The 129,632-nt window shown below is 40.2% G+C and overlaps 4 protein-coding genes and 1 long non-coding RNA gene across 10 annotated transcripts; 2 read left to right on the forward strand and 3 right to left on the reverse strand.

Annotated features, from left to right (window-relative positions):
- Positions 1-4,463: 4,463 nt before the first annotated feature.
- LOC117824509 (cAMP-specific 3',5'-cyclic phosphodiesterase 7B-like) lies at positions 4,464-46,239 on the reverse strand. Of its 2 annotated transcripts, XM_034700024.1 has the most exons (13): positions 45,889-46,239; positions 38,589-38,649; positions 21,858-21,947; positions 19,752-19,915; positions 19,564-19,627; positions 19,336-19,431; positions 17,743-17,843; positions 12,114-12,245; positions 11,930-12,021; positions 11,154-11,298; positions 10,948-11,044; positions 8,097-8,177; positions 4,464-7,971 (listed from the first exon to the last, which is right to left on the reverse strand). In XM_034700024.1, exons 1-13 carry the CDS (start codon positions 45,907-45,909, stop codon positions 7,715-7,717), a joined length of 1,401 nt encoding a protein of 466 aa, XP_034555915.1. In that variant the 5' UTR covers positions 45,910-46,239; the 3' UTR covers positions 4,464-7,714. The 2 variants fall into 2 exon arrangements, with proteins under 2 accessions (XP_034555915.1, XP_034555916.1); XM_034700025.1 differs by lacking the exons at positions 38,589-38,649; positions 45,889-46,239 and adding an exon at positions 26,827-27,387.
- Positions 46,240-57,972: 11,733 nt separating this feature from the next.
- Positions 57,973-61,836, forward strand: LOC117823847. The gene is made up of 5 exons (XR_004633503.1): positions 57,973-58,158; positions 58,980-59,066; positions 59,183-59,235; positions 60,346-60,436; positions 60,570-61,836. It is a non-coding gene; the product is annotated as an uncharacterized LOC117823847 (long non-coding RNA).
- A 459-nt stretch (positions 61,837-62,295) lies between these two features.
- mtfr2 (mitochondrial fission regulator 2) lies at positions 62,296-69,529 on the reverse strand. Its single transcript, XM_034699090.1, has 8 exons — positions 69,348-69,529; positions 67,371-67,553; positions 67,111-67,215; positions 66,610-66,734; positions 65,344-65,546; positions 64,925-65,231; positions 64,645-64,828; positions 62,296-62,832 (listed from the first exon to the last, which is right to left on the reverse strand). The coding sequence occupies exons 2-8, from the start codon at positions 67,440-67,442 to the stop codon at positions 62,788-62,790; spliced, it is 1,041 nt and encodes a 346-aa protein (XP_034554981.1). The 5' UTR covers positions 67,443-67,553; positions 69,348-69,529; the 3' UTR covers positions 62,296-62,787.
- A 23-nt stretch (positions 69,530-69,552) lies between these two features.
- Positions 69,553-73,340, forward strand: armc1l (armadillo repeat containing 1, like). 2 transcript variants are annotated; one of them, XM_034699091.1, is made up of 7 exons: positions 69,553-69,681; positions 70,918-71,086; positions 71,614-71,705; positions 72,020-72,203; positions 72,372-72,488; positions 72,602-72,676; positions 72,785-73,340. In XM_034699091.1, exons 2-7 carry the CDS (start codon positions 70,934-70,936, stop codon positions 72,977-72,979), a joined length of 816 nt encoding a protein of 271 aa, XP_034554982.1. In that variant the 5' UTR covers positions 69,553-69,681; positions 70,918-70,933; the 3' UTR covers positions 72,980-73,340. The 2 variants fall into 2 exon arrangements, with proteins under 2 accessions (XP_034554982.1, XP_034554983.1); XM_034699092.1 differs by having other exon boundaries at positions 69,673-69,955.
- A 1,200-nt stretch (positions 73,341-74,540) lies between these two features.
- On the reverse strand, positions 74,541-119,506 carry si:ch73-217b7.1 (ensconsin). Of its 4 annotated transcripts, none has more exons than XM_034699613.1 (18): positions 119,150-119,501; positions 96,464-96,634; positions 96,271-96,348; positions 95,475-95,638; positions 92,810-92,927; positions 91,758-91,868; positions 88,010-88,129; positions 83,631-83,806; positions 82,704-82,840; positions 82,265-82,494; positions 82,021-82,171; positions 81,757-81,928; positions 80,881-80,985; positions 80,706-80,756; positions 80,589-80,622; positions 80,379-80,493; positions 80,110-80,291; positions 74,541-76,338 (listed from the first exon to the last, which is right to left on the reverse strand). In XM_034699613.1, the coding sequence occupies exons 1-18, from the start codon at positions 119,193-119,195 to the stop codon at positions 76,328-76,330; spliced, it is 2,172 nt and encodes a 723-aa protein (XP_034555504.1). In that variant the 5' UTR covers positions 119,196-119,501; the 3' UTR covers positions 74,541-76,327. The 4 variants fall into 4 exon arrangements, with proteins under 4 accessions (XP_034555504.1, XP_034555503.1, XP_034555505.1 ...); XM_034699612.1 differs by having other exon boundaries at positions 82,704-82,843; positions 119,150-119,499; XM_034699614.1 differs by having other exon boundaries at positions 82,704-82,843; positions 83,631-83,782; positions 119,150-119,496.
- Positions 119,507-129,632: the final 10,126 nt, after the last annotated feature.

Below are 129,632 nucleotides of genomic sequence, written 5' to 3' on the forward strand. Positions count from 1 at the left end.
TAAAATGTCATCTTGGACTTTTTGTTTGACTCATTCTTTAGCATTTTTGCTGTGCAGCATTTTATATACGTGTCTCTGTACTGGATATCTCCGCATTGTGTTCTGAAAACGAGATCCTATGATAAGAAATATTCAAATGCTACAAATGCACAGGCAAAGAATGTCTAAGTAAATACATCACAGAGTACATTACAAACCTGATAACAATTACGGTGTTCTTTAAATGTGGAACATTCCCAATTCCCAAAGTGTTTGTTGGATTGTGTGCTGTAGAAACCAAAGTGGAGTACTAGGATGATCTGAATCAGTTCATCTCTTAGGGGTAATATCAAGAGATTAATGCATTAACTGTTGTCAGCAAAAGTGTCAATACATCTTTTTTTATTTGTACTTTCTTGCATACTGTGTATAAAATAATTCTGTAATAACTGAATTTCCCCCCTGGAATAAACAAAGTATTTCTGATTCTGATTCTGATTCATATAGAAATAACTTCAAAGGTGGTTTTGGATCGATTGAACCTCTTCAAATTTGGATGCATGAAAAAAACAAAAAAAAACGACATTTGGGTGAAATTCCTCCCCCGTTTAGTCATAACAGTTCAAACCAGTGTGATCTTGGTATCCAAAGTGTCTCTCTGGACTGAGTTTTTAAAAATAAGTAGAATAAAAGTGGTCCATTGGTGCCGTATGTATAAAAACGTGGACAGCAAAACAGCTCCCCTACAGTGAAGCCAAAACATTTAGACCTCCCTGGTGCAGTATAGGTCATAAAGCCTTCCTCCTCCATATAAACAGATGGGACATGGGTTAAACTAGAAAATCAAAATTCAGGTCAACTAATTTTTTCTCAGACATGCTGTCTGTCATAGAAGGGATTTCTTATTGTGCTACTTTATGTGTGAGTGATTATTTTTCAGTTTAATTAGATATTTGATGTTTAAAAGAAGGGATGTGATGTGAGCTGAGGCTTATGCAGCGTTCTGAAAGCGTTACAACAAGTGTCTGAAAGAATTTGAAAGGTCCTTGCTGAGAACTTTAAAACCTAAGCGATCATTGCTTGTTTGTTTTTTTAAGTTATATTTTTGGGGCTTTTTCGCCTTTATTGGATAGGACAGCTGAAGAGAGACAGGAAATGGGGGGAGTAGAGAGTGGGGGGTGACATGCATGAAATGGTCAACCGGCCGGGAGCTGAACCGGCAATCTCGGCGACGAGGACTATAACCTCCATACGTGGGACACTTAGACCGCGAGGCCACCAGCGCCCCAATCTTTACTGTTTTATCAGTAAGTTGAATGTGTGCTTTGGTTAGAAGTGACGTCACTTCCTTGGCTCCACCAGCCAGGTTACTTCTGAGCATGCCTTAGCTCTAAAACATCACCAGTGTAATATTTCAGTGTCCATAGTGGGGGTATTATGGCTTCGTGAGGAGATGGAGGCATGTCGTCCATAATTATGTACAGTCAATGATATTGAGCTTAGTGGAAGTTTAAAAATGTGTCTTTGTCTTTGGCCAGAGCAAACAGTAAAAGCATGTGTTGGACTGCACTTGTCTTATTCTGAAATTGAACTTGAGAGGCTGCTCGGGTTCACATGGCGACATAAAGTACGCAGTGTGTAATATATGTAACTGACAGTAAGGTGAGGAGCAGAGAGGAAATATGTATTTTCATATTTGTCTTTCTGCATAAATTCTTCACAGAAGCCGTTATTCAAAGAAAGAGAAAATACTAAGAAAAGGAGTGTATACAGTAGATATAGAAGGGATTGTGACTAACTACAAGAGATTAACCCTTTCAGTGCAGAGCACAGTGGCCGGACAGACAGCAAGAGACAGACGCAGCTGAACACCACAAGTTTCATTTTTCACTTTCTACACACACAGCTGGAAATCTTCATCTCAGATTTCAGTCTCAGCTCCAGTGAGAATACCTGCACTTTATTACCCTCACAGGTCAACTGTTAAAGGAGTATTCTGCGTGATATGTGTTGATGTTGCACAGCTTTTGGTTAAAAAAAAACAACAAACTAACACCAAAAATAGTGGCCTTTCCAAGTTTGCATTGTGGAGGGAGATGCTTATCGAGAGGACTGGCGGATGATGGGGTGCATGTCTTTACAGAAGGAGTGGCAGGATGACATTTAAGGGGGTGAAAGAGGGGGCTTTGTTTGCAGTGTCAATATTTACAGTGACACATGCTGGATGAGTACTGAGTGACGGAGGGGAATTGTGTGTGTGTGTGTGTGTGTGTAGTGGGAGACAGAAAGCCGGTAAGACAGAATTATCAGCCTGAATGGATTGCAGATGTCATGCTCCGATTAGCTGATCCAGGTCTTTAAAAACATAACTTCTTTCTCGGTTGGTGTTTTTAAAAGCTCTCAGAGAGTCACAGAGTTGGTGAAATTTGAGATGTGGCCATCCAAAAATAAAAACTAAACCTCTCACACTTGTGCTTCTCACCCTTCACACGATAAAGTTTAAATGTTAAGCTTAATGTGATTTAATAGGTGACCAATCAACAGTGGACTCTGCATCTGTCACAATCTACAAGCCTCTTTTGCATTGCAAAACAGAGATATGCAAATGAGGGGAACGCAGGCCGTGTGTACTTCTCCTCTCTTCCATTCACTATCAGTATGTCTTCTTCTATGTGCCCTCCTTCTTTTTAAACCCATATTTGCTATCTTTATTCTTCTCTTTTGAGCACTAAATCCCCGTTAATCCTCTTTCAATTTTTTATTCCCATGTGTGTCATTCAGGTTGTCTGGCTTGTTTTAATCTTTTATATCTTCTGCCATATCTCTGAGTTCTGTGATGCATGTGAGAAAGAAAGTGCTAACAACTGCAGAGCAAAGTTTTGTGATTCAACTGTGTGACTCATTTGTGTTCGTCATTGTTTGTTCTGCAAACTAAAACCGAGCACAACTTCAACCTGTTTGATTTCAGCTTGTCTGTCTCCTTCTTAATGTTTTCCTTGTTGACATATGAGCTCCGAGCCCCCAGGTACACTTATAACACATAAACCATGAAGCCAAATGTTGTATTTATACTGTAACCAAAGCAGGGAGGAGGGGCCACACTAATGTGCCCCTCATCACGAGGAGTTGATTTTCTCTCAGCCATTGAAATGAGTTTACCGCCCTCTAGTGGTCAAACTCTCACCCTACATCCCCATCAGAGTACAGTACATGCAGTCTAGTACGCTCCCAGCATGCAGGCCTGCAGGTCGTACCTAAAGTCTCTGAAGGCAGTATGGGAGGTCGAACCTTCAGTTATCAGGTCCCTCTCCTTTGGAATCATCTACCAGTCAGGGTCCGGGAGGCAGACACCCTCTCTACTTTTAAGAGTAGGCTTCAAACTTTCCTTTTTGATAAAGCTTATAGTTAGGACTGGATCAGGCTTTGACCAGCTCTTAGTTATGCTGCTATAGGCTTAGACTACTGGGGGAACTGGCGCACTGACACACTGGGATCCTATCTCACCCTTTCCCCCTCAACCCCCTCATCACTTTAACTCTACATGTCCCATTAAAGTTACTAACCATAGTCCCTGAGCTCCCTTGTCTCGTAGGTTCCTCTGAGCTGCCGTAGACGTCCTCCTGCTGTGGACTCTCCAGACTCCAGCTGATACAGATGTGCTGGACTCCAGCGGCAACAGCTACCACTACTCGTCTCATCACTGTCACCGCTCCCTCTATCTCTTCATCTCCTCTATCCCTCTTTCCCACCCCAACTCAGTCTCAGCAGATGTGTGTCTAACATGAGTCTGGATCTGATCGAGGTTTCTGCCTGTTAAAGGAAGTTTTTCCTTGCCGCCGTAACTAGCTAAATACTGTGGATTAAAGCTGCAGTTAGTAGGATTGGGGCAAAAAAAACTTTACTTATTTTGTGCTGTGTTTGGCAAAAAGTCATAACACTTATCAACAGCCATTATAAATGAGGTATTTTGAGATCATGGTGAGAGCTCTGTATTTTCCTATGCCTCGGTATCCAGCAATCTATGAATTAAAATCGCTCCCATTAGCCTTGACCAATCAGAGCCACTCTCCTGATTGGTCCTCCTACATCATCCTGATTCAGCATGCACTACGACCTGTTTGTGGTCCCTTACAGGAGCAGAGAGGGGGGGGGGGGGGGGGGGGGGGGGGGGGGGGGGGGTGTAGTGAGAGGGAAATCTGGTGTGGAGGGGTAGTGTTGACATTTGAAATCTCTCCTTGAACTGATGTTTATTCCAGGACTATCAACAGCAACTTTAAGGTGGGGTAAGACTGAGTCTTACCCTGTCTTGGTGTTGGGTCCCTGCTCATAATTTGACATGGAGTACGGTCTAGACCTGCTATGTTTGTAAAAGCGTCTTGAGATAATGTTTGTTGTGATTTGGCGCTATACAAATAAAGATTGATTGATTGATTGACTAATGCAGTCATGTTTAACACTTAAAATAACACACATGGTACGCTGTGTTCATTGTATGTTAATTGAAAAACATTTATTGAATCGTTCACAGTGCTCAGAGGTTGGTTGTCAGAACAGAAGTGTACAGTCAAGAAGTTAGATGACGCATCCAAACACACAGATTCAGTCCTGTTTGGATCACATGATAGTGCAAACACCTCCCATGAACCAAGGTGCGCTTTATTTTGGGCTCCAATACCAGCAGAAGACCCCATTTTAAATATCGTAATCTTCAATTTAAGTGTTCCCAAATAAAAACCTTGACTCACTTTGTAGAAGAGGACTGTAGTCTTTCTTGTTGGAGCATTTACTCGAGCAGTCCAGTGCTAGAAGTTGCCGAGAACAAGCTGGGAACAAGGTATGCAGGAGTGTTGGCACAATCTCTCATAATCTTTATAAGAACACTCTCTATGATTTGAGATAAAATAAAAAAAGGGTGGGACAACTTCATTAAATCTGCATTGATACATTTTCACATCAACAAGGTGGATACTTCTGCAAATATATGGTCCTGTAGAGGACACCGTACCTCCACATCAGTGCATATACATTAAATAAGGTATTTCACTTCAATTCAGAGGAATTTATATATATTTTTAGGCTAATTTCTTTTAGATAAAATAGTAATTATACAGATTCTGCTTACAATAACTCTGGCATATAAAACATTAAATGCACACAGCACATATTTGTATTCCAAAGTGAAACCATTATGGCTCAGTGACCCTGTTCCAGTGCTGATTTGAGGAGGTATTGAGATACGCGGCAGCCTGAGGCCTCCTGTCTACACTACGGCAGTCATCATGTGTGGCTCATAGAGAGTGAATGTTGTTCGGACAGTAGTGCTGCGTACATACGGTACGGAGGGAGGTTCAACAAAGCTGAAAGTGCTACAGTGAAGATGTGTGAACCATTTGCTTATTAGTTACAAGAGCTAGAGTCTGATATGATGATGTCGTCTCTGTTACAACTTGGCCAGTGACTTTATTGCACTGCGCTTCATAGAAATAATTCTATAACACTTTTCTTTATAAAACTGGCAAATACATTAGCTTTGTATATATTCTTTTTAAAGATATCTTGTCGCTGTGACAGAATAAAATGTGTGTAACTGTATTGTTGTTCCTCTATAAGTCAGGGAAGACGTGGGCCCGGGCTTCTTTCAGCTTTGAACGAGCCTGGAGTTGATCTTAAATGTGACATTTCTACATATTTACAGAAGAGTTGTACAAAAAGAAGTGTTTATAAGTACATCTTCCACTTGGACCAAGTAGTATTTACAACTATATTGAATACTTTGTTTTTTTTTATCATACAGTAACAGCTACATAAGGATCAGTTTCACATTAGGGTTATAAATATAAAAGTTTATGGATATAAAAGTACCATTTTTGGCAATTAATTAAAGATATGTTAATGAGAAATGAAGGTATTGAAAGGTCCTGTGAGGTTTTTTTTTGCTGGTTATGAAACACTGAAATGAACAGTGATGCCTCTTAATGACCTCCAAAAGCAAATGAGGCCATTAAGAAAAAGATTCACAATTTCTATATCGTCATTTTTAATTCTTATGACAGCTGTGAGGGGGGTAGGTGTCAGACGGTGCTATTTCCTGCACAGTGAAGAAACAGACATTTTTTTAACTGTCTTCACAGCAAAGATTCATGATGAGTGACTGAACCAGGATGACATTTTAGCACATAATAAGATACTATAAGAGGTATCAGTTTGTCCAGAGGGGGCGCCAAAACCGCCATGAACAAGAAGTTCCTCACAGGAGCTTTAATTTTCTGTAACAGACATCTTTATTGACTTGATACTCACTGCTAGGTTTACTGAAGAGTAGATATTAGAGATATTTGCAACTACTAATTGGCCCAAGTCTGGTCACAACATAAGAAACACACACAGTGCACACAGTGTCTGCAACAAGGGGGTCACAAACGTTCAGAGAGGTAACAGAGCAGTGAGTTCATGTGTCAGTACGTTGGCACCTTGGCAGCGCTGAATGGGTTTAAAAACCAAGTCTGGCTGTGATACTGGGTGAAAGATCACACTGGAAACAAGCTGCTACAGTACTGTGAGTGTGTGTAAGTGTGTCTAAGTGTGTGTGTCAGTTTGCTGGTATGGCTGAAGGAAAACAGGCAGAATCTGTTAGGAAGTTTGACAGTGTAAGAGATCGAGTCCAGAGGATGGCACAAACACAATCAGAGAGTATTTCACAGACAGAAGGAGCGGGTTACTGTTAAGGCTTTGTTGTGCGTGTGTTTTGTTGCAAATTGAGGCTATATCAGAGAAATAAACGCACCCAGTAAGTTGTTAAAAACCAGTGTTAGACTTCCCTAAATCCTTCCCCAGTAAAAAGGTTATTACATTGCTGAGATTTTGGCGTGTGAAGTCGTACGACACAGTATGTACAGATTACACCGTTAATAACATTAAAAACATTGAGAGAAAATGGCTTTTGCTTCTGTTCTTAAATCCTACAACACCCCAGCTGAAGCTTTTTTGTTATTGATTGTTAGTTGTAGTTCAGTTCTGTCAGTCTCTCCGGTTACACACAGGAAACAGAAGACTTTTTACAGTGTACAGTACCTCGACAGATCAACTGAGTGCTGGAGTTAAAAACACACATCTGAGTGAAAAGCAAACAAGTGAGACACTTGTATTAAAGCATCCATTAGAAGTGAAAACTGTACAAAATGTTGAAAGTGAAAAGATCTTAATAGAGTATGTTTTTTTAATTATTGTTAAAGTTTAAAAAAGTATCTTTTATAGAGCAAAGCTTCGTATATTCTTCTTTTTGAGTCTCATTCTTTCCTCCAGCAGTCCAGCTGACTTTTATCACCTTGGCATCTTCTTCATTTCTCCTTTGTTCCAGCAGCATTGTGCAAAAACCTCAACATTAGTCTTCACCGAGCCCTCCTCTGCCGCAAGCATTAAATTCTCTCCCTGCGTTCCTCTGATACTTTGAAGCAGATATCACTGGGTTATAGAGTGAGGCATATATTTACTAAGATCATCCGCCAAACCATGAATCTCTCTCCGGCTTCTTTTTTTTCTCCCTCCCTGCAGGGCTTCAGTCCTCCGCTCCAGCAGAGGGAGCCATTTTTCATCCACTCCCATCCAGTGCTCCCGCTTTCAGAGCCTGTGAACAACTGGTGGTGAGAGAAAACACGCTGGAGGACAAACAAGGAGGTGGATAAACACTCCTCTCCTCCATTCACAAAGGATAACACCTCAGGAAATGGGAGAAAGGTTAAGGGATGTCCTCCCCCTCTCCTCCTTCGCCTTCTCCTTCTCCCTCTCCCTCTCCTTCTTCTCCTTCGGGCTCCAGCTCTGGCTCCTCAGCGTGGGAGTGTGTGTGCGTTTCTGAATGTGTGCGTGCATATCTTAGGCGGCTCCAGCGGGCCTTGTTCCTGTGCAGGTGACCCATCATGGTCTGGCTGAGCAGGCTGGAGTCGGTGAAGCGGTGCCACTCCTCGAACAGAGGGTCCACGATGTAGGAGATGAACCCTGAGGAGGACAGAGAGTTCTGGTGTCATGTTTTGTGGGAGACAGGGCATCATTACATGATACAGTTTAGCTGCTGTGTTGATATATATATATATGTGTGTGTGTGCTCAATCTCTAGTACTCACCAATCTGAATGGCTGGGACAGAGTCAGCCTGCTGGTTACACAGAGGACTAATCTCCAAGTCAAACTTTTTCTCCAGGTCACCTGTAAAAGACATTTTAAAAAAGCCTGTCAAAATATGATGCTTATGCTAACCACCATTAGCTCTTTGGTTGTATTTGAACACATTAAAGCTCCTGTGAGGAATTTTTAGCTGGTTATGAAACAGACTGAAATTAACAGTGATGTGTCTTTATGACCTACAAAAGTAAACAAGGTCATTAACAACAAATTAGATAATTCATATACAGTTATTTTTTATGCCTGCAACTCCTGCAAGGGGGTAGGTGTCAGACCCAAATTCAAAGCACCTACATTTTCCAAATCAAGTATTCACAATGAATGATATGTTGATGTTTTAGAGACAGCAGGAAGACATTTTTGTTAGAAAACACTATCTAGATATGTACAGGATGAGATATCAGGGAAGAGATTATACTTTTAAGATATGACTTTGTCCACAGGGGGCGCCAAAATCAACACAAACTGAAAGTTCCCCACTGGAGCTTTAATTAATACAAAAATCTTCAGGTATTAATCATAATCTGTTCCTGTGTGCTGTTTTGAAGCTAATCGTCAGCAGTGGCCATATTGGAAATGCGGAACTCGGCAAAGTGTGACGTAAAGAGGCGGGGTTTGAGCCTCCTAGCCAACAGCTATGTGTTTCCGTCTGGGAGTCAAGTCAGTCATGTCCTTATTTGGACAAAAACTCGTAATCTTAATATCTTCTGAATTGTCGCGTTAGAAAAAAATTCAACCACCGTACAGTGTGTGCCGATAGAGGAATTAGCTACGTAGAGCCAAGCCATTTTTTGAACCAGGCTGTAAACATGTTTATTAAAGGTGACATATCATGCAAAATCGACTTTTTAATGGTTCTCTACCTGAAATATGTTTCCCTGGCATGTCTACAGACCTCCCGAGAATTAAAAAAATCCATTCTACCCCTGTTCTGATTTCTCCACCTTTCTGTAAATGTGTGTGAAACGAGCCGTTTCAGACTTCCGTGTTTTTGTTACGTCACAACAATATCCGGTCTGTCACGGAGTCAGAGCTCGGAGTTTGTTCAGCCCATAGACTGTATAAAATACAAATCAACTCCCCCTCCGTTTTTCATTACCTGCACATGTGTGCTAACAAGGAGCTTAGGAGGGAGGCATGCTAGTTGAAAGGCTGTCTTAATAAACACAAAGGTCGGTTTTACTCCCCACGTCTGCAGATTTGAAGATCTAGTGGATGATTTTTATTTATCATGGAAAAGTGCTAGCACTAGTTAGCATAGCCACATAGCTACATGTTGTAGCTGTGTACCAAGACACACGTCGACATACTGACAAATAAAACAACAAGAAACACTAAATCTGTGACCAATCCTTCAGAAAGGTCCTGCTACAGGCACCTCTCCGTCAGGATCAGATTCTGGATCAAATTCAGAGGGTTGAAGTAACGTGATCTCTGAGCAGCCGTGTATATTCAGCCAACATGTAAACATTAGCTCAACGTGACGGAGAGCTGAGGGCACATCCACTTCCTGAGGGGGCGTGGTCAGAGAGAAAACAGACCGTTCTGAACAGGGCTGAAGAAGAGGGCTTTTCAAGCAGACCAAAATCTGATTTCAAAGTGTTTTTTTGAGCAATAAACCTTAAAGACATGTTTTGGGGACCTCTTAGACCAATATATATTGATGAAAAAAGCGTGATATGTCACCTTTAATGCTGCAAAGATAATCTTTTTTTAATTCGTGTGTATGTGGTTTCTGGTGTTTCTGCAGCCAGTCTCAAGCGGATTCTAAATGAATTGCAGTTTATAACACTTCCGAATGGGCTTCATACTTTGAGACTGGAGGTTGCAGCTTGGTATTAATACAATAACTGTAAAATGAGACAATCTCTGACAACATTGGCTTCCTCTAACAGAAAATAAAATGCTTTAAAAAATAATTACAGCTTCATAAATATTTTATATTAGAGTGATCGGAAAAAAATATCACATCTGTAAATTGTATTAATATAGATGTCTAAGTTTCAGTTGTGACTAATCAACTCAGATTTTTCACTGAACACCAACTGAAGCTTTAAACACTCGAGCTCCAGAAAATGAAACTAACACTGATTCTTGTTATCTTCTTCAATCTGCTTTTTTAAGTTAAATGAGTCAAATTAATGAATTCAGTAACGTTTCTATGAAACTACTTTTGACTCCTTCTGGCACTAAATGCTAATTAGTTTGAGACCTTTCAGTTTGTTTCAAATTCTGTGAGATATAATCTGCATCAAGTAAAATGGTCTTACGGTAATATGGTAATAATTTAAAGCAAAGAAACTTATACTAGTGGCATATTAAGCATGAGGCTTATGGGAGATGCAGTCTTACTTTGAGTGATTTCACTTTGTAAAGTAATAGAATTTATTTACAAAGTAGAAACACAGAGTGATTATAATGTGGGTTTTTTTGTTTTGAAACTGCTACTGATACTGATCTGTCTCAGCAGATGTGTGTCTAACATGAGTCTGGTTCTGCTGGAGGTTTCTGCCTGTTAAAGGAAGTTTGTCCTTGCCGCTGTAACTTGCTAAAAGCTGCAAAGTGCTCTGCTCATGGTGGATTAAGATGAGATCAGACTGAGTCCTGTTGTCTGTAAGATGGGACTTGATGGGACCTGCTCTGTTTGTAAAGAGTCTTCAGATAACATTTGTTGTGATTTAGCACTACATAAATAAAGATTGATTGATACTGATATGGTACCTTTAATAAACCCAAGGTACCTTCCTTGTTTGTATTCTTTATCATGATTGTAAATAAAGTGTCTGTTACTCACCCTGCCTGTAGAACTCCTCACACACCCTCTCACTCCACTGTCTGCTCAGCTCCCAAACCCGGCACGGATTACACACGTCGGCACACTTCAGAGCAATCTGACAACAAAAGTCAGAGCAGGTATTTGATGACATGCACACTTCAGATTGTTTTTTGTTTGTTTGTTTTTAAAATGGACATGTTATAAGGTGAGTGTGTGTGGAATACCTGAAGTATGAAGTGCCTGTGTGAGGCCAGCTGGAGGTCCAGGTCCTGGTTGTCCAGATGTTCTCTAAAGGTGGACAGGAACTCGTTCTGCCTGCTGATGTCTGTCGCCAGGATGAGAGAGCCCAGCTGCGCTTCAATGTCCTGCCTGTAGAGTAGAGGGGGCAGCACTGAGTAAAAACAACAAATGCTCTTCTTCCTTTCCTTCTGGTGACTTAGAAAACATCCTCCATGCATTTATTTCTTCCAGACTTGACAATTGTAATGCACTTTATCCCGGCTCCAGCAAGTAATTCAAAATGCTGCTGCAAGGCTTTAAACACATTGCAAGAGAAGCGATCACATGACACCAGTCCTCACTGCCCTTAACTGCTACCTGTAAGTTTTAGATTTGCAGGATCCTGTTGCTTGTTTTTAAAGCCTTAAATGGCCTGGCTCCAGCTTATGTCTGTTCACTGCTAACTCCCTATGAGCCTCACCGCTACCTGAGGACTTCTTTCAGGGCCTTACTCGTGGTTTCTAAACCTCCACAGGTCACTAAAGGTGATAAAAAGCATTTGCAGTTCTGCTCCACAGCTCTGGACTTCATGCCTGAAGATGTCAGACAAGCAAACTCAGTGACTTCTTTTAAATCTTTTCTTCAAACTCACCTCTATTATCTTGACTTTTTATTTTTCTTACGACAGAGCACTGCTTAAACATTTCAGATATTGATATTAACCCTAAAGATCCAATGTCATCAGGTTCAGGTGTGTGTAAATGCATGTGTGTTCTCTTACGACATATCCACAGGCAGATGAGACAGCAGTCCTGATTCTCGCAGCATGCCCACAGTGGATCTCCAGTGGTGACTCTCCAGCACAGACGTGTTCTGTTGAGCAAACATACAAAATTAATTCCAAACAGACGAGACGCTCAACAAAGTGCACACGTCAGACAGACGTCATCAGCAGCAGGCCTCACCTGGTAGAGCGATGCTAAGTGGTGTCTGGTCTTGATTAGGAAAGGCTGGTTGACTCCAGGATGGTCCACGTCGTGAGCGGCTGCTGCCATCAGACCGAGGAACACATCCAGAGGGCTCAGCTGCTCTGCCAGCTTCAACACATGAACACAGGGAAATGTTTGTTTCTCACTCAGGAGGGACACTTGCACTTATTCCTAATGAAAGTGTTTTAAAGACTCAGGAGAGACTCTAATGGGAGCTGATTTTATTTGTTAATCTCGACTTGAATCCTTCATTTTGTCAGTTTAATGAGGATTGATAAAAAACGTTATGTCTTAAGGTCTTTTTATTTTGTGGCTTGTACAACACTAACCTTCCTAATTAATGAATTACAGTGCAGCTTTTGTTCTCACTAAACCTGTACACAAGAGAAAAGGCATCATCTTATTCAAGAAGCACGCAGAGGCTTTAATGCATCACATACTGTGCTGCAGAGCAAATAGCGTCACGGTGTTGTTTGCATACATTTAAATGAGCCCCTATGCATTAATTTGGAACAAACTGAATCCTTTCTGTGCAAATTAATCTCATTACAAGAAACATGTATTTCACAAACACCACCGACAGCAACCAGCAGCTAGAGTGAAACTTTTACCGTCTGCTGAGAGTTGATGGTAACCACGCTGCAGGATTTATACAGGAAGTTAACTCAAAGTTTCCAGAGATCAAGTCTGAATGACCTAAAAATAATACATCTGTACAAATAGTCTGTTTATATTTCCCTGACCCTCGCATACAGACTGTTGTTTCTGTCTATCTGAGTGAGCTGCTCTTTGATAGATTGCTCCAGGACGACACTTGGATTTCAACTGTTCAATTTGTGACATGAATGGACTCAACAACAAACTGGTGAGAAGTAATCCTCTCTAGAGTCAGCTCATCGTCCATGTGGTGACAAAGTTGAGCTCTGTGAGGATGAAAGTGCTCAACGAAACCTTGCCCATAAAAGAGAAGAGATGCTGAACAAACTGCACATAAATGTAGAACATTGAGGGCTTGTTTACACTCAAATATCATTAGAGAAATATGCAATGTGGACTGGACCTTGAGATGGAGCAGATAGAGAGGGGAAATTATGCACAGCTCTTAATGCATCCAAATATTTTTAGAGGTCTTTTCTATCCTTGGGGGTCATGCGATATAAAAAGAGCTGTAGCTTTTTATGCAGATGAGACCTCATCTCATCTCATCATCCTCAGACTGCTCTGGTGTGCTGAGCCAAAAACTTGTCATAATGGACACAAACTGCACCGGACTTTAGGATTCAAAATTCTGGCAGTTCATTAACTATATTCAGCTTTTTTTTTGTTTATCATCTCTTATGAAACAGAAAAAATCTTGTTTATTGTATATCAAGTTATGAAACATATCTTGGTTAGTGTGCTGAGGTTTGGGGAAACCTGATAAAACTCTCTGCAACTGCATTCAGTACTACAGAAAAGAGCCATCAGAATAATACATGATGTTGATTACTGTGAACACAACTTCATTGTTCCTCAACTCCAAAACCTTGAAATTATTTGACCTCATGGATTTTAAAACTGCAAAAATGCTGCATAAGGCAAGGAGAAATCTGCAGCCAGGACATATCCAAAGAATGTTCTTTGAAAGAGAGGGGGGTTATAACTTAAGAGGTGAGTTAAATTTAAAGATTAAGAGTGTTCAGACTACAAGGAAAGACTTTTGTATTTCACTGTGGAACAGGCTCAACATGGACTTAACGCCACAACATAATCAAGTTAAAGAAGAAGTATAAGGGAATTATTGAGAGGAATGATGATTGAGAAATACAACAAAACTTGGTCACTATTTCTTTCACATGTCCAAAGCTTAGTGCTACCATAAGGGGTGTGGCTATTTTTGTTCTTATGTAGCTGTGTATTGCATCAGTAACAGTAAGAGACTGCGTGCTGTAACATTTTGATCACCTTTTCATGACGTTGTGTTGACTCGACAGAAGTTTGTGTATAGCGGCCTCCCCTCCAATTGTGTTTGGTCAATTTTGTATTGTTGGTGTGTATTTTGACATGTGGGTCAATGTGTGCGCCCGTGTAGATGTATATGTATGTATGCTTGTGTGTCTCTGCGGGCATGTATATGTGTGCACTTGTGTGGACGTGCCTGTGCTTGTGCATGTCTGTGCAGGCAGATATATGTTATAAGGTAAGATACGGATAAGGGGGTACCTGCCTCTAGATGAGGTTTTGGTCAACTAGGCAGTCTTTTCTTTTTTCTTTTCAATGGTTGTGATAGGTTGGTACTGTTGTTTTTGATTTCAGTGATATATTTTGAACCCTGACTTTACATCCTGATGTGGGGGGGGGACTAGGGAGGGGGGGGGGGACTAGGGAGGGGGGGGGGGGTCCAATTATTCCATGATCATTCAATTGAGTATATGTGAATAAGAATATGAGAAAAACAAATAAAGTCTAGAGGAGAAAAAAAAAAAAAAAAAAAAAAAAGAAGTATAAGGGAATGATTTTCATGAGGTACAGGGAGGAAGAAAAGTGTTGATAGTCATGAGTGAAAATGACGATAAGCTATGAAGATTTGTTTTGTGAGAATTAGGGATGTTAAAGGTGACCTATCATGCAAAATCGACTTTTTAATGGTTCTCTACCTGAAATGTGTCCCTGGCATGTCTACAAACCCCCCGAAAATGAAAAAAATCCACCTTTCTATAAATGTGTGCTGAAACGAGCCGTTTCAGTTTTCAGTGTTTTTTTACGTCACAACGCCATCCGGTCTGTAACGGAAGTCAGAGCTCGGAGTTTGTTCAGCCCATAGACTGTATAAAATACAACTCAACTTCTCCGTTTTCATTACCTGCACGTGTGCTAACAAGGAGCTTAGGAGGGAGGCATGCTAGTTGTAGGCTGTCTTAATAAACACGAAGGTCGGTTTTACTCCCCACGTCTGCAGATTTGAAGATCTCGTGGATGATTATTATTTTTCCTGGAAAAGTGCTAGCGCTAGTTAGCATAGCCACAGGCGCCTCTCCGTCAGGATCAGATTCTGCATCAGATTCAGAGGGTTGAAGAAACGCGGGTCTGTGAGCAGCCGTGTATATTCAGCCAACATGTAAACATTAGATCAACATGCTGGAGAGCCGAGGGCACATCCACTTCCTGAGGGGGCGTGGTCAGAGAGAAAACGGAGTGTTCTGAGCAGGGCTGAAAAATAGTTTTTTTCAGGCATGCCAAAACCTGATTTCAAAGTGTTTTTTTGAGCATAAACTTTAAAGACATGTTTTGGGGACCTCTTAGACCAATATATATTGATGAAAAAGAGCGTAATATGTCACCTTTAACAATTAATCGAGTATTGTTTAATTGATTGTTCAGAACTTACTCAAAGACGGTTTTTTGTTTTCAATTTTCTATCACGTGGAACAAACATCATGTGGTGTCATATTTCGTTCAGCTATTAGGGAGGTGTTTTAAGTTTAAAGCATGTTTTGATGTGAATCAGCTGAAAGTGATGCACACAGCGGGGACACTCAGCTGGGGGAAGTGGCTTTGCGACAAGCACTTTTTTATGATTATGACCCAGTTGCTCTCCTGGCTGACACCTGTCCACCCACCTATACATGGTTATTTTTCTCAATAAGAACGAGTAGACAGAAAACTGGACACTGTGAGTCTGAAACATATTTCTGTTCAGCTCTCTTGTTGCAGTAAATCCACATGTTGTAGTCTGAGCCTTCACTTTGTATGAATGTTTGCCTGTGGAGATTATGAGCCTGCTCCACACGTTGATAATCAGATAATCAATGTTATTTATTCAATACTGTCAGTTATATACATTGTGTCTATAAGGAAAATTTGATTTAGGGGAAAAAAGGCATTTGTCATTGTTTTTGACATGCAAATTGCTGTGTCTTTTTTTAATGGTCAATCGATAATGGATTGTTAACATTTCCAAAGATCGATCATGGAGAATACTTAAAATTGACATCCCTAGTGAGAATGCATTCATATAATAACATAAAATAGTGAATAAAGGGGAAGGATTAGATATGTATTCACTTCTTGCTACTCCTTTTCGCACATGTAAATTAAAATGTTTCAGTTCTTGCTGATGGAATTGATTGATTTTGGGGTTTTCTTCTTTTTAATTCTATGTTTTCTCTGTTCTATTCTGACATGTTCAAAATAAAGACATCAAATCAAATCTCACATCACAAGTACAAGAAGCATTCAGGATAATTTGATAGAATTCAAAAAGTGGGTAAAGTCCTATTATTAGTCCGTAAAGCAGTCAACGGTTCAGCTCCCCAGTACATCTCTGACTTGCTCACAGTGTATAACCCAACCAGGATCCTTAGGTCAGCAGGTGGAGGTCTTTTAAATGTACCCAGGGTGAAATCTAGGTCTGGTGAAGGGGCCTTTAGTTACTGTGGTCCATCTTTTTGGAACAAACTGCCTGCTGACCTCAGGTCCATAACAACTGTCTCCACTTTTAAAAAAAGACTGAAAACATATTTATTTTCTCAAGCGTATGAATAATATGATGACTGTTGTGACTGGATGCATGTGCAGCAACAACTGCAGTTTGTTTGATTGCTGTGTCTGATGTATGTTGGGTGTATCTATTGTTTTTCTGTTTTTATTTATTCTATTTGGAAAAATGTCTTTATGTTTTTAATTCCCCATGTAAAGCACATTGAACTTAGGTGTAATGAAATGTGCTTTATAAATAAAATTGCTATAGCTATTGCTATTGCTAAAGTGAGTAAAGATCAGGTGAAATGATAAAAAGAAAGTGATGGAGGGGCTTTCTTTTTCTGTTGACTTTTCCCTCCCCTGTGGACAAACGTTCTTTCCCTCTTTTCTGATCCTTCCTGGTACATCCGTAACTTTATCTGAAGAAAAATCTCATCCCACTTCCTTTTAGGCGCCTAAAGTACCAGTTACTGTAAAACTTTGCAGAGGAGCATGTAAACAAAGGCTCTTCTGACAGTTTGCATTTAATTGCTTCGTCTGACAGCGACCCTGCAGCAGAGCTGGGGGGCGTTATAAATAACAGAAGTGGCCACTCTTCTAACTGATGGTGTTGTTTGCTTTTGTAGGACACACTGAGGCATTAGTTTTCATTTCAGAGGTTTGTGTCACATAGTGTAGATGAATGTTTCATGGCCAGTGAAGGACAAAATGCCACATTATTGATCAGACATCTTCCAATGTGAGCGTCTGCATCACAGCGGCATGTTGAATTCAATTTATTATGAGAGTGCTTTTAACCAAATAGGTTCCTCTGGAAGGACACAAAAGCAATTACTGTATGGAGGAGGAGATGCAGAGACACTTAATCTGGTCAGAGGGCTTCAGGGATTTCTCTGAGCCGTGGATGGATGTGTTGTCATGTCTAAGAGAGTGGGAATTATCGCTCAGAAGGGAAAAGCTGATGGAATATGTCAAGGAGAAGCTGGGTCTGGTAAAGCTTCGCAATGTGTGTGTGAGAGTTTAAAAGAGAGAGAGAGAGAGAGAGAGAGAGAGAGAGAGAGAGAGAGAGAGAGAGAGAGAGAGAGAGAGAGAGAGAGAGAGAGACATAGAGAGGTGTGGGCGGGAATACATTATTGTAAATTACCTTGGGCTCCTTCAGGTAGCAGTACATGGCCTGAGTGACGTCAGCAGCATGGACTGCATTGTGATAGGGATTCTGGGAGTGGTAGTCTTCTTGCACCATGCCTGGAAACACAGGAGTCAAGGTTGAATGTCTGGAAAGTCTTTGATTCATATTATTTTTAAGGATCCTGACGTCATTTTGGCACCACTGCTGAATCCATCATGTGAACGACTTCATTTGATTATGAGATTTAATCCAATCCAAATTACAAATTAAGATTGAAGCTAGACATTTTCACTTGGATTGTGTTGATTCAAAATGATCTCATACTGTGTTGTGTGAGGAAAAAGCAACAAAGGAAGGACATAAATCAGGAGCATTCGCCTCCATAACACCAGTTTACACCTTGATTCAGCTGCATGCATCTGTGCTGCGTTCCCTCTTCATGAAAAGTTAAACTCTTCTAAACTTTTGAGAGATTTTTCCCGCTAAGAAGCTACCAGTGGATTTATTATTACAGAGCAGATACTTTAAAGCATTTACAGCCAGGTGAAAATGCAAGAAGTACAGTTCAGTACACCTAATCATCAAACTTGAAAAGAAATCTTTTCTTACTAAAGTTATGTTTTGGGGCATTTTGGCCTTTATCTGAGAGGACAGCTGAAGAGAGACAGGAAATGTGGGGAGTAGAGAGTGAGGGGGAATACATGCAGCAAAGGGTCGAGGCAGGGAGTCGCTGCACAAAGGAATTGTGTAAAGGCTGGTTTATACTTCTGCGTCGACCATACGCAGAACTGGTCTACGTTGACGTGATACTTGTGCGTCGATGTTGTCAGTGTCGTGCAGCAATACACTGCCGAAACGCTTGAGGGCAGTGTGGTCTCTATGATAGTCAGGTTGTCTGTTTCCGGCCTCACTACGTTCTCTGTTTACTTTTTCACAGCGATTCTGAAAGTATTATGTTAATTTAGAGCTGATGCATGTTGCATGTTGCATGTTGCTGTTTATCAAATAGCAATGATTACAGGGAAGAATAGAGAGAAGACGTTGGAGGAGATGAAATACACAGCCGATGTGCAGGGATCCCAGAAGTGCTGTAAATACAGGAAATACAATGTTGCCGAGCGGACCAATAACAGGGCATGCGGTCCACGCCGATTCCATGTGTAGTTACATTTTGGAGGAAGTGCACTTGGACCTATGCCAACAATTCTACGCTGAAGTATAAATCAGGCTTAAGTGTTGCAGACAATGACAACAAAAGACTGGATTAAATTAGCAAACTCTGCAAAAAACATACATGTCTGTTTAATGAGGTGCCAGTTTAGCGAAGTAGTTAAATCCTGTGCTCCATGTGCAGAGGCTACAGTCCTCAGCCCAGGTTTGTTTCTGACCCTCAGCCCTTTGCCACTCTCTCCTCGCTGTCTCCTACTCTATCCACTTTCCTATCCTCTCAAAAAAGGCACACACGTCCAAAATTAATATCTTGAAAAGAAAAAACTGTCTTGTGGGAGGCAAAAATATTAGTATGCACATCACATTTATTTTTACTAGAGGATAAAGCAAGTCCCAGAAGTGTGTCAGTCTTATCACTGATGTTTTATTTCAACCTACCAAGAAACCTGTGCAGTTTGACCATGTCCAGCTCAAAGTGTTGAATGAGGCCGTAGACATTGAAGAGATGGCACATCAGAGTCACCAGGCTGTTACCTGCAGCACACAAATCCAGTCAATAAAACAAATGTCTTAGTGTTTTAGGTCATTTATTCTAAGGACATTTTCAAAAGCTAAAATAAGAAAAGTAACATCAGGCAAACTGCAATAACAAAAACATCAACTTACCATTTGTTAGACGATCGAAGAGGAAAATGTCAAAGTTCCATGTGCCGACTTTTGATAGCATGTGCTACAAAGACAGAGAAATGTTCACAGAACTGATCAGTCTTTATTTTTAAAAATTCAGTAACATCAAGATATCGAAAAACAGAGACATGTCTTGATTGTTTGTGCTTCTGAGAGTGTGTTCTTACAGCAGCTTGTCCCAGGTAGTCGTCGTCCAGCAGGTGCAGAGACCCGGGGGTGTGGGGCACCAACCCCCTGAGCAGCCTGGATGCGTGACAGTATCTCTGAAAGCTCAGCAGACGCTTCACTTTTCTCCTGGTGCCAGACTCTACCTCCCCCTGCTGGGCACTGGCTGGAATGACAAAGTGTAACATGATTTAGTTTAACAGACCGTGCAGGGAGTACTACATGTACAAAATGTTTCTGCAGTGCTTGTAGCGAAGTAGAGCAGCCGACACAGTATGGTTAACCTAAATTTAATGCACAATTACACAGATTCTGCCTCAGAGCTGTACTCAGAGAGAAGAGTTTTAAGTGTTTCAAAGAAGTGAAGTAGAACAGTTCATGCCATGTTAAAATGTGTTATATTCTAAGGGTCATCTGGAAAAAATCTAGTATTTGAGCTTTTTTTCCTCCTATAAACGTGTTTGTTTTACTGAATGCATTCACATGGGTAAAATAAGATACAGTATATTCATTGCAAATACAGGTGGAATGAGGACTTTTGAAAGTAATACCTCATAAATAATTTAACAGAGGAGTTACAGCCATGGGATCATATGCAAAATAATGTTGTTCGTACTTCAGCTGGTTATGAATCAGACTGAAATTAATGCTGTCATCTCTTTATGACCTGTAAAAGCAAACAAGACCATCAGCATGAAGACTATTCTATGTTTTTTAATGTCTGACACACTGGCTGGGGGTTAGCTGCTATTCCTGCACACTGCTGAAACAGCTTGTTTTTACATTTTTCACCACAAAGATTGAGGATGGGTCACGTAATTTACTGTAAAAATAAAGCAAGGTGGGGCGCCGTTGGCCTTGCAGCTCAAGCCCCAGGTACAGAGGCTATAGTCCTCTTGCTGTTTGGACTTGCTGCATGTCTCCCCCCTCTCTCTACTCCCCACATTTCCTGTTTCTCTTCAGCTGAGTTCTAAATAAAGGCAAAAATGCCTAAAAAATAAATTCAAGTAAATAAATAAATACATGAAGCAAAAGTGGTTTTTTTTCTCTTTTAGTGAGACTAATTTATGAGGCAGATTAATGACACTTTGAAATATTCAGCATTCAGCCAACACTCATAAGGCAGATCAAAAATATAAACAAATAATGTCTGCAGACACTGCAGGCAGCTTCATCAGTGTAGCTACTATCAAACAATGTCAGTGCTCCCCCTTGTGTCCATCTCGCCAATCTGCAGTCTATCAGCAGAGCTCGGGTGCTGTGGAAATGTGGGAACTCATCTATTTTTGTATTTTCAAAATGTTCAAATTTCAATTTTGAATATTTTCTGCTCTCTAATTTTCCAAATGCTTTCTGTTTATCAAATGCAAAAACAATAACAACAGGATGATATCAGTATTATATTGGTATCTCAGAGTCAGTGACATCTTTTAAATATCTTCTTAAGACTCACTTTTATGTGACTTCATCCTTTTAACCACTTCATATTTATATTTATTTATTTTATTTTTATCTAACTAATTGATTATTTGTAATTTAATTTGATTATTTATGTATTTGTTTTATTTCTTTCATGTATTATTTTAGTGTTTTAAATCCATCCTTTTCTACTTACTCTACTTACTTCTTAAAACCTTTTAATTGTCCTTTAATGCTTTTATTTACTTATTTATTTAATTATAAAAAAAAAGATGTATTGGTCTATTGTCTCACCACTTTATTCTGTTCAATTTGCATTTATTCCTTTTATCGTTTTGCATTGTATTTTGTCCTTGCATTGTTAGAACTTCCACACTCCTCTCTGTCTGTTAAAGGTTTATTTCGTCACTCTAATGCTGTCATGCTTTGTCTGTCAAAGCACTTTGTAAACATTCGTTTTTAAAGGTGCTATATAAATAAAGTTATCATTATATTATTATTACACATGGGTTATCTGCCAACCTGCTCTCTAATTTTCTACATCAGCTGTTGAAAAACTGATCTCAGTAGACCACTTTTTTTGTATTTTCCAGCACAGATTTATGAAGGACCTCTTTGTCCTCTGGGTTGCCAAAGTGGACACAAACCTTAAGTTCCTCACAGGAGCTTTAATAGATTTAAGGACTCACTTTTGAGGATTCGCAGGTCAATCAGCGGGTAGGAGCCTCGTCTCTCAACCAGCAACACACCAGCATGACCAGCGTTCAGTCTGCCATCAGCTGAGAAAGAGAGACACGGAAAGAAGAGAAGAAAAAAAGAGGGAGACAATTTTAGAAATATAAACATTTGGTATTATTACTGATGTTCCGTCGTTGCCATTTCTGGCAGTCCAGCGCACATAATCCGTGAATCCATTTTTTCCAGGATGAACAACCAGAGAGGAGACGAGTGTTTAGACTAGAGCAGAGGAAACAAAGGAAGCAGGCAGCGGGGTGAGGAGAGGACAACACAGCTAAGTGTTCCCCTGTGCTGTACATAGATGTTCAACATAATCCCCCACAGAAAAGCCAATTAAGAGTCGATGTTAAATCAGCTTTTTTTATAAAACAAGAGGGTCTTTGAAAGGGCTGAATCACCAGGACGTCACGCATCTGTCTGAGTTTGCCCAAGGAGAAGAGATTTCATGCTACTGTGCAGCTGTTGGGGTGAACGCATGAATCTGAACACTTTTTATTATCAGAGTGGGGTTGGGTCTCCACTGTGGTTTTACATGGAGGCTGATTGGTTGAAGGGGTTTATTTGGAAGCACAGATATGAGGCGAGTGTCTTCACAGACTTCGACTTTGAAGCATGACATACATCATTTAAACAACTGAGCAATTATTTTGCAGAGATAAGGAAGTGTCACATGCTCATAGTTCCCAAGTTTTTCAGACACACTGACACATTTTCTCCTGTTAAGCGTTAGAGAAACATTTTCTGTGTCTCTCAAACAGACGCACATTTCATCTTAAAAAACACAATCCTGCCTCTGTTAAAAAAATGCCCAATTCACACACCCAGAGGCCAGAGACAACAACACACAACAGAACTAGGTCCCAGCACACACACGCAAAGTCACACTCCAATAAACCAGAAACTATGGGAATACTGAATAATTTACAGATCAGATGTGAGGAACTGGAGCGTATTAGGTCCCTGCGGTGGTGAATTCACATCACCTTTGTGACTCCCGCGAACAAGCGCAGCTAAACTACCTGCTAATGGGGTCGGAGTCACCGAGGTAACTCCCTCGCGTTGCCAGGTCTTGCCTTGTCAGTGTGAGTCGACGGAGCAGAAAGCAGAGTTTGCAAGAGGCAAGTCAAGGTTTTTAGTTGATGTACTCTGTCTTTGCTTGGCAGCTTTGAATAAAACATGTGATTAAAACAAAGTGGCATCTCTGTAACTGTGTATGTGAGAGTTCAGTGTGCGAGTATACAGAAGTAGCTCGGGAGGAGTGACTCAGCCTGTTCACGTGAGGCTGAAGAGTCCTGCTGGCCTAGTTTGAGAAAGAAGAAAGGAGGAAAAAAAAGGGGAAAGCCTCTTTGCTTTTTCATCCTGCTTGCTGATGGGTAGAGAGAGGAGGAGATTCACGATCTGGAAAAACCACCACAGAAAGAAACACACACACACACACCACCCTCTGGCTCTCTCCCTTCACTCGAGCCATCTCTCCATACTTCTATTTTATGTGTCACTCCATCCTTCATTCCTCCTCTTCTCCTGGCTCCTGTCTCGACATCCTCCTCTCCCTTCCTGTTCGACAACAACATCCCTTCTCCCTATCCGATCCAGCGTTTCGTCTCGCCCCCCGCCCCTCTCCTCTTCTCCCTTTCTCTTCTCTTAACTCTCTCTCTGGTAAATAGGTCATTGTCTCTGCGCGGCGCAGAACTGGGTCATTTAGGATGGAAACGTGATTCAGTGAGAATGCTTGTTTAAGGATGCAGCGATGCACACGCGCCCCCATCATGCGCCTGTGCATGAACATTATCTGGACATATATGTATGCACACACGCAAATGAGGTTAAATCCCTGATTCCAAATGCAAAAAAACAAGATCACGCACATGGCGCCGATCACCCACGCACACACACGGGGGGCACTGATACGAATATGTTCACTTGGCTTCTCATCTATCTGTGGGTGTTTACGGCACAAACTGTGCTTCGGGGGCTGTTCTCCTTCTCAGAAAGAAACAGTCAAGACACCTTCACTGCCATATGCAGAGCTGACACACATACACAAACTGTTTGCAACACAGCGGTAGATGAGCTGTCCTGCTGCCAGCGGCTGCTCCTTCATCTGGATGCGTGAATACATACAGTGAGGCTGCACAGCTGGCAGGAATCTCCAGGATAAGACACACTCGACTTTTCCAGGGCAAAGTGGCCTCACACAGCCTCGTGTGTGAAAGAGAGGTGACATCAGAATACATCGGTGTATATAAAAGATTTAAAAGGAGGGTTATGGTGTTCAGAGAGATCACAAAGGCAGTATGAAGGTGCTCTCTGGATTAAAGGAAGGCTGCGTATGTAACTGAGTGTGGTTGAAACATGTTGGTTTGATTGAAGCAGCCTCACATCAAAGCTTTGCACCTTATTAGAGATAGCTTCACTTTTGATTACACATTAACTTAAACATTAGCTTAATGCTTTTAAAGCTATCCAAAAATCCAGGTTTTAGTGGTTTCAATTAAAGATGAATACTATCTCAGTGTAACCCACTTTTCTTACTAAAATCCCCGGCACCGAAAATGCAGAATGCAGAAAACTTCATTTAATATTCAGCTCTACAGGCAATTAAAGTCAATGTTGACAGATGCAACAACAACTGCCAAAATGTCAAATATAATCAGCTTGATATAATAAGAAAAGAAAAGCAGCAGAATGTCATATTAGAGGGCAGGAAACAGAGGATTTTTTGGCATTATTTTACTGAAGAATCGTTTGCAGATTGGGAAATAATCGCCAATTAATCTTCTAACGTTTGTCAACATCATTAAAAACTTTGTTCTCTTCATTTCAATGGATTACGTCTGTGAGTTAGCATATTTTTCATAGGACAATAGGTTGAAATTGTTTGAATAAAATGTGATTTTTTAAAATACATACATGGATATAATACAATATGGAATAACTACCTTTGTTTATGAGTGTGGTGAGAGTGTGTGAGTGCTTGTGATGCATTGAGCTCGGTGTTTTCCCTGTGAGAAATCAGTTTTGTTGTTTATTTATTTACTTCTTTTGGTTTTTATTACTGTTTGTTTGGTATCTCTATGTCTTTCTTTTGTCATTGGCCTTATTACTACTTTTTATGTGAAATGTATTTGTTTTCTGGATTGTTTTATTTCTTCCTGAATTTTGAACTTTCTTGAAAACAATAAAAAAAAAAGTGAATTATAAAAAAAATAATTTAAAAAAATACATTTTTTTTAGCGCAGATTTAGCCTAATGGTTATTCGGGTTGTAAGAAAATTCAAAATATAACTAAAAAAAAAAAAAAAACACTTTTATAAAGTGTATGACTTTAAAGCTCCTGTGAGGAACTTTATGTTTGATTTGATTTTGGCGCCCCCTCTGGACAAAGTGGTGCATCTTACATCTTTCCTGATTTCCTCCTTTATATAAGTGTTGTTTTCTGACTCATGCTGCTGTCTTTTAACAGTCAAATGTACCTCTCACTGAAAAAGTCTGTTTCTTCAGTGTTATGTTATTGTCTCGTCTGACACCTACCCCTTCCAGAAAGTTGCAGGCTTTATAAATTACAATGCAGGAAGAGTGAGAGTTCTTGTTCTTGTCTCTTTTGCCTTTGAAGGTCATCGAGACACCACATGATTAATTTCATTCTGTTTCATTACCATTCAAAAACTTCTCACAGGAGCTTTAAGGATTATTCATTTTAGCACTGCAAACTGTAAACAAATCTGATTTAGTATTAAAATCTCCCCCGCTTCTTTCACTTAATGTTTTGCTGGTTGAACGTCTTCTCTAGATTTTAGTCCATCCTGTCTGCGGGGAAACTCAAAAGTCGGTCATACCTTTTCTGTTTAATTTCAGATCTTTTCAGCCCTCGCTGTGATAAAATGTCAGAATGACTCACAATCACTGCTGACAAGTTATCTCAGTGTCTCCACACACGTTGTGTGACATCAAGTAATGCACAGATAGCCCTCGGACTCGGTAAGAATAATCAAGCGGATGAGGTCATCATGACGCAAGGAGGGAAAGTCACAGACGGTGAGCGGAGTGCATTTGTCCGTTTCCCCACCTTACGTATGAGTCAGTCTTTGCGCTCAGGTAAATCCCCTCGGTGTGAATCATCACCTCATCAGACTGTGCAAAAACACTTGAAGGCTTCTGCTGAGACAAATGTCATCCTCTGCGTTTATTAATTTGCAATACATGCTGATATCAGTCATGACTACATCTCACGCATTTCACGAAATGGCAATGAGATCACCATCAGTGGAGAAAAATCAATAGCATCAGTATTTTCAAAAAGCATCCATTGTCTGACATTAACAACAAAAAGGTCAAGGCAGAAAGTCTAAAATGAGATTATCAGCTCTGATTAGTAGTTTAATGTTAAATTATGCACTGTCTGTGTATTCATTAACATCAAATCGTCATCAGCGTAACATCGTGCCCACCTGTCTCAAGCTCCAGACAGACAGAGACAACAGAGGCTTGACTTGTGGCGTCATGTCAGTGTCATCGGTGCAGCTGCAGCACAGCAGATGGCAACACAGTTTTTTTGGGCACTCCAACTTTAAAGCCCAAATCCCTCATTTCACTTCAGTGTCCCCTCCAGCTGGGATTCTGAACTGCCTTGAACCTAGTCTGGAGTCACGTAATACACAATCAAACACACACACGTAAACAAACAACCAGACGTGTGTTTGAAAAGGATAATCTGTCACACATGAGACAAGGCATGGTGTAGATATCAAACTTTCATATGACAAAGAAAAACCACAAGAACAAGGCCAGAAACCCCCTCCATGTAGGACACACCACTACTGGGTCACACAAAGAAAACACACAAGACATAAATCATTCATCAGAACCCGACTCCCACAAGCTGTACTGTACTTGCAGTGTGTTTCATGTTCCAGTTACCTTCCAGATGAGCGCTCTCGTCCTCTAAGTCCTCTTTCATCTCTTCCACCTCTTCTTCTGCCACCCAGGTGTTTGTCGGACTCCTCTCAGGATCAAGAGGGCCCCCCCTGCGAGCCCTCCAAGCAGCCCTGAGCTGCCGTATGAGAGCCGGAAGCTCCAGAGCCAGCGACAAACCCCCGCAGGTAACCGGGGGCATCCTGAGAGGCCCCCAGACCGGGGAGCGTGGTGCCTCGTCAGGGCATACCCCGACGTCAACCCCGACACTCAGCCCGGAGTCCCGCATCCTCAAATCAGGGCCCCATAACCCCTCTAGAACGGGCATTCTCACACCGAAAAGAAAAGGACAGATGACAGTGAAGAGAGAGTTGAAGGAGAGAGAGAGAGAGAGAGAGAGGAGAATGTGAGAAGCGGAGGAGAGAAGGCGGAAAGGAGATGCTCACTGTCAGGTAGCCATAGGTGAGGAGGAGGAGGAGGAGGAGGAGAGGTAGAGATAGTAGCAAGTCAGATGTAGGACAGAGAAAGAAAGACTGCCGAGAGAGAGAGTGAATCAGAAGCAGGGAGGAGAGCAGGACAAAGGGATTGGCTGGAAATGGGTGCAGAGTGATAAGAAAGATGCAGCGAAAGGAAGCAGAGAAGAAAACTGAAGTAAAAATCTGTCTGTATCTCTCTCTCTCTCAGAGCTCGTGGCCACTGACGGTCTGCTCCCTCCTTCTGCCGCATTCTTTCTCCCGCTACAGTCTCACTCGCGCCAGTGTTGTTGTGTGGAGTCAAAAAGCCCCTCCCCTCCCCTCTCGCAGCTCACTTCCACTCTCTCTCACTCTGCCTTTATGCCGATACATCCATGGCACACCAATAGGATCTGTGTGAGGCGCAGCAGCCCGTGCCTCATAGTTAGGTCAGTGACACAAACACACACACACACAGAGCGAGTCACACCTCCCTGAAATGAGATGTTTAAAGAATCTGTCTGCAACATTATAGCGAGCCTGTTTACCAACCTATAGCTCAGAGTGGATGGAGCAGATGCATTCAGGGTGCGACCAACCCCACCTTTAGTTAACCTTCCTGTGAGGAGTTACAACCAGCTTTGGAACAGACTGGAGTTAATACTGATGCCTGTGTATGACCTACAAAAGCCAATCAGATTGTCACGAATATGACGGATTAGTTCCAACCAATTGACTGTTTGTAAATATGGATGACACGCCTCCATCTCCATCCACTATAAAAAAAGAAGTGAACCCAAAGTATTATCATGATGGGCAATGACATAAAGGTAGCAACACAGTTTGGCGTGCAGACATGGGCAACCTAAGCACATCTGAAGCAGACACCAAGCTCCAACCTCCGGTCTTAAAATATGAAACCCATGCGGAAGTGCTAAAAACTGCAGTTTATCCAGCGTCCGCTTGAGGCTGGCTGCAGAAACACAGGAAACCACATACACACCCATTCAACGAAGATGATCTTTAAAGCAATAATAAACATGTTTACAGACTGGTTCCAAGAACGGTTTAGGTCAGAGTAGCTCATTTCTCTATTGACATTGGAGAGAGCTAGCAGTGGCAGTTCTGAACCAATTTTACTGGGGGGGCCAGGCTGTGACCAAGGGTGTTGTCAGAGGGACACATTCAACCCTGACCAAAGAGACTGAGAAGGATGAGGACTGGCTGAGAACAAACTGGCAAAACATCAGTGCATTCCTATATACTAGGCATATAGACTGCTGTGTACTAGATCAAAATTCCTCTGAGCTGCCGTAGACGTCCTCCTGCTGCAAACGTTCTGGACTCCAGCTGATACGGACATACTGAACTTCAGCGGCAACAGCTTCTACTACTCGTGTCATCACTATCACCTCTCTCTCTTACTCCCCTCTATCTGTCTTTCCAGAGCCAACTCAGTCGAGGCATGATGGCTGTCTAGCATGAGTCTGGTTCTGCCTGAGGTTTCTGCCTGTTAAAAGGAAGTTTTTCCTCACCACTGTAACTAACTAAATACTGCGATGTGCAATGCTCATGATGGATTAAGGTGGGGTCAGACTGAGTCGTACCCTGTCTTGAAGTTGGGTCTCTGTTCATAATTTGACATAGAGTGGTCTAGACCTCCCATGTTTGTAAAAGCGTCCTGAGATAATGTTTGTTGTGATTTGGCGCTATACAAATAAAGATTGATTGATTGATTGATTGATTGATTGATTGATTGAAAATGCAGACTGACAGCAGCTGTTTGGCTGTTTACACTCAACATGAGTGCCACATGCATGTGTTCTGCCTGTAACATTGGCGCGATAACAAAGCTTTTTTTATTGTATAATATTATTTGGGTGTGGAGGCGGGGGGGCCACAGGGGGGTCCAGGTTCAGTTTTACAGGGGCACTGGCCCCTGTTGGCCCCTCCCCAGAACCGCCACTGCGAGCTAGGTGTTTGTCTTCGGCCTCTTTAGCTTTAGCTTTTTGGCCTTTGGGGTGAAAGAGGAAAGCTCCCTAAACTCACTGGAGTGGTGGGTTGTCCTTGTCTAATGGCATCTCTTGAATGGCGGCGCAATGTTGAGTGTATGTTCAGAGAGGTATTGCCGTCTAACCAACTTCGGGGCTTGGCGTGCAAATTCAAAGTGCGTCAGTGGGGAAATAACAGGACAACTGTTGTTTACACCACTTTTCCACTTAAGTGTGAGATGCGACCTTGAGTCTATCTGCAAAGTTTAAAAGCCGGTAAGGACATCTTAATGGGGAACAGAGCTTTGACAACTCTTTAACTTCTTATTTAATCCATTAACTATCGGAAAATAACCAGAAATACCGAAAAGGACCATCAAAAATTTTAACCCCTCAGTGAAATCACACTATGTTCTTTGACCTACTTAAAATCCAAACCTGAGGATGTTTTTTTGCAACACCAATCACATAACTGCTTCATTGTTTCTTCATTTAAAAACATGATAAGTTTGTTGCACCGTCACCAAACATTACCTCGTGCAAACATGCTATATTTTTTAAATTATGCTGATGAATAACACTACATCACGGAGGAGTACAGAATAATGAACTCATTCTCTAAAACAAGGGGGATGCTGTGAGTCAGCCAATTAGACTTCACTTGCATTAAATCGCTTCAGTCAACTTGTTTTGATTTGTCTAATCAGAATTCTCTGCCAGTCGATCAGCCAGACCTAAACACAACTGAGACTTTGTACGAGATACAAGAAACGTTTTCAAAGAAATGCCAAAGGGACAAACATAAACTATTGAATTCATGACCATTGCTTGAACACTGACTGTATCCAGATCCAATCCAAACGTAGAAGACAAATTGTCCTATTATGCACTCCCCTTTCTCTGCAGACCCACATAAAAAGAAATGAATTGGTTGGACTCAAGTGAATTAGTTTTAACTTGGATGAACTGAGAACTCGCCTAGGACTGAAACACACTCTTACTGTTGTCCTCAAACGTCACACAGATCCCTGAAGGCCTTACTGTGGCTACTACTAACCAAATATTAATTAAAAGTAATTCAATTAAGTGCATGTAAGGAAATTAAACCAGTGTGTTTATCTAGACTTGAATGTCATCATTAAGGACTGGCTTTAACCATGACATGTTTCCAGGCAAATTTTCCCCTTTAGAAAACAGTCACATGAAGGCACCAAAGTACCCACACACACGCACAGGCTGGCACACAGCCTTGAACGTCCCATATGAGAGAAGAAGTTGCTTACAAGAAATGATTAGACAAAGACAATAAGATGAAAGATACATGCTGTGGGAATAGTGAGACCAGGCAGCAAAGCATTTGTACAGAAGGGCTTTTAAGCTGTGAGGGCTTTGAACGTTACTTTACTAAAGCTGTGATCGGGTTGGCTGAATGATGGAATGTGGTATCTGTTTATAATGGTAGATTTTGTTGTAGTATGTTCTTATAATGTGCAGGGTTCCCACTCTTTTCCAGAGATCATTTTCCAGGACATTTCCAGGACATTTTCATTGATGATCAAGCTGGTATGACAGTCTAAATTTAGTTCCTAATTTAGTTCCTAAATAGTCTAATACGTTCCTCTCAGTGGAAGTCTACATCGAAAGACATGTAGTCTATGGCTATCAATGAAATCATCTCTTACATACTTAAAAATGATGGCAAATTGATAATAGAATAATGCAACCACAGATGTACAGCACTTCACTTTATTAGTGCAACCAAGTAACAATGATGGGCAACATCTCAGCTTTCTCTTTTCTCAAAAAATATAAAATGAGCTAAGAAAAAAACAAAAGAGCCTGCAAAGGAATCAGGAAGCTGCCTTACTGAAATAATTAAATAATAATAATGATCAGAGGATCAGTGCTTTAATGACCTAAATATATCTGAATGACAAAAATGGCCATGAATGTTTCTCAACTCAACTCAGACTCAAAATATACCTGCTTAATCCTGATATTCATCCTGCTAAGTGGTCGATATAAAACAAAGCAAATGTCAGGTTTTTTATTTGAGTTACCGTAAACTCTGAAAAAATCGCACCGGTGTAAAGACGCACTCTGTATTTGAAGATCTCTCAGAGATTTAAAAAAATGTAAACTGTCTTCCTGCATGGCGATGTCTATTATGATCAGTGATGTCTACAACGTGGAGTTTCTGTGCAGCTGTGTCGCTCTTTTTGTTCCGTTTGTTTTCACTATCGGGAGTTTGCACTCCTACTAGGTAGAGCAGGGGTTCTCAAACTTTTTGGAGCCAGGGACCCCTTACAGGTGAGAAAATTGTCCATGGCCCCCTCATAATTGTGACACAGATTAAGTACATTAGTGATGTGTCATGATCAAAAGCTGCGGCTCTGAGAGTCGATGCTTTATAGTGAATCAGAAGAGCCGGCTCCCAGTTTTTTCCTTTCGCTGCTTAGCTCTGACAGTGCTCAGCCCCAGCTCTGCTCACAGCAGAACTTTGTTTTGATTGGTCAGCATGGCAATCATATGTGAGGATATAGGATACAGGTGATGGAGGGGAGGCTGTGTATCCTGGCTTCATCTGTTCCTTCAGAGCGAGTCTTCTTGAAGACAGGGCAAATACTCACTGAGAGGAGAAATCGGATCAGCCCATCCAAGCTGAGGCATCTGATTTTTCTCAATACCAACCTGAGGACGTTAATAATGTTTGCTAGAGTTTGGTTCTGGTTCAGTTTGCTTGAGTTGGTTCTGTTTCTGTTTCCTTGAGTTTGGTTCTGGTTCTGTTTGCTAGAGTTTGGTTCTGGTTTTGGTTCATTTTGCTTGAGTTCGGTTCTGGTTCTGTTCTGGTTCTGTTCTGGTTCTGTTCTGGTTCTGTTCTGGTTCTGTTCTTGTATGGTTCTGGTTCTGTTCTGTTCTGTTCTGGTTGGATTCTGGTTCAAGTCTGGTTCGGTTCTGGTATGGTTCTGGTTCGGTTCTGGTTCGGTTCTGGTATGGTTCTGGTTCGGTTCGGTTCTGGTTCGGTTCTGGTTCTGGTTCGGTTCTGGTTCTGTTCTTGTATGGTTGGATTCTGGTTCAAGTCTGGTTCGGTTCTGGTATGGTTCTGGTTCGGTTGTGGTTTGGTTCTGGTATGGTTCTGGTTCGGTTCTGGTTCGGTTCTGGTTAAGTTCTGGTACGGTTCTGGTCCGGGTCTGGTTCGGTTCCGGTTCTGGTTCGGTTCTGGTTCGGTTCTGGTTCGGTTCTGGTTCGGTTCTGGTACGGTTCTGGTTCGGGTCTGGTTCGGGTCTGGTCCGGTTCTGGTTCGGTTCTGGTTCGGTTCTGGTTCGGTTTTGTTCTAGTTCGGTTCTTGTTTGGTTCTGGTTCAGTTCTGGTAGGGTTCTGGTTCGGTTCTTGTTCGGTTCTTGTTCGGTTCTGGTTGAGTTTGATTCTGGTTCTGTTTGCATGAGTTTGGTTCTGTATGCTTAAGTTTAGTTCTGGTTCTAAACCTAACCCTAACCCTAACTCCAACCCTAACCCCAACCCTAACCCCAACCCCAACCCTAACCCTAACCCTAACCCTAACTCCAACCCTAACCCCAACCCTAACCCTAACCCCAACCCTAACCCTAACTCCAACCCTAACCCTAACCCTAACTCCAACCCTAACCCCAACCCTAACCCTAACCCTAAATCCAACCCTAACCCTAACCCTAACCCTAATCCTAACCCTAACCCCAACCCTAACCCTAATCCTAACCCTAACCCCAACCCTAACCCTAACCCCAACCCCAACCCTAACCATAACCCTAATCCTAACCCCAACCCTAACCCTAACTCCAACCCTAACCCTAACCCCAACCCTAACCCCAACCCTAACCCTAACCCTAACCCCAACCCTAACCCTAACCCTAACCCTAATCCTAACCCTAACCCCAACCCTAACCCTAACCCCAACCCTAACCCTAACCCTAACCCTAACCCTAACCCTAACCCTAACCCTAATCCTAACCCTAACCCCAACCCTAACCCTAACCCCAACCCTAACCCTAACTCCAACCCTAACCCTAACCCTAACCCTAACCCCAACCCTAACCATAACCCCAACCCTAACCCTAATCACAACCCTAACCCTAACCCGTACCCTAACCCTAATCACAACCCTAACCCTAGCTCCAACTCTCACCCTAATCATAACCCCAACCCTAACCCTAACCCTAATCATAACCCTAACCCTAACCCAAACCCTAACCCTAATCACAACTCTAACCCTCACCCTAATCACAACCCTAACCCTAATCACAACCCTAATCATAACCCTAATCACAACCCTAACCCTAACCCTAATCACAACCCTAACCCTAAGCACAACCCTAACCCTAATCATAACCCTAATCACAACCCTAACCCTAACCCTAATCACAACCCTAACCCTAAGCCCAACCCTAACCCTAACCCTAATCACAACCCTAACCCTAACCCTAATCACAACCCTAACCCTAAGCCCAACCCTAACCCTAACCCTAACCCTAACCCCAACCCTAACCCTAATCACAACCCTAACCCTAACCCTAATCACAACCCTAACCCTAAGCCCAACCCTAACCCTAACCCCAACCCTAACCCTAATCACAACCCTAACCCTAATCACAACCCTAACCCTAAGCCCAACCCTAACCCTAACCCTAACCCTAACCCCAACCCTAACCCTAATCATAACCCTAGGATCAGGGTGATAATGATTTTGTAACAGAATAAATGCACACAATTGGGCAATTATAAGGCTTCTCATAAAAACACAGTACGTAAAAGGGTTTCCAATACAAACCATTAGTTTTTGCAAAGTTAAGGTAAAATATACGGCTACAAAAGATCCTAAATTAAGAGCCGTTCGGGAGTCGAAAGAGCCGGCTCTTCTTTGGGAGCTAAGTCAAAAGAGCCGGCTCTCTGAAAAGAGCCCAACTTCCCATCACTAAAGCACATGCTTACTCCCATTTGCACTCTTAGTTGCCCTTGGAACTATTTGTATTGTAAAACGTATCAATATAAATACTTCAGACCTGTACCATAGTGATAAACAGATAACACTTCAATTTGAATCAAGTAAAAAACACTTGTATACTTTAAAACAGGGTCATTTAATTTCTTGTGGACTCAACATGACAGCATTTATACTTTTCAAGCAATTGATCTTAAACGCTTTCAGAAAATTAACAGTAACAAGACTCACATATCCCTTCGAGCCACCAAATGGTATCATAACAATGGTGTATGCTGTTTTGTAATGACACAGCACAATTTTATGATTTACTAGAAATGTATTCAAATTATTTCACGGACCCCCACGCTATGGTTCGCAGACCCCCAGGGGTCCCAGGACCCCACTTTGAGAACAACTGAGCTGGAGTACGGTAATTGAGCCAAATGTACCATAAAACATAAACAATATACCCCCGTTTTCTGTGAATTCATGATTATGAAGTGAAGGAGAAAAGATGTGAAAAAAGTTCTATCTATCTATCTATCTATCTATCTATCTATCTATCTATCTATCTATCTATCTATCTATCTATCTATCTATCTATCTATCCATCTATCCATCTACCCATCTACCCATCTACCCATCTATCCATCTATCCATCTATCTATCTATCTATCTATCTATCTATCTATCTATCTATCTACTTTGTTGCTGCACCAAGCTCTTGCAGAATTGAGTTCTGCCGATGAACTTTGTTCTGATTTTAATTTGGTTGTTGTGTCGCAATTTTGGTATTTGTAGTGCAGTACTTGTTTTTGGGCGTGGGTAGGTTAAAGTAGTTGGTTTCTTTGCAGTATTTTTTAGTAAAAATCATAGACTGTATAAAAAATGGACGTAGTATCTGTGACGTCACCCATCTGTTCCTGAAGCACTGTTTTGAAGCCCAATCGTCAGGGGGTGCCATATTGGAAATACTGAACTCAACCAAACTGGGACGTGTGAGGTAAAGAGGCGGGCCTTTAGTCTTTTTGCTAACAGCTACCAGGTGCCCGCCTGTTAATCAAGTCAGCCATGCCCTTATTTGGGCAAAACTCTTAAGTTCAATACCTTCGAAAATACAGGGTTATAAAAAAATTAACCACCAGTAAAGTGTGCTGCTAAAGAAATTAGCTACTCAGTCCTAAACCATTTTTTGAACCAGGCTGTAAACATGTTTATTTCTGCTGTAAAGATCGTCTTTTGTGAATGGTGTGTATTTGGTTTCTGATGTTTCTGCAGCCAGCCTCAAGTGGACGCTCGATGAACTGCAGTTTTTAACACTTCCACATGGGCTTCATTTTTTGAGACCGGAGGTTGCTGCTTGGTAAAAGTACACCAGATGGGGTTTGGTGGTGTTGTTGGGTTGTTTGTGTTGCAATAGTTTATGATGATATATTTTGTTTTGGTATTAAGTTAAGATGAAGAAATTAATTGTAAAGTGATTTAGCTCTTTTGTTTCTGGGTCATGGCTGAGATTTAGCACTTGTTTTGTTTTGTTTTGTTTTGTTTTGTTTTGTTTTGTGTGATGTGTGATTTGATGCAAGACATAAGACATATTGGGATGAAGTTGTGTTGTGACATTTGGTTGTGCCATGGACTTTGATAGTCTTGATGGACTTTCTGATGTTGGGTCATTTGGGTTGTATGGAAAAATAGACTTAATGAAAAAGGGTGGATGTGGTTGCTGTTAAATGTGGTTACAAATGGGCACTGGATGTGTTTAGGTATTTGGTCACAAAGTTGGATCTAATGATGTTGTGGGTTTTTTGGCGTCATAGGATTCTCTGACATGAAAGATATTTTGTTGAGTTTTCTGTTTGTTTTTGGATTTTGTGAGTGTTGTAAAATTTGGTTGTGCTGTGCTTTAATACGGTGTTGGGATGTTTATTGTTTAACTATGTGTGGAGGTATTTGAGCGTTGTAGAATTTGGTTGTATTGTTTCATCTGCATCACCAATTTGATGACAAGGAGGTAAAACTATTTTTTTCGGTGCATGCATTTTCTTTAACAGCAGACCCGCCTTAGAAATGGAAGCCATCCAAACATGGGTAAATTACTTTTCGCAATACAAGCAAATAATACAACACAAGCTACAAGAGAATAAAAGCAGCTAACAACCAGAAATCTGATTCCTAGCCATCCAAATGTGGGACAGGAAGTGATAAAAGTGATCACAGAATGAGAGAGGGAAAGATACCAGAGAGTTAATGAGGTCAGTGGGAGCCTGGATGAGTATGGTTGAGAGTCAGCCAGTGGACACACACACACACACACACACACACACACACACACACACACACACACACACACACACACACACACACACACACACACACACACACACACACACACACACACACACTCAAACACACACTCACACTCCCACACACACTCTTAGAGTCAAAGTACAACTGGGATTCGACTTAGTCTCTTGAGAGATGTGTGCATGTGTGCCTCTTATTTGTGATTCTCTTTAATGATGCCACTGGTCACGTTTTCTGGCAGGGCACTCCGTAGAGAAGTGGGTCAGCCTTTGACTGAAATGGCCTGCTTAAAAAAAATGATTGCCAAGTGTCTGTATACATTTCTGCCTGATTGTGTGCGCATGATAATGAGTGTGTGACAATTTTAGCACCGGAATTGACCCTGGGCTAATATTACCTTTCTTTTGTTGTGGACTGTGTAGTGGAAATCAGTGCATGGGCTCAAAATCACTTCCTAAAACCGTCGTCTATTTACACAGTTTGTTGCTGAATCACAAATGCAGGTTAAAACTGCACCATGCAAAGAGGAAACCATGAAGAAACATGATCCAGAAAAACAGGCAACCTCTTTAGGACTGAAGCCCATTGACCATGGACTGAGGTGAAGAGGAAAACTAACCTGCGGTATGATGATTCAAAATTTGACATTCTTTTTGGAAATCATGGACACCACATTCTGCCCTCTAAAGAGTAGATGAACTACCCAGCTACTTATCAGCACCAAGCAGCAACCTCTGGTCTAAAAATATGAGTCCAATGCAGAAGTGATAAAAACTGCAGTTCATCGAGGATCCGCTTGAGGCTGGCTCCAGAAGTACAGGTAAGCACATACACACCAATTCAAAAAAGACGATCTTTACAGCAGAAATAAACACGTTTACAGTCTGGTACAAAAGACGAGTGGTCTGGATAGCTAATTTCTCGATCGGCACACACTTAATGGGGGTTGAATTTTTTTCTAACGCAGCAATTTCGAAGATATTGAGATTACGAGTCTTCCAATGAGAGGCACAGCTGACTTGATTGACAGGCAGGAACACTGTAGCTGTTGGCTAGGAGGCTCAAAGCACGCCTCTTTACCTCACAATCGTTCAACAGCAGCAATATGGCTGCCGCCGACGATTGGCCTCAAAACAGATGTGTGACGTCACGGATACTACGTCCATATTTTATACAGTCTATGATCAGCACACAGTTCAGAAACCAGCATCCATTATGCTATAGGGATGCATGGGCACCTATCGCATGGGTAGCTTACACATCTGGGAAGCCATAATAATGCTGAGCAAGATATTGGAGGGACATATCATGGCATCCAGGCAATTCCTTTTTCAGGGAAGACCTTCCACATATCAGAAAGACCATGCTAAACCACATTCTGCACGTATTACAACACCATGGCTCTGTAGTAGAGGAGTCCAGGTGCAAAACTAGCTTGCATGCAGTCCCAACTTGTCACCCATTGAAAACTTTTGGTGTATCATGATATAGATAAACTGTTGAGCAGCTGAAATCAAGTCTCAGGCAAGAGTGGAACAACTTTAACTGGTCTCCTCGGTCCCAAACATTCTGGGTGTTGTGAAAAGAAGAGGTGACGCAACACAGCAGTAAATACGTCCCTGTCCAGCATTTTTGGAGCAAGTTGCTGGCATTAAATCTAAACTGAGCATATATTTTTTATGAAACAATGACATTTTTTTTATTTCAACATTTGATATGTAGTCAAGTTGACACTGTTGGGATAAATCGCTATATTTTTATGTTGGTTCCAGCCATCACTTAAAGGTAACCCTAACAGTGTTAGACATCTTATGCTTGCTTCTGTACATGATGGACTACTTTAGTGTTATGAAACCTACTGTACAGAGACATTCAAGTGTCCAGTGTAGAGTAAATACAGAGATAGCAGAAAAATGTCTCAGTGTTTAACAGAGATTACAATGCCAAAGGTTACTGAGCACTGTTTCTAAATATTTGGACACTTTCTGCACCAACAGTTTGCAGCTGAGTACATACATAAAGCACATTTTGCACTTAAGGTATTCAGGTCAGTAGCTTCCTTACCCAGCATGCAAACTTGTCTGGCATTCTGCTCCGACCTTTTAAATGCGACTGCTCCACACCCCTGAGGGAGAGAGAAAGAGGGAGAGAGAAAGAGAAGCGGAGATTAATATTACAACACCCCAAAATACACTCTGCTATCAGAAGAGCATCGATGAACTTGGATAATAAATAGAAACTGTGTGAAAAGTCACGGTGGCCCTCACACACACAGAGGCCTCTTTCACACTGATGTGTCATTCGGCCAGCTTGCACTGTTTTATAACAAGCGCTCATAATCTACAACAGAACACTTTACAGATCAATTCTTCTGAATAAAATCAACAGTAAAACAAAAACACAGATAAGTATGAGATCTCCACAATTCAAAATAAAGACCTCTTAATCTGATTACATGATCTATTCGAGGACTGTTTTTCATCTGAGTGAGTAGGAACAGGTTATGTGAATTTAGCGACAGTGGCATCTGCTGTTCCAGAAGCGACATGTCACTGTTTGCCAAGCGTTCTGGTAAAGTGGGTCAGACGGCATACTGGCATAAACTGGCATTGATTTGCACATTAATCACATGCCTCCACATGGTCGATCCTCATTGTCAGGGCTCTAGATGCTTCTTTCAAGTTCAGGGCACATCTTTTTTCTTTTACAAAACTCTGGCATCAAATGTATAGAAGAGCACTTAAAAAACAGGTAGTTGGTCACACATTGTCAATATTAGTGGGAAATATTCAATGTTATTATTCAAAGTTTTAAAGAAGGGGTGAAGAAAACTATTAATTGAAAATCAAGGTTGCAACTAACAAGTCTTTTTAATATCATGTTATAGCGGCCACAGCAGAGCCAAAGGTTGCCTCTTAGGTGTGATGATCTTTCTGTTTAAAACATTTAAATATTTTAGATTATAAGTTAATGATCTTATGTCCAATAACAGTAGCAGAACCCTACATTTGAGCAGCTGGTTAACTATAACTATTTAACTATCTATCATTCATTGTTTTTTGTGTTTACAAGAATCTTGCAACATGGATTCAATAGATCTGGGCTATTCAATTAAATATGTGGTCGGGCTGGATTAAGTCTAATGACATGAGCTGGGCCAGATATTTTTAGCAGACAGTGAGCAAAGTTAACCACTTAAAAGAAAAAGAAATAGATAAGATAACAAACACACTGGATGTTTATTAACATATTGCCAGATCAAAAAGGACATAAACACAATAAAGGACTTGCTGGTAAAATAAATAAATACTTGTCAGTCCATGCAGGATTAAATCAACGATTTTCCTTGCTGATTTTTCGTTTTAGGGTAGATAAAGGCTGTTTCCGAAACGGCCTGCTACATACTACTTACTAATGTAGTAGGCAGTAGGTATTGCCTACTACATACTGCGTTTGAATTTAGTATGTAGTATGACTGTTCTGTTCGATCTGTCATGCAGCATACTGAGCCAGACTTCGCTGGATTTCTGGTTTCGGAAAGCGGAAGTAAACAACGGCGAAGCCGATAACTAAAATGCTTATTTAGCATCCATTTATGATTTAAAAAGTTAGGAAGTGGTTTATATGTAATTTGATAACTTTCACAGCACCCAAAAACAGATTTCCTACCGTCAAAAAATGAGGAAAAAGAAAAAGCAGAATGAGCGCTGTGCATTGTGGGAAACAGTACGAGAGGAAGACTGGTCCGATGCATACTGAGATATTTTCCCGAATCAGTAGACATCCGGGGAGTTTTGGCATACTGCAGATTTTGCTCTTGTTCACATACTACTTACTACATACTGAATTTTGGACATATCAGTACGTACTTCTAGTATAGTAGGCGATTTCGGAAACAGCCAAAGACATGTTATTTTCACCTGTACAGAATTGCTTATGTTAACTTTTCAAACGCACCTCCTCAACAGCACAATGCATTGTGGGTTAGTTGCGAGGTTATGATAAGTGTTGCATTCAATGTTTGTAATAATGTTCGAATTTTTGTAAGAACTTGTCAGTGTTAGTAAAAGGTGTTTGTCTTGCCGGACCCAAGTCACAATCACTCGGCAGTTGCTTTCAGGCCGCATGTTGCTGCAATATATATTAACATGGTAAGCAAGCTACTCTGTTCAAATTTCTTAGGACTTACTTTAGAAACTTTATTATAGGTAAATGTGATCGACAAGGGATCCATATTCAAACAGGGCAACTAAAGTTTTTGGAAATACATTTGAAAATATTTTTTTTTTTTGCAATCAAATTTTTATTGTTTTTAAAGATATGCAGCACAATGAAATATCAACTGTATGGGATAATAATAATAATGCATTTTATTTATAGGCGCCTTTCTTGGCACTCAAGGTCACCTTACAACATTAAAAACAAACAGAGTTTAAATAGCAAACAGTAAATAAAACACAATTTAAAAAGTTTTAAGTGAATGGACAGAGGAGTTGTGATCAGATGGAGTAAGCCAGTTTAAACAGATGGGTTTTGAGTTTGGATTTAAAATGTGGGAGTGAGTCAGTGTTGCGGAGGTCAGGTGGGAGAGCGTTCCAGAGCTGGGGAGCAGAGTGGCTGAAGGCTCTGCTCCCCATGGTAACAAGGCGAGCAGTATTTTGTAGTTGATCCGGTGTGTGATGGGGAGCCAGTGGAGCTGTTGCAGGATGGGTGTGATGTGGTGGATGGAGGCGGTGCGTGTGATGATACGGGCGGCTGAGTTTTGAACCAGTTGAAGTTTATGGAGGGTTTTGTGGGGGAGGCCAAACAGAAGGGAGTTGCAATAGTCCAAAGCAAGGCATATCAAAGTAAAACAAAGAAAAAATAAAATAAAATAAAAGAAGGTATGGTGACACCCACCCCATCCTACCCCACCTCAGAATAGATCTCCGTATGATAACAACAGCGAATATTGTATTCATATTGATAAAGGACAAAGTGAAGTGACAATGACATTGTTTATAACATTAATGTAAATGAAAATAAAGACAACAACAGAAGGAAATGGTCAAGTAATACCGTAACAATGCTCAGTTAAATCATAAAGTTAGACATATTCTTTGATCTTAGTTATGGATTTTAACCAGGATGAGATAGTGGTTCCTGTGGCTCCATGCATCTTGGCCACTGAGAGCTCCATAACAGCTATATCAAGATATGTATTAAGCCACTGAGATCTTGACAGAGAATGTGGTGATTTACACCGTAAGGCCAGCATATATTTGAAAATATTTGAAAAAAATTGTTTTCCATTAGTTGTTTGGGAACAACAATTCAACCATTTATTTATTTTAAATAAAAAAACATATCTCAGTGGTTACGATATTTAATTCCAGTTGACTTTACTCATTTCAACCCTTTTTAAAAAAAAATATTTTTTTTTTAATGGTATTTAATCTTATTGAAATGCACCTGTCATATCCAAAACCATAGGACTACATTAAAGCTACTGTGAGGAACTCTTGATTTTAGGGATGGGACATGATTTTTGAATGCTCAAATATTTGTTCACTTATTACAAATCGAAGAGTTAATGTGAATATTATTTCATTTTGAAAGTACTATTTTCATGCTTTTCACCTGTGCCTAGTTGTGATAAACTAATATTTTTGCCACAGTGTCAACAGGCAGAGGTGAATGGTGCCAGAACTCCTTTCCCCAGGTTGATATGATGGGACGTGTGACCCCAGGTTCTCCCTGGAGATGCTTTTATGATTGAGAATTAATCACTGTTGTTATGGGGTTTTAACCAATCAGGATTATGTCTTTAAAACAGCCTGTTAGTAAGAACACATATAACAGCCACTACACTGTGCACTATATTAATCAGAAATTGCTGTTGGTGTTTTTGCTACACACACCAACACATTTTCTTCAGATTTCCAATTCGTTCAACTTCCCGCATGTGATTCGTGAACGGCAGCATTTATGTAACAGTTCGTTTTAGAAGAAAAAAAAATTAACAATTTAAATGCCAGATCTTGAGAACCTACAGGAGACGGCAAGCAGACCTGCTCAATGTAAACAGTTTGACAGAAGCTAGCTGTAAACAAAGACAGAGATTTATACACATGGATAGAGAGCTGTCCATGTCAGATGAATAAAAGTGTAAGCACAGAGCTGAGAGATCATGGAAACACAGCAGACAGAGGGCATGCTGTAAACATGCCATAACCATGTGGGCTGGATGAGCGACTCGTCATTGCCTCTGGTTTGTCTCCATCCACCCGTTTCCTGCCCTCCGGTAAACAACAGCGTGCTAATTTAGATGTAAATCCTCCCACTCGAGGTACTGTTCTATGACTCTCTTCCTCCAGAGGGGTGACACTGAACATTGTGTTGTTTGAGGTAAAGGATTTTATATCTTATGAGTCCATTAGGTCAGCTTGGGTACCTGTTTTTTGTTATATGTCTGAATGTCTTTGCCCTCATGGTCCTCTAAACCATGCTGCTATGTGAACTCAGTCACCTCTCATTCTTTTACACTAAGCAAACAGAACAATTCAGAGCCATTATGACCATTACTAGCTATTTCAAATGCATGACCTGAACAGGAGGTTCACTTTAAGAGCTCTGTGTACCTGGACTTTTGAAGGAGGGCTTGTAATTAGGCCTAGGAACTGAACTCAGATCAGGGTGTAACTTCAGATGAGCACACTGTTGATGGGTTGAGTTTGACGCATCAGAAAGAGACGGGTAGGATAATGAAGGTGTTAACCTTGATGGAAAATATTAGTGTGTCATTGCTCATATTTCTCAGAAGAGGCTTGGAGTGAGAAAACACAAGTTGAAATCAATCAGGAGTGGACTCACAAATTGAGGCTTGATATGGTAAAATGATTGGATTAAAATATTTGTAGATTAACAGAAAATTAAAGCAGAACAATTTTAACCCTCCTGTTATGTTGCGGGTCAAATCCCTTTTTAAAGTCTATTTTAGGCAATATTTGCCTTCCAAACCTGTTAAATGCAGCATGAAAATCTGGGCAGCATGTGACAGAAGAAGTGTCGTGTTAATTTATCAACATCACTTCTTAAAAATAAAAAAAATTCAAGTTTTAAATTAAAAATTTAAAAAAATCTATGTCATGTAAAACTATTGTATTTATATTTAGGGCTTTCCAATGTACATTAAAAAAAAAGTTTTAACATTAATTTGAATGAAAAACAAGTGAGTTATACTCATTGAACCATGATCTGTGAGGATTAAAACACACCAATGGACTAAACTTTGGAGTTAAAAATTTGATTTAAAAAAATGTGTATTGGGATTTTTTGGGGTTCTGACACTTTTGGATAATTGAATATGCCCCGGGTCAAATTGACCCAGGAACATCATTGCTGTTCCAGAGAAACAAACATAACAGGAGGGTTAATATTAAGGTCATAGTTTTCTGTCTCATGCTGGTCTTGAGAGTGAAGAAATAATGACAGATAGCGGGCGCAGATGTGAGAGCAGCCTGAGGAGCTACTGGACCCCAACCATCTCTGACAGGGAAAAATGGAACAACATCCAAGGGCCACTCAACAAGCCCATTAGAGGTTTTTTGGCTCCTCCTGCATTATACATGTCACTAAAGTTAGTGGTTAGTTTTATTATTGAATTAACCTGTTATATATTGGCTCTTGTTATTGAGCAGTAATTTTTTGTTTTGTGTTTTTATATGTGCAATGCAATAAATAAATAAAAAACATACAGTCCTTCACTTCAGGTAACAACAGCAGAGCTGGGGAGAGCATCTCTAACCACAACCTGACACCAAATGACTTCTCAAGCCATTTTAAGTCACATACACATTTTCAAAGTCGGAATCTTGCGACATTATGTTTGATGTAAATCTTTGAATTTAGCTGTTTCATTAAGGAATATAAACATGACGAAAATGTTCCAAAATAAAGGATTGGGCAGATATTTGAGAATAAAACAACACAGAAAAGAGCAACAAACTCTGGGATGATAAACAAGGAACAAGTGTGTATTTGAAATTGATGATAGTCTTTACTAGAATACAAGATGGAAAGCTACATTGTGGTCTTTTTGTTCATTTTATTTTGTCAAACTGTGTCCAAGTTATGGAACGGAGAGGAACTGATAAAGATATTGAGACTTTCAAACGTTAACTAAAAACATATTTATTCAGTCTAGCTTTTATGTGAGGTTTAACAATTTTATTACTTACTTTTTACTGGTATATTGATTTAAATGTTGCTTTATTATTTTACTAATTCTAACTGTTGATCTTATATTTATCTAATTATTCATTCATTCATTTATTTTAATTTATCTACTCAGTTGTATTGACATTTTTAGCCTTAATTTTATTTTCAACTCTTATCCTTACACCTTTTTAAATGTATTTATATTCTTAATATTAATTTAATGCTTTAACTTATTTTAATTACTCATATTTTATTGTTCTCAGTGTGCATTAGTCTCTATTTTAAAATCTATTTTTATTTTTAAATATGTCTTGCCATTATTTTATTTCTGCTTCTTTCTTGTTTTCTTTGCTGTAAAGCACTTTGGGTTGCATTTGACTTGTATGAAAGCTGCTACATAAATAAGGCTTGATTGAAGTTGAAGATTGCATTATGAGTTTAAAGCTCTGTAAAAAAAAAAAAAAGGTAAATCACAGACACTGGCTACACTTTTCTTATAAAGTACACCTCGTAAGGCCATTAATGAACTTGCAGATTTGCTTAATAAAAGGACATCCACTCTGAGGTAGCTAGTTTTTCTGTGCTTCCTGTTTACCATGTGGATATAAAAAAAATCAAGTATTTTATCCCTGCACTGTGGCATAACCAAACAAATACCTTACATTCTTCACAAAGCAGCCCACTAAAGCTTCTCCCCCTGCACATCTGCCCCTGGTCTCCATGTGGTCTGCAGTGTCCTGCAGGCTAGCTGCTGTAAATCTGTCAATACACTGACGTGACATAAAGCAACAACACCAGAGGCCTCCTGTAATCATCCCTGCAGTTTATATAAGAGGCTGTGCATGAAGTCTGCAGCAAAAACTACAAGCACATACAAATCAAGGTCACTGGACACTCACTTCCTAGAATGGAAACATATCTTGGACATATCTGCATCACATATTTACACAATAACGCTTTAGAGAATGGCACATTGAGCTGACACAGTGTCTTTGTGAACTCATTAAGCACATAAAGACACATTAAACGTCCTCAAAGGAACATTTGACTAATATTACACTGTTTTCTTAGCTTTACAGGGCCTGTTATAAAAACAACTCTGTGTGTTGAAGCCTGTGTGTGAGGCTTAAAGCGAATATAATCTGGAAGGTGGTGGTCTACATACCTCGACCATTACACAGGACATTTAACCATCGTGGCTGCTCGTGGACAGCAAGTGAATGCGACGGAATCAGGCGCGTGCGGAGTGTTTTCATGTCACGGGAAGCGAACGCGCGCGCCGCATACGGTAGGACGACAGGTGACTGTGTCCAGGTTAACAGAGACTCATTCACAGACTGACTGGTTCATCCTCCTCCTCCTGGTTGTGTCTCTCTGCTCTGTCCCTGTAAAGGACAGTGTCGGCTTGTAGAGCCCCAAGATGAAGTCACAGCTTCCTTTACGCCGCTCCTGTCCTCGTGCCGGTTGTATGACTTGGTTGTGAGCCGCAGAGTGCAGAGGGGGAGGGGGCGGGGCTTGTGAGGAGTGGACCAATCAGCGCTGGTGAATTACTGATTCTACTATCAATGCTTTTCCTTGATTAAACAGTGGTTTATTGAACAGTTTGAGGAAGTTTGCAAATATATATCCAAAATAAAGAGCCGGTTCTTACAAGGGGCCAGATTCAGTACAATTCACAGGAGGGGACTCTAGGAAACAGCTAGGAGCCCCCTTTGAACCCCCCATGTTTCTGAGTGTATTTGACCTCCATGCTCCTTAATGCTATTGTATGGCTTTTTTTTCATATTTATATGTTTTAAACTTATGTAATTATAATAAATTACGTTATTTTATTATTATTTTTTATTAGCATTCACAGGATTATACAATAATGGTAACATTTGTTTTACAGGTAGGTGTTCTTCCTGCATGGCCCTCGGCCTGCCGCACCTCCAACAGTGCCTGTTTTGGTTAGCTGCAGGGTCATCAGCTGGGGACCACCGCTCATTGATGTTTCACCCCTTAGCCCTGAACATCTCCTGATGGCGGGGCAGTGAACAGGGACGTCTCCCTGACACTCCCTGCAGCTCACCTTCTTCAGGAGCTGCTTGCACCCCATATTTTGTTCCTTCTTCTCAGCCATAGCCAGAAGCTTGCCTTTTCGACCTCCTCTGAGAACTCCCTGGTTACCTTGTGCAGCCTAGTTCCCCGACACCCCAAGTCTTTGAGTAGCCGTGTTGTTGAAGCTCCCACAAAGCCTAAGAATAAATTACATTTTATTTTATTTATTTTTTTATTAGCATTCACAGGATTATACAATAATGGTGACAGATATGAGCGCCTTTTGTTTAGTGGCATCAACAATGTACATATGATTAGATTATTATTGTATTATAATATTTGTTGATGTCGAACAGACAACATTATTTGCAGGTTCAAATCCCCAGTTGGGTGGTTGCCTTTCTGTGTGGAGTCTGCATGTTCTCCCCATGCATGCGTAGGTTCTCTCTGTGTACTCTAGTTTCCTCCCACAGTCTAAAAACATGCTTACCAGGTTAATTGGTCACTCTAAATTGCCCATAGGTGTGCGTGTATATCTGTCTCTTCATGTTTGCCCTGTGATAGGTTGGCATCCTGTCCAAGGTGTACCCTGCCTTCCGTCCAATGTCAGCTGGGATAGGCTCCAGCCTAGTCATGATTGAATTTCTCTCCCTATACAATCTAATGAGATAAAAAAGAGATCAAGCTTGGTGTCACAGCAGGATTTAATGACACCTAGGTGAAGTTTTAATGAGCATTGGGATGTAAAGGAGCATGACATCACTGCATTTTGTTCACCTCTTTTATTTTGCACAGTCTCCAATAAGAAGCTTAGTATGCACAGAACAACACTGAGAAATGTAGGAACCACAAGAACTGCCACTTGCTTACACATGCATTTTGGACATAAAAGATAATATGTAATACAAAAATTACTTAAAGTCTACCTGTCCACAGTAATCTGTAATATACATCCAAAACTCTGCAGCCAGTGCAGTCGACTTGACAGAATTGTCTCCAGATGAAATACTGACATCTGCTGGAGACTAACCTGAGTTTACTCTGACACTAAAGTTATTCACTTTTGTTCTGCAACACACATGAAGCGGCTTAAGTTATCCAATGAACTGATACATGCTGGTTTTGAGTGAACAACTTCTTGTATGACAACAGCAGAGGATATATAATGATACAACTGGAATAAGACAAAGAAAGTATGCATGCTTAAGCTTGTCCATTTATGCTTCATATTCTACTCAGTCCCTAATAAATAAAATGATGAAGGTACAGCATTTGATAAGTACATGTTATTGTAATAAAAGTATTTCAAAAAGCCATCTCTCTTTGTGAGCTTTTTTTGTTGCTTTACCTGGGAGAAGGTTGCAGAAGTCTGCTGTAAGACTCAGCTTCCTCTTCGCTTTGTGTGCTGGGATTTTAAAAAAAAGTTTGAGTTGTTCTCACACTCCATACTGTGTGTGTGTGTGTGTGTGTGTGTGTGTGTGTGTGTGTGTGTGTGTGTGTGTGTGTGTGTGTGTGTGTGTGTGTGTGTGTGTGTGTGTGTGTGTCTGAAGTCACAGCAGATTTAATTCCTTGCATGTTAGTGATCAAAAGACGGCTGCAAAGGACTGTTATGGTCTATAGGGGTTGTTTCAGACAAGGTGTCTACAGATACAACAGCTACATTTCACATTTTATACATCCCAAGAAGTTGTGATGCTGTCAAGAATGTAAATAAAAACAGAATTTGATTACTTGCAAATCCTTTATAGCCTTAATTTGATTCAAAATGGTGTAATGACATATTAAAATGCAAAAAAAAAAAACTGTGAAATTCCAGTAATTAATTTGAATGTCACGATGCACAGTCACAAATTACCAATGCATCCTTTTTTTGCTGACCAAATGTTTTCCAAACCAAATAATACCTTCAGGAGATGGTATTTCTGTTTTTATTGATTTCCAATTCACTAAACTCAAGTTTGTGTGTGCGTGCATGAGAGGAAGATGTCTAGACCTCAAACAATGGTTAGAGGTGATGCAGAGTTCAGGAAGTCTACTGACTTATAGACATGTGCTGTAAACCACATGGGAACTCAGAAGAGAAGAAACAACCTGATTCAGCATCTCAGCAACTAACAGCTGGGACAAAACTTAGATCATGCTTTTTGAGGATGGTCTATCAGAAATTTAAACTGTAGATTATATTCACATGTGACATCAGATTTCATTCTTAAAAGCTCACTGACATTTGATTTCATTGAGGTGATGTGCTCTTATTATACTGAACTGTTCAATTATGGGTTCTTGTCAGTCTCGCAGCTATCTCCCTGAAGAGTCCAGAATCCAACGTTGACATGTGGAATATTGATGCTAATGAGATACTCTATTGGCCACCTGTATGAAGTATCTCTATAAAATATAGATGATAATAAAACTGCAAAGAGCAGGCGGGGATGGGAAACTGGTTGTTATCCGCCCATATTGACGGTTAAGACCTGGACAAAGAGAAACCAACGTTTAAGAAGGCAGCAGCAATATGATAGGCCTAGAGTGAGGATGCAGTGCAGTGCTATTGGACGGATGTGACCTGGTGACAAGATTCATTGATGTCAAGTCAAACTTTATTCATAGAGCATATTTTAAAACAAGCAGCCACAGCGAAGCTCTGTCACCTCTGTTTTTTTGAGCCTCGATTCTGGCACGTCTAAAATGTTGACTGGAAATTGTGAGTGAACAAGTGTGAAGGGGGGGAGGGTATGCTCAGAAAATACATTTTAAATCCAAAACTATTTACACTCATTCACAGTAACTGTTATCTAATTGAATGGAAATGATCATTAATCAATTCTTATGTGTCACTGTTTGTCTACAAAAAGACTAGGCCCAAATTAAGGAAAAAAAAAAAATGTGATTTTGAGAATGATGTAAAAAAAAAAAAAAAAAAAAAAGGCACAATATCACCAATACAAGTGGTAATTTTATGAGAATAAAATGAAAATTTACAGAAATATATTTATATTACAAGAACAGTCATACTATTAGCTGAAGCTTTGCATGTATACTAACATCTAATTATGGTTGATATTAAATACAGCAAAGGGAATAATTACAAGACCTATGTCACGTATGCAGGGTTGAGTTGTGGTTGCTAACCAAAATTATACTTAAAGTGAAACAAACTCTACACAGGTTCCCACAAGACATTCAAGAGCTCATTTCTGTTTTTTATCAGAGGCAGGAAGGACTACATGATGAATTTAGCTGCTTTGGTTCAGTATATATTGCTTGTAAAGCTGATATACAAAGATATAATTTTTAAAGCTAATCAACTAAAGAATATTTATTTAATATTAGTTAATAAATAAGTAGTTAAATTGTTTTTTTTTCTCAGCTGAGATAAAAAAAAATCAAGGGTCAACCAACAAAGGTAAAGTAACATGCTCTGAACAATTTTCACACAAAGAGATGTATGGTTGTTTTTGTTTTGCAGGTGTAAAAAAAAAAATGTTGTGCTTTGTGTGACAAATCTTAAAGGAACTTTTTATATGTGTCACTTTTGGCACATAGGGGTACCTCTTCCATCTTAGCTAGTTTTGTCCTGTACATGTGTAAGTAGTGTAGACACAAAGTCTCATACTGATGTCTTTTAACAGTGAAATATATATCCCTCATTGTGAATATTTGCTGTGGAAAAAGTAAGAGAAGGCTGATACTTCTGGGTGATTTAATCTGACACCTACCCTCTCACAGCCGTTATAAGTGTTTAAAATTACATTATAAAAACTGTCAATCTGGTCATTGGTGGCCTTGTGTGCTTTTGAATGTCATACAGAGGCATTACTGTAAATTTCAGCTTGTTGCATAACCAGACAAAAAGTCCTCACAGTGGCTTTAAATCAAGTGTCATCAGCTTATAAAATATGCAGTATGGGAATTGTGCACTTAACATGATTTACCTCCTTCTGCGATAAATGTGTAATTATATGAAAATCTGTGAACATCTGGTCAGAGTCAAATATTAGAGTTGATACAGTTTTTGTTTCTAAGGAGGGAACAAACGTACTTAAACTTTTTTATTTCTACGGTGATTGCTGATTATTTTATGCTAGATTGCTACTGTTATTAGCATGAGATAAAATAATGTCGTAATTCAATGCAACATGGAGGACATCTCGATCACGTGATCTTGAGGTCTTGTCTACTGTGGAGGGGACAGGTGTTTTTACTCTGAAGAGGAAATAAATAACATGAACGCTACCGATGAACCCGAAATTTCTGTAAGATTTGATATTTTAGAGGCCGAAATGAAGTCAGTGTGTGTTTGTAAAGCAGGAAGTTTGTATCCGACTTACTTAGTGCTTGTGTTGAATCTATAAAGAAAGGTTGAATCAGAGTTAAGTTTGAAAAGACTGTTAGCATTGCAAGCTAGAGAGGTCATTGATTTTGGCCACTTGCTACAAGAGTACAGTTCATTAACAGAAAACAGATTTATTTCATTTTTGTGGTATAGTTTTAATGATCTTTCAGTTTCTAATCAAACGGTGGGAAATGCTATATTTCTATTTGCTATTTTTCCATTTAAGTATTTCAGTGGTTATTGTCATAGTTTGCATTTGGGTGTGGCCGGAAAGATGTAATTCATTCATATTAGCATGGCTAGCTTGACGAAGACATGGACATTAATCTAAGCGGTTTGTCTCAAACGTAGCACAGTTGGTCAATAAAATATGATTTATTGAATTGTAGTATTGTGTTTTTAATGATACTGCAGGTTCCAACCCCATGTGTGGACAATGAAGCTGGGAGTCCTGGTGTTATCGTGTATGATGACCAAACTTTCCCCATTGTTACTCCACAAGTAAGATTTATTTAATTTGGTGAAAAGTGGATCATCAAAATGTGATGAAACACGTGCTCTGGGGTCATTTATATTGACAGGTTAACTGACATGTTTTGTTTTGTTTTTCTTACACTGTCAGGCTGCTGCAGAGGGGGCTGCTGATGGGGATGATGGAGGCCTCAACAGGTTTGTCAAGGCACATTTTTTTCCATTAGCATTTTTATACAAGAAGAAAGGCTGTCAAACTATAGAAAAAAACAACTACTCTTTGAAATTGAATAATTAAGAATGATTCATCTTCTTTTCTTTGGTTCATATCAACAATGTAAAGCAATTCTTATGTGTTTTAATTTGAGGATCAAATATAGCCTAGACCGGCATGTCATCTTTGCTTGACCTCCCCTGTCTTCTAATATCTAGCTGCAGACTCTTCTTGTTGTGTGTTGGGGGCTGCTAGGGGCCAGGTGGTAAAGTAGGTAGTATCAGTGTTGTCTCTACCTGGAGTTTGCATGTACGGAGCCTGGGTCTGTTGAATGTGGCAATGCTGTAGGGGTTGGGTTATTAAATTGGGTTGTTCTGCTGGTGGATATGATGGACTGTGGGAGCTGGCATGGAGGGGGGTTGCTTTGGGACGCCAGAATTAACTGTTTAGCCTCTCTGGGCCTAACTAAGCAAAACATCAGTGAAGGGAGGAGCCCACTTGATAACCCCAGTGATGTGCTGGCTCTTGCTGCATGCCCATCTGTCCTTTCTATCTCAGTCTTTTGGGGATATAAGGAGCCATGGGGTAGGCTACAAAACTTATCAGTAAAGGGCATAGTGGGATGTATTACTTCACTGAGCACTCATCCTTTCTTTCTGCACAAGTACCTCGTGTATATCTCAAATTCAAAACAATGAAATATTTCCTCAGCTTAGAGCTTGTTTTTTATTGGGTCTTTTATGTAGAACGTTTTCTTTACTTATATCTGAATTGTGGGATGGGGTCGGGTTTTTATTGATTGATTTTTTGACTTTCTTTTATTTTTTTTAATGTATCGCATGACAAGCCGGGACTAGAGACAGGCTAGCTTATCACCCGGACTATTCTACCACAGAGCCAGGCTGTTGTAAAATGTGCAGAATGCATCCTCATACCATCACAGATGCTGGCTTTGTGAATGCAGCACAAACTGTTTTCACAAACACTGGTCTTTGGAAGTGATTTTGAGCCTATGCAGGGATTTCCACTTTGATTTGATGTCTTTGCACTATTTTCAATTAAACATATTTAAATCAGATCATGTTTTAAAATCACATTTTACTTAGCAACCCATCTTTTTTTTGGAACTGGGGTAGTAGAACAATATGCATTAAACAAACACTAAGTACATGCAGTACATTTAAATCCATTTATTCCTCTGTGCAACTCTGCTCCTGTAGCTCTGTGCGACCTTTCCAATCTGCTCATTATGAGGATCAAGACACTGCTCTGGATTTGGATCTACTAGAGAGTGACAGAGATTCCCCTGCTGGGTAAAAAAGGATCCTTTAAATCTAGAGTCACACAAAGCTAATGATTGAGTGTCTATTTTACTGACTTGTTCAAAAACTGGTATTTTCTTTGTTTTTTATTATTATTAAACTGGTGTTATCTTTTCAGCTCCGTGGTGTTTACCGTAGTAAACACTGTTTGGCTCATGTGGTGCTGGCTTACAATAACTCGCAGAGGAGACAAACCAGGTCAGTTTTTATTGCTGGACAGCGTCAGAACATGTACATTCTTCTCACACTTCTTCTACTCTCCTTCCATTTTCCCTACCCGTCTATTCACTACCCATAATCCATCACACTTAAAGGTGCAGGCTCAGGCCAGCAAAACCTGATAAAACCCGTTGATATCAAGTCCTCTTTCACAAGGGTGATCTGAAGTCAGCAGCACAAGTCAAAATAAATAATACACGGTATAAAGCAGATTTAAAGACAATAAATAAAAATCAACAATAATTTAAAAAGTCCCTCTATTTTGCAAATAAAGTGCAAATGGAGACAACATTTTTTTTTAAACACAGGTTACTTCTGCTTTAGTGTAAAGACTCACAGACTCTACTGGTTAGCTACGTTTTTTGACTTGTCAGACCAAAATAATTTGAGGACAAGTGCTGGAAAGAATGTTAACAAACTTTAATCTCAGTCCTGTTGAATATCTATAATTACATCTATTGGATGGTTGGCATGTTGTTAAGTTCATATAACTAGTTACAATGATTCTAATCTCTGTGATTCCATTTTTTTTCTGATGTTTCCCCAGACTCTCGGGAAGAGGATGAGGAGGCTGAGTAGAAGGAAGAAGAACACTGGCCAAAGATGCATGTTAACTAACTGGTGGCTCTTAATTGTCTGCAGGTGTGAGTGTGAGATGTTGTCTGTTAGTGTTAGCCATGTGATTGATAAGTGCTGAGTGTACCTAATGTAGCCCTGCATAAACCTTAACGTATGCACTAAAACTGACACAAACACTTAAAGTATTAACCTTATGGTACTACATAGGTGACAAAAACTGTTAAGGTGCTAGTTGGAAGTGACCTCGCAGATGAAATCTTGGCTTGAAGAGGGGGAAGAATGAGTGTAGTTGGTGCTTAATTTCGTCTCTCTAACATTTAATGTTGCTGTAAAAAGTCTGAGACAATGAATTATACACATCAATCGTCTTTCTAATCAGCAATTTTTCATCCAGAGTGATCACATGTATGATGTCACGTCTGTCTGACAGGGTGCAGTGTTTACAACTTACTGTTCTGTATAGCAATGTGAAGTGTGCAATCCATGAGCCTCAAGATTCAGAGTCAGGCCCCCTTTATTTAGTGTATAAATTATTGAGCTCCATGGATTTTTGTTTCTTTGTATGCATGTTAGCTTTTGCATTATCTAGACGCTATTCGTCCTTTTGCCATGACAAATCCATTTTACTAAGTCATAGGAACAACATTAACAGTAACAAAGCTCAAATGTAACACAACATACATCTAATCAAGAGAAAAATAAAAATAAAAATTGACAAAAACATTTTGTTCCGAGTGTGATCTGTTCAAACTGTATTGACTGTGTAGCTGTGTAATATCATTGATCATGATTTTGGATTCAGCTCACATAAAACAACCTCCAGCAGCATTTATTTACTTATTCATGGGGCTTCTAATGCCTGTGGACAGAAGATAGATCAGTGGATAGAGTAGGACACTGGGAAGAGAGAGTAGGGGATGACACAGGCTGCCAGCTCTGAGGACTACAGTCTCTGTATATGGGGGAATGAGATTTAACTACTGAGCTGACAGCTAAAGCTTTACAATTGATTTCTAACTTCAAACTAGAAGAGGCTCTGATGCATTTTGTTGACATTTCAGCCCAACCATTGGCTTTAAATATGGATGGCGCAGCTCAATCTCCTCCCATAGTAACAAAGTGAAGCCAACATACAGCAGGAATGGGCGCTGACATGTTGTACAGTGTTGGTGATGTATTTTGCAGCTTAAGCATGCACAGAAGCTATCTGGCTGGAGTAGCTTCAAAATGTAAGCTTCCCACCACTTCCACTAATCAAAGCACACATTTAATTTGTCATGTTTTGTATGTTCTAAAGGAGTTTTTCGACGAGAGGAACTTTTCCCCCGGAACAACTGGTGGACCCAGGGTCTAAATTTAGTTCAGGGGTAGATAATCTCCCCCCCTAAAAAGCCCCTGCTAGGGGGGTAGTACTTTTCAAAGGTCTCTGGGCTTTCGGGGGCAGGGCCTGCAATGTTGAACGTGTCTGATTGGTATATGAACGCAGTGTTTTTATTCCGCCTGCCGTCCACAATAACATCACACACGTGTGATTCACTTGATTTCGTCTTTGTTTTACTGCCCTCTACTGGTCTGGTGGTGTGGTGTGGTGCATTTACTTTCCCACCCCCCCTCCATACGTCACTGGCCTGATTTGCACAATCTGCCCGGGACTTCAGCCCGGTGGTCAAAACGCAGACAACAATGGGGGCACAGGAACCTTTTAGTTCAGGGTAAAGTAGTTCTGGGGGCTAAAAGACCGCGGAACTCATGGTCGAAATGCACCTTAAGTTTCCTTTTAGTAATTAGTGGTTATTCTTGTGATCTGTGAGGGGCACTCACTCTGGCTACTTTTTCAGTTTTGTGGGGGAATAATCCCAGAGCAGAGTCAGGTGTGTGTGTGGCTGATTTGTCCTGATTAAGACACGGTGTGAGTAGTTTATATATAGGGGAGAATGGGGTTGGTTGTCACGTGGGTTGGTTGGCACACTCGTTATATCTCGCCACCAGAGGGCACTGTCTCTCAAATTGGGGTATGGACATTTCCAGAATTAGGATCAGAGCTCAACTACATAGTCTTCTCTGGAGTAAGACAGCTGAACTTCAGGTGAGAGGACTTTTTGTGTTTTTCATGTCAAATTGTAAATATTCAGCTCCCCAGTATTTTTCTTCTAGGCTTTTAAACGATGGGTTTATAACAAAACAAGTGTTACCCTTACAAAGTGTGAGGGGAAAGCTATAGTTTAGATTTGTATTAGCTAGCTAACTACTTGTTAGATGGTTGTTAGCCTTGATGCTAGAAAAAAATTCCAGTTGGGGTTGGTCGTCACATTCTCTTTGGGGTTGGTTGTCACGTGTAACAACCAACCCCAATGTTGGCAAAATCATGCATGGTGAAATGAGTTGGAGTTGGAGTGCGCAGACCCTACATTTGCCATCACTGTAACTCAGACAGTGACTGCATGTAGCCTAGTTGAGTCGGCCATTATTGTTAGGCCTGTTTGTTTTGTTCTTTATGTTGTTATATAGGCTGGCCTAAAGATGTGTTTCCTGTTCATGTTCCTTGCTCATTTTATGTTAAAATGCATTAAGTTATGTAGGCCTATCACTTGTCAGTGCAATTAAACTTTCAAATTTAGTTCTGCCTTCTTGCCTTTTTTAAAAGATTTTTCCCATTGAAATACCATTGTGACAACCAACCCCATAGTGTGTGACAACCAACCCCATAGTGTGTGACAACCATCCCCGTGATGGGGTTGGTTGTCACAATGTGTCAGAGTGTCTTTGACAGTTAAATGCCTCTTTGTTACAATGAGTTGGAAAATGAGAGGGATACACATTCCAAGCCAACACCTTAAGCTTCAATTTAATGTAAGAAATCAAGATGTTTTGATGATGAGCAATCATCAAAACAGTAAAAAGTGTGACAACCAACCCCATTCTGCCCTACCTGTGAGTGTGGGTGCTCTGTGCTGGCTCATAGTCTCACCTTCAGAGATAGTGAGAGTGTATAAACAGTCAAAGTGTGTCCGTATATACTGCAGAAGTTCTTTTTCTGCGGGGTTCGAAAGCAGTTTCTCGTTTCTATAGTACAGTAGTTGGTTTTCGCTTCACCCTTTAAAGCCCCATGGACTGTTTTTGTGTTTCCTAAAGGAGTTTTTTCCAGGGTCTCCCTGAGAGTTTGCTTGTCTTATTCCCCTTTCCCTTTTCATCGCCTGCGATATTAATGGTTATATTTTTGGAATAATATGTTGTCATGGTTATTTCTCTGTTTATAACGCCCCCACATTAGTTACGTTGTTATATTTCAATATCCTCATGTTTCTTGTCTTGTGTTTCCTGTTTTATTTTGGTGCTCACCCTCATTTTTTATTTCTGGTCCGTTACCTTCCTGTTCCCCAGTGTTTCCCACTCCCCTGATTACCCAGCCTCCACTCCTGGTGTGCGTAGATAGTCAGCGCTCCAGCTTTTATCTTCATGTTTGTAGTCGTGTTTCTTGTCCAGTGTCTGTGACTTTTTTGCCTCACACATTTTGGACACCTCATCCTGTTACGACTGCTTTCCTGTGTACTAATCTTGGTTTCTCTGATTAAACAGACGTTGAATTGCTGCCTGCTTCCTGATTTCTGATTTTGGTCCAATCTTTGGTCCAGTTTCAAACTGTTGGGTTGTTTTTTTTTACTTTTTGTTATTTTGGATTATTCAACTTGTTGAGTTTTTTGCATTTGGGTTGTATATTTGTTTGATTTTCAAGGCACTTTTTAAGCCTCTTTTTCAAGCTGCTCTATAAATAAAGTTATTATAAAACAGGACATATTCAAGTTGGTTACTTAGGCTCACAACTCAGAAGTCAAACTTCAGATAGGGCTGCTGTTGAACTGCTTTGATACTTCTCATACCTATTAGAAACTCTGAATATTTAAGATTCAACTCTTGTGCAATCTTGGCAATCACTTGTCACACCCTATTTCTTAAACCTTTATGAAAAAGTATGTAAAAAACATGAACAAGACTCGCCTTTCTTTAGGAACTGAAACATGCTGATTTCAACAGTGCCAAAAATGCAGAAGTATTTGTGAGCTTATTTGTAATTTCTTCCCTGACACATTCAGTCTTCCTCTCTTGTCATGGGAGTTAACTTATCTCTGAATCAGACCACATGATTCACAGCGCCGACCATGAAGAATCTGACATTCCTCTCTGTTATCTCTCTGAGATCAGCATGGACAGCAGCAGAACCAGATCAACATTTTCTACAAGGAGTTCAAAAAAGAGGTATGTTGTGTTTACCCAGAGTAACTGAGGGATAAAGTTATGTGTAGTTTGTTAGCCTATGAGGTGTCTTGAGTATATTAGGGGTTGATTATTAACTCTGTGGTAGACCTGGTGAGAATGCACTATCAAGACTTCAACAAGAAAAAGTGTACTTATGAGAGAGTTTGGGGGTTTAGGGGCGTACTGCTGCCAACACAGTACAAACAATAAGTATTGTATCTTTATTTAACCTTTATTTAACCAGGTGAGTTAATTGAGAACCAATTCTCATTTGCCATTGCAACCTGGGCGAGATTGTAGAGATTAGATGTTTGGTTTTTTTTTGTATAGAAGCACAGGAACACTTTTCAAAAACAACCTAGAGTAGAAAAAGTTTTATTTCTCCTTATTTAAAGAACATTGGTGCACATTAATAAGAACATTATAAAATAAAAAATACATATCAGTAACCGGATCTGACGCAACTTTGACATGCGCAGAACTAGGTGTTAGGAAAATGGTGGTAGCTTACAAAATGACACCAATGGAGAATCCAGTAAGTGCTTCTATATTACGATGAATTTAACACACCAGCACTAGTATTTGGTAAAGTATGTGGAAGTAAGGCAGTTTGGAAAATATCTGTGTGTGTTTGGGTGTGGACCAACCAGCATGAACGTTCAATTCGGGGTCAAGTTCGTTGCCGACAGTTAGCTTAGCAGCTAACAACGCTGATTTGCCGGGTCAAGCACTGAATGACGATATTTTCCATTGAATTGTACAATTTGGTATCAGACTTTGATTCCTGACATTTTTACTTTGTATTTCTGATGATGCTGCAGATTTCTACTGAGTGTGTGGACAACGCTGAGGGATTTCCTGGTGTTATCGTGTATGACGATGAAACATTCCCCATTTCTTCACCACCAGTAAGATTTGAAACCATCTGTGTATATGAGCGGTCAAATACCCATGTAGGTGCTAAGATCACACATGTTTATACAGTGTTTTAAACATGGTGGTTTTTTTTTTTTCTTTCTTGAAGGGTCATGACGATAGCGTGCTGATGGCTTCTGCTGATGAACTAGGCCCTTACAGGTATGTAGGCGTTTTTTTTTGCTTTCTGTTTTAATCAACTATTCTAGTTGGTTCTCACATGGGTTGATGAATGCAATCTCTTTATTTTTGTTTGGTGAAAACACTTACCTGAAAAACTGATTGGGAGTAGTTTAACCCTCCTGTTATGTTGCGGGTCAAATTGACCCAGTTTAAAGTTCAAAAATAAAATTGTTAAAAGTATTATTTTGCTATGAATCTTCTTCTGCTTGGTTTAATTAGCGCGAACAACATATCCAATGAAAATGGCTCATTTCACACATTTGCATTGCACATCTGTGAGAATTAAAGAACACTATTGCACCATACATTGATTTAAATGGATAGTAATAGAGTTAATAATGAGAATTTAAAAATGTGTATTGAGATTTTTTTGGGTTCGGACACTTTTGGATAATTAAATATGCCCTGGGTCAAGTTGACCCAGGAACATTATTGCTGTCCCTAAGAAACAAACATAACAGGAGGGTTAAGATAAGCATGTAGGCAGGTAAATTTCAAATGTCAGAAAATTCCCCTCAAATTGTATTGTTGCCAGTTTCAGGATTTTGTGCATATACAATGTTTTAGGGCTTTTTGCCTTTATTTTTGATTGGACAGCTGAAGAGAGAGAGAGAGAGAGACAGTAGGGAATGACATGCACTAAATCACACTGTGACTGGAAACCAATCCTACGGCCTGTACGACGAGGACTTCAGCTCAGCTAAACTGGCATCCAGTTTAGTGCATAGAGGAGGCAAAGTGATGGTACAAGAAAGCTAAGAGTGTTGTGCACCATTCCACCTCTGTTTCAGACTTGCCATAATATTATTACCACTGATAGATTACATTACTATCATTGATTATCCCACCCATCAGTGAGTGGGACATGTTTGGCAGCAGGTGAACACAAGCTGATGTGTTGGAAGCAGGAAAAAGGGAAAGTCTAAGGATGCATGCCGCTTTGACGAGGACCAAACTGTGATGGCTAAATGATTCAGTCAGAGCATCTTCAAAGTGGAGCTCTTTTGTGGTGTTATCGGTCTGCAGAGGTCAGGTCAAATGTGGTCCAAGGAAAGAAACATCTCTCTGTATGTCTTTTTTGTGCTGTAGCTCCGTGCAACCTTTTCAAAAAGTAATGATCATGATGATGATGATGACGATGCAGTGGATTGGGATCTTCTAGAGGCTGACAGTGGAGAAGGTACATGTCCTCATCTATCGCTACAGGCCATAGTATTTAAGTCTTAATAAGGATACAGATTCATAACCCTTGTCGTTATGATATCAGCGGTATCAAGGTGTGGTAACTAAACTCTTCTGCTATGTTTCCACAGTACTGTGCAGGAGTGGGACGAGGAGGAGGATGAAGATGATGACTGACAGTTAGCCATCAACATAAAGAGCCATGGCAGCTTTAGTTTTTTGGTTTTTTTTAAGTTGTGTTTTTGGGCATTAATGATAGGACAGCCGAAGAGAGACAGGAAATGTGGGGTATAGAGAGTGGGGGAAGACATGCAGCAAATGGTCGACAGGTCGGGAGTCAAATTTTTTATGTTTGTTTGGGGACTTTTATGCCCGTATTAAAGCTGCTTTTGGTAGGAATGGTTTAAAAAAAAATTACTTTTTTTCTGCAGGGTTTCGAGAAAAAGTCATAATACCAATCAGTACTCATCTGTAAGTGAAGTAATCTGAGATTATGGCGAAATCTCTGTGTTTTCCAATGCCTTTGTATCAAGCAATGTTATTATTCCCCTCGTCCGTTATCACGGACCAATCAGAGCTACTCCCCAACCCTCTGTCCTGATTGGTCGAGTGGCGGCCCCACTATTTCGCCCTGATTGGCTTCCCAGTCAATCAGGGCATTCCTCATAGAACGCGCACAACAATCTTTTGTGGGCGGGGTTACGACTGCAGAGAGGGGAGGCCTAGTGTTGACGTTCGAAATCTCTTTTAGAACTGATGTTTATATCAAGACTACCAACAGCAGCTTTAAGAGGGAACAGTGAATGGCGTGGAAATGCAGTGGTTGTCTACAGTATCTGCCATAGACGGCCTGCTGCTGTGGACGTGCCAGACTCCAGCGGCAACAGCTTCTACTATTTGTCTCATCACTATCATCTCTCTCTCTTCATCTCCCTCTATCCCTCTCTCCAACCCCAACTCGGTCTCAGCAGATGTGTGTCTAACATGAATCTGGTCCTGCTGGAGGTTTCTGTCTGTTAAAGGAAGTTTGTCCTTGCCACTGTAACTTGCTAAATGCTGCAAAGTGCTCTGCTCATGGTGGATTAGGATTAGATCAGACTGAGTCCTGTCTGTAAGATGGGACTGGATCTTATCCTGTCTTGATGTTGGGTCTTTGTTAATAATATAACAGAGTACGGTCTAGACCTGCTGTTTGTAAAAGCGTATTGAGGTAACGTTTGTTGTGATTTGGTGCTATATAAATAAAGATTGATTGATTGAAGTAGGGAGATGGCTGCCCTCTTCAAGGACCACAGCCACTGTACATAGGGGTTGATATGGCTGGAATACAACTTGTGCTGTTTGCAAAATATCAAAGCGACTGTAAAACAACCAATAAACAATTGATCACAAATTTTATTTGTTTATCCTTTCAGGCTTTTATCTACTAATACCAATATTGTGACGATAACATGTATCCCTCATATTTGACCCAAAATGGCGCACTATAACGGAGTTGGTGTTGTAATAAATATTAGGCATGAGCCAAAGCAGGAACAAACTTCTCATGATAGATTGCCTGTATTATCAAAGTTATCTCTTTGCAGCTCTGCTTCAGTGAGAAAAACGGGGACTTTAAAAGATGCCATGCAGTTGCAATATGGGAAATGTAGGACCAAGTGTTTTTAAAGGCTGATTTGCTTATTTGGTGCTTAGCAGCAATGTTAAATGACATTCAATGCATTACAATGGATATGTTGACATTTTAGAGACACTTAGAAGGTGAACTCGAACCGCTGTAAAAGATCAGAGCTACTTTTTAATACTACAATTGAAGTGCTGAAGTTTAAAAATTGAAATAAGAACAGACGAACCCGATGAAAGCGGATAAAACATTTTAATAAAATCAAATCTTAAACAGCAGTTGCATAGAGTAGAGCTGTGTTAACCTATTACCTCCATTGTTATTCATCTCACATGACTGAGGTAAGAATTAAGGCCTCTCATTATTACTTTAAGAGACATTAAAAAGGATAGCTACAAGCCACCACGCATACACATTATTCTTTAAAAAGACACAAATGTATGAATAACACTGTATAAAATAAAATAACTGTACCAAACCCTTCTTCAGAGCAAAGACTGGATCAAAAACATACATTCAAGCCTGCCAACAAACAGAAAAATTCACTTTGTTCAGCTTAAACAAACATAAAAAGGGAATAAAAGAACAGACACCAAAGAATGTGAAGTGCAAGGTATTAGCTGCAGTAGTAATCTGTGTCCGAGGCACATCAGTGTGAGCTGTATTCGACTGACTGGATGTTTGATTTTTGACATCTTTAAGTGATAAGCTGCCGCTGAACAGGATCAGAGGTGGAGGCGACCCTGACTGCGTCTGTTATGGAGAGGAACCTGGAACAGAAACAGAGCATTATTAAACCAGTGACAGATTTAATCTGATCAGTTTAATGAAATAAAGAGCAATGAGTACATTTTATTCTACTCTGCATTTTTAACTTTGATAGAACGATTAAAATAAATAAATAAAGACACCTCTTCCAATACCAGGGCAGTAAAAATATCAGTCCTGGGCTAACCAAAATTATGACATTTCTTTGTTTTATTTTCAAAGCAGGCAGGATGAAGCTAATGTTATTAACCACTGTGATTTAACAGAGAAATAGTATCTTCTTTTTCTGTTTCACAGCTTTGTTTTCATTCGCAGCACTCGCTCTCTCCACTTCTCCTCTATGTCACTCAACAACTGGTGCTTTCTCCTAAGCTTGCTGAAGCTGTTGGATGCTGAAAACGTGACTAAAGATCTGTTTTTTTTTTAAAACAAAAAATACTTATATAATATGATAAATAAATAAAAATTAAAGAACAGATTTTATCTCTTTATACGGTGTCCCTGAAGGTCAACTGCACAAATATTTCATAATATCAGATATTCAAAAAACAATTAACTGAATGCTAAAAAGATTAAATGAAAAGTAAAAATACTCCATGTGCTAAATGAAAAATAAAATAAATAAATCACAAAACGTAACGTTTCCAGATATTTTTCCCGCCAAAATGTGAGAGTATTTCATGGAATACGTTTACATTTTGAGTAACATTTTTCTGTTTTGTAAAATTTTTCCATGTGTCATGAATAAATCCTGTTTTTGATGAAATGTTGTTGTTTTTTTAAAGTTGTGTTTTTGATCATGTCTGCCTTTATTTCCATTGACAACATGGACAACATCCACCACCCTCTCTACAACATGCTGGTGAAACACAGGAGCACATTCATTGAAAGACTCATCTCCCTGAACCAGATGAGGGGCATGCACCCTCGTTGTCTGATATGTTCAATGAGATCATTGATTTTAGTGAGGTTAGTACACAGTCAGAGCCATAAATGCAATGGTAGGGGAGACCGGGGACAGTTTGTAACATTTTTGACATTTCTGTCTATAACTATGAGCTCTTTTAACCCAGTGTGTTCAAACTGCTGTACAAACTAGCTTCAAGTGTCTGCTAATAAATGGCCTAGAAAATGCCTGTGCAACACAAACAGAAAATGCATGGCCTACTCCCCAATAATAATTGCCGTAATAATTTATTTCGGTGTTTCGGTTTCAAGCCTTGGTTTGCTCATTTTCGGTTTCGGACAAGAATTTTTATTTCGGTGCATCCCTAATATCTGACTTTCTTACATACAGTTTTTAAGAGCTCTGTAATACCCAAATGTCCCTCCCCAGGATAAATAAAGTATTTCTGATTCTGATATTGATAGGACATGTGGAGAGTAGGGGGAAGACATGCAACAAATGGCCCTGGCCTGGGAGTTGAACCAGCAACAGCTGTGATGAGGACTACAGCCTCTGCACTCGGGGTGTGCACTTACACCGCTATGCCAACAGCGTCCCCTAGATGATTTCCACGCTCATGAAATGTTTGTGCAGTTAACCCTCTGGGCTGTCATTTCAACAACTTTAACCTCCAGTGAGTCATTAAAGTTTTACTGCTAATCACACATTTACTTTTGACAAGTCTAAAACGTCTGCTGTGAAAAGAGGCTGCAGGGTGGAGCAGTGAGGTTTATTTGACTACCCTTTTAAAAACACCTCAATGCTCATAACTGCGCTTCCTATGAGAAGTTTATGACCATGTTAAACATATTACATATTAAAACAAGCAGACATACTGGAGTATGCTGCGTGCCTGTGAGAAACAAACCTTGTGCGTTTCTGGACTGCCGAACGGTGAGAGCTCAAGTGAGTTCTCTTTGTCTGATGAACAGTTGTGTCGATGCTGGGCAAACTTTCTCTTCAGAGCTTCAGCAATAAGAGCAGCCGGGTCACTGAGCGATGCGGGCCCTCCCTTACTGCGCCTCTTTCTGACCGGTGTTCCCCCTGGGGATCTACAGAGACAAGAAGAGAAGCTGGTTAGGAAAACATGAAAAAATGCAACAAGGAGGAAAAATTGGCAAAACTCAAACAGTCCCACAAACACTTACCTTTCAATCGTACGTAATTTAACTTGATTCAAGTCCTTGAGAACATCCAGCATGGATGGCATCCCTTTCTCTTCACTCTGGGGTCTTAGCTGACCCTTATCATGTTCTTTCCCGTTCGTCCTGCGCTGGCGGACCAGCTCTAGAACAGACATTTTCTCAGTAGCCGAGCTAACACAGAGGGCAGGCGGGGGAGGAGGAGGAGGTGGTGGTGGAGGAGGAGCAGCACAGCGAGGTGTTGAGGTAAGAGCTGGTGGAGGGGGGGGAGACATCAGAGGCGAAAAAGGTGCATTGTGGGACTCTGTAGGACCTGAGAAAATAAAGTGTACATAAAGTTGAATACACTGACTTGTATAATCAGAATAAGATGTTGCATGTTTTTTTTCATGAGGACATGGAGAAGAGGTTGAAACACTGGGTACCTGAAGCTGGAGCAGCAGTCACAATCATGGCTATCTGAGCTCGTAGTTTGAGCAGCTCGCTCTCCAATGCGCTGATTTTCTGCAGGGCATCTGGATTAGCTGTGGGCCTCACAGACTGGACTCCCCTCTGAGCTTGACTCGGTCCTGGGAACCTCTGCGCACCTCGATTTACAGTACTCTGCTTGTTTGGAGGCAAGTGGTTCCTACAGGGACCATGCATGACTTTACTTTTCAGTTGAGCTTACATACAGGACTGTTTAAAGGCCGTACAGAGATGTTTTGTTGAGGTTCGAAGTTGAATAGAACCATTGACAGTTTCCGACACACAAAGCTGTACAGTCATGCAATTCTGCCGTCTTTTCTATGGACTAAAAAAAGGTGCTTTCTGAAAGCAGGAACTTGGTACCTTCTCAGAAACTGTGATCTAACACTTGGAAACTCCCTGGATGATCTCAGTTACATTAAAAACAAGTCTTTAATTAACATTTAAAACACCCTAGCTCTGTGATACACACAGAAGATAGGGGAGGCGAGATCATACTTAAATACCCTGCTTACCCTAATATTGTTTCATCAGTATAACTATGTTTAAACTATGTGAACATGAATTATGACTGTTTTGTGTATATTTTGTTTTTATATGTGGGGATGGTTTCGGTGTTATAACTGCTTTAAGGATTGATCTTTCAGGATATTATCTTGTTAACATCTCAAACAGGTGCTTAATTCAGCCGAGCAGAGAGAGGTTAGGACAGATAGATGCACTAAAGAACTGTGCAAGTGACTTTATATACCAAATAACCTTGGACTACTTCCTAATGTGTCATTTTTCTAATATGCATAATCTTCACAGGACATCAGGCTGTGGTAGAAACCATAGACTGTAAAAATAATGGACGTAGTATCTATGAAGTTGCCCATCTGTTTCTGAAGCGCTGTTTTGAAGCCAATCGTCAGCGGGTGCCATGTTGGAAATGCTGAACTCAACCTAACTTCTATCGAGGTAAAGAGGCAGGCTTTGAGCCTCCTAGCCAACAGCTACAGTGTTCACGCCTGTCAGTCAAGTCAGCTGTGCCTCTCAAAATGTAAAACTTGTAATCTTAATATCTTTGAAACTGCCACGTTATGAAAAAATTCACCCCCCCTGTACAGAGCGTGCCGATTGAGAAATGAGAAATGCTTTTGCTTTTTGCTTCGTCGTCACTGTAAACTTGATTAGGACACATTATGTCAACTGTGTTTGTACTGGTCTGTTCGTTTTCGTACCTCGTCTTGGCGAAGTTTTCCCCCTCGTCTTCAAACACCCACAGGACGTCAGCGAATGAGGGGATGGCATGTGTACCCACAGTATTGTCATCCTGACTATGGGTCTGATAGGTGAGTTTAGGAATCTGAGGAGGAAACATGCACAAGGGGGGATTACAAACTGTGACTATATCTAATTCAACACAAAATAAAAAACAACTATAGACAGTTATGAATTATTATGATTCAAGAATAAAGAATAGGTTATACATTTGGCAGAACATGATTCTGTAGATGCAGAAGTGTACGGTTAAAAAAGAGAGAAGGAAGATGCTTTGGTGTTGAAATAAAGTGAACACATTGCAAAAGACCAAAATAGGTTAAGGAATTGAGGAACAGGAATTAGTTGACAAGATAAATATATAACCTCATGACTAACTAATGATTAGTTCTTTAATCTGTAGTTAACTAAACAGATTATGTGGGATAATCTTTGGAAACACAAGCAGTAGGTGAAGGTACCTGAAAGTGGACACGTGGTAAAGGTGCCAGTGGGAAGTTGGTCCCGATCATCCGCACGATGCTGCGATACTGGCCACACAGGTCACTGTCCCATACGGGAACCAGCTACAGATAACAAAATGAAAAAACACACACAAGTTATAAAAGTACATAATGGAGTCATACAAAGTCATCCTGGATGTCAGTTTGAGAATTCATAACGTTGTTTTGACAGAAGAGTGTGTTTGTGTTTGTGTGTGTGTGTGTGTGTGTTCACTCACCATTTCTGGAGGCACTCCAAAGTACTCCAGTACCAAGTGCAGTACATCCACAATATCCTCTAATAAAGACATTGGAAGGACTTTTTTATTCACCAGCTGATGACTGTGAAGCTGCTCTCCCAGCCGACTGATTCAATAAGAGGCTGGCGCAGAATGGAAACCACAACCTCACATACTTAACACCTGAAACAAAGGAAAAGAACAACAAATAAACACAGCACTCTGCACTTTTGATCTGTAATGGTGATCTTACACATGCCATCCCTCTAAATAATGGATGAAATGGCTGCAGATGATTGTTACAGAAAAAAAAATACACACGTCCAGTTCTCTGGGCTTTTAAGATCACTTCCTGTTCATCATAGAATAGACTTTTTATGATAATACTGTTGGATTTTAGGGATCAGATGGTTTAATGGAGAATATCATCCCTCTCTCTCTCTCTCTTATCCTCCTCTATCCCTCTTTCCGACCCTAACTCGGTCAAGGCAGATGTCTGTCTAACATGAGTCTGGTTCTGCTCGAGGTTTCTGCCTGTTCAAAGGAAATTTTTCCTTGCCTCTGTAACTTGCTTAATACTGTGAGGTGCTCTGCTCATAGTGGATTAAGATGAGATCAGACTGAGACCTGTCTGTAAGATGGGACTGGATCTTATCCTGTCTTGGTGTTGGATCTTTGTTAATGATATAACATAGAGTATGGTCTAGACCTGCTCTGTTTGTAAAAACGTTTTGAGATAAAGTTTGTTGTGATTTGGTGCTTTATAAATAAAGATTGAATGATTGAACACTGCAGACTTGAAAAGATTTCTTGGACTATCCATGGCTGTAACAGAAAATGTTAGGTTGCATGGTTTGGGCTTCTCCTTGCATTTGCCTGAAACCATGACACCTTTTCAAGTCTAATTTGAACACCGCAAAAGGTTTTGCTTCTTGAGATTATTGTCAACGTTGCTGAAGTTTAAGCATGTGATTCGCAACCTCCTTTTTGGCTGTTAAGGAGAGGATTCAAAAACCAGGTCCTGATCCAGAACCACTACACCTAGACTTGTAAGATCAGGACTATGTTATCCCAGAGAGTCTACATGTTTTTTTAAAAATACAGTTTTAGATTTGTGAAGCCTTTATTCTATTTGTGAAAAAGGGAAAAATGTCACTTTCACTTTGATGACTGGGTCCCATGTGGTCCAGAGGTGAATAAAAACATTTAGATCTGCCTCTTTTTTTTTTTTTTTGCATTTTCACAATCAGAATTAAGTGTTCACAATTCTGAAACTGTGTTTGAAAAGGTCTGAAGACCCTCTCGGATCATTTAGTCCAGATCATCTGACAAGTCCTGGTTTTGTGGTTCTTGACTTTGGGAGCTGCGAATCAGATGCTAATTTTGGCATTGTTTATTATTATCAAAATAAACCTGTCTTGCCTTTACACTGAAATCCCTGCTTTGTTCTTAAACACAAACAGTGGATATGTGATCAAAGTAGCTTGTCTTTAAGGACAATGCAGTCTTCACCTGATGTTTACATTTATATGTACATCAATTGGTGAGTATTTTAACCTTCCCAAGGACAATTAATAAACGAGACCACATCTAGAAGATAAAGCCACTGTGCTTCAAATTATAATTTCAGATACACCTCCCTTTGGTTTCAGATTTAATCAATAATTTAATTTAAGTCCCTAAGGTTGATTTTTAACTGCCACAGTCCCCTGAAGGCATCACGAACTGATGCTTGGACAGGAAGTTGACTCCTCTCGTGCAACTGGATGCTGGCAGAACTCGTATATAACATAAATTCGTAACATAAGCAAGCAAGTAAAGGTTTGTAATGTTTGACCTGAAAGGTAACCTTGCTCTGAGCAGTGCAGGTATCCCTCTGCACCGCCGCTGCAGCGTGTCTCCCTGTGAAACTGCAATGCTCATCAAAGAGCCAGGAAACAAGCGAGGTAAGCACAAATGCGAGTGGAAGTTACTCACCGTGGGCAGGTTCACTCGTTCAAAACGTGCATTCATATCTACATTAGCCAGACAATCACAGGAGTACTAATTAAAAGAACTATAACTATGAGATAAACACAAGAAACCAGCAGTTTCCTTCTTTACTCGCACATCCAGGCAGCAGTGCTCTCTGAATCAAATAAAGCCGCAGCAGCAACACCTCTTCTAATTGGCTGTAGATACAAAGATAGTACAAACAGCCAATAAGAGTGAGCGACTGTACAACACACGTCACGGCTGCTCGACCAATCGTGTTTCAGGAAACCGTAGCACCAAATTTGTATTTTGGTGCACGAGCTTCTCCCTCTACGTGGTAAGAAATAAACAGTTTGATGTTTTTTCACCGTTTATGTCGAATTTTAACTCACTTTATAAAGTTAAGTTGTAAAAGCGCAACGTTACATGCGTAATTAACTTTAGTTTAATATTTTTATTTGACGTAAACGGACGTAATCCAACTTCTTTACGTTTCATAACAGCTAACGTTAGCATGTAGCTAGGTAGCAACGTTGACGTTAACGTCAGCGTGAGGACGTCTTCAGTAAAACTCTTAAACTGGCTTCATTTGTCAGGTTTCTATCCTTCAGGTGACATTAAAGCTGCTTAAAGTCATGATTTTGTATTGTAAATAACTTACCTGTTAACTCAGTCCAAAGTTCGAACTGTACAAATGTAGTCCACTAGACCAGGGGTTCCCAAAGTGTGGGTCTGGACCGGAATGATTTTTTTTATTTTAAGTTATCTAAAAATATGTATTATTATTATTATTTTTATTTGTATTATTGTTATTATTATTATTGTTTATTTACCTTGTTTTCTTATGTTTATATTCCTTTTTGTTTGTACTGTTAATTATCAGAATGTCTATATTTTTATTATTTTTTTTGTATTTTTTTGTATGTATGGATTTTTTCTTCTCCATGGTGGTTTTGTATTACTTATATATATAATTTTTTAACTTGTGGTGAACAAAGAAATACTTAAACAATGTTAGAAATAGTACATTTTACCCATTATAGTAAAAAAATTGCCAAAAATAGTAGCTAAACTTGAAATGAAACCTTGATAATAGAAAATGTAATGAGTTTTCTGCCTTTCTTTTTGTGAGATTACTGCTAAATTTAGATTATGGCCAATCTGTCATCTTTGATGAACATTTCTTTTTTTTTAGATATATATTCTGATAGATTAGATATATATTGACATAGAGTGGTCTAGACATTGACATAGAGAGGTCTAGACATCCTATGTTTGTACTATACAAATAAAGATTGATTGATTGATTGATTGACTGATTTAGGGCTAGTGAACAATTAATTACTAAAGGGATTAGTAGCAGTAAGTTGATTCATAACAGCACAGGAAACACAGACACATGCTCATGGAGGTAAGGTCATTTTCTGTAGACCAGCTAAATGAAGCCACATTAAATCACTTTGAGGGACAGTGGGGGTTGCGAGTCTTTGGCACCTATATTTTGGGGGTTGTGGGCTGAAAGGTTTGGGAACACCTGCACTTGACTAGACATTAACTGACTCACTGTTTCCAGGTCCGGTTGATCAAAGATGATGGATGCTCTGTCTGTGGTGAGTCAGCTTCGGGACCTGGCTTCTGAGCCACAGAACCGACAGGTGATAGTCATGGATCAGGGCTGTCTCCCCGGGCTGGTTCTCTTCCTGGACCACCAGAACCCTGAGGTGTTATTTGCAACTCTCCAGGTAAGCTGTGCTGAAGTGCTTCACCTTGTTTTCTTTCCCCCCTCTCATAATACACACATTAAAGAACACAACAGGACAAGCCTTTTCCTATTCTCACCTTATCCATACAGTCTGTGGTTATAACTGATGATCAGACTATGTGTATTTGTTCTGCATGTCTTATTGATGCCTGAAAATAATAATATGTTTAATTAACAGAGCACTTTACAAAACTCTGGTTCCAAAGTGCTCTACATGGGAAGCAAAATAAAACAAGCGGGTCAAAATCTCACCAGGGAAGATCTAGAAATAAAACATATTTTAAAAAGACATACAATTCATTGAAAATAACTCTAAATGAATACAATTATTTTAAAATATCTACAGTATATTCTATCAAATAATAAATAAATAGTTAAAGATGAAATACCGAACTGAGATACATGAAAACTGTCATAGTAACATATTGTTTAGATGTGTACACGTGTTTTTAGATTCATAAAAGTTGTGCTAAATTGAATCAATTATCTTTCCCACTTTATCCTCAGACTCTACGATACTTGGCTGAGCTGCCCCCCAATATTCCAACCATGAAAAATGAACTGGGTATGATGGTGAGCTTGGAGACTCTAATTGGGAGGTAAGGGGGTTGTTTGTTAGGTTTTAACACTTTCCTGCATGTTGATGTGCTCCAATGTTCCCCTGAACTTCCTATGAAGTATTTTCCATCATGTTAATGTGGTTTTACGAGAACTCCTCTGCATTATTTCCATCTCTCTTTTGCTCCTATACTCTTGATTTACTGTTTTAGCAATGAAACACTTGTAGTCTAACATGAAAACCTGATAGTTATAAATAAACATCAGGTAAAATGTTTAATTTGTTCTGATAATCTGATTTGATAGCCATAAAGCTTTTCTGGAGCAGACTATCATAATGTATTTCTCGTCATAGGGAGGGCCTCTCTGTCGACATCACAGCCTTGGCCCAGGAGGTGTTCAACATTCTGAGTGCTCCTCCTATTCCTGTGCCACGCTCACCTGAGAGGGAGAAGAAGAAGAAATCCCAGTTTTTTATCAACTCCTCAAACAAGAAAGCGAAGTCTGTCACTCTACACATCCAGGGGCTGGACAGCACTGTGAGTAGGCTGACTAAAACACACACACACACACACACACACACACACACACACACACACACACACACACACACACACACACACACACTCCCCTATATCTAACTACTTATTATTGTAATGTAAGCAGTAGTGAAGTTATTGAAGTATCTCTGTCTTTGTCTTCTAAAGGACCAGCGGAGCTTGTGTGAGGAGGCTCTCCTGAAGGTTAGGGGTGTGATCAGCTTCACTTTCCAGATGGCGTCCAAGAGATGCACTGTCCGTATCCGATCAGATCTGACCACTGAGGTAACACACGAACACACTCACTTAGGATGCAACCAACCTCTTAAGATATTAGTTTATTATACTGTCGAACATGTTGATTTTTCTCCTCATTCTGTGATCCTCTTGATTTGCAGAGTCTGGCGTCCGCCATCGCTGCCACCGAGGTGTTGTCAGCCCAACAGGTGGTGAAGAACGAGGCAGGAGAAGAGGTCAGTAGCAGTAAAGGAGGGCACAGTTTGACAGTGTAGGATGTTAAGAAGTCATAGCCCAGCTTAACTTTTCTCTTTCTCCCTCTCAATCTGTTCTTTCGTCTCCAGGTTTTTATCCCGCTGAACTCTTCTGGAGTGAAAGTGCAGCAAAACTCAGCTCTCCCAGACTACCTCCCAGAGGAGGAGGAGAGCCCAGAGAGGGAGGTCGACCGAGCCATTTCCCGCACCACAGCCAAGGAGGCCTCAAACGGAAGCTGGCTCAACTCTGCCGCGAGTTTCCTCACCAAAACTTTTTACTGGTGAAACTTGAACGTCTCATTCCTTTAAAAAAAGAGAGGCTGTTTGTTACAGGAGTGGACTTTGTTTGAGATGGCGCACTCCGGGCCAGCATCCTTGCTATGAGCACATGATGTGAGCACTATCAACTTGCTGAAAAAAGCATCATTCTCAGCATGTGTGTTCTCATTTACCTCTTTTCTGCTCTGTTTATGGGGAAACACTTACACATTTTCTAATCTTACCACTGAATGTAAATATTTTCTATCAGACTTCCAAACTGACTCAATTCTCTCTACTTTTCTCGACATTTGAAAAGTATTTTCAGTGTACCCTACTGTATTTTTGGAAGTTGTTGCTAAATAAATGTACAAGATCACATCTTCAATGCGTCTTTTTTTCTGTTTCATGGATAAAAAAAAAAAAGGAAAGAAATCATGAGAAACGTCACAGCTTCTTAATATCTATAACATCAATATCTCTCAAATGTGGTTTTTTTATGTAAAATACAATGTGAAGGGAATATCCCTGATCCCTTCAAGCCTTACTTCAAATTAAATTCACAGGTCCACTCTTATTCAACTCGTCAAACTTTATTTCTTCATCCTCCTAAATTTTTTTCCTTGTAGAAGTCAATTCTCAATACGTTTCAGGTGCAGCAAATACTGGAATATTTATTCCAATGTAGTGAAAAACTCTACAATGATATAAAGGATACTTGATGCTTTTGGGGCAGCAGTAGCTCAGTCCATAGGGACTTGGCTTGGGAACCGAAGGGTCGCCGGTTCGAGTCCCAGTATGGACGAAGTTTGGCAAGTGGACTGGTGGCTGGAGAGGTGCTGGTTCACTTGCCTGGGCACTGCTGAGGCGCCCTTGAGCAAGGCACCAAACCCCAAACTGCTCTGGGTGCGCTGGTTGACGGCAGTATCCTCACTCTGACATCTCTCCCAAAGAGCATGTCCACTGCATGTGTGTGTGCATGATTGTATGTATATATACACCAAAAACTGCGTGTAGCATGACGAAAAAAACAACACGAGTGAAAAAATTGAATTCCCCCCTGGGGATTAATAAAGTACGTTTCTTTCTCTTCTTCTTTCTTGAAAAAAATACTGTTACTTAATTATACTCATCATGGTCAACCACATTCTCATAGAGTAGAGGTCCATACACATTCATATTTTGTACTTTTGAATTATGTTGATGTATAACTGTATTTATATTAATTGTTCCATCCATCCATTATCTTGACCGCTTATCCCGTCAGGGGTCACGGGGGGCTGAAGCCTATCCCAGCTGGCTTCGGGCGGAAGGCAGGGTACACCCTGGACAGGTCGCCAACCTATTCCATTAATTGTTAATTTTGTATATTCTTATGTTATTTTATTTTCAGTATCAACTATTACTACAATTTAGTATTTTTTTTATTCATTTTTGATATCAGAACATTTGGGTGGAGGCTTCAAATAAGCTCTGAGTTTTCTACCCCTTCCTGCACATTATATGATTTATCTTTGCTACTTTTTTAATGTATTTTCTTCTAATTGTGCAAATAAATGAACAAACATAAACATCAACAAACAAGTCGTCAATTCAAAAAGTTTTATTAACTTTCCAAACAGCACGTCTGCAACAGTTGTACAGTGATTCCAGTTTTCCAGTTGCTCAAAGATTTCATCCCACAGACCCTCGGAAACAAAGGGCTCATTAGTCGTTAGCCGTGTGGTCAGTCTTAGTAAAATATATCAACATTTACATAGAATTTATAGGATATCTCAGTAGAATGTATTTTACACTTGATTCTTCTTCAGTTAAAGAAAGTTCTTTGCAAACTCAGTCAAGTTAGCATGTCGACAACAGCATGCTGTGCACAAACAAGCCCTACGTTATACGTCTGAAGTTTCCTTCCATTTGGTACGACTGCAAGAGAGACTAAACGTGAAAGGTTTGAACAGAAAGAAAGCAGCCATGTTGGAGAGATGCCTGAAAGACTGAAGAGACTGTTACAGGAGTGTTATCATCATGACCTCTGCGCTCCTCCTGCAGTGAAAAGCTGTATGAAGGACGCATTTATTTGACGTTATTGCTCTTATAATTCTGACATTACAGATAAACTGACAACATCTCATTAGAAACTTTTAACATAAATCAAGGAGAGGAGGACGCCACCGGAGACTTGGGGGAATGTGCCAAATGTGCCAAGCTCATACTTGGAATGCATATCTTCAAATTAGAGAGAATGAGTCAGCTCGTTCTTTCTATGATGCTGTAAGGCAAAGAGTCATTAACATTAGCAGCATTACTTATTATATCCTTCATTGAAATGATCACACGAGTCAGATTACAACAGAATAACATCAGCAGTAAATTAAATGTGTAGTTTATGCGTGTAGTCGAAAGGAAAGCTGATGTCCAAGGATGCTCAGATGACAGGAGTCAGCATTGATTGGGAGGGATGTAAAGGGTTAAGAGATGAAAAGGAATCACTGAAGAGTGGAAGCTTCTTTCAGCTCAAACAAAAAGACATGATAAGGACAAAACAAAGAATCATTTGAACTGTACAGTCATTAAATAAACTAAAAAAAAAATCAGGTTACACCCTATTTCTCTGAGAACAGTGTCTTCATTTCGTCATTAACTTAAACTTCATCATGCTCTGACACCCCAGCCTCACCCGGCAAATATATTACACAATGCTTTCCTGCAGTCTTAATACAACTTCATGCACTAACATCATCTCATCTGACGCGTTCCTATAGATATGTTGAAACAAAAGAAGTAGAGGGTTTCCAGTTTGACAGAGCTTCAACCTGTAACTCTGAATCTGTCGCGTGAATGCCAGTTACAACGTCACATAGCTGATTGTGTTGAAGTTACAGTATGTTGCTACAGCAACAAATAATCTCTTCAAGTATCATGGCTGAAGACTTCAGGATCTCAGTACATTACATTATTATTTGTCTCTCATTCGCACACACACACACACACGCACGCACGCAAACACACACGAGTCACAAGACGGGAAGCCCTCCTGTGAATTCGGGACCTTCACCTCAGAAAGACTGGGAGTTTGGGAGATGACAGAACTTTATGACTGAGTGAACCTTTTTTTTGCCCTCCCAGGGAGGTGAAGGGGTGAGAACTTCTCTCTGGAGATGCTTTTAAGGGAGATCTTTGGAGACACCATCTTTGGGGAAATGGCTGCGGTGCTCGTCTGTCACAGGAGGGTGAGAAGGTGAACCTCCGGAAGGGTCCAGGCTGTGACGCTACGAGTCCCTTTCCTTTGGTTCAGTCCAACAGCTCTGTGTTTACCTCTCTGACCGTCTCACTTCCTGTCTCTCTGGGTGTGTGGAATCATCTCGGTCTGAAAGGGCCTCAGGCGACATCTGGAAACAAAGAGTAACAAACCAAGTTACCGGAAGGTGACGAAACAAAACAAACATGGCGGCAGCAAAGAGCGTCTTATCTCTGGGGGGGATGAAGAAACTAAGCGTTGTATCATTGTCAGGGTTCCCACTCTTTTCCAGAGATCATTTTCCAGGACATTTCCAGGACATTTTCCATGATGATCAAGCTGGTATGACAGTCTAAATTGAGTTCCTAATTTAGTTCCTAAATAGTTCCTCTCATCGGAAGTCTACATTGAAAGACGTGCAGGGCTATCCATGAAATCATCTCTTACATGCTTAAAAATTATGGCAAATTAATTACAGAACAATGCAACCACAGATGTACAGCACTTAATTAGTGCAACCAAGTAACAATGATGGCCAACTCTCATCTCAGCTTTCTCTTTTCTCAAAAAATTTAAAATGAGCTAAGTAAAAAACAAAAGAGCCAGCAAAGGACTCTGGAAGCTGCCTTACTGAAATAAATAAATAATAATAATAAGAGGATCAGTGCATAAATTGACCTAAATAGAACTGAATGACAAAAATGGCCACACATGTTGAATGGGGATGTGTTTTTTTTTTAACCTTGTCAGGTTGCACGCAGTCATGTTGGAATCATTTTCCAGGACATTTTACTTTTTCTCCCTTTTTCCAGGTGTTTTCCAGGACTGGAAAACTGGTCAACTGTTTTCCACGTTTTCCAGGTTTTCCAGGACGCGTGGGAACCCTGCATTGTTTTCATTTTCCCACTGCTCCCTTATCCTAAGCTGTAGCAGCGATGGGAAGAGTTGAGGACATGTTTAATATTTGCTATCGCTCTCTTCACCCGTTGCTGGAAATAAGGTGGATATCTGCAACAGGATGTCGGCCTTCAACAGTGCTGAGCGACAGAGGTCTTATTTTTCTCAGATTTCAAAATTGCAGCAGTTTGTGTTGTGAACAATAAACATCACATTTGCCTGTGCAGATAAGACACAGTAATCAGACCCCAGGATACAAGTATTTATCATGTTTCTCTTCATGCATGTAATTTTAAACAACATGTGTTGTACGTGGTAAAGCTGAGGCTGAAATTTAGAAACTCTTGATCTCTTGTACATGCATGCCTCTGCTCAGTGTCTTCATGTGGTTGATACAGCTTGATACCACGCTTCCTTGATGTTCATTACCACATGTAAAGCTCAAACTCAAAGTTGTGAGTTGTACACCAGGTTGGATGGCTGTCTCTGGTGACCCGTACGCTAACACATTGATACACTTTCATATACACTACCAGTCAAAAGTTTGGAAACACCTTCTCATTCCAGGGTTTGTATTTATTTTAATTATTTGAAACACTGTAGATTAATACTGAAGACAACAAAACTATGAAAGAACATATATGGAATTATTAAATGAACAGAAAAGTGTTAAACAAAGCAGAATATGTTTTATATTTTAGATTCTGTAAAGTAGCCCCCTTTTTCCTTCATGACAGCTTTGCACACTCTTGGTATTCTCTCAGTCTGCTTCATGAAGTGGTCTCCTGGAATGGTTTCTAATTAACATGAGCCTTGTCAAGAGTTCATTTGTAGAATGACTTGCCTTCTTAATGTGTTTGAGACCATCAGTTGTATTGATCAGAGGTAGGGTTAGTACACAATGGATAGCACTATTTGACTACTGTTGGAATCCAGATTATGGCAAAACCAGATCATTTCATAGTTTTGATGTCTTCAGTATTAATCTACAATGTTGAAAATAATTCAAATAAATGAAAAGCATTGAATGAGAAGGTGTGTCCAAACTTTTGACTGGTTGATTGTCATTTATAGTCCAACCTTTTTCTTGTCTCCAAACCTTTTTTGTGTAATGTAGTCTATACCTGATAACTTTATTTGATTATTGCTTTCATGAACTACTTTTTCTTTTCTCTTATGTTCTGTTTTTTATCGAGCACTTTTATATCTTTGCACTGTTGCATATAAAATATTTTTTTCTAAAAAGAAAAAAAAGAAAAGTGCTTGCTGGTATTTTTTGCGCTCCCAGGACTTTATGTTGTCCCCCAAAAAAGCTTGAACAGAAATTTGGAAAAGGGCGTTTTGGGTATTCTGCACCCTCAGCCTTGAAACTCAAGGAGCTGGTGTCATTACAGGTTTTTTAAATCTAAAATGAAAGACTTTGAAGTAGATTCTTTAGGATGTCTCTGTTTTTAGCGTACCTGGTTACATGAGTGCAACTCTTTCAGTGACAAATGTCATGCTTGTGAATGGTTCTTTGGTCCTCTGTGTGTCTGTAACTTTGTTTTTGCTGCTGACTGTCTCGGCCACGTCTCCCTTGAAAAAGAGATTTTTGATCTCCAAGGGATCAACCTGGTTCAATAAAGGTTCAATCAAAATTACAAAAATATCTCCAAAATGAATAAACCCATATCCACAATACTCAAGTCTATTTAAACGCACTTGCTGAGTCACTGTTAACTTTATCAGACTGAAAAATGTCAAATGAACTCATCAAGAGCTGTATGTAAAGAGCTGAATGTAAAGAGCTGTATGTAAAGAGCTGTATGTAAAGAGCTGAATGTAAAGAGCTGTATGTAAAGAACTGAATGTAAAGAGCTGAATGTAAAGAGCTGTATGTAAAGAACTGAATGTAAAGAGCTGAATGTAAAGAGCTGAATGTAAAGAGCTGTATGTAAAGAACTGAATGTAAAGAGCTGAATGTAAAGAGCTGTATGTTAAGAGATGAATGTAAAGAGCTGAATGTAAAGAGCTGTATGTAAAGAGCTGAATGTAAAGAGCTGTATGTAAAGAACTGAATGTAAAGAGCTGAATGTAAAGAGCTGTATGTTAAGAGATGAATGTAAAGAGCTGCATGTAAAGAACTGAATGTAAAGAGCTGTATATAAAGGGCTGTATGTAAAGAGCTGAATGTAAAGAGCTGAATGTAAAGAGCTGTATGTAAAGAGCTGTATGTAAAGAGCTGAATGTAAAGAGCTGTATGTAAAGAGCTGAATGTAAAGAGCTGAATGTAAAGAGCTGAATGTAAAGAGCTGTATGTAAAGATCTGTATGTAAAGAGCTGAATGTAAAGAGCTGTATGTAAAGAGCTGAATGTAAAGAGCTGTATGTAAAGAACTGAATGTAAAGAGCTGAATGTAAAGAGCTGTATGTTAAGAGATGAATGTAAAGAGCTGCATGTAAAGAACTGAATGTAAAGAGCTGTATGTAAAGGGCTGTATGTAAAGAGCTGAATGTAAAGAGCTGAATGTAAAGAGCTGTATGTAAAGAGCTGTATGTAAAGAGCTGAATGTAAAGAGCTGAATGTAAAGAGCTGAATGTAAAGAGCTGTATGTAAAGATCTGTATGTAAAGAGCTGAATGTAAAGAGCTGTATGTAAAGAGCTGTATGTAAAGAGCTGAATGTAAAGAGCTGTATGTAAAGAGCTGAATGTAAAGAGCTGTATGTAAAGAGCTGAATGTAAAGAGCTGAATGTAAAGAGCTGTATGTAAAGAGCTGAATGTAAAGAGCTGAATGTAAAGAGCTGTATGTAAAGAGCTGAATGTAAAGAGCTGTATGTAAAGAGCTGAATGTAAAGAGCTGAATGTAAAGAGCTGTATGTAAAGAGCTGAATGTAAAGAGCTGAATGTAAAGAGCTGAATGTAAAGAGCTGAATGTAAAGAGCTGAATGTAAAGAGCTGAATGTAAAGAGCTGTGCGTCCTGTCACTTCAAAAAGAGGATCAAATGAGTGATGACACATAAAAGAAGCAGAGTATATCATCCTAACCTGGTCCCTGCTGGGCAGATATATCCTCCATCCCGCTGAGAGGCTTTAGGAGACCGTTCTCCCTGAAGGCGATGACAGGAGCTCTCTCCTCCTCCTGCTGCTGCTGCTCCTCCTCTCCCTCAGGAGGAGACAACCTGGAATGTGAAGGCAGTACGATCACCTCCTCAAACTCCCCGTTCTCCCTGAAAGAAACGCACAAGATGGAAGAATGTTACTCTTACTGTAGACACGGCTCCAGACGACACTGAGGCATGTCACGTGGTATTTACCCCTGCTCAGGTTGGCTCGGTGGGGTGGTGTTTGGGTTAGAGTCAGCTTCCTGACCGTTGCTGCTGTTTGTCGGTGACGAAGTGTCAGCTGACGGGCTGGAGCTCGTAGGGGTCACTGATGAGGAGAGAAAACCAACATACAGGATGTATTCTGAAGCTTCTGATAAATACAACATGAAAGAATGAATCTAACAGAATAAGTGAAGTTACCTGCATTGTCACCATTCCTGTTAGGAACCACTCTCTGAAGAGGAGAAGATAAACAGATTATGAGAACAGTTATGGTCATCAGATATTGGCTGAATTTGTCCTTCATTAATCCGTTACCTTATCTGGTGTGTCTGAACGTCGTGTCCTCTTCATGATCTCCTCCAGACGCTGGTGGAAAAAAAGGGGGGGTTTAAATGGATTGTTGTGAGAAGTGTTATTGAAATATTGTGTGTGTGTGCGCGTGCCTGTGCATGTGTGTGTGTGTGTGTGAGTGAGAGAGAGGATGTGTCACCTTTTTTCTCTCCAGGCGTTCAGCCTCCTCTTTCTGGAAGTGCTTGTCTCTCTCCTGCTTCAGTCGCTCCGCTTCCTCTCTCTGTCGAGACTCGTCCTCCTCTTTCTAACACACAAACACAATTACTTTATTAGTAATTAATGAATGTTTTATATTTCATTATTATTATTATTATTATTATTATTATTATTATTATTATCATTATCATTATCATTCTTCTTCTTCTTCTTCTTCTTCTTCTTCATTTATTAGTAATCAATGAGTGTTTTTCATCTTATTATTATAGTTAATTTGTAATAATTAGTGTTTTTTATTTTATAATTATTTCATTAGTATTTAGTGTTTTTCATGTTATTATGATTACATTTTATTGGTAAGGAATTAGTATTTTTTATTCTATTATTACATCAGTAAGTAATTAGTGTTTATTTTATTTTTATTAGTAATGTATTACTGTTTTTTATTTTGTTATTTCTATTTTATTTTATTAGTAATTCATTACTATTTTTTATTTCATTTCATCAGTAATGAATTACTGTTTTATATTTTATTATTATTTTCATTTTATTTTATTAGTAATTCATTTCTGGTTCTTATTTTATTATTAATAATTTTATTTCATAAGTATTTAATTTGTGGTTTACATTTTTTATTATTATATTAGTAAGTAATTAGTGTTTTTTATATTATTATTGTATTTAATTAGTAATTTTAATTTTAATTTCATTATGATTTTAATATATTAGTAATGAATTAGTGTTTTTTATTTCATCATTATTTTTATTTCATTTTAATTTTTAATTAATGTGTTTTTTAAGATAGATTAACTTCTAGGGTGGGTCTAATAAGTTAGGTCTTCAGTTTGCTTCCCCTGACCTGTTTCTGAAGTTTCTCTGCCTCCTCTTTTTCCTTCTCAAGTCTCTCTTCCTCCATCTTCCTCTCCTCCTCCTCCTTCTTCTTTTTCATCTCCTCCGCTTGACGCTGAGCCTCCTCTTCTCTCTTTGCTCTCTCCTCGGCTTTACGGCGAGCCATCTCCTCCCTCGCTAACCTGTGCAGACACAAATCAATCAAAGTTAAGGATGCAGATGAACACACACATCACTGCCTCCATATCAAACTTTCAAACGCAGCACATCTTACCTCGCCTGCTCCTCCTGTTGCTTGCGCTCCTCTTCCTCTTTCTCCCTCTGCTCTCTGGCCAACCGACGATTCTCAGCCAGGATGCGACTCGCCTCCTCTGGGTCTGTGGTGCCTGCAGAGGGTCTGTGAGCTGGAGGACTGCTTACACTCTCTAAGAGGCATAAGAAGAACCTTACTTAAATAAAAACAAATAAATCCTAAAGGTTTCATGACATGTGTAAAGATTTTAGCAGCAGTAACTGACCGCTGGCTGCTGGTGGAGACGGCTCACTGCTGCTCTTGTTCTGACCCAGAGGCTGAGGGCGAGGCTGAAGAGGACTCAGAACCTCGTCTTCATCCTCCTCATCTTGCTCTCTGGTGGTTCGGGGACTCTCGGGTGTGACTCTGAACGGTCGCAGGTTTCCCGGGTCTTCTGGCCCTGGAGACTTCAGCATCTTGGGGGTTGGAGGCCGCTCTCCTGCCTTTTGAGGTTGCCTGTGACCGAGAGAAGAGCAGCATTTAGCAAAACTATAAGGAAGTGTGACTGAACTAGTTACATTAGTTTGGCAGTGTGAGCTGAACAGTCCTCCTCAGTTGTGTTTGTGCAAAAACTATCAAAGCAGGCAGACCCTTTTCTTGTTCCAAGTCATCCAGAACTTCAATCTGTCTAATCTAATTTCCTCTGATGGATGTGTTCCCCCTACCTTCCAGGAGAGGGCGCTGTCATTCTGCTGATCTTCTTGCCTAGAGAAGAGGAGCGCTTGTTGGGGGGTAAAGTCAGAATGGGAGCCAGTGGGAGTGACAGGTTGCTCCAGGATTTCCTGACATGTTCTCGGTCCTTCTGCTATCAGTGAAGGACATGATGATGGTGATGGTGATGATGATGATGGGACATAAGAGAACAGATTTAAAACAGGCATTAAAGGGTCAAAAACATGTCCTGAGCAGCACACACAATGAGCAGGTGTTGGGGAAGATGCCAGGACTCTGTGCACCCTACTGACGGCAGCTGATGATGATGATCAGAAACCGGATTAGACTCAGACAGCCTTCCTGTTGCAGTATATAACCTCTGGCACCAAACCACCGCACCAACATTCAAATCTAATCCCTATTGTTGGAGACCGTCAGAGCACTTATCATTTTCAGAGTGTGCAGGTGAGCTGAAAATGTAGATTCACAGAGGGAAGCCGCCGACGTGACTTCATTATGAAAGTGTCTGTGTGTACGTGAAGACCATGCACGTGTCCTCCGCTCACTGTTTAGAGCATAAAGTGCAGAAGACGCAGCCCTTCTAAGACCTTAATGGTTTAAGCTGTGACACGGTGGCAGCAGACAGATGGACAGTGGGAACAGTGTGTGTGCCAGTGTGTTTGTGTGTGTGTGTGTGTGTGTGTGTGTGTGTGTGTGTGTGTGTGTGTGTTTGTGTGTGTGTGTGTGTGTGTGTGTGTGTGTGTGTGTGTGTGTGTGTGTGTGTGTGTGTGAGGAGCAGATCTCTGATATTTGTGTCTTACAATATAAACATGAGAAAGACAAACAGGAAGAGGCAGAGTTAAATAAACACATGGATTATATATGGTTAAGGTTGATATGGTACAGCAAAACAGGTGTTGGTTTCTAACATAACTCACCTGTGTGGTGCCGGTGGTCCTCCTGCGCACCTGCGTCTTGGAGGAAGACGAGGCCGTCTCCCTGCTGAGGCTCCTGTCGTGGCTGCGGCAGTGAGGGAGAGGCTGCGCCTGCAGGGCCTTGAAGGACATGGAGCCCATGGGGTGGCAGGACACTGAGCGAGGACACACAGGCATGGCTACAGTGATGTACGAGGTGGGAGTGTTTTCAGGGAAGGTATGGATCAGAGCAGTGTGAGGATTTATGGAACGTCAGGCAAGGGGTTGTTTGATAAACAGGAGCGCAGAGCGATCAGAAAAAAGTAGAAGAGGAGGGAGTGAGAAGGATGTGGCAGAAGCGTAAATGCAGACCAGGAGAGGTTTGAGGATTGAACAGAGGATGTTTGGTGGAAAAGAAAAGAAGACAAAGAAGCCGTTAGTACTACTGAAAGCTCTACTGTTAACATTGTGCTGCCATCACTACAGAGCTGAAACAAACTACTGTGTGCTTTAAGAAAAGGGGTGTAGTTAGAGAAACCAAACTTAGCGTTAGTTCTTTCAAGACTTAGTCCCTTAGAGAGAAAAAACAACAAACTATGAGTGCAGTAGACCCAACACCACATACCAGAGTAAAACACAAGCAAGAGTAGCCCCTCCACACACTACAGAAACAGTTACATGTAAGGTTAGTAGAGGAGAGCCAGAGTAAATACAGGGTGTTGTTGTGTGTGTCAGGTTGACTCTCACAGTATCATCTTCAGCATCAAGTCATAATTCAAATTATAGTTTCACTAAACTTGTGACACAAATGTTCTGCTGTGTAACTGTTTGAGCATTTCAATGCAGCAGCGTTTCATCTCATTGCCTTTCAGCTGACAGGACAGCTGCCTGTGAAAGCATGCAGCAGTGTTCAATTGATTTCACATACTGTATAACTAAAAGCTGCCTGCAGGACAGTCACTTAATCTGCAGGAGAGCCTTTCACACTGAAAAGTTTAACATTATCAAACTGCAATTTTTCCTTTAGTCAGTGTTGAAGTCAAGTCCTTGAGTCCGAGTCAAGTCTCAAGTCCTCCATGTTCAAGTTGAGTCCAAGAAAACATATTTCATTTATCACCATTAGACTCTGGAGATGTACATGATCAATGAAGTCACAGTGCTGTGGGTTCTGTGAAAGTGTGTACAGTATTGGGTTGCAAAATTCTGGGATTCTTTAAAGTTGGAAACTTTCCATGGTAATTAATGGGAATTCACAGGAATAAACCAGGACATTTACTAAATTGAAGGTTGGCTCTTAATAGGGAACTTAAATATAGTTGGGGAAAATATATTTTAGCACAATCCTGACTAAAACAACCAGATTGTACAGTTGAATATCTATGCAGAGCCATCCTCAACCATGCTGGACAGTGACACTGAAGAGGAAGAGTTAGAGTTGGATGTTGAGGAAGTGGACATGGAGGATGTTGATGAAACCCAGGAAGAGCCCATTGCCTGAAAGGGTTAAGCAAAAATGCAAGAGGCTAGGCTTGAGAAGCTTGAGGGAAGATGCTTTTTTATTTGCATGTTGAATGGGACTTTTTTGGAGGGAGAGGGGCTCTTTTCATTTAACATTTTGAATGGGACTTTGTTGGGATTGCATTTTTGTTCATTTTTGAATGGGTTGGGTCGGGGGATGAGTAATATTTAACCCAACATTCATGTTTCTGTTCCTCAATGAAAGAATTGATTGTTCAATGAAATATTTAACACTTGATAAAGTTCTACTTACAAATAAATCTGTTTTAATTGTATTATTTTGGATGGATGTCTGCTTATAACAAAACAAATATTTATGCTTGGATATGATACCTTTCCATTAAATTACCCTCAATTCCCAGTTAATTCCCATAATTCCCATGGAAAGTTTCCAATTTTGAATATTTCCAAATTCTCCAGCTTAACTTCCCATGGAAATTGACCGAAAAATGTCCACCCCTTTGCAACCCAGGTACAGAAACACTATCACTGGAAAAACACTTTTTGATTCCACTGCAGATGTCTAGTCCACTCAAAAATACCTGCAGCCCACTCACTATTAATCTAAATTTGAACTAACCGAACATCTTTGACTTAATGGTTGAGTCACTTTAGAGGCTAACATTACCACTACCTTTGCTAACAGTAACTTAGTCTAAGTAGGCTAACTCTAATCTCACTTACTTTTCTGGATGCTTCCCGGAAAGATGTCTGTAAAAGTTTGAGTTTATCCCATTATTCTCTCATTGTTCTTTAATATATTGCACATGATGCTCTGCTCTAGCTACTACAAAATATTTAAAATTGAAATGCATGATTATTTTTGCCTCTTTGAACATCCTGGTAGTCACTGATGCTGAACAAGACAGCATGGGAGTATTGAACATGTAGGTGAACACACGTAGGAGCCCTTACTCGAAACTGAATAATTGAAGCTGATTATCAGGGCTTTAGACTAGCAAAATAATAAAACAGTCTTTAAAAATAATACATTTGAGTCCTCTTCTCTGGCTTAAGCCTTATCATTTGACACAAACACAATTAGGTGTTTTCTGGGGGTTCATAGATTTGCTCCAATCCCAGCAATTCAGGGAGATATGGGCTGGATACCAGAGTCTGTACGGCAAAAATGGGAAATGATCCGATTGTGGAATCAGCTAATAAATATGTCAGATGACAGAATAAATGAGAATGTATTTATTTGGAGCAAAATACATAACTCTCCATGGACAAAAGAGCTTTACTCATTTTTTGAGGAGGTGGACATGTTGTATATCTACAGGAGTGATCTTTGCTGTGATGTCAACTCTGTGAAAGCTCATGTTGAAATATGAAGTAAAATGGTTTGAAAATGTTCTGTCCAAACCAAAACTAAGGACATGTGCTAGTCAAGCACAATTTCATCCCCAAATTGTATGTCACCTCTTGGTTATCTAGAAGCCAAAGATCTTTGGTTGCACAGTTAAGATCTGGTATTCTTCCTCTGACCATTGAGGTCAGTCGATTTAAAAATATCCCAGAAGAAAACAGACTCTGTGAGATGTGTGATTTGAATGAAGTGGAAACAGAGTCCCATTTTCTTTTGTACTGTAAAAATGATGATGACCTCAGAGAGATATTGTTTCAAGAAATTGCCTGTAAAATATTTTGGTGGACAGATGTGCAAAAACTAAATTGGTTGTTTAATTTTGACGTGTTTAAACTTGATAATTTTGTATCAAAAACCTGGAAAAGAAGACAAGATAGTCTCTTTAAGTCGTGTTTATTTGTATTTGTATTATTTTCTTTTATTCTGTTGTAATTTTCTCCCTCAGTTTCCTTACAAGGAATGATCATGCTGTGCACTCTGACCCTGGACTGTACGAATTCATGGTGTCTTGTAAGCTCATGCGGGCTGGGCATCTGATTGTATGCATGACACAATAATAAAATTAAAACTTCAAACTTCATAATACGATAGGTCAGCTAAAGCTAGTTAACAGCAACGTTAGCTAACAGTAACGTCAGTGAGACAAAGGTAATGTTAGCTGGGAATTAGTTGAATGCTGGTACCTGCTGTGACCGAGCTTTAAGTAAATGGATAATCACATGCCATCAGTTTGATCAATGAAGAGCTGAAGGTATAGCTATTTTTAGACACCGTACATTTGGTTTGACTAACAATGTAGACTACAGAGGTTTGGTTTTAAAACCTTCTTTGTTTGATTGGTACGATCCTGTAGCTGTTAACATGTAAAGTAAAGGTTTTATGAGGCCAGACTATTTCTAAACTTTAAAGAAACAGACTTCTCCTGAATCTTTGACAAATTATATATGCTGGTAAAGATATTTCCTGTTCTTAGCTCTTATGTTAATTAAGGCTAAACTGCCTGACTGACCCCCCCAGGCCTAAACATGGAGTCAGAGGAAATTAGACGCCATATCATTACAGTCAATACGGTCTTTAGACTTCTGTGCTATGACTCTGTCAATAGGAGAATGCTTCCTAAACAGCTTACTTGTTTAGACGTGTGTGTGTGTGTGTGTGTGTGTGTGTGTGTGTGTGTGTGTGTGTGTGTGTGTGTGTGTGTGTGTGTGTGTGTGTGTGTGTGTGTGTGTGTGTGTGTGTGTGTGTGTGTGTGTGTGTGAGCTTTGGGTGCCTGATACAGACTGGTGATGGGAAGTTTCAGACGGTGTAATGCTTTAAGTCTGTCCAAATCTGATTAACATCCAAAACTGTTCCAACTAGCCAACGAGGTGACCAAAATATAAACAGCATAAAAAACTTCTTGCTCTGTGACGTGTGATTTGTAGTTTTTTTTGTAGTAAACGCCCTCTTGTCTCATTTGCTTCTAATAACCATGTGACCCCATGGGGCGTCTTCTGTTTCAGGATGTGTGTATTACCTGTTTGCTCTCCAGATAGACTCATAGCGCTGCGGCTACGAGCTAAGTAAGAGTGTGTCGGCTGCTGCAGGCGGTTGACCACATTGCTCTCCCATGGCGTCAAAGGAAGACGGCGCAGACCTGGACACACACACACACACACACACACAAAAATAACACTTACAGTTTCATAACGGCTACAGCCCACTGATTAGCCAAAGCAAGCAGTCAAAGCAGATTATAAATGATGCATAATTACTGCGTTTTTTCTCATTCCTTTCCTTGCACTTCACAGCAGTGTAGGCGAGGGCTAAGGTACTCTGGTTGACATGCACAAGCTGCTCTGATACACCTACACCTGCATGCACCGGTGTGTTAATTATGAGAGGGAGCAAACAGCCTGGAGTGAAGCGCAAACCAAGAGCAAACACAGGCAGGAGAGCATTCCAACAAACAGAGCAAGGGACATATTGCATTTAGAGAACACATTCTTCATTCGAGCTCGCTTTGAGAAATTAATCCAGAAATTAACAGAACTTTTTTTTAGGGAATTAACTCATGCAGAGTCTTGTTGGTACCTGGTTCGGATGTTTACATATTGGACATAATTTGTAACTTATTAACCAGAAGTGTCAATTAATAATATGCATGATATCAAGCAAATCATGCAGCACTGCTCGCTCTGATAAAGAAGTAGAGCACAAGGTTGCAGGTTGCAGAGTGAGGGGCAAAGATACAACTGGGCTGAAAACTGTGCAAAGGGATCTAAGTTCCTCTCCAGTAATGATGACTGGTTTCTGGGTTGATCCATTTAAGGGTGTGCAGAGAGTTTGTCTTGGCAGCTTCTAATTTGTCACAGTTTAATTTCATGTCCATAACGATGCGTTCACCCGTTTGTTGAAATGTGGGTGTTGAATGTTCAGCCGGGATAAAAACAGCACAAGTGCTCCCACAAAAACAAAAAGATTATCCAACAGAGGATTAGAGAAAGGGGTCACGCTAGAGGGGGGAAAAAACTTGATCCCTCTGATGAAACACAGAGGTGCAGATACATGCATATATATGATGCATGTTATCAGCAATGTGGACAATGGATGGATGAGCGTACTGTAATATGGACTTTTCTATTTACTAAGACAAAATGTCAAATCAGTGTCATTCAAATTCAAAGCTGGTGTTGTGCAGCTCCATGAATCTAAATCAAAGTGCATTCAATGTTTTCTTGAGTCAGCACACAAAAGCTAATTGAGTAATTTCTCCACAGTTTGCAGCCCATGATCTTTCTTGCTTTGCAGCGCTGAGTCTAATATAAAATATCAAATATCAGGGACCAAATTGCAAAAAATTCCCATAAGACACCTGTGTTTTTCTGCTGGTGCGTCTTTCCTTGGAGAAGGCGGGGTTTGGACTGAGCTTTGCTAATAACAGGAGTGGAGGCTGTTCTCATGTGTAAGCCTGTTAGTAACATATGGACATCAAAGAATACATCATCTAATTAGCAATTCATTAGCAGTTAAGACACTACACATGCTTACATGACTACTCGGACAGTCAGAGCTATGCTAACTTGCTTTTTTGACTTGAGTTAGATGAGAAAATGAATACTACTACCATTTCTGTCCAGCTTAGCCTACAGACTGAAATACAACCTGCCAGGTTCACACACAATAAACCCACAGGCACTGTTTAAACCCACTGATTACAACTAAATGTCTTCTTTGTTTGATTGGTACGATCGTCTGGGTGTTAATGTGAAAAGTAAAGGTTTTATGAGGCTAGACTGTTTCTAAACTTTAACCAAACAGACTTCACAACAAAAATATTCTCCTGAATTTTGTTTTTAGCCAATTTTCAGCTATAAAACTACATTTGCTTCTAAAAATGTTTCAAATTATAACAGAGTCTCTATTAATATAAGTGTCACTGTATCCCCACATCTTGTTGAGTAAATCATTGACTGTATATTCATATGGACAGTGCACCTCCATCTCCTCCCATTGTTTCAAAGTGAAGCCAAAATGCCGCCCCAGTGATGAATTTTGGAGCCGAGGTGTGTGCAGAAGGGATCTGGCTGGTGGAGCCACAAAATGAGTGTCACACCCCTTCTGCTAACCAAAACACACATTTCAAGCTCCTGTGAGGAGTTTCTGACTGGCTATGAAATGCCTCTTTATGAACTATTGAAGCTAGCAAGACCATCAACTACAAGACAGTACAATAGGTAAATGGTCAGTCTAATGCCTGTAACGAATGTTAGGGGTTAGGCATCATACAAGACTATTTCCACAGTGAATATTCACAGTGAATGATACAGATCGCTGTTAAAATAAAGCATTATGGGGAGCCAGTGGCCTAGCGGTCTAGGCGCACCCCATGTACAGAGGCTATAGTCCTTGTTGCAGAGGACTCCCGGCCTGACCATTTGCTGCACGTCCTCCGCCACTCTCTACTCCCCCCATTTCCTGTCTATCTTCAGCTGTCTTATCAAATAAAGGCGAAAAAGCCCCAAAAATATAACTGAAAAAAATAAAATAATAATAATAATAATAATACATAAAATAAATACTAATAATAATAATAATAATAATAATAATAATAATAATAATAATTATTATTATTATTATTATTATTATTATTATTATTATTATTATTATATTAAAAAATAATAGTAATAATAATAATAATAATAATAATAATAATAATAAAGCATTATGGCAATTTTAGTCATAAAACACACATGTTATCTACACATGTACAGTTTAAGATAACCACTTTGTCCACAGGAGGCGCCAAAATTGACTCAAATTGAAAATTCCTCACAGGAGCTTTAAATCAGGGATAAATAGCAAAGATGACTGGTCGGTACAATCCATAGGAAATCAGATTGCTGTGTTGGTATGAGGCGGACACTCATGGTTACAGAAACTTCAATGACTCTTGTGCGAGTGTTCCTTACGCTCTCTCTGGAAAAGAAAAAATGCGGCATTCATCAAAAGAGCTGTCAACCATGGCGTCACATCCCCTCTTTTTAACATCGCATAACTAACTTAAGATTAACTTCTAAGTAAAACAAATGGAGCGACGCCTGTGAGTTAGTTGATGCAGACAACTTGAGCTGCACTGCTATACATGTCACATGTCCCACTCTCATAATCATCATCCAATCCCACCCTCTGCCTCTCAAATTGGTGGTCTATTCTGCCTGTCAACGCCTCTGCTGCCCTGCATGCCTATTGCTGAATTTCCTTTCATCCCCACTGCCACCCCAGCATCCAGCATCATGTTCAGTATGTTTTGCTCATCACTCCTCAATGCCTGCATGTAAACTTATCTGCAGGGAGTGATGAGGCCAGAGCCTGGGCGCCAAACATGAATATGTATTTGCTGCTACAATAAACAATTTAAACCTGAGTTGTCTGACTGAACTAAATGTTCCGACAGAGCGCATGTTTGAGAAAAATCTATTGGACATGTATTTCAGTTTTCTAGTTTGACCCATGTTCCATCTGTTTAAACAGAGGAGGCCAGCTTTATGACCTAAACTGCAGCCAGTCACCAGGGGGAGCTCTAAACATTCTGGCTTCACTTCGGAGGAGCTGTTATGCCGTCCATGTTTTTATACAGTCTATGAATTAAATAAAGAAAAACAACAACAAGCCACTTTACGGTCACAACAGTTCAGCTTAGAAACACTAATGTCATGCAAGCAAAGTCAGACGTCACAGATGGATACTGTAATGAGTTGCAGAGTGATAGTCGTGTTTGTTACCTCTGTCTGGAGAGTGTAGGAGTGTAGCAGAGGAGGAGGAGAGACGCTTGGAAATGACCGGGTCTGTATGTTTTGATAAATTCATCGTGGAAACTGATCTCCTGTCAGCATCTAGAAAAAAAGGAGAAAAATGACAAAAGGAAAGTATGTTTGTTTAATAGCTGGAGGTTGTACGCTCTCCTTGAAGGGCTACTCTACTCTATTTTGGTTAGATGATGTTAGAGAACTACCAATGTGTTGCTAAAGGGAGAGATTGTTATGAATTAGAGCTATGTGTCATCTAAAGTGAAGCTAAAATGGTTTAAAAGAACGATCCGGTGTCCTGGGATATACGTGCAGGTTACACACTGACTGGACTGCTACATGGAACACTATTCATGCCTTTCACATAGCTAGAGCTAGAACGGTGCCGTACACGTACAACACTAGGGCCAGTGGTCTAACACTGGCTGGCTAATGACACAGTTGTCTCATATTCACATTGAGAGGTCATTCCGTATCTGCGGTAGAGACTGAGAGCACCCTGCATGTGCTCCAGTCCAGCAAGGTCGAATGGACAGAGGAAAATCGACTCGACAAAACCTGGACCAGGAAGGGGGGTGGGGGGAGGGAAAATGTCAGAGAAACAAAGAGCAGAGAGGAGGAAGAGGAAGATACGAGGGTGCAGAGAGAGTGGGTGAGAGAGGGTGAGTTTGAGAATGAGGGACAGTAAGAGAGAGAGAGAGGGAGGGAGAGGCAGAGCAGGGTGTGAGTCAGCAGTAACAACAGAGGGATCGGGGATCTGAGAAGTTCAAATGCAAACATGGTAGAACAATATTGACACGCAGAGGCAGGCAGACATATTTACACAAGAGACACGCTGTCAGACATTAGGGAGATGAGGTATCAATAGTCTTCAATAAAGCTGAAAGCTCGGATACATTCAGGAGGACAAGTGTTTCAACAATACAACAAAAAGAAGGCTGTGAGGCTGCACTGTGAGTCTGAGCTGTAGTGACTGTGGGAGAGGGATTTGTGTAGGTGTGTTGTGTGATGTGTGTGTGTGAGAGTACCGGCTGGTGTGCTGGTAGTGTTTGGGTGGATTACTCCTCCCCAGGACCATCGGTTGGACTTCTGCCTGGTTCTCTGGCTCCTCTCCAGCGTTCGACGAATCACCGCCTCATGACGAGCCTTCAGTCACAAACACATGGATAGGAGCATCGTCAGTTATCAGCATTCATAAAGAAAACAAAAAACAACCCAGACATGCAAATAACGCTGCAGCACTGGAGTGAGTTTTTTGCTCTGAATGGACACACGCAGCCAAGTGTGTGATGTTTAGACTACTGTCTGGAGGCAGCTGTGAGATAAAATCAAGACAGGGATTGTGGAGCGTTCACTAAATGAAAGTAAAACTATTTGGTTTCTGTCAAACCTCTTTGTGTGGATGTTATATTTCCATAAAAACATTTAAGTTTAGCTTCCCAAAATTCAAAGTTCAAAGTTCAAAGTCTTCTTTACTGTCAAAAACTGCAGAGGATTTGATCTTACGTTTCTCTCTCAGACCCTAGCAACAACAACAACAGATACACATAGGAAATAACTAGAAAAAGATAAGCTCAAATTAAAAAGAGTAAGCTAATAAAAATAATAAAATACAGTTTGAAACAGTGCAAAAACTTTGCTATAGTGCAATTTAGAATCAAAGTGAGTGTGTGCGTTTCAGTCCTGAGGATGACAGACCTCAGTGTTGAGGTACAGCGGCACTGACCACAGTGACCGGGTTAAGTCTGTGAAGGGGGCACTATGGGAAGAGGGGGCAAAACAGGGAGAGAGTTCAGCTTCCTGACTGCCTGGTGGATAAAACTGTCCCTCAGTCTGCTGGTTCTGGCCCAGAGACTGCGTAATCTCCTTCCTGATGGCAACAGGCTGAAGAGGCTGTCCTCAGATTGAATTATTAAAACCTGCACTGGGTTGCACCAGCTATTTCAAACGTAGCTTACTCTGAATGCACTTCCTAATTCAGGTTGGAGTATACATTGTGCTAACATTTTAGGGGTTGCCCGAGCTGAGATATTTTCAATGTAAGCATAAGTTATAACCTAAATCTTACAGCTTTGAGTAGATGTAAAATCTTACGCAAGATCCTGGCTGTCATGGTGCATCGTTTTAAAATATGGGATAATGTGGAGCATGAGGAAAGTGCAGGGTTCTGACAGCCTCCACGATAGATTATATCAATCAGGTTGAATATGTGTGATGACTTTGATGCAAACTCCCTCTTTTGCTTTCCACCAGCAAAGATAGTTTTATCTGCACGACAATAGAGTTCTGCTAAATTATCATATGTTGTAGCTGACGATTTCACCACTCGATGTCACTGCAGATTAATTAGCATCATATCATCATGCTTTGTCATATTTTACATACCTTTATGTTGCTAAGGGGATAAAGGAGCTTAATTCTGATTGGCCAAGTGGAGTGAGAACGTCATTTCTGGAGTTTCTGGAGGTACCTGTTGTGTAGCTGTTGTATGTGTCTGCTATTTGTATTTGTGTCTATTGTAAAATTGTAACTCTGTAACTGTGCTGCTGCCTATATTGGCCAGGACTCTCTTGGAAACGAGATTTTTAATCTCAATGAGCATTGCCTGGTTAAATAAAGATTATAAATGAAAATAAATAAAATCAAATCTTGTGCACAATATTTTTGGTTAGTTTGAATGTCTCCCTCTTCTACAGTTAAGATGAACCTTAAGGCCACATGGTGCAACCAAACTATGACACAACTTAGTTTCAACGTATGGTTTAGTGTGGACTTTACACCCTAACTTAAGACACAACCGTTACAGAGCTGGTGCAACAGGCCACAGATGGGTATCTAGTGGATGCAGAAGCCATGTGGTGACAATGAAACCAGTTCAAAACCAACCATGGGGATTCTGGTAAACATTATACCACAGACCTTGACCTTTATTTTTCTTGATCTTCCACAACAGAGGCTACCTAAACTTCGTATTAAGGTGATTAGTATGTGCTGTATGTATGTAAAAATGCTGTTTTATGATGGTTTATTTTTCTATGTGCAGATTCACCTTTATTTGTTTGCAGATTTACAGCGTCAAACAGATATGAGATTACAGCGTTGACTGTGAGGCTCCAGGTGCTTTCTTGTCCTTACAGAGGATGTGGTGCCTGAGTGTCATGTTGTGGCTTTCTGATTCATCACTGTCCCAAAGCCTGTTAAATTCACAGCCTAATAAGAGCCAAAAATACTCCTCCCCTTGGAGGCAGTCATTAACGTCTCAACGGGAAGCCCACTGCTCCTTAAATAGGATATTGCACACTGATTGGTTCCAGAAAACCTTGGACTAAACAACTCCTCTCATTCAAAGGAAGCTTTTAAGACTTCAAGAGAAGTCCTGGATGATTTGGGACAAGGTTTGCTAGATTGACAGAAACCTCAGCCTATCAAATTCCGCCACCTTATCACCACATTTCCAACCAAGACTCTCAGCTTCTACTCAAGTCTATCATGTTTGTTCAAGTGTGCAGAGAGGAGTTGGCAATCAAGTTCAAATTCCACCTTACAAAGAGAGGAGGCGCAGAGTGTGTTAATGGTTAACTACAAACGGACATTTATTAGCCTGTTCATTAGGATGAGAGCGATGTTGTCGTAGTAAAAGCGGCCATGCATGTGTGTGTTTGTATGCGTAGTGCAGGACTGTGTGTCGGGGACCTTGTCTTCCTCCAGTTTTTGCCGCCGTTTCTCCTCCACGGCGGCCCGTCTCTTGTCCTCCTTCACCCTCTGGTCCTCCAGCTTTCTCCTCCTCTCCTCCAGGTGCTTCTCGTAGTGCTGCTTGGCTCGCTCCTCGCGGGCCTGCCACTGGGCTTCCTTTACAGCTGAGGCATGGCACACACACACAGACACAAGATGAGGATTTGATGCAAATGCATTAGTGTGTTTCCGTGTGCTCACATGCAAAAAGAAGAAATAAAAGCATCCATATTTGTAAACACGAACACACACACGTACACACACACACACAGGCTTATAGCAGCCGTGGTAGGTCAGCTGTAGATCATGTGACTTGGCTTTAGCTCTCAATCCCTGAGCCCCTCAGCTGAGGCCAGAGGTTTGACAACTGTGTGATGATACAAACACAAACATACTTCAGTGATGAAAACACACAAAGAGAACTTTCCTCTGTAAAGCCTGTCTATTGTGTCAATCACAAACAACTACAAAAACACGACTGAAACAGCAGACCCCCCCCCCAACCCTGTCCCATGGCCTGCCCTATTATATAACATCAGCGCCATGACAACCAGGGTGCCTGGCTTCAGCCTAGACTTTTATGTAACAACCAGAGAAACGAGCCCTTCACCAGAGTTACTAAGTTCAGCCATTGGGGTGTTCGGATGAAGACAACAAAGAAAGTGAGACATACATTTAAAGCCTTTAACACACTGATGTGCAGTCTATTCACACACACACATACACACACACACACACACTGTTAGAGAATACACACCATTCTGTTTCTCACGCTCCCCGCGGCGCTCTCGGGCTAACCTCTGTCTCTCGTCCATCTTGTTGAAGAGCAACGAGTCTGCAACAAAAACAGCAGAGGGAACAACTGATTAGGACACATCTGTTACCGTTACACCCAAGTGTAATGTTGTTTCACTTAGAGCTGCATTTACATCTAAACTGATGACACCTACCTATTTTGGTGGCAGCATTGTTGCTGGGGCTGTTGCTGGTCGTGGTGCGAGTCAGGGTAGGGGTGGTGTTGGGGGTCAGGGTGGGCGAGTAGGCTTGCCCGGAGCCTGCAGAGCTGGGGCGGGTGGCTGAAGATGTTCTTCCATCCTCCGATTTGTATTGAGAGTAAGACGCTGGAGACAAAGACATACCAGAGAGATGTGAATAACAGAGTCCTTTACTTTCAGATCAGCTCAATGCATCACTTTTTTAAAGATCATTCACTCATTCACTCATCTCCTTTGCTAGCCAAACAACTACTCTACAGCTAAGTTAGCTAACCAACTTACTGCTGTGAGTTTTACTGTTGTCTGATGAAGTGATATTTAAACTTATAAGCTTTTCTTTGAATGATTGCACACAGAAATACCTAAGAACAGCTCACGGGTTGTCAGGGGCCACAGAGTGTTAAGATGCTACAGTAGTTTTTGGAGCTTAGACATGTGAGGTGAAAGGGGTCACTCACATTAAAGGCTCATTTCGTTGTGATCAGAAATATTACATCTAAATACACAACAGCTGTGAGTGTCACTAACACTTTTGAAAGAAGGTGGAACCCCCAAAAATTTTAAGTGCCAAAAACTGCAGTTCCTCAAATGTCCACTGGAGGCTGGCCCCAAAAAAGACACAATCCCCATCTGGCCCCATATTAAAACTCCTCACTATACAGCAGATTTGAACACGTAACTTAACGTAATAGTAATAGTTCTGGTTTCTAAAACTATTTATTGTTCATTTTTTATATAAATTTGCATGTGTGAGTTTGATTAAGTCTAAAATAAATGCTAAATGATGCATGGTCACAACTAGCTTTCCCTTAGACATCAGTGCAGCTTATTCATACACTGGACTTTAAAATTCAGTCATGTTTGTGTCATGTTTGTGTTGCTCCTGCTATTTAAAGATAATCATTCAAAAATTGTAACAAGTAATATGTTTTGCTGTTAGGGCTGAACGATGTATTGGGTGACCAAGGCAGTTGCAATGTGCACAAGGGCAAAAGTCACATAACAGGATGTGCGATGTCAATCATCTGACTTGAAACTCATCTTTCTGTCACCAGTTTCTTGATTTCTAAGATTGATCTCAGTGCAGCCTCAGTCACAGACACCCTGGCAAACAATCTATATGGTGAGACAGATTTAAAGATAGAGTATTCCTGCTTGTTCCGGTGCTCACTGACATTGTGGACATACAGACCGCCAACTGCAATCTACACCTATAGTGCCATACAGTGTAGTGTGAAAATCTCATGCAGAGGAAGCTCTTGTTTGATCAGAAGTTACCAGCAGACACAGAACAAACATCATCAGAAATTATTGATGACATATCAATAATTCAGCTGCATTTCTGAGTAAACTTTATGAAGTAACGCGTCACTCCACCTGCACTCTCCTCCTCTTTGTCTCTACTTCTCAATGCTGCTGTCAGAGCTGCTGTGGTCGAAGAAGGAGGGGGATTGGATTTCAAATCACACAATAGACTTAAAGATCCAAATCATGAAAAGAACAGTTGTTCTATTGATTTTTACAAGTATATAGAAAGAGTACCTACATTAATCTGGTACAAATTCCTGTATTTTCATGTCTTATTTCCCCACAGAGCATACATAGAGCCGTAATGATGAGCAGTCCTGTTATTTGGTGCCATTCAGCCGTCACACTCTTAACAGAGATGTAGGCCAATGAGGAGCATGTCCTCTTTATTCCACAAATGCTGTCATTAGTCTGATAATTCTCAACTCTGCTCTGGTTTCCACCTGGTATTGAGCTCAATTGCAAGTTAATCAATTAGCCACTGGTGCAGAGTTTATAGCTTTGACAACTTGCTGTTACAAAACCTGCATCAGTTTGCAAGAGAAGTGAAATAAAGAGAAAAAGGTGTCCAACAAATGCAACCAAATGTACACCAGCTTCACTGTTACAGTCTGCATTGGGTCTCTAGCTCCATCGTTAGCAACACTGCAGTGAAGTCTGACAGGAAACAAACTTCTGCAAACCACCATAAACTGTGTTTCCTGTATTCCCCAACGTTCCCAGGTTGTTGCAATGTTTCTGCTCCGCTCAGAGCTCGGCTATTGATTAATGACACTATCAGGCTCAGGGTGACTCAGCACTTTCAGTTTAGCCTCCTGCACACAGATACACAGTGCAACAATGAAACTTGTGCAGAGAAAGAGATAGGCAGTCATTTTTTCAATAACATTATAAATAGAGAAATGTAAAGATTTGTCCTCATCAGGGGGTTCTGTGGTAACGCACACTCAGTGTTCCAACACCTCTTTTGTGCACAGCTGTGGTTAGAGTGAGGAATTAAAACTCCTCTGAGACCGATCCGCCCCAGAAAGTGAAGGCTAAATTAAATCCCTCCCTCCTGACCCAGACTCAAGTGAAACACTACAGCACGAGGAGGACTCTACCTGAAATAGCACACACCCTATTCTCAATCCTTACACATGGTTTCCTTATCGCTTTGCTACAGTGACATGTTAGCTCAGGGGGTAATCAATGGTGCAGGTGAAGAAAGGAGCAAAGGGCACGTTTCATATCCACTATGAACTCTTATAACTTGATGGATGAGTTACAGAGGACTCTGTTTTTAAATGCTGCAGCCAAAGCTTCACCTGCATCCTCCCGTTTTAGAACTAATCGATGCTACCATTGATTTTAACTCCACAGCAGATATTTGGACCACTTTCAAGCCAGTGGGACATTTATGCTACAGACTTTGCTCTTCGACTGTAAAACACATGGACCAAAAAGAAGATGTGTTACCCTGCATATCCAAAAAAAAAAAGCACATGCAATCTAAATTCCAGCAAATGAAGAGCTCACAAGCAGACACAGGCCTAGTTTTGTGCTCTTCTTTGCACAAGGTGCAAAGAAAACCCTTTGTGGGATGGTGTTTGCACACTCACAGAGCAGTATGAGGTTTATAGGACACCACAGCTTCTTTTGTACAGTTCTGTAGAGTTTTATTCACTGGACTTTGGTACCTCTGTAAACTATGAAAGCAATTTCTTTTCAGCTTTTAGGGGAAAATGTTACAAACAATGCCGTAAATGCTATCTGCTAGAAATTGTATTGATTCATGCTGGAAAAAGACATGAGGTCATCACTGCAGAGGTATTGCATGTCACGATCTCTGAATAGGACATCATCAGAGGTGCGTGCACAGGTATTAACAAGTCTGCCTCAGGTGCACCAGCCTTTTTAACTGGTTGATAATGGCTATTGTTGTAACAGGAAGGACAGGACTGGGATAAAATAAAAGAAAGGAAAGTCTAGTCAAATTATTCCTCCACCTAAATTCATATTCCTTAAACAAAAGATTGACTCATTGAGAGAGGAGTAAATCACACTGCACTGGAAAACTACACCAGAGAACTGTGAGTGGCTTTCAGGTCAGGGGCAAAACAAGGAAACATATAGACACTAAAAAATAATCAACAGAAGAAAACACAACTTGTGATTCAGAGACTGTTACTTGGACAAAATGAGGAGCTTGTTTTTGTTGTTCAGTTCACTTTTGAATGGACTTGGACTTACATAGCTCTTTTCTAGTCTTTCTGACCACTCAAAGCTCGTCACATTGACCCTTTCTTTCACTGATGGTAGAGGCTGCTATAGTAAGGGGCCATCAGTGTTAGCTAATCTCATTCATACAAATTCTCCCACCACTGAACAACAGAGTCTTGCCCATGGACACTTCAGCATGTGACTGCAGAAGCTGGGATCAAACCGCCAACCTTTCAATTGATAGACGACCAACTCTACCCACTGAGCCACAGCCGCCCAGTCTTTCAGGACATTTTAAAAACCTGTGAGCTTCTACACATCTGGCCAGTGGTAACAGGCTAAGTGCAGAACCACTTGGCCTAATTTGAGATCTTAAACTAAGAGGAACACACTGTCACAAAGTACTGAATCCCTTTGAACAACAAAGATAAAATCAGCAGGGATGCAGTAATCGATTACTTTAGAAATGATCGAGTAATCCAATAAAAAAGAATGCATGCTCTACAATATTTTTCATAAGTATTTTTGCCTTTTGCTGTATCAATAAAAATGTCTCTGTTTTTAGACTTATCAAACATTATATTGTCTTCATTCATTAGAACGGCTAATGCACATTTATTTACTATGTTCGCCCAACACCTGCTGATCCTACTCACTAAGTAAGTACACAAAGCCTCCACACTGATCTACGTTCTTAAACAGCCATTAAATAGGGTCATAATTAACTCACATTAATAAGTGAAGAAAACCCATTCACTTATGTTTAATAACACGTAGTGTTGACATTACCTTGGCTGTTTTTGAAACCGCCTGCTACATACAACCTATGAATGTAGTATACAGTAAGTACTGCATACTACATACGTTTGAAGGTAGTATTTAGTACATCTGCAGTATACTGGGCCAGGAGTCGCTGGATTTCCTGTTTCGGAAAGCGGAAGTAAACAACAACTTAGCCAATAGCGAAACTGCTTCTTTAGCATTGAATTGAAATAATGCTTATCTTTTTTTCCCCAGTGTCTTTTTAAGTTACTCACTATCCGGTGTCTATGTTAGCAGCAAATCCAAAGCAGAATTACATTAACATTGTATACTTAAGTATTTGTTTATTTATGGCAAGTCATATCGTCATCGCAATATTCAACAACGTTATCGCATATCGCATGTTTTCCTAATATCGTGCAGCCCTAATTAGCGCTGTGCATTGTGGGAAGCAGTACATGAGGGAGACTGGTCTGATGCATACTGAGAAATTTTCCTGAATCAGTGCGACATCCGGGGAGTTCTAGTTTACTGCAGATTTAGCTTTTGTTCACATACTACATACTGGATTTTGGCCAAATCAGTACGTACTACTAGTATAGCCGGCGGTTTCGAAAACAGCCCTTGTTGTGTCTGGTGTTTCGGTTTAACATGTAACCCTGAAGAAAAAGAGAATCTGTTACCTCACACACCCTGTAACTATCACTACCCCAGTTAACATGGACACAAGTTACACCAAAACACCGGTCCACTCTGTTGATTGAATGTGTAAGCTAGATGTTTTTGGTTGAGGTCCTGCAGCTGAGATGAAGTGCTATTGTGTTTGGCTAATACCGTTCAACAGGAAGATAGCTATGCTTTCCCTTCATCTCAACATGTCGTGATCACACACTTTGGACATTTTCTGTCATTCCAGCTGGAGTGTCTGTTCTTTTTGTCCCCTGCTTTTTTCTTCTTCTTTCTCTCCCTCTCATGATTTTGGAGTTTGGGCTTTCCATCCACATTACAGCAACATTGTGCCACAGAAATAACCATTAATGTGCTCTAAGGTTTGTCCTGATTTCATCCAAGCCTCAAAGCTTTTTAGTAATCAAGTTACTCGAGCTATTGGAAGGTAAAATTTTAGCCCTAAAAAAAAGACAGAACAAAAAAATAAAGAAGAGGACCGAAGGCAGAGACAAAATAAGACTGGTCGAATGGAAATGATCAGATACATCACTTATAAACTGACTGTAAATGACTCCTGTGAGAAATTTGGATCCCTGATGATGTGAGATGTGTATGAAAACATGATGGAGGACGGTCTGCAGTAGTCTGCAGTGTGATCCATATTTACATCAGACTAATATTTCACCAAGGCATTTTGAATAACCAGATGTCCCCTTATCAACCTGCACACAAGATACACACTACACTGTCTGACACAGTGCAAACCACAGAGGCAGTTAATGGATGTCCAATGATGACAGAGGTGTGTGTATGTCATCTCATTTACAGCCCTACAGCCATTCCGGCTTTGCCCTGCCTATAACGTACGGACTGTTTCAGTGAGACTAAGGAAAACAAAGCCAGGTAAAACTCAAAAGAAGACTGGACGTGCCCTCTCCTTGCCCTCCTGGTTTACCCACACACGGCCAGCCAAATAAACAGAACGCTTTGAAGTTCATCCAGCATGAAAAAAGGGGTCAGACAAGGTCAAAGGTCATCCTGTTGCTTCAAGTTTTACATGAGGCTGAGTGCACATCAGGCAGCACAGGGTTTGAGTTCGACCAATGAACTACACACAGTAGCTAGGAAGAGTTTTAACAATACAAACATGTTTATGATCGAGATGAAATAGTAAAAATCGAGAGATATTAATGCCTGTTTCACAGCAGCAAAAACTCCTGCAGGCTCAGAAGGAGTCACTGAACAGACCAACATTTGACATACATCTTATTTTTCTGTTTCAACTCTACGTTTTCATTAGTGACACTCGCTCCCTTTACTTTATCTCTATGTAACTCGGCCACCACTGCTCTCTCTCTTTCTCCTGGAGCAGCTTTGGGTTGAAAATACGACTGTAAATCTGTCTTTCACATAAGCTTTGGTACTTTTAGAAACTATCTAATGTAAAAAATAATACAGACTCTATTGTTTTAAAGTATGTGGCATTGTAAGGTATCAAATTAGTTATCAAAAATAAAATATTGGGGCTCCGTTGGTCTAGCGGTTTAAGCACGCGCCCCAAAGACTAAAGTGACTATTTGCTCCATGTATTCCCCAAGCGGCAACCTCCGATCTAAAGATATGAGTCCAATGCAGAAGTGCCAAAAACTGCAGTTCATAGAGGATCCGCTTGAGGCTGGCTCTGGAAGTACTGGAAACCACACACACACCAATTCAAAAAAAGACGATCTTTACAGCAGAAATAAACATGTTTACAGCCTGGTACAAAAGACGAGTGTAGTCTGGATAGCTCATTTCTCGGTTGACGCACACTGTGAGGGGGGTGAATTTTTTTCTAATGCAGCAATTTCGAAGATATTGAGATTACGAGTCTTCCAATGAGAGCCACAGCTGACTTGATTGACAGGCGGGAACACTGTAGCTGTTGGCTAGGAGGCTCAAAGCCCGCCTTTTTACGTCATAACCGCTCGACAGCAGCAATATGGCTGCCGCCGCCGACTGGCCTCAAAACAGCACTTCAGAAACAGATGGGTGATGTCACAGATACTACATCCGTATTTTATACAGTCTATGGTCTTCCTCCACTCTCTGCTCCCCGCGTTTCCTGTCTCTCTTCAGCTGTCCTGTCCATTAAAGGTCAAAATTGCACAATATTTTTTTTTGCAAAAAATATATTATTAATAATAAATAAATAAATAAATAAATAAATAAATAAATAAATAAATAAATAAATAAATAAAATAAAATAAAAAGAATAATACAATAATAATAATAATGATTATAATAAGAATATTAAGATAATAATACAATTTAAAGTTATAATAATAATAAATAAGAAAATAAAAAATTAAATTATCTCTAGCCCACATTGTCTCCATGTGCTTGCAACATTTTTCAGTCTGGAAAACATCAGACCTTTAATTTAACACATCAAAAACTTTTATACGATTGTCTCCTAAAATAATATCATATTCTAAGCGTTATAATAAAGGCATTTATTAGGGTGGAGTTGTGTCCTCCTGCTGCATCTAACTGCCTCATCCATCTGTCGTTGAGGTCATTAAAAACAAACAAACCTCAAAAAGCAGCGAGTCTATTTGTTCCTGCGTATCAGCCAGCCATTAAATCAGCTTTGCAAACACAGCGACGACATTTTTATTTGATGCTAAGTGTGAACTCCCAGTGATAAATCTTCATCATTGAACCTCCAAACATCCTGCATAACTTTTGCCACACTTGTATAAGACTGTATCTGCATTGTTTGGCAAGTAGAGAATGTGTTCGTTGTGCCGTAGTATCAGGGGCAGCACCAATCTGTTAGCCTTTGAACGCAGGTGAGTAGAGAAAGTCTGCAGTCAGAGGGTTTACAGTGTAATCCTGATGCTTTGTCTTCATGTATTTTCAAAACACTGGATTTAAACAGAGACACTGACGAAATGAGTGTTTGTGGGTCATGGCGTAGGATCCTTTCTGATGTTTGTAGACCAGAAATGAGAATAAAAACTGGTTTCAAGTGATGCAAAATTCCCTTAGCTTGAAGACAGCTGTACTTGTGCCACAAAGTAATGTCAATGTAAATAACAGAGCTAAAACAAGGCCATCCTGTTACACACAGACAGCCCTGAACATGTGTTATTTCACTACCCTGCATCTTCCTCAGTCCAAGTTTCACTCCTTGAATCCAACCACAAGTCTTTACCTGGAGTCTGGCTCATGATTCCAAGGGGTGGCAATCCCAGGATGGGACGTTTTCAACCCCTGACTATAGCGTCCCACTCCAACTAGTCAGACTGGAGGGCCAGAACCAACGTTCCTACTTCCTGACAACATCCTACGCAGCGGAAGATAAGCCTGAATCCAAAGTCCATGGTGCAGAGAGGGGGACGCAAGAAAAGCAAAAAGAAGAAATTCCAAACAAACCCCCCCAAAAAAGGAACAACCAAGACTGAAGAGTTTTGTAGCCGAGGGGCGAGCAGGAAAAGCAAGAGGGGTCAGCTCTGGACGGTGTCACTGTTGTTGAGACCGGGCTGAGTGTGAGACAGGTTGTGGCGACTCTCCAACCCCCATCCTTTTGTCCATAATAGTGTGTGTACATGTGTGTAACAGAGACAGAGAGTGAGACATAGGGAGAGTGTGACTGTTTAATCTGCCCCTCCCTTCCCCAATGCCAGTGTGTGTTTGTTTGTGTGTGTGAGTGTGTGTGAGAGTCTGTGTGTGTGTGTGTGTCTGTGTGTGTGTGTGTGTGTCTGTGTTTGTGTGTGTGTGCACGCACCCTCCCCACCCCCCATCTATCTGCATTCACTGGCAGTCAGATTAAATGGTCAGAGTTGGCGATTAATGCCGTGCTGACCGGGCCAGTGTGTGTGGCAGGCGAGCACGCTGTGTGGCTCCTACCTCCCTTGCATCCTGAGAGGATTAGCCGCTGCTAATGCTAAGCTAAACGCTAAGCTCCAGCCAACAGAGAGGCAAAGAGGGGCAGGGGTGGGGAGTCCTCTCCTTCTAGCCTGAGGACAGGCAGTCAAGGCTGGGTGATGGAGGCCTGAGAGGAGGGTGGTGCACATGGCAGGTACGAGTTACAGCACAGTGGACAGAAGGTCTGACCTGTGACTCTGTGTGGTTTGGGACAGAAACGGCTGTCTTCAGAAATGTTGTCTTTCTCCTCAAATGTCTAAAAGAAGTTATAGAGTCTGTGATTGATACTACATTAGTCTCATCACTGGGTCACGGAGGATGTATTGTTAGCCGGTGGTTATGTCAAATAGAACTGACAGGGTGAGACAAGACCCTGACCCGCCTTTTACCCGGCTACAAACTAAATATACAAGCAGTTTGATACATTATTGATCTAAAGATGAATTAATGACTTCAAAATATATATTTAAGTCCCTTAGTTTGGACTAGGGATGTAAGGATACACTCAACCCACGATTCAATTCGAATCCCGATTTTTGCTTCACGATACGATTCACTCACGATTCTCTAACGATTTTCAAGAAAACTGGATTGAACTCAAAGTTTAAACAACTATTATTTTATTTCAATTCTGACAGTTGCAATATATATTTTTTCTCTTATATTTATTTGTAAAGAAAGTAATCCTTTTTCATGTTTAAGATGTGTTGTAACTCAAATAAAACCACTGCACACTTTTTTTCCACAACTTGCAAAAAAACTAAAATAACCATACAAAAATACCTTGTTGGAAAATTTCAGAACAATTATAGAGAAATGGAAAGTGAACGATTCCCAAATGATAGTATTAAATATTAAAACAAATAAGGTAAATCTGTTTAAATTAGGGATGTAAGTTTCAAGTATTTTCCACGATCGATCTTTGGAAATGTTAACGATCAATTATCGTTTAATCATTAAAACAAACATGTGTTCCATGTCACAAATAATGCCAAATGCGTTTTTTCCCTTCAATCAAATTTTCCTTCACAACACAATGTATATAACTGACAGTATTGAATAGCTCAGGATCGTATTGAGTTGTTCAAAATGTTAAACATGCTGAATATCAACGTGAGGAGCAGGCTCATAATCTCCGCGGACATACAGTCATAAAAGTGAAGACTCAGACTTCAACAAGGGAATTGAACAGAAACATATGTCAGACTCACAGTGTCTAGTTTTCCGTCTCCTCGTTCTTACTTAGAAAAATAAGCATGAGAAAGCAGTCATGTGTCAGCCGGGAGCGCAACTGGGTCATAAACAGTCCGGCAGCAGAAGAAAAGGAGCGCTCGTGGAGACCTGTCACTCAGCCGCAGCCCCCAGCTGTGCGCATCACCTTCAGTCAGCTGATTCACATCAAAACATGCTTTAAACTTAAAACACCTCCCTGATAGCTGAACGAAATATGAGACCACATGATGTTTGTTCCACGTGATAGAAAATAAAAACAAAAAAATGTGTTCAAGTAAGTTCTTAACAATCAATTAATCGATTGTCGAATTAATTGTTTACATCCCTTATTTTGATAAAGCAAAAAAAGAAAGTCCCTCAGTTGAGACAAATGGTGGTGCTTTCATGAAAATGTTATTCTTATCAGCCAACTTACGGGTCAAATTAACATTAAACTTCACATTTTATTCATGTTAAAGTCTATTTAAATCTATTCGCGTTCTAACTGATTCAGAAGGTAACAGCAGCACCTATATCAATCAATCAATCAATCAATCAATCAATCAATCAATCAATCAATCAATCAATCAATCAATCTTTATAGCGCCAAATCATAACAAACGTTCTCTCAATATGCTTTAACAAACAGAGCAGCTCTAGACCATACTTAAGAACATCTCATGTCAGATTCAGAATAGGATATCAACGTCACTGTTATCTTAAATATTAATATTGGTATCCAAGTGCTTCTCTATCAAATACCAAGCCACACTCTCACACCTCTACACGCAATTAAAAAGTGATGTTGGTTACTCTGCCTGCTCTATGAAAGATACATTCATACAAATGCATAGTTTTACAACACACCATCGTAAATACAGACATACTGTATGTTGAACAACTTCACAGCTGCCTGTTTCCTAAGATCACGCTCACTGCACAAGCTCACAATCGTCTCTACATTTCCCTCTTCCCTCTACTCTCCTCTATTATTCATGTTTTAAGTGAGCTGTGCATGGACGCTTTCCAAATAAGGAAACTGTAAAGCCCTCTTAGCATGAGAATCAAGTCGTACACTAAAAGGAAATTAAACGTATTTAAAAATCAGATTAGTTCCTTGTTTATCTTGTCCTCTCTATGTTAAATAGCAGGTGCAGAAACTGATCAGTTTGTTACATGTACAGCCAGAAGAAGATGGAAGTGTGTCTGATCACCTTCCTGTCTCCCAGAGTTAAAGAACAAACACTTTTTCCATCATTAGACTAAAGAGTCTATCTTTATAGTAGTGCCTCTTCACACCCTTATTCAAAGTTAGACAGAAGTGGGTGATACCAATCCTGGAAATACCACACAAAGGCAGCTCTGGAAACAGAATGAAAGGAGTTTGAATGAATGAATGAACGGATGAATGAATGAAAGACAAAGCAGATATTTTCCTTTCAGGAAAAAAAGGAAGAGACTCTCTGTGAAAATGTTTGCAGTCGCTGCAGGGATAAACATTCAGACACCTGCTGTCCTCTTGACTGACCGCTCTGCTTACTGATGCAAACACACGTCAAGTGGAACTGCACCTTCACTCTCATCTGCTTGCCCTTGTGTTGACCCAACCTTGCCTTGTCAGCTGGTTTCAACACTCTCTCTCTTACACAAACACACACTCACTCACTCACTGCTTTCTCATCAGGCTTGTCAGCTTGGCGTCACCAGATTACTGGACTTGATGGGCTAAGAAGGACTTTTCTTCTGCAAGAGCAAACAATGCACTGAAGCATCCCACGGACACAGACAGACTCACAGACATTTACTTTCTTCCTGTCTGAGGTCGGTGCATTCGTTCAGTTACATCCTGCTGAATTACACACTTCTACATAGGGGTGTGACGATTCATCCACTACATCGATGTGTCTATTTATATTCCTATGATCCGACTACATCGATGTGTGCTCGGCAAGTTGGCCTTCCAGACGACATATATCGATCTAACATAGTTTTAAAAGGTAATAAATCAATTGTATCAATACTAGGAAATAACGCATGGGATTTAAGTACAGCAGACTTTATATGGATGTGGTTTTTTTATGGCATTTTAATGATAAAGATGCTAAACATTTCTCAATTCAGGCTGTCTGTCTGTGACGTCATCACCACGCACCAGCAGACAACAAAACATAGCATGGCGGATGGCAGAGGAGAAGCCGGCGAGCGAGAAATTATCAAGCCACCATTGCGGTCCAACGTGTGGAATCACTTTGGCTTTTGCAAAGATGGAGATGTTCTAAATAAGTTGCTTGCTGTTTGTAGGATATGTTAAAGTCAAGTAAAGTACCACAGCAACACGACAAATCTATCCAACCACCTACTAAGGCCCCATAGACATACAAAGAGTAGACGGCGCATTGGCTGCTGGGGCGCAAGGCATACGGCCGCCATCTTGGTCCGGTCATCCTACCCATGATCCTACCTGTAAACGTAAACTGAAGCAGCAGAAACTTCAAGATGCCAGAGCACTGTGTGGCAAAATACCTTTCATACATATATACATATATCACACATCAGAATATTCTATAACTGTTAAGCCCAATATGAATATTAAAATATGCCGAACCATGTGTCCTGTATCATACCTATATGTGTGATGTTTGCAGAAAAAAAACCCACATGAAAATCCGTTTAGTATTCAGCAAGTTATGATTGATGGATTGCGCTGACACTTAATTGCGCCTGCAAAACAGATTACACAGAGTGGAGCGGGTGACCAGACCAAGATGGCGGCCCCATGGCTCGTCAACAGGTAGTAGCAGTCGATGCAGCGTCTGCTCTTTATCTATGCTAAGGCCCAATGGGATTTCACCATAGACTGTATAAAATATGGACGTAGTATCCGTGACGTCACCCATCTGTTTCTGAAGCTCTGTTTTGAGGCCAATCGTCGGCAGGAGCCATATTGCTTCTGTTGAGCCAGTGTGATGTAAAGAGGCGGAGTTTGAGCCTCCTAGCCAACAGCTGCAGTGTTCCCACAGTCAGCTGTGCCTCTCATTGGACAACTAGTAATCTCAAAATCTTTGAAATTGCTGCGTTACAAAAAAATTAACCCCCCTCACAGTGAGAGGACATCGAGAAATGAGCTATCCAGACTACACTGGTCTTTTGTACCAGGCTGTAAACATGTTTATTTCTGCTGTAAAGATCGTCTTTTTCCCATTCATGTGTATGTGACTTCCGGTACTTCCAGAGCCAGCCTCAAGCGGATCCTCCACGAACTGCAGCTTTTAACACTTCCGCATTGGACTCATATTTTTAGACCGGAGGTTGCCGCTTGGAATTCACACAACACCGGCCGTCCAGGCACCTCTTGCAGCGGCAGCGCAAGGTAACATCAGCTCTGCAGAAGCCTCAGGCCTTGCCAGCCTGTTTAGTCAGAGACTAGGACAGAACTCGGCTCGGGCGAAAAACATCACGGCAACAACAGGAATCTAGGATTGTCCAGTATCAGAATATTCATTTCACAGTCACACTGGTTGAATTTTTGGCTAAAAAGTTACCGAATCATTTCAAGTCACTGAATCGTTTTAGATCGTATCGTTCTAAATGAACCAATATCGTCCTTTAATCTTATCGGCAACCACGAATCGTGATACGAATCGAATTGTTGTTAAAAAGAATCGTTACACCCTTACTTCTACACATCTTCATGATTTCTTCTTCTGTGACTCTCCAGAGACGAGTAAAACATCCCCTCCCTCACTCTCACAGTTTGAACAAAGAACAAAGTCCCAGGGGGAACAGAAAGTCAAAGATGTCTACTTTACACCTCCTTCAGTTTCCCTCCATCCTTTCCCCCCCATACCTTTTTTCTTCCTCTTGCGCACATTTTTCCGTTTCTGTCCCTCCTCTTCCTCAGTGATGGTGAACAGTGCCGGGATGGCCGAGCGGCTGCCTCCCTTCCTCAGCTTCCGTTTGCCCTGCAAGCACCCATCTCCTCCTCCTCCTCCTGGTCCTCGTCCTTTACTTTCTGGCATCTCCTGCCCTGTTGCTAACCCCCTCGAGCCCTCGAGCCCCCGGCTAACTCACCCAGCCCCGGCCCATCCCACCCTGCAGAGGAAGGTGGGGAGGGGGGGGGGCGGAGGATGGAGAGAGTCGGGGTCACCCCTAAAAAAGCTTTCTTCCTCCAGAAAGATGTGGATAGCTAACAGCTGAGGCTACCAGCTAACTCCTCTGGCTGCACATTGCTGCTCTGTGTGTGTGAGACAGCAGGAAGGAGAGGGGAGTGGAGAGGAAGAGGTGGAGGTGGAGGACAATGCAAAAAGAGCAGGAGAGATGGAGACAGCCAGATCATGAAATGTGGTAAAGAAGAGAAAAAGGAGAGAGTAGCAGAAAAGTGAGGACTAAAGTGCAGAGGGATGATGAGGATGGAGGGATGAAAGTGAAAGACACAGAGCTGCACGCTGCCTGCGGTGGCAGTGCCAGGCAGAGAGACAGAGAGTGCGACACAGTCTGAGCTCTTGTAGTCTGGCTTAGGGAAGAAGACTTAATCCAAGAGACTGGCTCGAGTGAGAGCTGTAAAAACTGCACTTCACTTCCTCACTCTCTCCAAGAGATCCTGCTGTCACTACGGCTCTGTGCAGGCCCCCTACTCCCTCCCCATCCCTCTCTCTCTCTCTCCCTCTCTCCCTCTTTCTCTAGCGCTACTCTATTCTGAAAAATGCAAACTTGTCAGAAGAATCACATCACACAGGCGCTGGCTCTATCTGGCACACACACACACACACTCTGTCCTACAAATACAAGGGTAACACAGGGCTGTTGAAATATTCAGTGTGGATCCAGCGGTGGAATGTGAGCCGGTACCGGTAAAGGGTTTCCCTGACAACAGCAGCACATGGACCAATGACGCAGCGACAGTGGGAAAGGCATGCTTTAATGTAATGCACACGCACACATTGAACTGGGGAAGCACGCACCGAACTATACAATGCAGTGCTGGTACTGCCCTGCTGGAAGGGGTGTGTTCACAGAGCACATGGTATATACGTTCCCACCCACTTCCCCACTTAAAGAGCCATCAGCTGTTTGACCTCCAACAGGAGAGCAGTGAACATCAGAGTCTTTCCATTCATCTCCTGCTGCCTCTTTACAGGAACACTAAGACGATGAAGTCAGGATATGCAGTGGATCGATGTTTATATGTTATGAGCTTAGAGCTGGGCGATATTGAAAATGATGTCACCACAGTAAAATATTTCATATGAGTCGATATTGATAATTATCAGTTATGGTCATTCAGTGTTCAGTTGTTCTATGGTTGCAGTGGATATTTAACATGTTAGAAATGCAGAACAGAAGTTGTCTCCATGCTCTTCCTTTAAAAACATCCTGAAAGTAGATTTAATGAAGTGTGTTAAGTTAACAGTTAAAGCAGAGTCAGCACAGTGTTAGATTAATGACTCTAATATGAGCAGGTTTTATGACTTGTTTCAGCTATGTTTACATTTTGCTCCAAATGTCTTTAAGCCCCGCCTACCTCTCAGCCTGCAACATGATTGGCTGGTCAATACAGTCTTCTTCTTCTATCTAATGTTGAGTGGGAACAAGCATTTCAGGCTCATGAGCGCCCCCTCCCTTTCCAGTGGTTGGGGGTGTAATTAAAGGTTTATTTTAGGGATGGGCAATGATTTTTAAATATCCATTCACTTATTAAAAATTGAAGAGTTACTTTGAATATTTTCTCATTTTAAAAGTACAATTTTACATCGTTTTTACTGGTGCCTGGTTGCAATACGGTATTCCCGCCAGACAGTGGCGACAGAGCATCTTAAAACCACATTAAATAACAGAAGAAGAAGAATGCTAACTGCGTTAACTAGCAGAAGAAGAAGAAAACATTAGCAACAGTCGCTGCAATTTTCTCTGTTTCTGAATCTCACACTACTACACATGTATTTCAAGAGACTGTGCATGGCTGTAAAATGTAAACACACACGCCACGCGGCATCACAGAAACACCGACATAAAGATCAAGACAGACGCTGTCAATGGCCGCTACTAGCAGCACCTCGTCCTGCTGCCGGTTAACGCCTCTGCCACACAAACGGGCTGTTAATGGGACAGGTGTGTGTGTGTGTGTGTGTGTGTGTGTGTGTGTGGGGTGGGGTGATTATTCAAATAATAATATTATAATATATTGAGAAAAATGGTATCACGATAATTATCATTATCCACTTATCGCCCAGCCCTATATGAGCTTATTGTAGATTTACAGCAGGAATAAATTTGAGGTGGCGCTCCTTTCCATTTCTTAAACCTTCACTGCATGAGCATAAAATCCTTAGACATGGACGGATGAAGTGTCTCTAAAGTAAAGAGAAGAGACTCACAGTAGAACAGGTGCCATCAAAGGCAGGGAGAGGCGATGAGGCCATAAAGCTATAACAGTAATCAGTGTGCACATCACAGGAGGCCTGTCCAGTAACCGTGCAAACATCAGCCTCAACAACCATGTCGCATGCACGCTTATCTCACATCTGCCAACGCAAATACACACCAGATTAAACAACCAGCATGACAACTTGAGATCATCATGTAACCAATAAGCTGTGACTTAAAACAGCAAGGCGACAAAATGATTGAAGACACTTTGGCTGAAACTCATTAAAGAGGCACTTCTTGCCATACGTTCAGACGAATCAGTGTTGCCTGATCATATATAATGGCTATGATGTAAAAGAGTTTGTAAAAAAATGCTGCCTCATCTCCTCAGGGAACACATGTTGATCATGAAAGAGCAATCTGATCTTTGTCCCTGCAGGATAGAGTAATGCTGTAATCCAACACTCCAAACTAAACCGGATAGGCTGGGCTACACACCCTCTCATACCTTCTGACTACAAGAGAAACAAAAGGCACGGGAGCACATGAGACATTACGACAGGTACAGCTGATGATTTAAGAAGCAAGCATGTTCTTTTTAATGAAATTATGAAAAGCTATTTTAAATGATGTGCTACCTTTAGGTAAAATGGAATACTTTATCATTCATTGTGCTTTCACTTCTCCACACATGCTCACTCGTATTTCCTGAAGTCGTCAGCTGATCATATCAATCCAATAGCAATGCATCACACCCTCATAGTTAACCTATTATATTTGTGTTGTCTTTTTTTAAAGAGACAGTACTTTTTTTTTTTCAAAAGTGGGGATTTATGAGGTAGTGTATTAGCCACAGGGTGGTTGATGAACTGGAATGGAAGCTAGACTATCAACCACTGTGGACGGATCAGCTCGACCACGTTATTTAGTAGGGATGGAAATTGATATTGGAATATTTGTTCACTTAGTAAAAATCGAAGAGTAACTGCAAATATTTTCTCATCTTTAAAGTACAATTTTTCAGCATTTTCACCAGTGCCTGGTTGTAATACAGTATTCCCGCCAGACGGTGGCTATAGAGCATCTTAAAGCTGTTTGCTATCGGCATTAAGTAACAGAAGAAGAAGAATGCTAACTGTATTAAATAGCAAAAGAAGAAGAAAACATTTGCGACTGAATCTCACATTACTACACACGTATTTCCAGAGACTGAGCATGGCTGTAAAATGTAAACATACACGCCACATCACAGAAACACTGACATAAAGATCGAGACAGACGCTGACAGTGCCTGCTACTAGCAGCATCTCATCCCGTTGCTGGCTAACGTGACTGCCACACAAACAGGCCTTTAAAGGGCCAGGTCTGTGTGTGTGTGTGTGGGAATAGATGCCAATGATTATCAAATAGTATTTTGGTTTGAAATGCCCATCCCTATTATTTTGCATCAGTCAATATTGTGCCACTAGATAAACTAAGGCACTTGGTGCTTCAAATGATGTCAAACTGAGATGCAAAAACATCAGAACACACCCCTTTTCCAAGTCTTTCATGCATTGGTTCAGAGCAACCCTCCATCTCTACATCACTGCCAATCATTCAAAATTTCATCAGCTTCATCAACCTGACATGACATCATCAATCATCTCCCCTTACAACCCAATCTTTGCAGTCTGATCAGCTCCATAATCTCGTCAACCTCAGATGACATCATTGGTGAACTACTCCACCGCTAGTGTTTGCACTCCACGAGGGACAGAGTTTGCTGTAGACACTCTTTGATGACCTTATCTCTCTGTGTAGTTCAAGCACCAAAGAGACTCTAACAATAATCTAACACCACATCATCTCTTTAAAAACAAATATCTATCTTTAGTTCATCAGGTTCAAATTAACTTGTCTCTCCTGATTGAACTGAGTGATTATGGCTTACAGGTTGTTTGGTAAGCTGAAGTATAGTTGTTCTGTAAATTATCTTTGTTGCTCAATATCTTTTCAAAATGTCAACACAAATATTTTATTTTTTTACCACTCCCCAGTTTATAGGTTTTGGGAGTGCAATCAGTTTACTCCACTGGAGCTAAAACACAAAGCTTCTTTTTAAGCATTCATGCATAAAGAAAAAGTATGAGTACAAGATAAGTACTGCAACTTACAACACATAGTGCTGACTGCTATGGAGGAAGTCAGACACACTCATATAAACAGATCAACCTAGCATCACTCAGTTTTTGCAGATTCCCCTGCACCTCCACACAAATAAATCCCACAACCCAAAGAATGTGGACCAGGTTACCAAACAGAGGGTTCAATCCGGATTACCAAAATATATTTGGCTGCTAAGTGAATTGGGTTGCTTGTAGACTGTACTGTGACTACAGGGCTCAGTACAGAGCAGCTCTCCTGACCTCAAACTACTCAAGTGCCATTTTATGAAACAGTGGAAATGTAGCCATCAGTTAGAAATCTATCTGTCAGCTGATCTAGAAAGAGATACTACGACTTGTTTTGCCGCATAATGGAAAAAACGATTAAGCTAACATTCTTATGGCGGCAAACTGTGGAACAACTGCAAGTCCCAGATTGGAAAATTACAGATTAGAGAGAAATACAGTTTTAAAAACTCACAGGACTGTGCTCCAAACACCAGAGAGATTGAATAAATACTGAACATGGAGGGAAGTTGTTTATGAATAGCTACCATGAAGGCAGCTGAATTAGTAAGGTGGTAAGCCTCACATAATAGACTAGAATTAACAGGGCTTGGTGGTGAAGCTACAAGTCAATAGAGGGTGAAATTGAGAGTAATGTACAAAGTTGGTGTGCTAATGTTAACATATTGAGTAGTGATTTATGATAGGGCTGCACAATACTGCAAAACAGTTACATTGAGATATGTTTTCTTTCTGTGGTATGGATTGTGATGTGCACAAATATAGGAAATTAAACCATGTAAGCTTGGTGTCTTTTTTATGTCCACAATTAAAAATCACCTCTTTTATAATTTGTGACTTTGTCTATTCAAACAAATCAAAACTTCTCCCCCTTACTTTTATCACACTTGGTTCAGCCCTTGTGATGTGCAGTAATATTGTGATATCAATAAGAAGTGTGCTAAATATACCAATTTTAAGGAGTGCGTATGAGCTGACACAACTCACAGTTTTTTTGTCTTAGTGCTGTTTTTCATGTTTTACACATGGCCTGTGTTTGCACCTTGTTTCTCCGGAATCCAAGATGCACCCAAAAGCTGTTGTTTTAGCTTTAAATGATAAACTACAAGGACTGCACAATAAATCACAAAGTTATCAACGTTGCAGTGTGAGCATTTACAATAAACCCATTGCAAAAATTTGTATTTATCCGAGTAAATTAGGAAATTATGTAATCAAAGTGTTCTCCCTCAGCATGTTCATTCTACCTGTTAGAGGTCTGGGTACTGTAGCCCTTTTTTTAACACTGTTTTGATGCAGTCAAATGAAGCTTTATCCAGCTGTCAGCTCACCTCAGATTAATTGGTGATAAGTTAATGCTGTATGCATTTGATAGTATTAATTCTTTGCTTTATCATTGGAAAATCCTGTTTGGACTGCGACCGTTTGAAGCCAATAGGCTGCAATTTTAGTTCTGACAGCTCACACATTTAGAAACTATTTGGATTTTATCTATTTTTAAATTTGATAGCAAGATAAACAGTGACATGCAAACTTCACCAGAACATTTGTTTTAAGGGGTTGGCACACTCTGTTTTTATGCACTTGATGGAACAATTTGCAATTGATTGATTTATTTTCATTTTTTATCTTTTAATCTGAACAAGAGTTTAGATAACTTCACTGCTGTGTTTATCCTGTGCATTAGAAAAGTCTCTGAAAATGCATTTTCTTCTCTCTTAACCTTTAATCCCATACTGTAAATTATAGTCTGTGTTTGTGAAGCTTAACTCCTGAAGCCAACTTATCCCTATTAGACTAAGAAAACATGTCATACTATAGAATATTTACAACCAGCATACTTTGGAAAAGCATTATGGTGAAGCTAATTAGCATGCAGAATTGACCCACTGAATACATGGGGGGTTAAACGCATATTCGGACTATGAAATGTTATAAATTTACACCACCATCGCAAGTGCTGGAACTATGTACAAAAAAACACATATATGAAAATGTTGTATAAGAAAAATGTATGTTTGCAATAGTCTTAAAACTTCAATTAGTCAAACTTTGCATGCTCATATCCAAGTTAAGATTAGACAGCATGTAATAGTGGAGCATTAAGTGGTATGTTTGTGATGCTATTTATTAAAGCAATGAAGTTAAACATCTCTGAGGTTGTTAACTGGGCGTGCACAGCACTGACATAGGCCTAACTTAGTTGTATGTTGGTGTTTCAATAGCTCCCAGCAATGTTTAAGTTATTAGAGTAATGAGGACGTCTCACATCCAATCAGTGACGTCATGGCAGGTATTCTGCCATTAACAGCTAATAGAAAGCACCTGCTGTGCTATTTTAAATTAAGCCAGGTCCAGACAGAAAAACGTGTCCAAACAACAGAGAATTTCATGGAAATTCCTCCCTGTGTAAGGTCATGAATTAAAATAAGGAGATTATCCGTAATATGTTTGAGTCTTTGATTCTGGCGACACCACTGGTGACAAACTAACTCCTTCAGGGGCATGAACTGCATATAATTAGATTGTCTGCAGTTCAAATTTGCATATAAGGTCAATATTTAGGATCGCAGAGCAACAATTTAGATTTAACATTGAGATGTAACATTTAAAATTTACATTTATATTTAACATTTGGATTTAAAAAGTAACATTTATTTTTAGATTCAACATTTAACATATATGTATATTTAACATTTATTTTTATACTTAACATTTAGATCTAACATGTAACATTTATTTTATATTCGACATTTATTTTATATTTAACATTTAGATTCGACATGTAACATTTATTTTCATATTTAACATTTAGATTTAACATTTAAATTTAACATTTAAAATATATTTATAATAAACATGTATTTTATATTTAACATTTATATTTATATTCAACATTTATATTCAACATTTATAGTATATTTATATTATATTAAACATTATTTTCTATTATTTTATTTATTTTTTAACATTTATATTTAACATTTGACATATATTTAGATTTAACATTTATTTTGTATTAAACGTTTATTTTATATTCAACATCTAGATTTAACATGCAACATTTATTTTCATATTTAACATTTAGATTTAACATTTAACATATGTCTACATTTAACATTAAAATGTATTTAACATTTAGATTTAGCATCTATATTTAGCATATGGATTTAACAGTGGTTGTAACTTAAATATCAAAACAAAATGAAATGTGAAGATCACAAATGATGCTCTAAATGTGATGAAAAAGTTACTTTTAAAAATTCACACTACATTTTTATGACATTTTTGAGTTAAATGTGGCAAATTGTTGCAGTTATTTTCAGTGTGCACAACTTTACAAGTGGTGCCCCATAGTATTTGACGATATTTTGTATTCCACAGGTTGAAAAGGCATAAAACAAGACAGAGAAGTTAATAAAATGTTATTTAGAAGCGGTATGAGTGGTTATTTTTAGTCCTATGATCACAATTATTAATGAAAAATCGATTAACTATAATTAGGGTCACAGGTGTAGCCTATAATAAAAGGTAAGGGGATTTAACCTGCAGGTGAAAACTGTGGAAGGAGTGAAAAGACTTCACAGCAACATGAAAAGCCAGAGAAAGTAGAAAACTTTTAGCCTAGAGACACATTATCGAGCAGGTTTCCTTCTCGAGCCTCTGTTCACGTCCGTGTTTTCACCTGTCACGTCTGCTGTGGGAGCACGAGCTCACCAAATGTCAGCAACAGGTGTGTCCGCGCACGAGGACCTCAAAAGGTCTCTGAACAACAAGAAGAAGGTAAAACTGACAACATTAAGGTGAAGTTTCTATCACAGCTGGTGTTTTATAAACGTTAAGCAACCGGTTGGGTGAGTCGGTTGATAGTTAATCCCACTCCCGTGACTGACCCGACTCACAGTAGTTCTTGAGAATACAGCGTCAGCGTTAAAACCACGACCACAAGAACTCAAGTCCCGCAGCACAGCGGCGTTAAACACTTCAGATGAGACCTCTTTCATGATAGAAGTTCACTATTATAAACTTTTCTCACCTTGGGACTCTGGAGGAGATGCGTCGCTGCCATCCTGGTCCGCCATTTCTCCTGACGTCAGCTGAGAGGGATCAGCTGCAGGAGCTGGAGGGACCTGATCCTGAGGCTCTGAGCTAGACCGGGCACCCTCCCACGGACAGGTGGGGGACGACACGAGCTCAAAGCTAATCTTGTTAATACAATAAAATGATAATCCTGTTTTATAACCACAAAGTAACAACGGGGTCAACTTTTCACACACTTAGTTTAGTTTTTCCAGTTCGTTTTTTGACCTTAAACGCACCACTAAATCCTGTCCTGTTGTTATGTTGCGTTTGTTTGCACCTGGCTTAAAAGGGCTTTTGGTACCTGGTTGATCTGTTTGAGTGGTGAAAATTACTGCTTTGTAAGGAGACAGCTTTATAAACTTGAGATGGAAAAGGTGAGCAAGTGACACTGCAAGGTCTGAAACCTGCCTTAAAGTATTATGCTGACATCTATTGGTAGTAAGAGTAGCTTCAGTTAAATCAGGCATGTCCAAAGTACGGCCCGGGGGCCAATCGCGGCCCAAGGTCCATTTAATTATGGCCCCAAACTTCCATCTTAAAATGTGTTATTTATAGCACAGATATTAATCACATTCTGAATCATCTGTATATTTGCAGTTCCTTTCAAGTCAATCCAGAAACGTCTCAAAAAGCTTCATATGGACTACTTTTATAAAGCCAAAGCTCTGGGAATTCTGCAAGACGGCAATAAAGAAGAAACACAAGAACTCTTAAAGTTGACAGGTTTTCAAATTCATATTTTTATCATGATGTGAAAATGTTCTTGATGAACACTGAAAGTTCAGAAGACACAAAAGAAGACACAAGACAAGATCAAAATTATGAAATTGTGCAGAAAAGGCAAAATTTGGTGCATCAAAAATAGTTCAGAACGCAGGACAAAAAATATTTAGTTCTTTAAATGTCGTCTGCTGGTCAGAAAAGTCTTAAAAATAACATGAAATAGAAGTGTGATGAAATCCAGATCGTGATCCTGCCATATAAAAATAATGATACAATATTTTTCCCACATTGCCCGACCCTAATGAAAAACATTTTCCTCCTGAAGAATATAAAGTTTGCTAATGTTTACGTGGCTTGTGGAGAACTGAGGACTACCTAGTTACTGATTTATTGAAAAAATTATTTAAATAATTGTGATTAAATAGAGATTTCATATATAACTTTTATGATTCCTAAGTCTCAGTAGGAGCCAATGGCCCTGAGGTATTCTGACATCACATGTGGCCCTCTTTGAAAAAAGTTTGGACACCAGTGAGTTAAATCATTCATGACAGCTGAATTTGTTACCTGTACCATCAATTGATCTGTCACATTTCATAACATTCCCTTTTATTAGGGATGGGTACCTTTCACATTTGAACCGATACGGTACCGACACCTGGTACCTGGGAATCGGTACCGGTACTCAACGGTACCAGTTTTCGGTACTTTTGTGTGTTTATGTGGTAATAAATGTTAATTTAAAAAAAAAATCTCAAATTTGTTTAATTTAACATATTTATTCAATTTAACATGAAATGAACAGAAACAGGATTATATAGGTGATTAGATATATCACCTGACACGTGCTTGTGTTGTCTAGTTGCTCTTTCGGGAGTTTATCAATGAACACACGTGAACGCCTGTGAACGGGAAAAGTCAGTTCTCCGTCTCTTTATAATAACAGGACACACAACTTACTTGTTTGGCATTCACGCACACAGGAACGGTTATAAACAGGGCAGGTAGTCGGAACGAGAGGGTCAGTCTAAACCATAGACTGTATAAAATGAAATTAATCCTCCTGCAGTTCTGAGTCGCGTTGAGTGCGTGCGCCTGTCAGCTGCAGGCTCCGTTTGGCGCGCTCCCGCGCAGATGCAGAGAGCAGAGAGCAGAGACGTTCACCCGGTCAGTCTCTGACTTTATTACAGGGTGAAAGTATGGAAAATCGTCTCCTCTTCCACTCCCTCTCAGTCACAGGGATGCGTTTAGGTACCGAAACATGGTACCGTTTGATTTTACGTTAGTCGGTACTCGGTAGCACCGACGGAATTCGGTCGGTACCTATAAAAGTACCGAATTCGGTACCCATCCCTACCTTTTATATGTATGTATTTACTTAATTATTGATAATGATAATTCATCAGCCAAGACAAACAGTAGAAAAATATTTTTATAAATATAAATTTCTCGTGTTTACAAACATTTATTTCAAACAAGTCCTCCAAAAGCCTTTAAAGGGAAAGGTTAGAGTTGGCAAGAGAAGTTCTTTTTATATATATAATTGTCCTCCAGCAGCTCCACTGGCTCCCGGTCATATTCAGAATCTAATTCAAAATCCTCCTGTACACATTCAAGGCCATCCACAACCTCACCCCCCTGTATCTGTCCGATCTCTTCAACATTGTCACCCCCCTCTCGCTCCCTCAGGTCTTCCTCCTCCCTCCACCAGCTTTCAGTCGCTCTGCTTCCCAACTCTGGAACTCACTCCCACCAGACATCAGAAATATTGACTCTCCTCTTCAAATCAAAACTCAAAACCCATCTGTTTCAGTCCGCATTCTCTGTTTAATTTCCACTGCTTCATTTTTTAACTTGGTGTTACTTTGCTTGTTGTTTTTATTTATTTTATCGTGTTATTTTATTGTGTTTTAATCTTTCTGTAAAGTAGCCTTGAGTGTTAAGAGAGGCGCTTTTAAATAAAATTTATTATTATTATTATTATTATTATTTTGTTGATTGTGCAAGGGTCTAAATCAAGCGGCAACCTCCGGCCCCAAGAATTGAAGCCAATGCAGAAGTGTTTAAAACTGCAGTTTCTCAAGTGTCCACTTGAGGCTGGCTCCAGAAGTTCCAGAAACCACATACACACCAATTCAAAAAAGCCAATCTTTACAGCAGAAATAAACATGTTTACAGCCTGGTACAGAAGACGAGTGTGGGCTGGATAGCTCATTTCTTGATCGGTACATTTAACAGAAAGAGGACTGCTGCGTTCTGGACCAGTTGGAGGCGAGAGAGTGATTTATTGGTGGTACCAGGGAGGAGGGAGTTGTAGTAGTCTAAACAGGAGAAGACGAGTGTGTGAATAACTTTCCCCAGGTCAGCTAGTGACAGAATTGATTTGATTTTGGAGAAACAGGACTGGACGGTTTTCTTGATGTGATGATTGAAGGTTAATTCTGAATAAAAAATGACTCCTAGGTTTCTGGCAGTTGGTGTGATGTTTGATGACAGTGGGCCAGGGGAGCTTTCAATCTGAGCATTGTGTGGGTTTTCACAGTTGAACTGTAGTATTTCTGATTTGGAGTTGATGAGTTGTCAGAAACTTTGGGCCATCCAACTTTTGATAACCCCTTGAGACAGTTAAAAACAGCAGCTATGCTTCTTTGGTCACCAGGTCTCAGCAGCAGGTATATCTGTGTGTTTTTAAAATCAATCAAGTAAAAGTTCTAATCATTGAAGTGACGGAGCTGTCAATGAGGCAAGGCCTAATCAGGCCTGTTAATTGGAAACACCTGTGAGGCATGTAGGAGCCCTGACACACTGCACAAAGACAAAGACGGGCTGTGTTCAAATGAAGTCCTAACTAATTTAAACTATTTTCAATTATCTGTTATTATAATACTATTATGTGTTTGGGCACTTGTTCAGCTGACCTCTTAATAACATGTGTATGTGACATGACTTTCTAGAGGTTAAAACCTGATAGAAGTTTGAAGTTTGAAGTTTTTATTTTATTATTGTGTCATGCAAACAATCATATGCCCAGTCTGCATGGGCTTACAAGACACCATAAATTCGTACAGTCCAGGGTCAGCACAATCATTCCTTGTCAGGAAACTGAGGGAGAAAATTATAACAGAATAAAAGAAAATACATAAATAAAAATGCACACTACTTAAATATATGATCTTGTCTTCCAGGCTTTTGATAAAAAATGTTTGCAAGTTTAAACATATCAAAATTAAACAACCAATTTAGGTCATAATAATTAATCAAACTTTTTTTTGTACAAATTAACAAAAAACTGCAAACATATCCACAGAACAGAACCAGAACCAAACTCAAGCAAACAGAACCAGAATCAAACTCAAGCAAACAGAACCAGAACCAAACTCAAGCAAACAGAACCAGATCCAAACTCAAGCAAACAGAACCAGAACCAACTCAAGCTAACAGAAGCAGAACCAAACTCAAGCTAACAGAAGCAGAACCAAGTCAAGCAAACAGAACCAGAACCAAGTCAAGCAAACAGAACCAGAACCAAACTCAAGCTAACAGAACCAGAACCAAGTCAAGCAAACAGAACCAAACTCAAGCTAACAGAACCAGAACCAACTCAAGCAATCAGAACCAGAACCAACTCAAGCTAACAGAACCAGAACCAAGTCAAGCAAACAGAACCAAACCCAAGCTAAAAGAGACAGAACCAAGTCAAGCTAACAGAGACAGAACCAAGTCAAGCAAACAGAACCAAACCCAAGCTAAAAGAGACAGAACCAAGTCAAGCAAACAGAACCAGAACCAACTCAAACAAGCAGAACCAGAACCAACTCAAGTAAACAGAACCATTTGGGGTTTGCAAATATGTGAAAGGAACCCTTTTTATTGTATATGTTGATTAGGCTAATTAAGGCAAGTAGAAGAAATTTCAAACTGAAAAAACACTTTTAACAATTTTTTTTATGATTTTTGAGTTTTGAAAAGGGTCAAACTGACCCTGAACATAACAGGAATGTTAATGAGAAGAACAAAGTCAACATTTGAAAGAAATTCTTTTAAAAAAAAATTTGTGTAGAAGATTAAAAATCCCCAGAGACAGTTTACATTTGGCCACCATCTAATACCAGGTCAGTTTTGAATGAGTTGTCATTGTCTGTCATGACCAGCAGGGGGAGTCCTCTCCCTGTGTATGTGTTTTTAACTCATCAGAAGTACACTCCTTCCTTTTATGGGGGTTCAATGCCTTCCTCATTAGTATTCATTGATACATCAATGAGATATTTAATTCACAAGGTTCAGATAATTGCAGTGCTGTTTAAAAATGAATATGGCACTGTGAGGTGTCAGAGATATTTCCGCTCTGGTGTTTCCATTTTGACCTCTAATTTATTCAGAACTCAAATTCAGTGTTTGCAACAAAAATGTAACTGAATAAAAGGACGAGTCACCTCACAGTATTGAGTCTTTAGCAATGAGATATATCAATCTGACAAACGAGACGTGACACAAAAAAACCAAACCACTGAGCTGTACTATTTGAGCAAGGATTTACTGTTCCTGGCTGAATTTATGCTAATCTCTCCCTCATATCTCTGCTATTTGCCAGGCTGTGCAGGCTCACCCCCTCCTTCTGGACCCCCAGTAAAATGGCTAATGATTGGCCCAGAGAAACCTGCCACCATGGCAACCAGCTGTTTGGCAATTCCTATGATGGAGGAGGTGGAGGGGAGAAGTGCTGGCCTGCAGGTATGCTCTCCAGTACTCACACACACACAGATAAATAAACATAAACACACTCTCTGTGTTGGCTGAGGTGAAAAATGCTGAATGCATACTGTGAACGTTACTTAGTCAGCACATTTAACAGAAGCCCTTCATTCTTCTTATTCTTATTCCTCATAAAACCCCCTCCAGACAAAGACACCCCCTGTTCCTGACACTGTAGTGTCACAGTCTGTTCTCCTGACTGATGTCTGTTTTTCATCTCTGTTTGGTTGTTTGTGTCCAAATCAGTGAGGATTAGTCATGAGTTAGGGGGTGTTAAAGCCTCAGGTAACGTTCAGGGTCATGCATGTTTGGCCGTCTTCACATGTTCATGATGAAAGCCTGCCTGAACTGTCTGTAATTGGCTCCCAAGGGAGAGGGGTGTTGAGATTCTCCCCACACAGGGATAAATCCACACAGAGTTTGGAAAACACACACACAGAGTCTCTACATGGCTTCAGTGTTGAGCTGAAAGAAACACTGAGAGTGTGTGTGTGCCCCTTTAAATCTGTTTTCAACATTAGAAGGTAATAGATGCCAATCATCCATTAATGAATGCTCAGGACTCTTCATGGCAGATCAGCTGAGGCTTGGGGGGTGGGTGCCCTGCAGGATATGTAGACCCAGCATCTGATTGATTTTAAGGAGAAGCATCTCTTTGCCTCTCTGTGATTTATTTGGATTACTCTGTGTGCTTATATGTTTGCATGTGCTGCTACAGGACCCAGGGCATGGGCTGGGGGAAATCAGGGTGGAGGTCAGAAGAGTTTCAAGATTAAGCGCTGCTTTAGACAAACTGCTGCTATTTATATCCAGAGGGCTGTGGAATGAAAGCCCCTTACAGCTCTGTTCAAGAGATAGATGCCTCGAGAAGCAAACATCACAACTTCAGTTTTGTTTGTCATTAATAACAGTTTTATTTGGGAAGTTACACATGAAAAGTCAAACAGATCTGCTTTATGAGGAGGTAGAAGTTATGCTAATTTCTATCATATGTTATTGACAGTCTTTGGCAACTTGAGTTCGCAACTAACATCAAGAATCATGTGACGTACTCTCACCACCTCGCAACATGATTTTTTTTCTTCCAATGCTTTACAAAAAGGAATCTTCTGCATTATTCTCTTTCAATCAAAACTCCTGATTGGTCCACAAAAATGCCTTACAAAATTTATTTTTCCAGTTTGGCCACTTCAAATGCAAAGAAAAAATAGGAATATTCAAATTCCATCAAGTCACCAACAATGTTTTAACTTTCATAATAACCTCCTTTTTTCATCTTCATGTGACACTATAGACTGTATAACACATAAACAAGGATAAGTGATAATAACATGTGAGCTACATGGTTTATTTCTGCTGTAAAGTTAAGCATTTTCACATGGAACCCATTTAGGATTCCATTGGCTTTTGCAGCCAGCCTCAAGTGGACACTCGTGGAACTGCAGTTTTTGGTTCTTCCATATTAGCTTTAATTTCTATCACACAAGATCACCACTTGGTCCCCACATTGCATTAAGTAAGAAGATAATTGCTAGAATATATATATATATATTTTTTGTTAAGTTTTTGGGCATTTTTGCCTTTATGAAAGGACAGCTGAAGAGAGACAGGAGGGAAGTAGAGAGTGGGGGAAGACATGCAGCACATGGTCACAGCCGGGAATTGAACCGGCGACCTCTGTGACGAGGACTATAGCCTCTGTATGTGGGGCACTTCGACTGCTAGGCCACCAGCGGGCCGAGAATAATTTTAAAGATTATTAAAATATAGAAGTTAAATATTACAATCCTCAAATATTATTGATTATTATATATTATATATATATATTATTTATATGTATTATTTTTATATGAAACAATAACATTAAATAGTAAATTAAAATGTAATACAAATTTAAATAATAATTAAATATGATAAAAAAATATTAAAATCGGGGCGTTGGTGGCATAGCGGTCTAAGCGCCCCACATACAGAGGCTATAGTCCTCGTCGCAGAGGTTGCCGCCTCTCGAGTCCTTCGACTCCTGGCGGCAACCATTTGCTGCATTTTTTCCACCACTCTCTACTCCCTACATTTCTGTCTCTCTTCAGCTGTCCTATCATAAAGGCAAAAAAGCCTATAAATATATATATTAAAATCATTGCATGCTTCCTGAGAGTAAAAATGCTACATTTTTATAATTTTAAGTGTCATGCAAAATGAAAAAAGCTTTTCATCTGTATGGACATGCATCATTTAAAGTCATTAAAGCATCCTCTGTAATCCTCCCATGATTGCTAAACTTCTGACAGCAATTGAAGGCAGCACAGAGGCTAATTATTTAGTGCTGAACATGTGTAGAATATCCAGGAGGTAATGAGGTAAACAATGCAGCGGCTGCAGAACCTCATCTCATCCGGGCTTGCAGAGACATGCCGCTGTGTTGATGATAGAAACACATTTCCCCAGGAAAACACTCGCTTCATCAGCAGGAAACACGCACACAGATGTCAGCCTGGTGGTGATAGACGTTCACAGCTTAGCTGCAAATTTTCACAACTCACATCACCCTTTTGCTTATTGTGCCAGAAAAAAAAAACAACACATGATTGATTTTTCATTCATTCAGCTTTCAGTCAAACTGTGGGAATGAAGAATGAAGCACAATATGTTTATCTGCTGTTATTTAGTCACCTCCATGCTGTGACAGCTCTGTGTTTCCACTGATAAAAGCAGATGATTAACTGTGAATGTCATGACCACGCAGCTCAGTTTAAAGTCTAACCCGCATTTGTTTTTTCACTCCAGTATCTCCATCTTATCACTTTTCCTTTAAGACTGGCTCTGTCTGGCTCTTTGTCTTCTTCCCTACTTCTGTCTCGGTCGCCCCGTGTCTCTATCCTCATGTTACCTTTCAGGGCGCAGACAGACTGGGCCATTTCTCCATAGCAACAAATCACGCATTTCATTGGTCTGAACTGAGAAGATTCTTTAGCCTCATTTCACCTTTGTTTTCCTGATAAAATATACACAAAGAAGAGTGTATGCTGCTCCAGGCTTCCCACTGACACATTGTGCAGTTTGTTTCTGGTCATTGTTGTCATTCAGAGGTGAATTTAGGTCATGTTTTTTCTCTTATGTTGGGTTAATCTCTAAATGTGATGGGTGGATCATCTTCAGAATAATCTTACAACCTGTTTATCTCCTGTTACATATACCTCGTGTTGTTTTCACACATGTAAGGGCGCCAAGCACATGTGTTTTCTTGTTAGTGCGATGCTAATAGCCTCTTTAATTATCTCTGTCCCTACATAATTCACTAGAAGCAGATGGCATAAAGGAGAATGATCTGAACTCGCCCCCTGTAGATAGACAGATCCCCCCCTTGTTGTCTAATAGACTTGCCCTGCCTTGAGCCTACACACACACACACACACACACACACACACACACACACACACACACACACACACACACACACACACACACACACACACACACACACACACACACTCAGCTGTAAACTGCATGCTGTATTTAGGTATGAGATCACTTACAGCTGACCAATCTCATCCCTCTGGGCACACACAGAAAGAGCCAATCACAACAAAGAAAACAAACCTCAAAAACAAGAAGCCTGAACACAAACAGGCCAGCAGACATATGGCGGTGTGACCCGAGTAAATAGAGCTATTAATTCTAAACCCTTGCTATTAATCCCTCGGGTTATCGCATTGGTTTGTATTGTCTACAGTGTTTAAAGCAGTTGTGTTTACTGTTTTAGATAAAGGCTTTTCTTCTGTGAGGTAGGCCTGAGGGCTACTGAATCATAAAACATGAGAAACACAACGTTTTCAGGAGGCTTTGAATGCATCACTGCAGAATATTGCCCTCTATCTGTCTGTAATAATGATTTAGGATGACAAACTGAACACTGATGAGCACTAATTCTGTCTGTAATGATGCTATACATCTTTGAAAAACATGCAGGTGTCATGTGACTAATAATGCAGCTCTTTAATGCATAACGACCCCACAAGGGACTTTTGATCATTTGGTCTTCCCTGAAAATGCATACTTCATCATGCTAATTAAACAATGAATTAATTACTGTGAATAATTAGGTAGATTATTTAACTGTGGTCAACTTAAACCAAGTGAATGAGTTTTTAATGAACATTACAGTTCCAAGATCAAGTCTGCATTTCAAAGAAAGAACAAATAGATAGTTCAATCAGGAGAGACACAGTTTGAAGATTAAATGTTATTTATTACAACTTAATGAATAATGAAACTTGACAGAAATCTTTGGCGTAAGGACTCTATGGGGATCATTTTGTGAGTGTAGGATGTGTGAATTTGGCAGTAGAAGAAATCCCCCTAGAGTCCAGACATTGGTGGTGATGGTTGATGAATTCTAGGAATTGAAGACTTTGCGGAGACCAGGTGGAGATGGGGAGGTGGAGGGGTGTGCACCATCAATGCAAGAAGGAACTAGCTGGAGAGAGAGACACATTTAAGACAGCAGAAAGTTGATAGGCTGACAATAAGAGCGTGCCACTGAGCTATTGGATGACAGCCGCCGCTGATTAACCAATGACAGCTCCGGAGCATGCAGCTGGAAGCGGGTGAGCTATTGAAGGAGTTAAACAACTGCTGGGATTGTTTTTATAGTCTTCCTGTCTGAACTTTTGCTAGAGCTACATTAAATGTGAATAAACAGTAACATCTGTCCTGCAGTGCAATTCTCCTACAAGAGCTGGAACTTATGAAACTTAAACTTTGAAGTAAAATTACCCAACAAAAGACTTCTGTTCATTTGTTCTTTTGTGGAACTGCATGATTGATCGAGGATCCCTGTGTTTAATTTATGAATATGAATTATTTAGTACCACTAAGTTTAACATTTAACTCAGTGAATTGACTCAAACTCTGTATTAAAGGCACTATGAGGGCTTTATAAGTGATCTTGAAATAGTCTC

The sequence above is a fragment of the Notolabrus celidotus genome, chromosome 13 (assembly GCF_009762535.1).
Source record: "Notolabrus celidotus isolate fNotCel1 chromosome 13, fNotCel1.pri, whole genome shotgun sequence".
Classification (NCBI taxonomy): domain Eukaryota; kingdom Metazoa; phylum Chordata; class Actinopteri; order Labriformes; family Labridae; genus Notolabrus; species Notolabrus celidotus.

Excerpts from the sequence above, each read along its gene's own strand:
- mtfr2 (XM_034699090.1), bottom strand. The coding sequence starts at position 67,442 with ATGTCTTTATTAGAGGATATTGTGGATGTACTGCACTTGGTACTGGAG. Across the intron at positions 67,216-67,370 it reads TTGGAGTGCCTCCAGAAATG|CTGGTTCCCGTATGGGACAG; the intron begins GTGAGTGAACAC and ends TGTTATCTGTAG. Across the intron at positions 64,829-64,924 it reads AAATTACGTACGATTGAAAG|ATCCCCAGGGGGAACACCGG; the intron begins GTAAGTGTTTGT and ends TTGTCTCTGTAG.
- si:ch73-217b7.1 (XM_034699612.1), bottom strand. The coding sequence starts at position 119,195 with ATGGCGGACCAGGATGGCAGCGACGCATCTCCTCCAGAGTCCCAAG. Across the intron at positions 82,495-82,703 it reads ACAGCGCCCTCTCCTGGAAG|GCAACCTCAAAAGGCAGGAG; the intron begins GTAGGGGGAACA and ends TCTCGGTCACAG. Across the intron at positions 80,986-81,756 it reads CAGAGAAACTTCAGAAACAG|AAAGAGGAGGACGAGTCTCG; the intron begins GTCAGGGGAAGC and ends TTTGTGTGTTAG.
- armc1l (XM_034699091.1), top strand. The coding sequence starts at position 70,934 with ATGATGGATGCTCTGTCTGTGGTGAGTCAGCTTCGGGACCTGGCTTCT. Across the intron at positions 71,087-71,613 it reads TGTTATTTGCAACTCTCCAG|ACTCTACGATACTTGGCTGA; the intron begins GTAAGCTGTGCT and ends CTTTATCCTCAG. Across the intron at positions 71,706-72,019 it reads TTGGAGACTCTAATTGGGAG|GGAGGGCCTCTCTGTCGACA; the intron begins GTAAGGGGGTTG and ends TTCTCGTCATAG.
- LOC117824509 (XM_034700025.1), bottom strand. The coding sequence starts at position 27,148 with ATGCCCGTTCTAGAGGGGTTATGGGGCCCTGATTTGAGGATGCGGGAC. Across the intron at positions 17,844-19,335 it reads CAAACTGCACAGGTTTCTTG|GCATGGTGCAAGAAGACTAC; the intron begins GTAGGTTGAAAT and ends CTGTGTTTCCAG. Across the intron at positions 12,246-17,742 it reads GCTACCTGAAGGAGCCCAAG|CTGGCAGAGCAGCTGAGCCC; the intron begins GTAATTTACAAT and ends CATGTGTTGAAG.